The sequence below is a fragment of the Jaculus jaculus genome, chromosome 4, assembly GCF_020740685.1.
Source record: "Jaculus jaculus isolate mJacJac1 chromosome 4, mJacJac1.mat.Y.cur, whole genome shotgun sequence".
NCBI lineage: Eukaryota > Metazoa > Chordata > Mammalia > Rodentia > Dipodidae > Jaculus > Jaculus jaculus.
The window spans coordinates 103,385,534-103,529,712 of NC_059105.1; the positions used below are offsets into that span (position 1 = coordinate 103,385,534).

The 144,179-nt window shown below is 38.0% G+C and overlaps 1 protein-coding gene across 1 annotated transcript; it reads right to left on the reverse strand.

The window, feature by feature from the left end:
• Nucleotides 1-44,283: 44,283 nt before the first annotated feature.
• Spopl (speckle type BTB/POZ protein like) lies at nucleotides 44,284-103,937 on the reverse strand. The gene is made up of 11 exons (XM_004651812.2): nucleotides 103,866-103,937; nucleotides 74,754-74,890; nucleotides 74,463-74,584; nucleotides 74,034-74,185; nucleotides 72,433-72,560; nucleotides 60,286-60,463; nucleotides 60,150-60,205; nucleotides 58,186-58,308; nucleotides 55,171-55,313; nucleotides 55,026-55,079; nucleotides 44,284-48,379 (listed from the first exon to the last, which is right to left on the reverse strand). Exons 2-11 carry the CDS (start codon nucleotides 74,829-74,831, stop codon nucleotides 48,235-48,237), a joined length of 1,179 nt encoding a protein of 392 aa, XP_004651869.1. The 5' UTR covers nucleotides 74,832-74,890; nucleotides 103,866-103,937; the 3' UTR covers nucleotides 44,284-48,234.
• Nucleotides 103,938-144,179: the final 40,242 nt, after the last annotated feature.

Below are 144,179 nucleotides of genomic sequence, written 5' to 3' on the forward strand. Positions count from 1 at the left end.
ACTGAGTATTGAGTCTCCTTTTGAAATGATGAGAACAATATAGAAAGATAGAGAAATGGTTGCACAACATTGTGAACCTATTAACTGTAACTGAATTATATTTTATATTATTTGGATTTCCATTTTAATTATGGTGTGTGCATTTCATACTGACAGGGCAACAATAAATGATTATCATGGGCTAGACATATGGTTTAGCAGTTAAGGTATTTACCTGTAAAAAAAAGGACTCGGGTTTGATTTACCAGGACCCATGTAAGCCAGTTGCACAAGGTGGCATATGTGTCTGAAGTTTGCTGAGGCTGGAGGCCCTGGCACACCCATTTCTTCCTCTCCCACACCTTCTCTTCTCAAATGAAAAGAAATTTAAAAAGATTATCAAGGCCTCCAGCAGGATGGGGGGCAGGGACAAGGGAAAGGATGGTGCCAACACATATTTTATCCATACTAAGTATGTCTGAAATAAAAATAAATAAATAAATAAAATTGAGAATATTATCAAGCAATTCAATGGGGTAAAGTGTTCTTAATAAAGGGGCACTAGAATGTCATCACATACAATCACAATCACAATTTAGAAAGAAAAAACTCCTTGAATTTTTACCTGTGCCATTCACAAATAATCAATTCAAAATAAATTAATGCATATATATGAGATATGCATCACCTTATGGATCTGGCTTACCTGGGTACTGGGGAATTGAACCTAGGTCCTTTGGCTTTGCAAGCAAGTGTCTTGACACTAAGCCATCTCACCAGCACATTTAAAAGATATATATATTTTTATTTATTTGAGAGAGAGAGAAAGAATGAAAGAAAGAAAGAAAGAAAGAAAGAAAGAAAGAAAGAAAGAAAGAAAGAAAGAAAGAAAGAAAGAAAGGTAGGCAGAAATAAATAAATAAAGGAAGGAAGGAAGGAAGTCATCATTTTAAATAAAGAAAAGTATATCAATAACTAAAACTTTGGGGCTGGGATGGTGGTTCCGTGGTTGCAAGCACTAGTTGCTCAAACATGAGGGTTTTAGAAGGCCTGAAATTGCCGGGGTTTAATTCCTCTACATAATCACATCAACAGCTGGGCATGTCCACGCACATTTGTAACATCAGTCCTGCCTAGGACAGAGACAGGAGAATAACTGGGGCTTTCTGATCAAAAAAGAACAATGTTGCTTTGAGTTAGAGGAGAGTGTCTTCTCAAGGAAACAGGTGAATGAGAGAAAAGAAGGTTTCTCCTCTGGCTTCTCTACAGTGTGTACAGGACATGTGCATCTGCACACACCCATGCATACACTACACACACACACTGAATATATACACACACACACAAAATAATGTAAATTTTCTTATACAGGGAACTATATTTATCTAAAAATGGGATGCTGGGGTGATTAGGAATAATTCTGTAGCCCCAACCTTTGAGTTTGTGTCTGTTAATTAACCAAAGAATTGGCAATTGAGATTTAAAGAGATGATTTCTTAAAACATTTTTATTTATTTAGTTGTAAGGGGAGAGAAAAAGAGAGAGAGAGAGAGAGAGAGAGAGAGAGAGAGAGAGAGAGAGAATAGGCATGCCAGGGCCCTTGTCACTGCAAACGAACTCCAGACGCATGCACCACTGTACATCTGGCTTTTCCTGCCTACTGGGGAACAGAACCTGGTTGTTAGGATATGCAGGCAAGTGTTTTAACCATTAAGCCACCCCTTCAGTCCAAGAGAATGATTTTTAAGCCACCACATTTTAAAGATATTTTATTTATTTATTTGAGAGAGAGAAAGAGGCAGATGAGAGAGAGAAAGAATGGGCACAGTCTACATTTGGCTTAAGTGGGCCCTGGGGAATAGAATGTGGGTCCTTAGGCTTTGCAGGCAAGCACCTTAGCCTCTAAGCCATATCTACAGCTCCATAAACCACCACAGTTTATTCAAACATAACAAGGTTGCAAGGGAGAAGAAAAGGGAAGGGTTCTAGGATTGAGACAAGGGCAAAGGAAGGGAAGGTGGCCAGGGAGAAAATACACCACGTGGTCCAGGAAACCATTTGTAAGAATAACCATGTACCCTGGACACACAAAAAAAGAATATGAGAAAGGGTTTATGTCTCTTCCTACCCTGGGGGCCAGGCTGTCTGGTGGGAGAGGGATAATCTTACTAGCGAAAACAGAAGCAGGTCTTCAGCTCAAGAGCCAGAGGACAAAACCAATAAATGAACAAAAAAAAAAAAAAAATCAGTTTCTCCATGAGTTAAACTTGGAGTTCAGGACAGAAGACATCAGCACACCTCCATCACGTTAATCAGATAGGATGTGACATTGTAAGTAGGACGGTGCCTGTCTGGCTACCTCTAAAAAATCTAACCTAGACCTCACACTTCTGTTTGTCAAAAAAATCACTCTTAAGGTAATGAACAGTTCTTGATGATAAAATGGCAGATTCGGTTTCCCTCATGCAAATTTGAAAGTGAAGAGAGTCATGGTTAACAAGAGGAGTTATCCAAAGTGAAAAAGAGAAACATCTCTGGGAAGCACAAAAGCAAATCAAAATGGAGAAACGGGGGCTGGAGAGATGGCTCAGCAGTGAAAAGAGCTTACTTGCAAAACCTGACAGCTAGATTCCATTTCTCAGTACCCATGTAAAACCAGGTGCACAAAATGGTGCATGTGTCTGGAGTTCCTTTGTAGTGGAAAAAGGTCTCTCTTCTCTCTCTCTCTCTCTTTCTGCCTCTTTCTTTCTGAAGTGAAAACATTAATTAAATACTTTAAACAATGGGGAAACAGAAGGATGACATAGAAAAGTTGGAAAAGGTCTGTAATGCCAACCATGACTCCCCAGATGTATGGAACCCAAATCTGCAGCCACAAAGCATGGATAGTAGAGGAGATCTGGTGATAACAGGAGGTATCCCTAGCCTCAGGAGAAACTCAAGGTTCTATGATTGTCAAACGTCCCCCACAGGCACATGTTTGATCACTAGTCTTATAAGGCTGTGTGACCTTTGGGTGGGAGACATGGCTGGTAGAAATGGATCACTGGGAGCAGGTGTATGAGAGGTTATAGCCTAGTTTCTCTTCTGGCCTTAGCTGGATATGCCCTGTCTGCCAAGATGTAATCAAGCTACCTCACAAGTTCACATTTCCTGTTGGCTGCCCTTCCTTCCCTACAGTGAGGGGCCATCCACTCTGAATTGTGTGCCATAATAAAGGTCTCCTTCCTTCAGTGGTGCTGTCAGGTATTTTGTCACAGCAAAAAGAATATCAGAGAATGAATGCACCAGACTTAAGTCCAATGTTACAGTCACTCTTCCTGCCTGGCTGTTTTGGCCTTCCCAGCAAGTTATTGCATAAGTCCTCATTTTTGGAGTACTATAGCCAGACATCATCTTGTTTGAGAATGAGCTACTTTGGAGAACTGAAAACTAGGACCAAGAACCAGACAAGGAGACTTGTGACACCCTGCCAGTGTCTGTGTGGGGAATGTCATGAGAATCAACCATGTGAGTGGTGAGGTAAGGAAAGGTTGTCTGACGGGGACTGGCTAAGGAGTTGATGGTCTATGAAGGGCATAGTAGGTGGTGGCCCTGCTCTTTGTGGAGAATGGTGAGACCACTGTCTATGGATTACTTTGGAGGCTGAGAGCTCCTATTCTGAGGCTGGTGGATTATTCGGGATCCAAAGCTGCACATGATTTACTCATGGCCAGAAAATGTGCTCAACCCAGGTCTGATGGATTGCTGGGATTGTAGCATCCACTCTCCAGATTAGTACGAAAATGCCGAGTGCTCCAATCCCTTGGTCCTTCTCCTCCAGTGCAGAACTCAGGGTTCTGTTTCTTCTACTCTCCACACACTTGCGTATATGTTCAGTTTGGTTGTTTGCTGCCTCTTAATGTGCGACATGAGAAGGAACCTCTGGAATGGGAACATGCTGGTTCCACAGGCCACCAAGCTCAAGGAAGCCATCAGCAGCTCCCAGAAACACAGAAGAGAAAGTTGTAAACAAAAGCAGTCCTGGTGCTGAGATCACACTCTTGACCTGCCTCGCCTGTCATCATCTCTAACATGTGTGAAGAACTCAGCTGCAACTCATTACTATGCCCAGGATCTGGAGGATTCCAAAATTAGGGGACCCAGAAAGTTTTTCCTGTTTGTCTTTCCTCTATTTTCTTTATTTTTTAAAAAATATCATCTACTTCTATTTACTTATTTTTCTTTATGGATTTTTAAAAATCTTTTTTTCTGTAGCAATTTTTCACATTCTTTTTTGATTTTTAAATGTGGGTTGTATTTTATATTCGTTTTATTAAAAACTAAGAACAAAATTAAGTACACACGTTTACTAATTTAAATTTTAAAGGCCATTGCACAGTAAGTAATGTATTTTTGGACAAGCAAATTCTATTTTTCAAAACAAAGAAAAGCTCATAAGAAGAGGTGTGCTATTTTGTATGTACTGTAGCATTGGTTTAATTCACTGCACCAGAAGACAGGTGAATTAGGAATGCATTATCTGGTTGACGCTTATGAAGGAGATGGGACCTTACATAGTACAAAAGACATGTAATTGAAAAAGGGAGGATGATTTTAACAGATTTCCAGGTCCTTGTGGATATAGTTCTCTGACGCTATCCTAAAACTCATGACTGGAAGTCCTTCAAAAACTTCAATGTGACATTTGAACCATAGCTTCAAATTTGTAATACTCTGTTACATATTAATTCAATTCCTTTATTCCTTTCTCTCTTTTATTCTTTCTTTTTTCTGAGGTAGGGTCTCACTCATACCCAGGCTGACCTGGAACTTTCTCTGTAGCCACAGGCTCTTCTAGAACATAGTGACCCTCCTACATCTACCTCCATGTGAGTATGCCATCATGTCCTGCCTCATTTTTGTTGTTGTTGTTGTGGTGGTGATGGTTCATTTGTTTTATTTTTGCTTTCTTTTTTGAGACAACCTTGTTGAGTATCCACAGTAGCCTTGACCTTGGATCTTCTCATCTCAGCTTCTGAAGTACTTGGACTCTAGGCATGCAATAGTATCCCAACCCTGTTTTACACTTTGAATATTTAACTCATGTATGATATTTTTGTATTAGGATGGATTGGTCAATTGGAAATACTGTTTAATTGGCTCATGCCAACTTTCTAGTGATAACATATTTTTGTTAATTCTTTTGGTATTTTGTTTACACTTCAAAATATTTATTACTGGGGTGGAGAGAAGGCTTAGTGGCTAAGGCACTTACCTGCAAAGCCAAAAGACCCATGTTCAATTCCCCAGGCCCCACATAAGCCAAATGCACAAGGTGGCACATGTGCCTGTAGTTCGTTTGCAGCAGCTGAAGGCCCTTATGCACCCATTCTCTCTGTATCTGCCTCTCTTTCTCTCTCAAACAAATAAAATTTTTAAAATGTTAAAAATATATTTATGACACTTTTACCAGCAATTAGCAAAAGTATGAGCATGTACATTTAAGAAAGCTAACTAGCACATTAATATATTCTTTTCCTTTTTTATTTTCAGTAACTTTGCTTCTTTTTTTCCTTTAGCCATACTTTTTTTTAAATTTCATTATTATTTTCAACCTAATAGTTTATTCTCACTTTATCTTATCAAAAAGGGCAAGAAATGTTTATAGTTTACTTGCTACTATTTTTGTCCCTTTAAAAAATCTGGCTATTGGTAGTACAGAAGTTGTCTTTAACTTTTTTATTACATTTTTGTACCAGTTGGTTTTGGTGATGTTGTTTTGGTAGTGTCAGACTTTCCAGTACTGTGATAAAGTGCTTGAGATAATAGCTTTAAGGCAAAAAGTATGTTTTGCTTGTAGCTTCAATTCACTATTGGCTATGACCTTGTGGTGAGGCAGGACATCATGACAGCTGAAGGATGTACTGAGCACAGTGGTTCACCTTATGGAGAACAGGAAGGAAAGGAGGAGGGGATCTTCCTTCTTGCCCTATTGATCCATACAGACCTCAGCCTATTGGCAGGTACCATCTGTAATCAGGAGAGATCTTTCTCCCTTAGTCTTTTCTAGAAACACCTGCACAGAACAAATGTGCTTTATTAATTTACATGAATTTCAATACAATTTCAATGAAGTTGACAATTAAAGCCATAATATACCAAATGAAATACCCAGGCTTAGAAAAGCAGGTGGCACATACTCTCTCTGTTGCAGTCAGGTTCACATTGCTGACAGAAATAACCAGACCAAGAGCAGTTTGTGGGGAAAAAAAAAAAGTTTATTTTGGTTTAAAGACTCGAGGGGAAGCTCCATGATGGCAGGGGAAAATGACAACATGGGCAGAGGGTGGACATCACCACCTAGCCAACATCAGGTGGACAACAGCAACAGGACAGTGTACCAAACACTGGTATGGGGAAACTGGCTAAAACACCTATAAGCCTGTCCCCAACAATACACTGCCTCCAGGAGGTGTTAATTCCCAAATCTCCATCAGATGGTGTGGTGGTTTGATACAGGTGCCCCCATGAACTTTAAAGTGTTCTGAATGCTAGGTTCCCAACTGATAGAGATTTGGGAATTAACTCCTCTTGCCCCTCTTGCCGGCAGTGTATTATTGGGGGCGAGCTTATGGGTATAATAGCCAGCTCCCCCTTGTTAATGTTTGGCACACTCTTCTGTTACTGTTTTCCACCTTATTTTGGCCAGGGGTGATGTCCACCCTCTGCTCATGCCAGCGTTTTTGTTTTTTGCTTTTTTTTTTTTTTTTTTTTCTTTTCTGAGGTAGGGTTTTGCTCTAGCCCAGGATGACATAGAATTCACTATGTAGTTTCAGGGTGGCCTTGAACTCATGGTGATCCACCTACCTCTGCAGCCCAAGTGCTGGGATTATAGACATGAGCCACCATGCCCTGCATTTCATGCCATTGTTTTTGCCTGCCATCGTCGAGCACCTCCTCAAGCCTGTAAGCCAAAATAAACGTCATCTCCCACTTTTTTTTTTTTTTTTTTTTTTTTTTTTGATCTTGGTTGGGTGATTTCTGTGAGAAATGCAAACCTGACGGCAACAGTAAAGTAGTACCAAGGAGTGGGATTGCTGTTAGACACCTGACTGTGCGGCTTTGGCCTTTTGGAACTGACTTTGGAATGTGGAAGGATTTGAAACCGTGGTTTAGGAGATACCTTTTAGTGCTGTAAGTGCAGCTTGATGGACTATTCTGGTCAGAGTTGAAAGGCCTGAATGCAGTAATAACTATGAACTGTGAGGTTTGGCTTACAAGGGTATGAAAGAGCTTTGGTTGGACTGGGCTAGCAGTTTGTGTGAGAAGCTTGCTCTTATGTCCATGTCCTGAGAAGTTGTGCAGGGTTGCTTTGCACAGAAATGAACTTGTATGAGCAGAGAGATATGGCACAGGAAAAAAAAAAAAATTTGAGTGAACTGTTGTCCATTCATCTACAATTGAGAGATAACAACCTTTGAGAATGGGTCAGCTGATCTGCACTGGGGCAACAGGAAAATGTAGACTCTTTTGGAGTGGCCTGAGTGCTCAAGGAGTGTCCTGTTCTTCAAAGTCTGCTTTATTCCCCCTGGATTAACAAATTGGCACCTGACCTGGTATTGTGGAGTTTAAGAAATGCAGGAAAGAGAGGGTCATTGAGTTGGCAACATGGTCTTGTGTTTTGGAAATGGCCATGGGCAGTGTGAAGCAGGTTTGCTGGATGCCTGCATGGAGACCCCATGGGGCCATGAGGATGAACTGTGGATTGCAGTGGAGACCCAAAGGAGATGTCAGGACAATGAAATGGCTGCTATGAAGAGTTGCCAGCCCCAGATGAAGTTTTCCAGGACTGTAAGTGGCCTAGCTGGAGGGGTAGAGGCAGAATTGAAACTCCAGAGACTTGTTGCTGGTTAGAATTACTGGACTTGGAGACTTGTCACTGGCTCAAGTTGTTGGACTTGGAGCTACAGAGTTTGATGTTTGTCCTGTTTAAATCATGTATTGCTTGAGTATTTCTGTGCTATGCCCAATGCCATCTTTTGCAGCGTGAATGTTTATTCTGTGCCAGTATGTTTTTTTGAGGTTATATTTTGGTATTATGGCTCAGTTAAAAGATCTTAGACTAGGGGGATATATGAACATCATTGGAATTGATGTAAATTATGGGGAATTTTAAAGTTGGATGAATGCATTGCACTTTATATTATGTATGTTTCTCAGTTTATAGGGACCAGGGGTAGTGGTTTGATTCAGTTGTGCCCCATTTAGGTGTTCTTAATGCTAGGTTCCCAGCTGATGGAGATTTGGGAATTAATTCCTCCTAGAGGCAGTGTATTGTTGGGGGTGGGCTTATGGGTATTATAGCCAGCTCCCCCTTGCTAGTGTTCGTCACACTGTCCTGTTCCTGTTGTTTACTTTACATGGGCCAGGGCATGATGTCCACCCTGTACTTATGCTATAATTTTCCCTGCCATCATGGAGCTTCCCCTCAAGCCTGTAAGCCAAAATAAACCTCTAGCACAACTTACTCTTGGTTGTTGATCTTTACCAGCAATGCAAACCTGAGTGCAACCTAGCATTCAGAACACCTACGTTTATGGGGGACACCCTCTCATAAAGATTCAAGATTTGACATTTTAGATTTGTTTGTTTATGTTAGTGTTTGTACAGGCCAGAAAGTTAGTAAAGGGCCATGGAGGGTGGGGAATTAAGGTTGAAGCTAACAGAGCACATGCAATATGAGCGTAGAGAGGGGTATATTTATGTGAAAGGGTTAATCAAGGATGAGGGTGGTGGAAGGGTTTAGCCAAATTTAAGAAAAGCCATATGGAAACCAATTTCTTTGTAAGCTATTTATATATATATATATATATATATATATATATATATATATATATATATGGAGAGAGAGGGGAGAGGGGGAGGGGAGCATGCCAGAGCTTCTAGCTTCAGGTGCAAACAAACTCCAGATGTATGTGCCAAGTTGTGCATCTGGCTTTATGTGGGTACTGGGGAATCAAAGCCAGGTCATTAGGCTTTGCAGGGAAGTACTTTAACCACTGACCCTTCTGCTCAGCCCTGTAAACTATTTTTTTAAAAAAGAGTTTGGACAAAGGTACCCTGGCTGTGTGGATAATGCTGCTCTTAGAAGCCATGGGATATTAAACAAAAATCTCAGTATTAATTATTGGTCAGGGAAGTCTTTTTAGCTCCCAAACAATGAAGGGTATTTCCACAGCTCTTGGTTGCCCACCAAAACTGGTTAGTAAGATCCTGTTGTTGAAGACATAACATACCCTGGTTGCAGGACACTAAGAAATCAAGCTGAAACAGAACTGAAAGCTTTCTCTCTGCTGACTAGCTTTAATAGTGGTAGAAGGTGCTACTCAGGCTGCTGGCAGAGAAAAGTCATCAACACTCTTACCAAAGTGTGGCCCTAGCATACTATACAACCAGCTTGAGTGGGGTTGGAGGGACCTTGAGTGCTGATAGGTATAGAGGAAGTGAGTGTGGAGACAGGGATGGGTATCTAAGGCTGAGAGCAAGCTCAGGTACATCCCTGAGATGAGTGAGAAAAGAGCCATTGGTAGGTTGTAGTCTGTGAAGGATGACACCTCCAGCATTATCCTGTTAATGACTCTTCAGCCAGGCAGAAAAGGTTGCCTACATGCCTCGGTCTCTTACTGTTGTAGGCATTGTGGCTGTTTGACCTCCAGCTATGAGCCCATGACAAAGTTCCAAAGAAATTGAGTCATACCTAGCTCCATTTTAGTCCATTTAGTTAGTCCATTTAGTCCAAGACTGTTATGGAGAATAATAAACCATTTTTGATTGGATTTGAGGTCCTCTATATGGGAGGGAATTTATACCCAGCACTATAAACCTTGTCAAAAGCCTATGACTGGGGAGATCATAAGTCCTAGGAGAAAGCTACTATTATTATTTGGGTAAATGGACATTTTGTGTCCATCAAATTGCCTTATAAATATTTATGTTTATGCCTGTAGATTAGTGCTGTTCTCAGTGTTGATCAGAGAAGATTCTTTTTTGCAGTGGGCAGTGACTACTGCAGAGATGCATAATTGGTCAAAGTGCTGAGAACATGACCATTCAATCCTTAGTCCCAAACAGGACATTTGTATGACCCTTTAATAAGGTCAGGAAATAGCACAGAAGAGAGGCACAAAGACTATAAGAGCTTGAGGATGGGGACAGTGCTGTGGAATTCTGGCCGCTGGGCATGATATAAGGCTTGCACCCATGAACTCACAGCAATTGCACAAAACCTCAGTTACAGCGGGGTAGAAGGTTATTGCTTACAAACATTTGATGTTTGAATACAAAGTTGATGAGAGGTACACTCATGATGGTAATTCTCTGATTGTCAACTTGAAAGGATTTAGAATCATCCTGGAAACAAATTTCTGGGAATGTCTCTGAGGGATTTTCTAGATTAGCTTGAGGTGGGAGGTGCCACACTTATTGTGACTGGCACCATTCCATGTGCTGGTGCTCAGGACTGAATAAAAAGGAGAAAGCAAGCTGAGAAGCATCATTTACTGTGATCTGCTTCCAAACTATGGACACAATTTGACTAGCTGCTTCAGGTTCCTGATGCTGTGATTTCATTGCTATAATTGACTGGGTTTTTGGATTGAAAACCAAAATAAAGAAACCCTTCCTTCCTTAAGTTGCTTCTATTCACAATGATGAAAAATTAACTGATGTACTATCTTACAGAAAAATACAAGCCAAATTACTCTGAGATTCCTTCTTACTCCAGTCAGAATAGTGACAGTCATTAAGAAAATAAATAAAGGATTTGGGAGATGTTGCAATAGTTAAGTGCTTGTTGTATAATCTTAAAGACCCAAGATTGGATTCCAAACAACCTATAAGAGCTGAACACAGTGTGTCTGCAATCTCAGGGCAGCTATGGCAAGGCAGGCTGGCAGACATAGGAGAATCTCAAAGCTCATGAGCCATCAAGTGTGGCATAAACAGTGGCAAACGAGGGAAACTGCATCAAACAAGAGAGCAGGTGACTTTCAGTGTCCTCTATACTCCACACATGTGCTGTGGTGTGTGTCACATTCACATTCATCCATGAGAACATACACACACTTAAAAAAGTGTTGATTATGTTGTAGGGAAAGGGGAACCCTTAAACAATGATGGGGGAATGTAAACTAGTCCACTACGGAAATCATTAGGGAGGTTTCTTTAAAACCTGACTGGAGTCTCTAGGAGTGGGGAAGATGGCTCAGCAGGTAAGAGTACTTGCTGTACAAGGTCAAGGACCTGATTTCAATCCCTAGTACCAATGGGAAAAAAAAACCCAAATATCTCCATGAATGCCTGTAAATTTAGTCCTGGGATGGGGAGGAAAAGGGAATAACTGGGGCCACTCTTCAGCTGGTGTGACCAAAAAAACAGCAGCTCTATTGTGGTGGTTTGATTCAGGTATCTCCCATAAATTTAGATGTTCCAAACACTAGGTCCCCAGCTTATGGCAATTTGTGAATTAAAGCCTTCTAGAGGTCATGTATTGTTGGTGGCAGGCTTACGGGTGTTATAACCAGCTTCCTCTTGCCAGTATTTGGCACACTCTCCTGTTGCTGTTGTCCATCTGATGTTGGACTGGAGATGAAGTCCATTCTCTGCTCATGCCATCATTTTCCCTGTTAGCATGAAGCTGCTGCTTTAGTGTGTAAGACAAAAGAAACACTTTTTTCCCACAAGCTGCTCTTGGTCAGGTGTTTTCTGCCAGTAATGTGAACCTAACAGCAACTGTAAAGTTGATACCAGAAGAGTGGGATTGTTGCAATGAGAAACATAACTTTGTGGCTTTGGCCTTTTGGAACTACTTTGCAGGAGGGTTTTGGATGAATTTGAAACCCTGGCATAAGAGATGTTTGCAGTGCTGTAAGTACAGCTTGATGGACCACTCTGGTAAGAGTTTAAAGACCTAAACACGATAATAATTTTAGATTGTGAGGTTTGGTTTATAAAGATAAGAAAGAGCTTTGCTTTGACTGGGCTAGAAGCAGTTTGTATGACCGGCTTATTTTTATGCCTGTGTCATGAGAACTTGTGCATAGAAATGGACTGTTGTGAGCAGAGGGATATGAAACAGAAAAAAAAAAAAAGCATTTGGGCCAAAACTGCTGCACTTTCAGCTACAATTGAAGAGAGATTATAACCATTGAGATTGGGCCAGCTGACCTGCATTGGGACAACAGGAAGAATGCTGACCCTTGAAGAGACAAGAATGCTGAAGGAGTGAACTGTTCTTCAAAGTTGGCCTTATTCCTCCATGGATTAATTGGTACTATGGAATCTAACAAATGCAGGAAAGAGAGGGTCAATGAATTTGCAACATTGGCTTGTACTTTGGAAACAGCCATGGGCAATGTGAAGCAGGCTTGTTAGGTTACCTGCACAGAGACCTGATGGAGCTACGAGGATGAACCTAAGGTTGCAGTGGAGACCCAGTGGAGACCCAGTGGAGATGGCAGGACTATGAGGTGGCTGCCAAGGAAAGCTGCCAACACCAGAGGAAGTTTTCCCTGCCCTGTGATAAACCTAGCTGGAGCGGTGTAATTGGAACTCCAGAGACATGTTATTGGTTAGAATTATCAGACTTGAAGATTTGTCACTTACTAGAGTTGTTTGACTTAGATCTACAGAGTTTGATATTTGCCCCATTTAAATCTTGTATTGGTTGTATATTTCTTTGCTATACTCAATGCCATCTTTTGCAGTATGAATGTTTGTTCTGTGCCATTACTTTTATTGTTGTTGTTTATTAGGTATTATGGCTTAGTTAAAAAAATTTGGACTATGGGAATAATGGGAATGCTTGAATATCACTGGGACTATTTAAAAACTATGAGCACTTTTAAAGTTGGACTAAGTGGATTACATTTTACATCACAGATGGTTATCAGTTTTGGGGGGCCAGGTGGTTGATTCAGGTATCCCACATAAACTAAGGTGTTCTGAATGCTAGGTCCCCAGCTGGTAGCAATTTAGAAATTAAAGCCTCCTGGAAGCAGTGTATTACTGAGGTGGACTTAAGAGTATTATATCCACCTTCCTCTTGCCACTAATTGGCACACTTTCCTACAAACTGCTTTTGGAAAGGTGTTCTCCACCAGCAATGCAAACATAACTGCAACATCTATGTTAAATGAGAAATTCTTTGTAAAGGAAAGAACATGGAACATGACAGAAAACACCAATATTCTACTCTGGCCTCCACACGTGTGTACACAAGGCATGCTTATGTGTGTATGTATGTGCATACACTACACAAATGTGTGCACACATACACACATCTTCCATATTATCCAGCTTCATCACTTCTGGGTACAACATATCACAGAAATGCAGCACTCAATCACAGTGAATTATGAAATCAGTCTAATTAACACCAGAATGAGTGAAAAAAATGTGGTATATATGCATAATAGAATGGTTGTAGTCCTAAAGAAGAATAAAGTCATGTCATTTACAGGAAAATAGATTTTAGTGGAGATAATCACATTGTGAATTAAGCCAATCTCAGAAAGACTATTATGTTTTTCTCAAATATGTGGTTCCTAGATTTTAGCAGATACATAAAATCATGTATGCACACATGACATGAAAGTAGAAGCAAATCTATCTGGTGGTAAAAGGGCAGTAATGTGAGGGGGTGGGTTGAGAAACGTAAGGGTAAGGAGGTATGAATAATATTGAAAATATGCTTAATATATATGTATGAAAACTCACAATTATATATATATATATATATATATATATATATATATATATATATATATATATAAAATACACGTGTATAATAAAATAAACCCAAGTAACTATCCCTCTTGTATTTAAGGCAATAAGTTACTATACTGATACTAGATTAATGTGTTTCTTGAGAACTCAAATAATCCATTAGCCTAGGTTTGGTATATTTTGATTTCCCTCTCACAGGGAAGTCTCAATTTTTATTTATTTACTAATTGTGGTAGTTTGATTCAGGTGTCTCCCTTAAACTTAGGTGTATTGTTGGGGGTGGTTTTATAGGTATTATAGCCAGTACCCCCTTGCCAGTGTTTGGCACACTCTCCTGTTCCTGTTGTCCACTTGATGTTGGCCAGGAAGTGATGTCTATCCTCTGCTCATGTCATTGTTTCCCCTGCCATCATGGAGCTTCCCCTTGAATCTGTAAGGCAAGATAAACATTTTCTCCCACAAAGCTTCTCTTGCTTGGGTGATTTCTGCCACCAGTGCAAACCTGACTGCAAAAGTAAAGTTGGTAACAGAGGTGGGGTTGCTATTAGACACCTGGTGGCTTTGCCCTTTTGGAGCTAATTTTCAAGAGGAATGTGGAAGGATTTGAAATTTGGCTAAGAGATAACTTGTAGTGCTGTCAGTACAGCTTCATGTACTATTCTGGTCAGAGTTGAAAGACCTAAATGCAGTAAGAATTATGGACTGTGAGGTTTGGCTTGCGAAGGTGAGAAAGAACTTTGCCTGGACTGGGATAGAAGCAGTTTGTGTGAGAGGTTTGTTCTTATCCCTATGTACAGAGAACCTGTGCAGGGTTGCTTTGCATAGAAATTGACTGATGTGAGTTGAGGGATATGTCACAGAAATGAAATCTTTGGCCTGAAACTTCTGTCCATTCAGCTGCAATTATATGAGAGATTACAACCTTTGAGATTTGGTCAGCTGACCTACATTAGGGTAACAAGGAGAATGTAGTCTGTTCTGAAGGGGCCTGAATGCTAAAGGAGTGTCCTGTTCTTTAAAGTCTGCTTTATTTCCTCTTGGATTTACAAATTGGCACCTTACCTGGTATTGTGGAGTGTAAGAAATGCAGGAAAGAGAGATGGTCATTGAACTTGCAATATGGTCTTGTGTTTTAGAAGTGGCCATGGACAGTGTGAAACAGATATGCTGGATGCCTGCACGGAGACCTGACAGAGCCGTGAGGATGAACTGTAGGTTGCAGTGGTGATGCCAGGACCATGAGATGGCTGCTTAAGGAGAGCTGCCAGCCCCAGATGAAGTTTTCCAGGACTACTAGTAACCTAGCTAGAGGAGCAGAATTGGAACTCCAGAGACTTGTTGCTGGTTGGAATTGTCAGACTTGGAGATTTGTTACTGGCCAGAGTTGTTGGACTTGTAGCTACAGAGTTTGATGTTTGCCCTATTTAAATCTTGTATTGATTGAATATTTCTTTGCTATACCCAATGCCATTATTTTGAAGTGTTTATTCTGTGCCATTATGAGTTACGGGGGGCGGGGGTTGCTATTATGGCTCAGCTAAAAGACCTTAGATTATGGGGATGTTTGAACATCATTAGAATTGATTAAAACTACAGGATTTTAAAGTTGGACTGAATGCATTGCATTTTATATCATGGTTATCAGTTTATGTGAGCCAGGGGTGGAATGTAGTAGTTTGATTCAGGTGTCCCTCATAAACTTAGGTGCATTGTGGGGTGGGCATTTTGGGTTTTATAGCCAGTCTCCCATTGCCATCAATGTCTAGTACACTCTCCTGTTCCAGTTGTCCACCTGATGTTGGCCATGAAGTGATGTTCACTCTCTGCTCATGCCATCGTTTATCCTTGCCATCGCAGAGCTTCCCCTGGAGTCTGTAGGTCAAAATAACCTTTTTTTTTTTTTTTCTCATAAGTTTCTCTCTTTTGGCTGATTTCTGTCAGCAATTTGAACCTGACTGTAACACTTATTGAAGTGGTATAAGTACATAAAATCAAATGGTGAACAGTAGAACTAAATTTATTTTGGTAGAGTGGCCCTGATATTACCATGTCCAGATTCCTGGATGTAAATCCTGTCAATGCTCAAGGATTTTCAAACTCCAAATTTCAGGTATGGCTATTTCATGGATTTTGTTTACTTCTTTTTAAAAAATATTTTATTTATTTATAAGCCGAGAGAGATAGACTGAGATAATGGGCATGTCAGGGCCTCCAGCCACTGCAAAGGAACACAAGATGCATGTGCCACTTTCTGCATCTAGCTTTATGTAGGTGCTGGGGAACCAAACCCAGGTCACTACACTTTGCAGACCAGTACCTTAACCACTGATCCATCTCCCCAGCCCCCTTTCTTTCTTTTTAGTTGTTTAGTGTCTGGTAGCTACTCATTTCCCACACAGATAGGTTAAAAATGTGAAACCAATCTCTGATTATAGCAATATTCAGTGTTTATATTACTATGCTAATGTAGAAACACTGTTCCCAGCTGAGCTACAACTAGCACCTTAACCACTGAGCCATCTCCCCAGCCCCCTTTCTTTCTTTTTAGTTGTTTAGTGCCTGGTATCTACTCATTTCCCACCAAGAAAGGTTAAAAACGTGGAACCAGTTTTTGATTATGGCAATATTCAGTGTTTACATTACTATGCTAATGTAGAAACACTGTTCCTAGCTGAGCTACATAATATGTTCTGATTGCATTTTCGCTCTGTTCAACTTTTTGGTTCCCTGGTGTTAGCAAATGATTTTATTTGTTGTTGTTTACATATTTGCTAAGATTTGCAGTTATCAATCATTAATACATTCAAAAGCTCTCTGCCAGAGCTCTTTAAATATCTGCATAACATTGAATGGAAACTTATGATTTACGTGAGTAAGTAAAAACCAACAAGATGGTAAATAAAACTATTTTATTTCACTTTTCTTCTCTAAATTGAAATGATATTTAAAATATTAACTATACCATATCATTGTGAGGCTTATAATATACATAGAAATAGAACATATGAAATCAGTGGCATAGAGATAGGAGGGTCCCTGTGGAGGGGGTAGGATAGGGAGGCTGCTAACAATGGTGCTAACCTGACTGTATTCACTGACTACAAAAGTTTCATATATATATATATTCTTAAACCAACTACTAATAGTTATTAAATGAACTCTATTATGCCAAAGTTGCTGTAATCACTTAGCTAACTTTGTAAATGTTATGATCTGCATACTCAAAATTCTATCACATATGTACTTACATATATGCATTTGTGAAGACTGAGATAATAAGGGGCTGATCTAAGACTCAAAACATATGAATAAGTATGAAAACTGAGTGTGTGTTTTGTGTGTATGTGTCTAGGAGTAGCAAGGATTTTGCAAAATGTAAAAGAGGGATTTAAAGAATCAAAATATTTAATAAAAATTTTTATAAACTAATCCAAAGTATCTCAAAATAACTTGTATAAAATAGAATGTATTAATTGCTATAATTGGAAGGTTTTTCTTCAAAAACATTTTCATTTAAAAATTACTAAGAGCTATGAGTATATCTGAGTAGAAGGAAAAATATTTAGTATCCATAAAGCCCTATGTTTAATCCCCAGAATAAAAAAAAATCTACAGAACAGAAAGAAAGACAAGATAGTAGATGTCTATCTTGATTTTAGTGGTATCTAGATTAACTGAATCTACAAATGAGACAAATGTCATAAAAATGTATACATGCTTGTACCAAGTGTAAGTATTTTTCTCTTGACATTATTCTATAATTATGTAAAATGGAACCTGTAAAAAAATTGACAAAAAGATAGGAGAGATCATGAATTAAGCCATGGTATATTTTCAGTAGCTTATACACAGTTGTGCGGTACTATGCATGAGTGGGCTTTTTAAAATATATTTTTTAGTTTATTTGAGAGAGACAATAGGTGCAAAGGGCTTCTTGCCACTGCAAATGAAATCTAGATGCATGGGCCACTTTCTGCATCTGAGTTGATGTGGGTACTGTGGAGTAGAAGCCAGGCTGGCAGGCTTTACAAAGCAAGTGACATTAACTGATGAGTCATCTCCTCAGTCCCAAGAGGGAATTTTTTATTTTTAAATTTTATTTATTTTTTATATTTTAATTTATTTTTGTTCATTTTAATTTATTTGAGAGTAATACAGAGAGAAAGAGGCAGATAGAGAGAGAGAGAATGGGCGCACCAGGGCTTCCAGCCACTGCAAATGAACTCCAGATGCGTGCGCCCCCTTGTTCATTTGGCTAACGTGGGTCCTGGAGAATTGAGCCTGGAACTGGGTTCTTAGGCTTCACAGGCAAGTGCTTAAACGCTAAGCCATCTCTCAAGCCCTAAATTTTATTTATTATTGGCAACTTCTGTACTTATAGACAATAAACCATGATATTTCCCTCCCCTCCCCCACTTTCCCCTTCACAACTCTGCTGTCCATTCTATTCCCTCCCTCTCTCCATTACTCTCACTTTTAATTTGATGTCATCATCTTTTTCTCCTATTATAAGGGTCTTGTGTAAGTATTGCTAGGCACTGCAAGATCATGGATATCAAGGCAAATTTCTGTCTAGAAAGTTGCATTGTAAGAAGTAGTACCCTTCCTTTAGCTCTTACATTCTTTCCACACCCCTTTCACAAAGGACCCTGAACCTTAGAGGGTGTGATAGAGGTGTTTCAGTGTTGGACCCTCCTCTGGCCCTTCTTATCAGCACTATGTTGTCTTTTGGGTCATCTCAGTGGCCATCACCATCTGAAAAGAGAAGCTTCTCTAACCATAAGGGAGAGTAGCATTAATATATGAATATGAACATTATGTGTAGTACTTTGAGAGCAGTTTGGTGAGAATAATATATACATTCATCCTGACAAGGGAAGCTTCATATTCTAAGGCTCATGACCTCCCCTGCCATAGGATTTTGATTAGGATTTCAATACCAGGCATGTATTCCCACCCATAGAGTGGGCCCTCAGTCCAATTAAGAGAGAGGTTGGTTTCCACCAAAGCAGACATGCCACTATTGCACCCATTTGCTTATTTGGCCTATCTGGCCGAACTTGAGGCTTCCAGTGCCCACTGTTTTCACCACTGATGATTTCTGTCTCCCACAGGGCTGCAAACAGTATAGCTTTTTCCATCTTTCAGTTGGCTGGCCTACATGGAGAGGGTTTTCTTCTCAGCACCAGCTTGATTTCTCAGTGACTTTGCCACTCAGGCATGTGAAATCTTTAGCAATAGGGGTCTTACCATCTGTTTCTCATGTGAAAACAAGGGCTTTGGCAATAGCCTGTGAATTTTTGGAGGCAACAGGGACCTCCCTGGCCAACAAAGAACTGGAAAGTATCCCATTCCTGGCACTGAACATTTTATAGTAACTCTCTATGGCTTCTGGATGTGACATTATCTGAAAATGTAGGATTTCATGTCTTACTCAGAATATCTTGGGTTTTGATTGAGCCTCCCCTGCTTCTTTTATACAGTCATTTCCCCTGGCCTTGCATAGGCCTTTCCCCTCCCTGTAATCTGTTCTTCTGCTTACATATATACAATACTAACCCCTTAAGTCTCTCCCTCTCCTCCCTGCCTTATAGCCTTTTTCTAGCTTATTGGCCTCTGCTAATGATTTTTGGTTCCAGATCACACACAAGTCTATACATTTGTAGCTAGGATCCACAAATAGAGGGAACATATGACTTATGGTTTTTCTGGGCCTGGGTTATCTCACTTAGTATAATCCTTTCCAAATCCATTCATTTCCTTGCAAGTTTTATAATCTCATTTTTCTTTATCGCTAAATAGAAGTCCATTGTGTAAATGTACCACATCTTTATTACCCATTCATCTGTGGTGGGTCATCTAGACTGGTTTTGTTTCCTAGCTATTGTAAATATAGCAGCAATAAACAAGGTTATGCAAGTACCTCTAAGGTAATGAGAAGAGTCATTAGGATATGCCTAGGGCTGCTATTGCTGGATCATATGATAAATCTATTTTTAGCTGTTGCAAAACCCTCCACACTGGCTGTATGAGATTACTTTCCCACCAGCAATGTAGAAGGGTTCCCCTTTATTCCTCATCCTTGTCAACATTTATTGTCATTTTTTTTTCTTTGTGGTAGTCATTCTGACAGGAATGAGATGGAATCTCATAGTAGTTTTAATTTGCATTTTCTTGATGTCTAAGGATGTAGAACAATTTTATATATGTTTATATGCCATCTGTATTTCTTCTGATGTGAACTCTACTTAGTTCTATAGCCCATTTTTTAACTGGGTTGTTTGATTTCTTATTGTTGTTTTTTGAGTTCTTTGTATATTCTGGATATTAATCTTTTGTCAAAGATTTTGTATATTCATATATATATATATATATATATATATTTCTTTGTATATTTTGGATATTAATCTTTTGTCAAAGATTTTGGCAAAGATTTTCGCCAATTCTGTAGGTTGTCTCTTTGCTCTATTCACAATGTCCTTTACTACACAAAAGCTTTGTAATTTCATGAGATCCCAGTGGTTGATTAGTGAGTTTATTTGCTGAGCAATTGAGGTTACATTCAGAAAGTCATTGCCTATGCCAATATGTTGAAGGGTTTCCCCTACCTTTTCCTCTAGCAATTTCAGAGTTTCAGGTCAAACATTAAGGTCCGTGATCCACTTAAAATTGATTCTTATGCATGGAGAAATACAAGGCTCAATTTTTCACCTTCTACGTATACACAGTTTTCCCAGCACTTCTTATTGTAGAGGCTATCTTTTACTTCAGTGAATATTTTTTTTTGCATTTTTGTCAAAAATAGAATGGCTTTAGTTGCCTGGATTAACATCTGGGTCCCCTATTCTGTTCTATTGGTCTTTATGTCTATCTTTCTGCTAATACCATACTGTTTTTTGTTACTATGGCTTTGTAATATACCTTAAAATTGGGTATGGTGATACCACAAGCCTTATTTGTTTTTGTTCAAACTTGTTTTGGCTATTTGAGTATTTTTTGTGCTTCCAAATGAATTTTGGGATTTTTTTTTTTGTATTTCTGTGAAGAATGCTATTGGAATTTTAATGGGAATTGCATTAAATGTGTAGATTGCTTTTGGTAAGATTGAAATTTTCATATTGATTCTTCCAATCCAAGAACATGGAGCATCTTTCCATTTCCTTGTGTCTTCTGCAATTTCTCGCTTGAGCATTTTAAAATTGTCATTGTCACATCCTTGGTTAACTTTATTACAAGGTACTTTATTCTTTTCTGAGGCAATTGTGAATGGAAGATAATCCTTGATTTCATCCTTTGCATGTTTGTTGTTAGTATATAGGAAAGCTACTGATTTCTGTGTGTTTATTTTGTATCCTGCTATGTTGCTAAAAGTGTTAGTACTAATAGGTTGCTGGTAGAGTCTTTAGGGTCCTTTATGTATAGAATCATATTATCTGCAAATAATTATAATTTGATTTCTTTTGTTCCAATTTGTACAATTTTATGAGTGTCTCTTGCCTTTTTGTTATAGCTAATACTTCCAGTTCTATATTAAATAAAAGTAGGGACAGTGGGCATCCTTGTCTTGTTCCTAAATTTAGTGAACAAGCTTTGAGTTTTTCCCCACTTACTGTTATGTTGGCTGTAAGTTGTCATAAATAGCTTTTATTATGTTGAGATATGTTTCTTCTATTCCCACATTCTGTAATACTTTTACCATGAAGGGATGTTGTATTTTGTCAAATGATTTTCTGCATCTATTGAGATGATCATGTGATTTTAGTCCTTCAGATCACTTATATGATGTATTACATTTGTTAATTTCCATGTGTCAATCCATCCCTCCATCCCTAGGATAAAGCCAACTTGGTTGGGGTGAATAATCTTTCTGGTATATTCTTGTTTTGTTTTCCAATATTTTGTCCAAATTTTTGCATCTATATTCATGAGGGAGATTGGTCTATAATTTTCTTTTCTGGCTCTGTCTTTGTCTGGTTTTGGTATCACAGTGATACTGGCTTCATATAAGGACTTGGGTAGTATTCCTTCCTTTTCAATTTTATGGAAAAGTTTGAGAAGCAGTAGTGTTAGTTCTTCCATGAAGGTCCGGTAAAATTCACCAGTGAATCCATCTGGACCTGGACTGTTTTAGTTGGGAGACTTTTGTAACTGCTTGGCTCCTCAACTTATTATAGATCTATTTAAATGATTTATCTCACCTTGATTTAATTTAGGTAGGTCATCTGAATCAAGGAAATCACCCATTTCTTTCAGATTTGCAAACTTAGAGGCATATATAAAATATGCCCTTATGATTTTCTGAATTTCTTTGGTATCTGTTGTAATGGTGTATTCTTCACCTCTAACTTTATTAGTTAGTTTGTCTTTTCTCTTTATTCTAGTCAGATTTGCTAAAGGTTTATCAATTTTATTTATCCTTTCAAAGAACCAACTGCTTGTTTGTTGGTTCATTTTTTTGGAGGGGTGTTCTATTTCATCAATTTCAGCCCTAATCTTTATCATTTCTTCCCATCTACTGACTTTTGAATTGCCTTGTTCTTCTTTTTCCAAGACCTTAAGGTTAAGCATTAATTTGTTTATATGTGAACTCTCCAATTTCTTAATATAGGCACTTAGAGGTAACAAATTCCCTCTTAGGGCTGTATTCATTGTGTTCCAAAGGTTTTGGTATGTTGTATTCTCATCATGATTTGATCCTATGAATTTATTGATTTCTTTTTGATTTCTTCAATGACCTATTCATCGTTCAATAGTGTACTATTTAGTTTCCATAAATTTCTATATGCTCTCTAGTTTTTCTTATTGCTGATTTGCAGTTTAATCCCATTGTGGTCAGATAGAATACAAGGGATTATTTCAATTTTTGTGTATTTTTGAGATTTGCTTTGTGTCCTAATATATGGTCTATTTTAGAGACTGTTCCATGTGATGCTGAGAAAAATCTATGTTCTGCAGCATTTGGATAAAATGTTTTATAGATGCCACTCTGTTTATTTTTTCCCGGGATGACCTGTCAATTGATGAGAGTGGGATGTTAAAGTCACCCACCACCACTGTGTTTTGTGTTATCTGTGACCTTAGTTCTAATAGTGTTTGTTTGATGAAGTTGGGAGCCCCAATGTTAGGTACATATATGGTTAGGATTGTAATGTCCTCCTGTTGGAGTGTGCCCTTAATCAATATAAAGTGACCTTCCTTATCTTTCTTGACTAACGCTGGACTAAAGTCTACCCTGTCTGATATTAGGATAGCAACCCCTGCTTGTTTTCTAGGCCCATTTGCTTGAAACACCATCTTCCAAACTTTCACCCTAAGATAATATCTATCCTTTGTAGAAAGGTGAGTTTCTTGGAGACAACAAATTGTAGGATCCTACTTTTTAACCCAGTCTGCAAATCTATGTCTTTTCGTTGGGGCATTGAGGCCGTTGATATTAAGAGATATTATTGAAAGGTGTTTATATATGTTTGCCTTTTTTTTTTTTTTTTTTGTGGTTCTGGCTCTACTTGTGCTCTCTTCTGTTAACTAGTATTTGAGTATTGCTTGTTTTTTCTAGGTTCCTTATATGTGTGCTTTTCCTTTTCTTCAGCATGGAGGATTCTATCAAGTATTTTCTGTAGAGCTGGTTTTGTCTTCAAATACTCCTTTAACCTGCTTTTGTCATGGAATGTCCTTATATCTCCATCTATTTGAATGGATAACTTTGCTGGATAAAGTAACTTTGGTTGACAGTTGTTATCTTTCAGAACTTGGAATATATCACTCCAAAGCCCTTCTGGCTTTAAAAGTTTGTGTTGAATAATCAATCTGCTGTAATCCTGATGGGCTTACTTTTGTAGGTAACTTGATTTTTCTCTCTAACTGCTTTCAATATTTTTTCTTTGGTGTGTGTGTTTGGAAGTTTGATTATAATGTGGCAAGGAGAGGTTCTTTCCAGATTTTGTCTGGCTGGGGTTCTAAAGGCTTCCTGTATCTGTATTGGCACCTCTTTCCCAATTTGGGGGAAATTTTCTTCTATGGTTTTGTTGAAGACACCTACTATGCCTTTGGATTGGAATTCTTCTCCTTCTACTATGCCCTGAATTCTAATATTTGGTCTTTTCATAGTGTCCCGAATATCTTGAAATTCCCACTCATACTTTTCTATAAGTTTGTCTTTCTCTTTGTTGGCCTGTTTTAGATCTGCCACCTGGTCTTCTAGTTTAGATATTCTGTCCTCTCCTTCATCCATTCTACTGGTGAGATTTTCTACAGAGTATTTTAGTTCATTAACTGTGTTCTTCATTGCTAGTAATTCTGACTGGTTTTTCTTTATTATTTCTATTTCCTTATTTATGTCTTGTATTGCCTTCTTTATTTCATGAAATTTGTGTCCTGCATCTTCTTTGATTCCTTTGATTTCATCTTTAAGTTCCTCTTTGACTCCTTTGATTTGTTCTCTGACTTCTTTGAACATATTTACAATCATTCTTTTGAAATCTTTTTCAGGCATTTCCTCTAACTCATTTTCACTGGAGGTCATTTCTGATGCATTAATACTTTTAGATGGATTTATATCGTCTTGCTTTTTAGTGTTTCTTGTGTTATAATGTATATATTTTTGCATCTTGGATTAAGTTAATGCTTGGATTTTCTAGCTAGCTGGGTATTCTTAGCTGTATCAATTGATTTGATGTTATGTATTTTCAGGGTAGGACCTTAAGGTGTTAGATGTGGCTCTTAAGACTCTGAGAGTATCTACAAAGGTGCTCCTAGGGGTTGAGTTTCCCTGCTATGGGAGTATTCAAGTAGGCTGAGTGGAATAAAACACAGGTAGATTCTAAAAGTTAACTAAACACTGTACCCATTCAGTCAAAAACAGCCCCAAGTATGTATGCCAGAGTAGTTATTATAACAACCAGATCCTCTATCCACATAGAGGTTAAGATTTCTGGTCTGTTGAGGGATCCCAGTCAGCTTGTGACCAAGTGAGACCCTTCCCTGGTGCAAACCCAGTTACCTTGGATGAGTTTGGTCTCAGTCAAGTTGCTGCCTGGGTTGTTGGGCTGCTGTTCTGACTTCTGGAGCTGGGCACTGGCTTTTCCTGTGGGGCAAACCGAGCCTGGCAACTGTGGCCCTGCAGATCAGCACCCCCACTGCTGGAACTGCTGCTGCGAAAGCTGCCTGTACTGGGTCTGTCAGCATCTAAAGCTGCTGCTGCTGGACCCACTGCTGCTGTTGCCTCTGCTGCTGCTGCTGCTGCTGCTGTAGCTGCCACTTCTGGAGCAACTGCTGTTGCTGAAGCTGCTGCTGCTGGGTCTGCTGTTGTTGCCACTCCTGGGTCTGCTGCTGCTGGGTCTGCTGCTGCTGGGGCCGCTAGTACCGGTTCCGGAGCTGCTGATGTTGCTGCCGAACTCTGCTCCTGCTTGGGTCCCGCTGTCGGCTCAAGTTGGTGTGGCCGGGTCCTGGGCCGCTGCTCTGTTCACTGGAGCTGGGCTCAGGCAGTGGGGAAGGGGAGGGAGCCGTAGCTGCTCTCATTCTCTCCCTGCTCCACGTGTTCTTCTACCTCACGGTCTGCTCCTCCACTGCTCACTGCCGCTCTCCTTCACGTTTCCTGAGTTGCGGAGAGCACGGTGTGAGGGGAAGTTCCCGCACCTGGCTTTTCCTGTGGCTGGAGCCGAGCCTGGCGGCTTTCTGGTGCACTGCCACCGCAGTTGGCGGAGCTTCCAGGGCTGCTTTTGCCGGCCTGTGCAGGCTCTGGATGCTCTGGATCTCTTCTACTTCTCTGCTGCTGCTTCAATTTCCTATACACTTCACTTTTTAGTAAAAGTGTGTATTTTGCTGAGTTTTTTTGGTCTTTTTTCCCCCCAGGCTGCTTTGGCATGGTACCTACACCGCCATCTTAATCGGAAGTCCTAAAATGTTTTATAGATATGTTAGATCCATTTGTTCCTTGACATCATTTAATCCACATGTGTCTCTGTTTATCTTTTGCTGGGATGACCTGTCAATTGATGAGAGTGGGGTATTGAAGTCGTTCACTACAATTGTGTTTGGTGTTATCTGTGACCTTAAGTCTAATAGTGTTTGTTTGATGAAATTTGGAGTCCCATTTTTAAATCCATTTATGTTTAGGATTGTAATGTCGTCTTTTTGGAGTGTTCCTTTAATCAGTATAAAATGACCTTTTTTTAGTCTTTTCTCACTAAGGTTGGTCTGAAGTTTACCCTGTCAGATATTAGGATAACAACCCTGCTTGTTTTATAAGCCCGTTTGCTTGAAATACCATTTTCCATCCTTACACCCCAAGTCAGTGTCTATCTTTTATTGAGAGATGAGTCTCCTGAAGGCAACAAATGGCAGGATCCTGCCTTTTAATCCAGTCTTCAAGCCTGTGTCTTTTGGTTGGGGCATTAAGGTCATTGACATTAAGAGTTATTATTGAAAGGTATGTATTTATTCTCACCATACTTCTTATTTTGTAGTGCTTCCTGTTTTCCCTTTACTCATTTCTTTTAACTATCATTTGAGTATTTTTTTCCCTATTTCCTCCTATGTGTATTTTGCTTTCTCTCCAGCATGAAGGACTCCATCAAATATTTTCTGTAGAGCCAATTTTTTTTTTTTTTTTTTTTTTTTTTGTGGAATGTCCTAATTTCTCCATCAATTTGGATAGATTGCTTTGCAGGATAAAGTAATCTTGGTTTACAGTTGTTATCTTTCAGAACCTGGAATACATCATTCCAAGCCCTTATGGCTTTTAAAGTTTGTGTTGAGTAGTCTGCTGTTATTCTGATTGGCTTGCTTTTGTAGGTGACTTGCTTTTACTCTCTAACTGCTTTCAACATATTAGCTTTGGTTTGCAGTTTAGTAGTTTAATTTTAACATGGTGAGGAGAGGTTCTTTCCAGGTTTTGTCTGTTTGGTGCTCTAGAAATCTTCTTTTATCTGCATTGGAGCTTCTTTTATCTGCATTGGCATATCTTTCCCAATATGGGGGAAATTTTCTTCTATGATTTGTTGACAACACCTAGTAAGCCTCTCAGTTGAAATTTTTCTCCTCATACTATAACCCTAAAATCTGATGTTTGATCTTTTCATAATGTCCCAGACATCTTGAAATTCCCATTCATACCTTCCTATTACCTTGTCTTTCTCTTTGTTGGACTGTATTAGATCTGCTACCTGGTCTTCTAGTTTAGATATTCTGTTCTCTCCTTTATCCATTCTACTGGTGAGACTTTCCATAGAGTTTTTTATTTGACTGCCTGTGTTCTTCAGAGCTAGAATTTCATCCTAATTTTTCGTCAGTATTTCTATTTCCTTACCCATATCTTGTAACGAGCTCCTTATTTCATTAAGCTGGCTTCCTGTGTTCTCTTTCAGGAGTTTTTTTTTTTTTTTTCTTTAATTCCTTTCTTTTCTTCTTTGATTTGAGTGCAGATACATTTTTTTTTTTTTTATTCTTTGTCAGGCATTTCATCTAAAACAGTCTCATTGGTGATCATTTCGTATGGATTTATAATTTTTGGTGGGATTGTATTGTCTTGATTCTTTGTGTTTCTTATATTATAATTTAATGACTTTTGCATACTAAATTGATTTGATGCTTGGGTTTTCTACTTATCTGCATTGTTCTAAGATGTGGCCATCCAATTTTGTATACTTTCCAGATGTGAGTTTAAGATGCCAGGTGTAGCTCTTGTACCCCAATCCAGCCAGAAAAGTAATTCTAGATGTTGAGTTTGCTTGCTAAGCAAGTATTCTAGAGGACTGGGTGGAACAATTTACTGGAAAATTCTAAACTTCAACTGAGCAATATTCAATAAAATTATTCAATAAAAACTAGCACAGAGTATGCAATTGTGGGAACTAAAACAAACAGTCTTATAAAGCCAAAATCCCTAAGAGTATGTGTTGTTCTATGCCCTTAATCCTGTCAGCTGGAAGGTAGAGAATTCGGTTCTGAATTGGGTTCTAGGTCAGGCTGGATCTGAATCAGACCCTTCCCCTAATAATAACAGAAGCAAAAGACAAAGGCTTATAAATCTGAAAGTATCAAAGAATATCAAGGGCAACAATATTCAACCCCCAAATATAGCTTATTTGAAAATGGTCAATCCAACCAAGAATATGTAACCCATAACCTGTCCTGACATGAAAAGAGAGATTAGTACTTCCAATGTAGGCCTATGTACCTGTTTTTTTAATTGATTATTATTATTATTATTTTTGTCAGTTGGGTTCATTACCTTTTGGGGCAGCTTCTAACGTCACTAATGCTGAGTGCCCATCTCAAACCCTCCATGTTATGTTGTGGAACTAGAGCACTGATCAGCTGTGCTGGATGTGCTGCCACCAGGGGCTGAATGTGGAAAGTTTGCAGTTCTGATGGTTGGGGATTGGGAGAGTGCAGAAAGCCGGGAGTTGCTCATGCAGTCCCTTTCAGTAGCTTATTAGTTGATCTTAGCTGTCTTTCCTTCAGATTTCTTGACTTTGCAAGGTGGCTGATGAGGTTATAAAATCCCCGTGTTTTGTCTCTACTGTTGCCACTTGGCATGCCTGGTGGCCAGGCGGTGCTTAGCAGCTGTGCAGATCACAGGGATTGGCAGGCCACAAGTGCCTCAGTGGGATTCTGGATGTTTTCCTCCTTTCTGGTGGAACTTGGTGTCTCCTGCTTTTCTGCTATGTCTAAGAATAATCGATACTCCTTCACTTTTCAGAAGAAGAGTGTATCTTGCTTTGGTTTTGCTTAAATCCCTCCCTAAGCTGTTTCATCATGGCTCCTAGGCCACCATTTTAACAGGACGCCTGGCACTTTTTTTTTTTTTGGAAGAGCACCCGAGCCCTTACTCTCCATGTGGGTTCTTTTTTTTTTTTTTAATTTTATTTATTTATTTATTTATTTGAGAGCGACAGACACAGAGAGAAAGACAGATAGAGGGAGAGAGAGAGAATGGGCGCGCCAGGGCTTCCAGCCTCTGCAAACGAACTCCAGACGCGTGCGCCCCCTTGTGCATCTGGCTAACGTGGGACCTGGGGAACCGAGCCTCGAACCGGGGTCCTTAGGCTTCACAGGCAAGCGCTTAACCGCTAAGCCATCTCTCCAGCCCGCCTGGCATTTTTTTAAGGACATATATTTAGGTGTTAAGAGCAATGACCAAAAATGTAAAAAAGTATAGTAAAAGGGAAACAAAAGTATGGCTTAGCACTTAAGGCACTTGCCTGTGAAGTCTAAGGAGACATGTTCTATAATCCAGGTCCCACATGAGCCAGACACACAGTGACACAAGCACATAACGTTGCATGCATCCAGAGTTCAGTGGCAGTGGCTACAGGCCCTGGTGTACCCATTCTCTCTGACACACACACAAAAACAAAGCCAGTCTATTGGACTTGCCTCAAAAAAAGTATAGCAAATATTCACAACATTTAAAAAACATAAAAGGAGTGAAAATAAAAAACAAGGGAAATTAATATAAATGAACAAACATGATAGTAGTTACAAATTAAAACACATTAAGAGCCGGGCATGATGGCACATGCCTTTAATCCCAGCACTTGGGAGGCAGAAATAGGAAGATCGCTGAGAGTTCAAGGCCACCCTGAGACTATATAGTGAATTCCAGGTTAGCCTGAGCTAGAGTGAAGCCCTACCTCAGAAAACCAAAAACAAACAAAAAAACCTTTAATAATTACATAATGTATTATAGTTAATATGTTTTCCATGTATTTATCCCAACTTTATTGCCTTAAAAATAGAAGGGAAGAAATTCATACATGGCACAAATTCAAACATTACAAGGAAACTTAAGAAAATATGAAGCATGCCCAGGAAAGGAAACAAATAATAGAAGCAAACCCAGCAATGATTTAAGTTGAGATTATTTGACAGACCTGAAATTGTAGCAAAAATGTTTCAGAATATGATGGAGAAATGAATAATATGCATATAAAGAATAAGAACATTCAGTGGAGGCAGAAACACTGAGAAAATGAAAGAATCCAGTAGAAAATCTAGAGGTAAAATCTCTAGTTGGAACTAGTAGTTATAGCATTCTACTTAAGAATTTTTGAACTTTGAAAGAGGTTAACAGATAAATGCTTAAACTAAAAACAAATGGACAAAATAAAAAAAAAGTCAAAGAGAAAAAGCAAAAATGAAAATGAGCATCTGAGATATGTGAGGAACATCAAATAATCTATCAAATATGTAGCTGGACTGACAGAATGAGAAAGGGTGAGAATACAAAGAAATATTTAAATAAATGAGAATTTTTCAAAATTGGCAAAAGACAACAATGTACACATCCCAAAACCTAGAGAAATCTGAAGGATTATACACTCAAAAATAAATTAAACTGCTGTAAACCAAAGATAAAGGAAATAGTTTTAAAGCATCCAAAGGAAAGGAAAAAACATATTATATACAGGAGAAACCATATAAAACATAAAGAGGTCAGTGTAAAATATATATGCATATATCAAGTGTTTAAAAATGTAACCAATAAGGGCTGGAGAGATGGCTTAGTGGATAAGCACTTGCCTGTGAAGCCTGAGGATGTTGGTTCGAGGCTCAATTCTCCAGGACCCACGTAAACTAGATGCACAAAAGGGCACCTGCTTCTAGAGTTCGTTTGCAGTGTCTGGAGGCCCTGGTGTGTCCATTCTCTCCTCTCTCTTTCCCTCTCTCTCCTTCCTTTTCTCTTTGTCTGTCGCTCTCAAATAATAAACAAAAGAAATTTTTTTAAAAATGTAACCAATCAAGGTACTACAATTCTATACCCAGTGAAATAGTCATTTGCAAATGAAATAAAACCATTTTCAGACAGAAAAAGGATGAATTTTGTTTCAGCCATAATTGTACTCAGAGGAATGCTAAAACAAGCTCTTCATGCTAAATGGAAATTATATCTGATGTAAATGTAGACCTAAAGGAAGAACAAAAAAGATGAGCAAAGATCAATTCCTAAGTGAACATTAATTACTTTGTAGAAAAAGAAAAGTCTTTAGGGTCATAGAGATGGCTTAGGGGTTAAGGTTCTTGCCTGTGAAGCCCAAGGATGCAAGTTTAATTCCCCAGAACCTATGTAAGCCAAATGCACATGATGGCATGTGTCTGGAATTTGGTTGTAGTGACTGGAGGTCCTGGTGTGCCCATTCTCTCTCTCTACTAAGTAAGTCAAATATCAAAAAGTTTCTATCCACATAAAGATATGTAAGATTTTAAATGTGTATGTGTATGTGTATTTTAAACTTTAAATTTTAATTTGAATTTTAAATGCCATTGAAAATTTTTTTTTAAATAGCAAATATTGGGCTGGAGAGATGGCTTAGCTGTTAAGGTATTTTTCCGCCAAGGCAAGGGATCCAGGTTCAATTCTTCAGGATCCACATAAGCTAGATGCACAAGGGAGGCACATGCATCTTGAGTTCATTTGCAGTATCTGGTGGCCCTGGAGTGCTCATTCTCACTCTCTCTTAAATAAATAAGTAAAATACACTAAAACAAATGACAAATATTATGGGGCTTATAGCATGAGTGGAAGTAAAGTGCAAGCACAAAATATACAATGGAGGACTGAAGAGATACCTAAGTGGTTAAGGTATTTGCCTGCAAAACCTAAGGACCTGGGTTCAGTTCCCCAGTGCCCATATAAAGTCAGATGCACAAGGTGTTCCTGAAGCTAGAGTTCATTTTCAGTGGCTAAAGGCCCTGGCACACCCAAAGAATATTTAAAAAAAATACAATGGAATTTCACTGATGCACATAAAATATATCATCTGAAGATAGTGTAATAAATTCATACTACAGTGTTTGAATCAATCACTTAAAAACATACTACAGGAGTTATAACAAAACTTTCAAAGGGATGGAGAGGTGGCTTAGCTTTTAAGGTACTTGCTTGTAAAGCATAAGGACCCAGGTTCAATTCTCCAGTATTCAAGTAAACAAGATGCACAAGGTGGTACATGTATCTGCAGTTTGTTTGCAGTGGCAAGACGTTCTGGCATGCCTATTCTATCTGCATCTCTCTCTGTCTCCCTCTCAAATAATTTTTAAAAATCAATATCTAAGTTGAATTACAAAACATCTATGAAAAAGAAAAATGTGATTCACAGACTATTAAGACAGAAAAGGAGGAATAGAGGAATGAAAAAGAATGGGTTAGATGCTTCATAACAAGAGAGAAAAACTGGTGCTTCTTTGCCTCTAATGCTGCTGGACACCAAGCACATTATTGTTACATCAGGTACCATGTATAAATACCCAAACCCCATGACCCTGGTGTGGCTGGCATTGATGACATATACACTGCCCTGGGAAGCTGCAGAAGCAAGATTTCTCAGCACAGTCAGTACTGTTTACCCCTGTGAAGTCTTTTACAGGTTTCAGTGGATGAGAGATTTACACACACACCACATCCTCAGGATCTGGAAAATCCTGTTCTGACTGAGGCAGTGAAGCCACAGTCACAGTGAAGGGAATCAGCCTCAGCAGCACCTTATCTTCAAATGCTAATGCTATCCAGGAAGCAATGGAATGGGTTATGCAATAATACAGAAACCAAATGCTGACTGAAGAGCCAAAGCTTCTGCAAGAGGAAGCCACATGGATGCTCAATGTAGCTGAAGCACTGGCCAGAGAACTAAACTGAAAGCTGACATCCATCAGATCAATTGCACAGGCTCTCCAGGCTGCCAATGTACTTATTAAAAAAAAAAAAATAGCATCTTAGGTAGCTCCCCCCCCACACCCCGTCCCAATCACCACCATCACAGAAATATGGCTATGTGACTTTTGGTCAAAACAAAAGGCTTCTAAATTAAAGGGATCACCTAAGGTTAGTGTATCTTAAAGTGACTATCATTTGTGTCATGTTGTTCCCTATGTAAACAATTAAATTTTTATAAAGGTACTTAGAAGACAAGTAATAATGAGGCTCCAAGGAAGAATTGTTTTAGATTTTTTTGAGAATTTTAAATGAATGAACATACTGTATATTTATCACAGTCCTGTCTGTTACCCTTTTTTTGTCCCCACTCCTCCACCCATTCCACTGGCTACTCATCCCCTTCCTAGTAGTCCTGCTTCTGTTTAGATATCTTATTCTCTTTATTCTTCTCTGTGCTCTAGCTAAGAGTGCTGATGGGCTCAAAATTGTGCAGGAACTTGTGGTGTAATGACAACAGGGAACATTGAGGTAAGGTAGACTTAAAAAAAAAAAAAATGGGACTGAATAAATGGTTAAGCAGTTAAGGTGTCAGAGTCCCCAGTACCGATGTTAAAGCTAGATGCATGAATCTGTACTTTGTTTGCAGCTGTTGGAGGCCTTGGCACACCCATTATTTCTGTCTGTCTCTCTTCTCCCTCTCTCTGCTTGCAAATAAATAAATAAGAATATTTTTTTAAATGATTTACTTGTAAGCGGGGGAGAGGAAAGGAATTGCCATGCCAGGACCTCCTGCCACTCCCAACAAAATCCAGATGCATGTGTCATTTTGTGCATCTGACTTTATGAGACTCCTGGGGATTTGAAAGTGGGCCACCAGGCTTTTCAACTTTAACTACTGATTCATCTCTTCCTTAAGGTAGACCCTTAAAAGCTCTTCACTCATGAGAACTCCATGGGCTATTGCCCAACACCAAAATGTTCCAGACTGCAAAGTCTTGGTACAGTGAACTGTGTGCATGAGAGAATTCACAACTCATTTTCAACGGACAAACTTTATAGTTTTAAATATAATTAATTTGTGTAAAGTACCTTGATATACTGAGAACCAGTGTTGTTTCACATTTAAATATTTTTTGAAGTGAAAATTATCACAACTATGATTCTAATAAAATTTGATTTTATTGTATTAATGAGGAATGTATGGATTTGCCAATGTTTTGTAACTTAGTTATTACCCTTCTTGGATTTGTACTTTATGATTTAGTATGCTGTACTAGTGGCTGGTTATATTAACTGAAAACAAAGTCATACCTAATTTTTGTAGAACTCTTAGAACACTTGACACAAAGAACACTGTTCACATATTTTAGCATTTCAATTACTTAATAGGTAATTGCTTACCTGTTCAATTGTCAATTGTTAGAATTATTTTGTGATTGCTAAGGCATGATATCAGGTTATTTGAATATAATTACTTTTGGAGGAACTGTGAGCATGAAACTTTTATTTAAAACCAGGAGATATGCATCACTTGAAATTACTCAAATTATGCCTTGAGCAAATTCCAGGTATTTAATTTTTTTGTTTTGTTTTCTTAATTATTGGGTGATTTATTTTGCTCTCTGTCATATCCCCTCACTCCCTCCATTAGTCTCTCTTTTAATTTGATGTCATCATCATTTTCTATTATGAGGATCTTGTGTGGGAATTGCTAGGCACTGTGAGGTCTTGGATATCAAGGCCAATTTCTACCCAGACAGTTGTATGTAAGGTTGGTACCCTTCCTATGGCTTTTACATTCTTTCCACCACCTCTTCTTCAATGGACCCTGAGCCTTGGAGGGTGTAAGTTGTTTCAGTGAGGGACACTCCTCAGTCCCTTCTTTTCAGCACTATGTTGCCTTTTGGGTCATCCCAATGGTTACTGCCATCTGAAAAGAGAAGTTTCTCTAACCAGAAGTGAGATTAGCATTAACATATGAATATGAACACTAAGTGTAGTGCTTTCAGGGCAATTTGGAGAGAGTAATATATGCATTTATCCAGACAAAAGCAGGCTTTATACTCCTAAGGCTCGTTACATCCCCTGCCATAGGCTTTTGATTAGATTTTCAGTACCAGGCATGTATTCCCTCCCATAGAGCAGGCCTCCAGTCCAATTAGAGAGCAGTTGGTTTCCCCCAGAGCAGACATGCCACTATTGCACTCATGCAGTCATTTGGCCTGTCTGGCCAAACTTGAGGCTTCCAGTGACCACTGTTTTCACCACTGATGACTTCTGTCTCCCATAAGGCTGCATACAGTGCAGCTTTCTCCAGCTTTTAGTTGGCTGGGTGTTGCAGTCAGGTTAGAATCACTGGTAGAAATCACCTGACCAAGAACAGCTTATGGGGAAAAAAGAGGTTTATTTTGGCTAACAGCCACGAGGAGGAACTCTATGATTGCAGGGAAAATGATGGCATGAGCAGAGGGTGGACATCATCACCTTGACAACATAAGGTGGACCATAGCAACAAGAGAGTATGCCAAACACTGGCATGGGGAAACTGGCTATACCATCCATAAGCCGACCCCCAACAATACACTGCCTCCAGAAGGCTTTAATTTTCAATTGCCATCAGCTGGGCAACCTAGCACCCAGAACACCTAAGTTTATGGGGGACACCTGAAACAAACCACCACATTATGACCCTGGCCCTCATAAACTAATATCCATACATGATGTAAAATGTAGTACATTCATCCAGCTTTAAAAGTCTCCATAGTTTTTATCAATTCCAATGATGTTCATACATCCCCATAATCCAAGGTCTTTTAACTGAGCCATAATAGCAAAAATATAACCTCAAAAAAACCATAATGGAAGAAAATAAACACTCACACTGCAAAAGATGGCACTGGGCATAGAAAGGTTGGTACCCTTCCTATGGCTTTTACATTCTTTCCACCACCTCTTCTTCAATGGACCCTGAGCCTTGGAGGGTGTAAGTTGTTTCAGTGAGGGACACTCCTCAGTCCCTTCTTTTTATTATTCCACCAACATAAGATTTAAACAGGGGAAACGTCAGACTCAAAGTCCAACAACTCTAGTCAATGATAAATCTCCAAGCATGATAATTCTAACCAGCAACAAATCTCTGGAATTCCTATTCCACCCCTTCAGCTAGGCTCCTCACAGTACTGGAAAACTTCATCGGGCCACAGCTTTCCTTAGCAGCCAAGCAGCCATCTCGTGGTCCTGGCATCTATGCTGGGTCTCCATTGCAATCCACAGTACATTCTCATGGCCCCATGGGATCTTCATGCAGGCATCTATCAAACCTGCTTCACACTGCCCATGGCCATTTCCAAAACACAAGACCATGTTGCCAATTCAATGACCCTCTCTTTCCTGCATTTCTTAAACTCCACAATACCAAGTAGGGTGCCAATTTGCTAATCCAGGGAGGAATGAAGCAGACTTTGAAGAACAGGCCACTCCTTGAGCAGTCAGGCCCTTCAAAAGAGTCTACATTCTTCCTGTTAACCCAGTACAGGTCAATTGGCCCAATCTCAAAATCTGTTATCTCTCAATTGCAGCTGAATGGGCAACTGTCCACTCAAAAGATTTTTTTTTTCTGTGCTATATCCCTCTGTTCATACCAATTCATTTCTATGCAAAGCAACCCTGCACAACTTCTCAGGACCCGGGCATAACTGCAAGCTTTTCACAAAAACTGCTAGCCCTGTCCAAGCAAAGCTCTTTCACACCCTCATAAGCCAGACCTCACAGTCCATAGTTCTTAATGCATTCAGGTCTTGCAGCTCTGACCAGAATAGTCATCAAGCTGTACTTACAGCACCGCAAGACATCTCTTAGGGCAAGGTTTCAAATCCTCCCACATTCCTCTTAAAAATCAGCTCCAAAAGACGAAAGCCACAATCAGGTATCTAACAGCAATCCCACTCCTTGGTACCACTTCTCTGTTGCAGACAGGTTTAAATTACTTATAGAAATCACCTAAGAGCAGCTTGTGGGGAAAAAGAGGTTTATTTTGGCTAACACCCTAGAGGGGTAAGCTCTATGATGGCAGGGAAAACGATGGCATGAGCAGAGGGTGGACATCACCCCCTGGCCAACATAAGGTGGGCCAGAGCAACAGGGGAGTGTGCCAAACACTGGCATAGGGAAACTGGCTCTAATACCCATAAGCCTGCCCCCAACAATGCACTGCCTGCAGGAGGCTTTAATTTCCAATTACCATCAGCTGGGGAACCTAGTATCTAGAACACCTAAGTTTATGGAGGACACCTGAATCAAACCACCACACTGGGCCACAGGGAGGTTTTCCGCTCAGCACCAAGTTGATTTCTCAGTGACTTTGCTGCTCAGACATGTGAAGTCTTCAGCAATAGGGCCTTGCCATCTCTTTTTCATGGGAAACCGAGGGCCTTGGCAATAGCCTATATGTTTTGGAGGCAATGGGTATCTCCCTGGCCATCAACTTACTGGAAGGTATCCCACCCCTGGCACTGAAAATTTTCTACTAACAATCTATGGCTTCTGGATGTGCCATTATTCAAGAAAGTAGATTTTCATATGTCTTATTTTTTTTTTTAATAATATGGTACGATAATGGAAACACTCTGGGAGAAAAACGAATAATGAGGTGGTGGTGGTGGATGGGACTCAGTGGCCTCAATTAACCACATGTGAATTGAACTCTAGGTTTTAAGTCTGAGAAATTCTCTCCTGTTTTGGGTGCCAAACGGGACTGAATAACAATTTAAAAGTTCAGTATTTTGTATCAAGCAATTATCCTCTCTACTTAATGACCTTAGTACTTGGTAGTTGTTGTATACAGTGTCCTCTTGTCAAAAGGTACTTAGCTTTGGCCTTTATTTAAAGTGGTTAATGTGACCAACTTCCAGTTTGTTTTCCTAAGAGGAGATGAGTGAGTATATATAAAGATAAAAGACAAAACTGTTTGAAAATATATGCTTTTCTTACAATATTGCTTGGCTTAAGAATTTTTTATGTATTTATTAAAGCAGGTTAAATTTAATGAATTGTCTGTTTTTGTAACTGGAGATGGTTTTTACAAATGAAATATTTCACTTAAACAGAAAGAACATTGCTAAAAATTACTGGACACAGAATGACTTGCAGAATTTCTGTTGAAATGTTACTTGTTCTGAAAAAAAGTGTGATGCCCTAATGAATATTTCTGAAAAAGTCCTTTAGGTGTTTTTACTCTGACCTAGCAATAAAATGGTATAGATTTTCATTTTGCAATGCAGTTTTATCTTTTAAAATACTTGATACTAAATGCATGGTTTTTACTTGCTAATACAGAAATATATAATAAGTGAATTCATGAGATTTCAAAGTTAGACTGATAGTGGACACAACTGCTGAGCTAGTGAGCATCTTATCTCAGTAAATATCTAAAGAGAATGTAATTAAAAACCTTTCTGGTGAACAAAAAAAAGAGGGAAAGCATTAAATCCAAACAGCATTAATCCCATTTATAGAAATGTATTAAACATTCCAAGTAAAATGAGGGATTTTTACATTGGGTAAGAAGTGAAATCTGACATTATGCTATTTAAGAGAAGTATTTTGAATACAAAAGAGATAGGCAGAGTGAAAATAAATAGAGGTGAGGAGATATATCTCAAAAATAATATAAGTAAATTGATGTTAGGGCTGGAGAGGTCACTTAACAGTTAAGAAAACTGATGTAACTATATGTAATCACTCTAAGTGACCTAAAATGAAGAGTGCCACTATTGATAAGGATATGTGATGAATAAGAAGAATCAGCTTACCTGGGAACTATAACCCTCACATATGTGCAGAATTAAAAAAAAAAACACACCTAAAAATTCAACAGCACTAATGGTATCAACAGACAAAATATAAAGTTGGAGGTTTTCACATTGTTTATTGGTGGAAAGTAGACAGGGAGGCAGAGGTAAGAGGATCACCGTGAGTTCAAGGCTACCCTGAGAATACAGATTCCAGGTCATCCTGGACTAGAATGAAACCCTATCTCTCAAAACCAAAAAGAAAAAAAGAATCAATGAATGTCAAGTGATTCAAATAATATGAGAATGTTCTCTGACCACCATGGATTTAAATTAAAAGAAAAATCAAGCTGGGCGTGGTGCATGCACTCAGGAGGCAGAGGTAGGAGGATCACCATGAGTTTGAGGCCACCCTGAGAATACAGATTCCAGGTCAGCCTAGGGTAGAGTGAGACCCTACCACGAAGCACCCCCCCCCCAAAAAAAAAAGATCAATGATGGGCTGCAGAGATAGCTTAGTGGTTATGGTGCTTTTCTATGAAACCTAAGGACCCAAGTTTGATTCCCTAGTACCCACATAAGCCAGATGCACAAGGTTGAACATGCATCTGGAGTTCATTTGCAGTGGCAGGAGCCCCTGGTGCATCCATTCTCTCTATTAAATAAATATTTTTAAAATAAGTGAAAATGTGATATCTACAACAACCCTCCCAAACATGGAAAGTAAATCCATAGAGATTAAACTACAAGGATATCAGAAAATATTCTGAACTGGTAACAATGAACACACAACAAACAAGGTATTGTTGGAGTCAATTAAATTGGTGATTAAGAGAAAAATCATGGCTTTACATGCTTGTTAAAATGTATGTATAAACACACACACACACACACACATATATATACATTCATATATATATGTGTGTATATATATATATACATACATATATACATACACACACACACACACATATATATATATATACACACACATACATACACACACACACACACACACACACATATATGTATACTCTATTTAACCTAAGACTTTAGATCTTAAAGTGAATGGATCAGATTAAGACCGATGTGCTGGTCTTTTAAGCTTGAAGTGTTACTGAGAGAGGGGGTACAGGTAGGGTGACTGGACCCCTGAAGGTAAAAAGGCAGGTAAGTCTGTACTTGCTAGAAATCAAAGATGATCTGACTTCATTTCTATTGCCTAGATCCTTAGACCTAATTTTCCACAAACTAGGACCTCTCTTGGGATGGAGGACTTTCATAGGATTTAAACATTGTGGTTGGTCAAGTTCAGCCCGCAGAACTTGGTGTTAGGGATAACTTCTTCCTGAGACAGCCCTTGCCCTAACCAACCAGTTTTCCCTCTGGTTCGCCCGAGCCAGAAAACAGCCCACCATTATAAGTTACTATAAATGCCTTTGCAAAGAGAGGGTAGGCTCTCTGACCACTTGGCAACTTCCAGCCGTGGTGAGTTTTTTCCCTCGGCTGGGCCTGAGCTTGCTCAGCTCAGGCTTAGACCCAAGCCCAGCTAGAAGGGCCCTCTATCCCTTACTGTCCACATGGGCTTCTTTACCCCTCCAACTCTTCACATGGCAAGAGCTCCTTAAACTTTTTTCTTTCTGTGCTTTTCTTTCCCCAGGCCCTCCATGTGGTATCTCTAGTCACATGGGTGCCTTTCCTTGGCTCTGTACTTCCTCAATAAATATAATTATCCTTCTCAGTTTGTCTTTTATTCAGTTATTTGATTAAAATTAAAATCCTATAGTTTGGTGTTCAAGGACTTTCATGGACCCATAGCACCCCATTATATTACTAGTTCTCAAAACAAAACACCTGCACTTATCTATTATTCCATTTATAGAAAATGTCATTTAAAGTAAGACATACCCATAGCAATCTCCATAGTCACAATTAGCATGACAGTAAAGTATAAATTGGCAAATACAGTGTTTGAAATAATTCCCACATAAAACCATCCTTCTCCTAAGCCTATTGTGAGGTAATAACTGATAATTATTGAGATTTCTTCTTTTACAGAATTTGGGCAATTGAGAGATTGAAAGAGCTTTACTAACCTAGTGTTACCTATTTAGCACCCACTTAAGTATCTAAAGTTCTCTCATTTGGAGGCCTACTTCCATTAAATGATCGCTCAAGCACCTGAGGCAGCACAGCCTGGGGTAAATAGAAAACCAAGTCTAAAATAAAGTGATGGGGCTGGGGAGATGGCTCAGTAGTTAAAGAGACTTGAATGCAAAGTCTCCCAGCATGGGTTCGATTACACATTTCCCATGTAAAGCCAGATGCACAAAGTGTCCCATGCATCTGGGGTCTGTGTGCAGTGGCAAGAGACCCTGGCATGCCCAAACACACTCTGCCCTCTCTCAAATAAGTGAATAAATGGATGGATGAATAAAAATTAACAAAAATTATTCAGCCAAATGTGATGGCTTTTGCTTTGTAGTCACTTGGGATGCTGAGGCAGAAGGAATCCTTCTGAGCAAGAGTTTGAAGTCAATCTAAGCAGCACTGCAACCCCAATATCTCAAAAGAGAAAAATTACTCATCCATGTGGGCACAGACACACACAGGTATGCATACACAAGCATGTGTTTATTGGAATCACCTTTTTGTCTTAATCTAGAGTTTCCTTAGAATCACTCTCTCCTAAACCTAGCTAACAAGGTTTAGACTGTTATTGAGATGTATTCCATACCTTCTTCACCATTCACCTAGCTTATTGCATTTGTATTTATGAACCTTTATCCTTATAGATCCCTGTTATATATCCAGTTAGCACACATAAAATAGATCACTGCAGGTTTTTCTTATTCAGTAGCTGCATTTAACCTCTTCAGTTTGTTAGACTAATTCTATTAATACGTATCTTTGCCTTCTTTTTTTTTTTATAGCATTCAATTCTTTTTCTCATGCTGCTACACATACATACCACCACTTTGTACTTTTGAGACTACATGGTATATTTTAGATGATATTAGTGGAGTTTAAAACTTCTTAAATATATATACACATATATATTTACTATATATATATTTACTATTTATATATATATATATAGTAAATGCCTTCAGCAATTATAATTCAATTTAAAAACTATTAAGGAGGTGTTTTTCATACCACCAATGGAGGAAGAACTTTGTACTTTTATTGTTCTACACTGCGACTTTCCCTTCCTCTTAGCTTCCTCTTGTTTCTTAATGTGTATTTGTAAACTAGAGGAAGTTAGATTTCCCCTCCAGGCTAGAACCTGACTCCATTCTTTTCTTAGATCAGGACCTCAATACTTCCATCTCTACTCTGGTCTCTGACTCTCATCATTGTTATATATGGGCATTATTTCCCTACTCCTCTCCCCTCCCTCCAAAATAAAATAAAATAAACTCAATTTAGACCACCTCTTCTGCTTTGGTATTCTCCTTGCAAGACTTCATCAAATATTCTATATTCTACACCTGCAGCATCCTTCTCCATACGTCATTTCTATTTGCTGCATCATTCCAGAATCCTTTCAGTTCCTTGAAGAAGAAGAGGAAGGAGAAAGAAGGTAGGAAAGAAGAAGGAGAAAGAGAAGAAGAAGAAACTATATTTTGGCTTCCTATTTGACTACAAAACAGCATGTGACGTAAAATTGCTTATCATGAAACTTTTTCCAGCCTAGAGAAACATTTTCTGATTATTCATCAGTTTAGGCTTTATTCCTTTCCTCTCTGAGCTGCTAGTGCTTCAGTTCACATACATGAATAATCAGTGGTATATTAATGTTTCCTTTCTTTCTGTGTTGTTTCCACATATATCCAATTACAATATGCCACAATAGAGTATAACTTTTATAATTAATGAACATTATCTTGCTTTACTGATTTAGGGAATCCCCATTTGTACTGGCTTTGATCAACCCCTGGACTACATGTAATGGGTTAGATGCCATTTCCATTATATTACTCAATTCCAAATTCAGACATCACATTCTCAGAAGGCTATGTTTTCCATCCTCCCCAATAAGGTCCTTGCTGTATTACTATCATAAATTATCAAGAAAATAGACTTCATGAAGATTCATGTAATTTCTACTTATTTATTACCATAGAGTTCAGTACAGTAGTAAGCATTCCATTTATTGCTGACTAAAAACTAAATCATCTGTTTTGTTTTTGTTCTTGTAATCTGAGAGCCAATTTCAACCTTGTCTTCTGCTAATTTCTATGTCTGTCTTATCATTTCTGCTATTTCTTATATTTAATAAATATAATTTCATTACCTTTTCAGTTGCATATCAATTTTATTATTCATCTTTGCATGTTCAGTTTCATGAACCTCACATGTTTTTAGCACTTTAAAAACCTTCCACTTAGGTCAGTCAGTCTTTCAAACCCTTAAAGTGATGATTTATATTTTTGTACTATTATTCCTGTTGATATATCACACAATGTTTCTCTTTTGTCATATCTATTAAGGCATGGTTTGAAATTGAGGGGAAAAAGCTAAGATTAGGAAATAAAAAGAAATGTTCAGTGTTAGGTCACAAACTAGCACAGGGGCTCATCTGAACCCTTGACAAAAAGAAGCTAAGTGGAAGGTGGACAGGACAGAGGTACAGATGTCGTGGAAACATTGTAGGACCCTCTCAGTTATTCGTGCCAACACCCACTGCAGATGTCTGCAATCCTTCCCTACAAAAAGAAAAAGAAATGGAACAACACTGTGAATGACTTCTATTAATATCTTTTATTTAAAACCAGTGATCACAGCATATGTTATCCTTAGTCTCCTAGGAATAAATGATTCTCAAGTTGTAGATGGAAGAAACACATCCCAGTATTAGGAAGCAAAGTACTGAGTAGACCTGCTACAGAGTAGCAATAAAAGGCTTATATACGGTTCATTTGTCAAGTCAGGAATACAACCTCTGTCTTATTTTACTATACTCGCATAGCAAATATTTTAAGTTTTACAACATTTATGAGAACTTAGTGCATGCATATATATATACATATGTGTTGGGTATGTGGCAGAATTTTAGTAAGTGACCCCATAGCAACAATTGTTAAGTGTGGTGTTAAAAGTTGCTAAATTTGTTTAGAAATATCCTGCCCCATGTGTGCTCAGTTGTCTGAGATAATCAAAATTAAGAAAAGACAGATGTGCCATAGATAAGGTGATCTTTAGGTGTTACATAATGTACAAGGCACTTTATTTTATACACACACACACACACACACACACACATTTTTTTGTATTATTTGTCATTCTTTTTTTTTTAAATTTAATTTATTAGTTTTCTTTTCAGTAAATACAGGCAGTTTGGTACCATTATTTAGGCTCATCTGTGATCTGCACCCTCCCATTAGACCCTCCTTGTTAATGAAAATGGGTCGTGCATTGTGGAGTTAGCTCCCAGTTATTGGTATGATAAATGTCTCTGCATATCATGACCCAACATGTGACTCTGACATCCTTTCCGCCCCCTCTTCCGCAAAATTTCCCTGAGCCATATTTTTATACATACATAGATACATATAGGTTTTTCAAGGTAGGGTCTTGCTTTAGCCCAGGCTGACCTGGAATTCACTATGTAATCTCAGGGTGGCCTTGAACTCGTGGGGATCCTCCTACCTCTGCCTCCTGAGTGCTGGGATTAAAGACATGTGCCACCACACCCAGCCTTATACAAGGCATTTTAATAAGAATATGCCACCGGGCATGGTGGTGCACAACTTTTAATCCCAGTCCTTGGGAGGCAGAGGTAGGAGGATCATTATGAACTGTGAAACTACATAGTGAATTCTAGGTCAGCCTGGGCTAGAGTAAGACCCCACCATGAAAAAAATATACCAAAACTAAATAAAAAAATAAAAAGAACATGCCTTTCAACATTGATGGTATGTGTTGTTAAAATAATTGTTTTTGTATGTACCAACTAGTCTTTAGTAGGTTCCAAAAACTATAAGCTTTCCTATGTAGAAGATACCACGATGACTTGTTCTCATATGAAACACCAATCTAGATGACAGAAGACTTTTAAAAGACTCAAATAAACACAAAATACATCAATTAATATTGAATAATTAACAATTTTATTTTAACTTAACGTGCTAAAATGCAAAATATATTTCCAGCAACAAGATACAAAAAGTATGTATCTCATCATGAACATCAACTGATTAAAAATGAGGCTAAAAAGTTCAGTAAGTGTTTATACATTTGAATCTGGAACATCAACTTCCCCTAGAACTAATTTTTAAATCAATTTAGTAGAATGTTATTTCCAAAGTGGGAGTTAATTATTTATTAATTTTTAAAAACAATGTGAAATTAACTGGATTAGAGTACATAATGATAAATTCCAGTAACAGAAAAAATTTAAATATAAGTATTCCTTTTCAAAAAAAAGTTCACATACTACAAACAGAAGACACGGTGTGATTTCATTCCTAGTGAAGAAGTCTTGCATATGGTAGGCACTCAATTTATGTTCAACTGGACTAAAATTTATATCATTCTATGAACACTTAAACAAAGTAGAGCTCATAATCTATATAAAAAGTTTGTAAAATACTCATGTGCTGAAAGTGCTGTCATTAGACGCTGAGAACACTAAAACAAACCCATACACCAAGTCATCCACCTCTTTCAAGAATACAACAAATGTTTTTATTTTATCCATCCAAGAGCATGCATGTCTAAATCATATTGGTTCACACCTTTGAGTAAATGTGGATATGAGCAAAACTTTCTTAGTTGGATTTACACAAAACTAAACAAAGTCTTTTTTAGTTACAATGGACAGTATCTATGATACATAATTTTTTGTTTCTTTTGGTGGTCCAGAGATCCAAACCAGGGCTTCACAAATACTGGTAAGCACTGAGCTACCACGGAGGTACATTCCTAGCTCTTACCCACAATTTCATAAAGTTGCTTCCTTATACTATTATTATTATTATTATTATGGTTTTTCAAGGTAAGGTCTCACTCTAGCCCAGGCTGACCTGAAATTCATTCTGTAGTGTCAGGGTGGCCTTGAACTAATGGTGATCCACCTACCTCTGCCTCTCAAACACTGGGATTAAAGGCATGAGCCACCACACCTGACTAATTATTTATTTTGACAATTTAAGCTCTTAATTAGCTATAGCATTAAAATAAATCAATAAGATTCCTGACAACTTTTGAGATATTTTTCATATTTAAAATAATTATAATTGCTGCTCTAAAAGGCACTGTTTTCATATTTCATCATGCACTGTCAATCAACTGTTACTGCCCCACCCAATTAAGCACATTTAGATGAGATATTTTAATTACTCAATAGCTGAGTCTTACTTTCAGAAATTCATTCTTTTGAACATATCACACACAAACCCAAGTAAATACAGATACACACACATACTTACACACATCACACAAATGACCATGTAATTCATGCAAAGGTCTCCAAGAGCTACTTGAAGACAGGGACACATGAGTAATCAAGGAGGTAAGTTGGCAAGCCAGATTATGGCACCTTCATATTTGTGCTCCAAATACCAAAACATACTACGAGTAAAAAAATGAAAAAGGCACAAATATAGTGTTTCTAAATATTAGTCTAAAGAATAGTTTCCAATGGTTACTTTTCTCTCACAACTTTCTACAGAAAACCCTTGCTTACGTGACTGAAGTGAACCAGGGGCAAGCTGATAGGTTTAAAGACAAAATTGATCAAAACAGAAACTGTGCGTATTTTGAACAAAGCATGTGTAGCTTAAAAATAAGAGACTGGAGAAAAACTTTATATTAAAGTATTCTCATAACAACCTTTTCTCATTGCCTCAAGAACCCATCCTTCCAAAAATATACATAATAAATAAAAAAATAAATCAATTACCATGATTCTGTTAGTATAATGGTAGGTATTATATTATCTGAAAAGTGGACATTTTTACAAACACAGATATTCATACAGCACAGTGTTTGACATTTTTGGTACAAAATGTGCTACCTAACTAAAAAAGATAATCTTTATAATAAAGTCCTTAAGCTTTTCAATAAACACTTGAGTTAAGGGAAAGCTGAAATGCTTACTATATGATATTATTACTGAATTTACTGTGGTAAGAAATGTAGACTAAAGCAGTGAATTAGCTCACAATGTGTGGCATATACAGACACTGTTATCTTTACGATATGTGACAACATAATTCCATTTCTGTTTTCTAATAAGACTAAAGAAAACCTTAAATTAAAAAAAAATATGTGTATGTATTTTGAAATTGTACAATGCAAATTTATAACAAGCCACATGATGGACTTAAGGAAGTGAATTTTCTACCTGTCAAGATTCTCTTACATACAGTGGAAGTTCAGGTAAGAATCTTTCAATTCTAAGTAATTCTCATAATTTTAAATTTAAGTCCCTACAACAAAAATCAAACTAAGATATCTGAACCTATGTTCTTTCTGAATTTAAAAACAAATTATACAAATTTTAATCCAGATAATAAAGGTATATAGGTATAGGCATTTTTTTTTTTTCCAGTGAAACACCTTTTCCCCTTGTGGTTAAATACAATCTTGCCTAAGATGTATACTACCAATGCACAGTACCAGGTGTAATGATCTGCCTCCAACCACTCCTGCTTCTCCAGGACAATGACCAGAACAGAACTCAAAATATCAGACACCTCTAAATGTTTAAAGCTAAAGTTAATTCAAAAGAATTGGCTCATGAAAAAAGTATAAATAGTTTGTCCTGTTCACATTATGCAGAATTTCCATCATCCGCAATGTAAGTGCAGTAACTAAAAATCAAAGGAGAAAAGGGGAGTAAAGTTTTAGTGTCACCTGATATATTTTAAATGTTCTCTCCTTTACTATGTATCTACCACAGGCAAATAATATACACTCACTGTGTGAAGGAGAGTAGACTGTCCTGATTCATTTACTGTTCAGATGTCTTTTCCAAAGGTTGATAAAATGGGAATAAATTCACTACTATCTGAAACTTAAATCAATTTATCTATAATCAATATTTTTCTTATGTATTACCACAAACATCTGGTTGCCTTCATCTGCCTTAAAAATTCTTTCAAAATTTAAAACATAATTATTTTACCTTATTAATCTCCTCAAAGGGAGAAAAAAATATATGTACCATTCAGCATACAAAAGTTACACATTAAAAGTGCATATATACCTTTCTTAATTGGCCCACTGGCTAAATTTATGTTTGGTCATTCTTACTTTTTAACTTGTACTGAATTCTTCATAAAAATGTAGGTCAGTATAAATTAAAAAATTCCTTTAGCAAAAAACATGTTTTCTTACTATTATTGAAACACTAACTGCATTCATTTCTCAATCATTGTAAATGTGAACACACCCAGTTTCTTGAACAGTTAGTAACAGGCAAACATCACAATTTTTAACTAAAAGTTTGGGCCAACTCATTGCATATCTGCCCCCTAAATGAAAAATAAATTAAGCTGGAGCAGTGTATTGCCATAGGTTACCTTTGAAGGTAAGCAGGTCCTTCTGTATGTATACAACTTAGACTGGAGACATTCCCAGTAATCTCCAAAACAAGTGCCTTAAAGGAGAACTAGTTTTAAACTTTGATATAGCAGAGGACAAACTCTATAAAATTTATTTTTTCTTTTTCTCAAAATAATGGAAGAACCTTTTGAAACTTAGTATCTTCAGTTATCAATATTACTGCATTACGGAGCTAGTGCAATCCTGCATAGCCTTGGTCAAAATGACAAGGCACAATAAAAAAATTAAACTATTATATGAACCATAGAAGTCACTGAAGATAATTTAAGGCCTTGAAGTGAATGGATCAGTCCATTTAAAGCTGAAGTACAAATCATAACTCATCCACCTGAAAGGCATGCAGTCTGCCTTCCCGCTTCTGTTCTGTAGACAAGAAAGCAGAAACAAGTGCTGCATATATGGTCTGCATATCTGAATCCATTTGGACCTGGAGCAGGAGAGAAAATCCATTTTTCTACCATCCAAGAGTCAGGACTGCTTTAGCCGCTTGCGTGGAATGCCAAACTGTGGACACTGTGCAGATGCCAGTGCTCGGAAGGCTTCCGCTACTAAGTGAGGGTGAGACTGAACCATGGATTTCCATCCCGATGTTTCCATTATGTCAGCTGCTTGGCTGAAAAAGAGAATGAAGTGATGTTTACTACAGGATACTTTTCTTTTTTAAAATAAAAGTGTTTTTATTTATTCGAGAGAAAGGGAGAGGAGAAAGAGAGAAGAGAAAATATTTATGGGTGCACCACAGTCTCCTGCCACTGCAAATGAACAACAGATGTATGTGCCACTTTACACATCCGGCTTTTTGTGAGTATTGGGGAATCAAATCCAGTCTTTGCAAACAAGAGCATTAACCATGGAGCCATCTTTGCAGCCCTACAGGATACCTGGCATCATTAATTAGTTAGTTTCTTTTTGTTTGTTTGCAAACTGTGTTCATTTTGAAATGCTTGTATAACATGAACTCTCTCCATGAATTAATCTGAATTTGTTCAATATTATCTTTACCTTACTAGTATTTTCTTTTAGAAGTGAAAGGTAAATTTTTCTGAAAGAATAATTGCTGATGAATATGTACATTTCTCCAGAGTTCTATTTGCATTGTTAACCATTTCTATACCAACTATTTGAAGAGTCCTATCTCAATGTACGCTTGCATCACACAGGCAGGCTTTCTGCGCATCCCCTTCAATATGCATGATTTATTCTATCCTATCCATTTGTCAAAATTTTAATAATTGGGCTGGAGAGATGGCTTAGCGGCTAAGCGCTTGCCTGTGAAGCCTAAGGACCCCGGCTCAAGGCTCGGTTCCCCAGGTCCCACGTTAGCCAGATGCACAAGGGGGCGCACACGTCTGGAGTTCGTTTGCAGTGGCTGGAAGCCCTGGCGCGCCCATTCTCTCTCTCTCCCTCTGTCTTTCTGTCTCTGTCGCTCTCAAATAAAAAAATAAATAATTAAAAAAAAACATTAAAAAAAAAATTTAATAATCAAAGTCAATGCATAACTAATGATTTACTAAAGCTCTGGTACTTTCCACAAGATTCATTATCACTGACTTTCTCTTTTGATCTGAATGTGCTTCAAGTCTCCCAAATTCAGGATTGCCACATAAGAATTTATTATCTTTCTCCTCAAACACCAACTACTTTACCCTTCATTTCAGTTAAACTTTCACTAGCATGCAACGAATCAAGTTCAAAACAGGGGTGCCATCCTAAAGCCTACCCTCAAATGATTACCAAAGTACTGTTTTAGTTCCCAAAGATACCAAGACTCCCTAGCTAAGGATCCTTTTTATCATCTCACATTTTTTTTTATTATAATGATTTACTAGTCTTTTAGTTTTCTGCCTTTTTCTATCAATTCAGCTTTGAAAATGCTGTCTCATAGTGTCTAGTCCATGAGATGCTTGCTGGGTGTGTAAGGTATCTTGGGTAGATTCAGGTTAGGTGCTGTAGATGAGTGAGACTATGTGGTGGTTTTTTTTTTTCTGTTATTGGGTAAGTTCACTGAGAATGCTAGGATGGATGGGGAGGGAGGGGAAGGCATCGAAGGGGTGGGAAACACTAATCTAGACCCTAATGGCAATAGTACAATAAAATTCTACTTCCTAAAAGGCAGACCAAATGGCTGAACCTTCACCAGGCCCTTACAGGAAACACCTGAACCACAAGACACTGGAGAGGGTAGGATCAATCCTCTATATCTTCCCTCCCTTCCTCTCCCTCTCCCCCGCCCCTCTAACTCCTATATATTAGTTACCTTTTTTCCTCATTTTCTTAGGGGACACTGACCTGTAACTCCCAGTACCAGCATGGGGCTATCACCCACAATGAGGTTTTGATCAGAGAAACCTACAAGGTTTTCTGAAAGAATGACAGAGTTCTGTCAGAGTACTTGATGACCCACCCAAGGTTACTGGTAAGACCCTATTGCTGAAGACACCATATGCATCTGAAACATAAAATGGAACAGCATGGCTGGAAGCCAGGAGAGTCATTCCCCAGACAGTCAGCGTGTCTAGTGCCAGAAGGTGCTACATGGGCGACTGGGGGAAATGACCAATATCTGTCCAAGCAAGTCATGGCCCAACCTACTTAGCAGCAAATAACCTGGTGTGATGCCCACAAAGTGCAATAGTGGCACACAGCCATGGTGGGGAACCAACTGCTCTTGATTTGGCTAACTGATCCCCTCAGTGGTACCAGACGTATAGCTGGAGCTGGGAAACAAGTCAGAACCATATCCAAACATATATTCTCCAATATCATTCTCCAATATCAAGCTACCATCAATCATGGGCTACAAGAGGGCCTACACCTATTAAACTCTCTATAAAAATAAGGGCTATCTCATTTTTCCTGGTGCTAACTTATTCTCTGTTGGAGAATATGCTTCTCTTTTTCAGATAGATGCAGATCCTAAGGAGAGAGCCACCCCATCATACCTCAAAAGGGCCCTGGCTGTAACTAAGGAAAATTGGCGAAACAAGCAAGGGTGATGTTTTCCTGATGAACCAGATACCAGCACAAAGGGGAAGGAGACCAACACAGAGAAAAATCAACGCCTACCAAATCAGAGCGCCAGAGTCTCAGCGGCCCCAACACCTCATCACTGAAGCAGACCAAAAATGAAACCAACATGGCTCAGGGAAATTTTGCAGAAGAGGGGGCGGAAAGAATGTCAGGGTAACATGTTGGGTCATGATATACAGAGACATATATCGTACCAATAACAGTGGGCTAACTCCACAATGCACGACCCATATACCTCAACAAGGAGGGGGCAATGGGGAGGGGGGTAGGTCATAGATGAGCCTAATAATGGTACCAAACTGCCTGTATTTGCTGAATTGAAAACTAATAAAAAAAAATGCTGTCTCAGCTACAAATGACAATGTCATGCTCTATCCCACTATCCCCTTTTACTATACCTCAGTTTTACAAAAAGAGAAACATGGCTTCTTAATTGCACTTTCATGACTTCTACTCTATGGCATTCCATTCTTACTCCTATGTCCTGAATTTCTTTTATTTTTATTTTACTTATTATGTCCTGCATGTATAGAGTGCTCTCAGTTAGCAAGCAAGAGTGACTGCTAAAGCAATCAATGTAGTTACCACTCCCTTCCTTTCTCTCACTTCCCTTCTACCTTCCTTCATCTAGACAGTATCAAAATATTAAAAGATTCCTCATTGAAATCTTTCTTAAAGACTTTCATTTCTCTTATTTTATTATCATCAATGAAATCTAATTTTGCCCTTAATCTCTTTCCTACACTACTACAGTGACTTTTCAACCTGAATTTAACCTTGAACCTTAACTGCCATCACCACTACAACTTCTTCTCCATAATGTTTTCTTCAACCTGAATTCAGAAAGGCTGCTAAAAATGCTAACCTTTATATGCCTCATGTTTGGCAACATTTGTTGGAGACTCCCTCTCTGTTTTCAAATAATGTCTAAAAATTTCTAATGATACAGGATTTTGCTGACAATGGTCTCTGCTTGTTTTTACTTTTCTCCTTCTACACTCACCACACAAACATACATATACACAAACTATACAATCCCTTAAAAATAAAACCCTGTATATCTTTATTCTCTATTTGGGGATAAGCCCTCCCCAATTCTTCTCTAAAGTAGCTACTGCCAATATATCAGATTCTTATAATTTCCTGTAGAATCACTCTCTGCCTAATGAGACCAGGATGTTTTGCTATGTGCTATAAGTATGGCATGCATTTTTTATCCTTCTATTTTATTGCAATTACTTGTTTAAATAATCTGCTACTGCACCATAAACTACTTGAAGGCAGGGAAAACATCTGTTACATTGAAAACTATTATAGTCTTTGTACTAAGCAATAGTGCCTTGTAAACTTACTGAGTAGTAAAAGAGCCTATCAAATTAAAATCAAATGCCTCTTCAAACTTTGTTCCATATAATCTTTTCCATCTGTAATGTCTGCTACTTGCTGCTTAGTTAACTTATTCAGGTTTTAAGATATAGCATGGTCACATTTGAAAGGTCATTTCTTAATTCCTAGGCTAATCTGAATGCCTGCGAATATCCTCTTCTATCATATTATTGACTGTATTTTAAAAAAGGAAATAATAATGCATCTATTTCCTTTAGATAAGTTTCACAAATCCAAATATTTGCTCAAATGTTGATTTAATATGCAGTACATAGGACTAAGTGCTAGGTCTGTTGAAGTAAATAATAAATGATATCCACCAAAAAATTTTAATTAAACATGAAAATCATAAGGTTGCCATTATTATGTTTAAATTTTCAGCTAGCTGTTTAGAATCATACAGATAATATATCAGACCTTTTCATTTATTGATTTAATAGATATCTATTGAAGGTTTAAACATATAACACTTCTTCAAGGCTAAATAAGTTAATATTTTGAAGAGTAAAACATCACACAATGAGCCAAGTGTGGTGGCACATGACTTTAATTCTAGCACATGGGAGGCAGAGGTAGGAGGATCAGTGTGAGTTTGAGGCCAGCCTGGACCTACAGAATGAGTTCAAGGTCAGCCTATGCTACAGTGAGACCCTACCTCGAAAACAAGAATAACAAGAACAAAATTGCACAATGTATTTTCTTAGCAGAGTAAAGGTAAAGCATGAAAATGGCTAAGTAAAATGATCATATAATTGCCATTTGCTGCTAATACAGTTTACAGGACAACCAAGGATTGAAAAGTAGTCAGTATATTTTATCTTCATGAGCTAACAGGAAACCAACCTCAAATGTGCAAAAACAGATAACTGCAACAGGAAATTATTAAGTGGTAAATTGTTTTCATGGCTGTATTTCATTTTATTTTGTCACCAATTTTATTGATTTAGAGATAATGTTTTGCTAGATATCCCACTAACTATAATTTGAAAAAATAAGAATTGGAAGAGATTATAGGTAAACTTAAAAGCAAATACAAAATCTTTCACTTATCAACAATTCCCGTTTTTAGTTTCAAAAACTTATACAGGATACTCTAAAATCAGAGAAGGAAAAAAAGAAAATAATAATCTCTATAGTTTATATCTGTGATGGTTAATTTCAACTGACAATGTGACAGGATATAGAATCACCTAGGCAGATAAATAATCTCTGGGCATGTCTGCAAGGAAGTTTCTATATATACTAGTTAAGGTAGGAAGTCCCATTCTACCTTTGAGCAGCACCATGCATGGGCTGGGGTCCTGGATCAAATGAAAAGTAGAAAGTTGGGGGGGGTGGGGGAGGCTCTGGAGAGATGTCTCAGTGGTAAAAGACACTTACAAAGCCTTACAGCCTGAGTTCTGTTCCCCAGCACTCATGTAAAGCCAGATGCACAAAATGATGCATGCATCTGGAGTTAATGTACAGCAGCTGCAGGTCCTGGTGCTCACATATTCTTTTTCTTTCTCTGTCTTGCTCTCTCTCTCTCAATAAATAAATGAAAATATTAAAGTGTGTATGTGTATATGTGTATGTGTGTATGTATGTATACATTTTTAAAGTAGAAAGGAAGCTGAGTTCTAGTATCCAGTTTTCTACTTTTTTTTTTTTTCAAGGTAGGGTCTCGCTCTAGCCCAGGCTGACCTTGAATTCACTATGGAGTCTCAGGGTGGCTTTGAACTCATGGCAATCCTCCTACCTCTGCCTCCTGAGTGCTGGGATTAAAGGTGTTTGCCACCACACCCGGCTTATTGTTTTCTATTTTTTTATTACAGACTGAATGTGACTAGTTACTTCATGCTCTGACCTCCATGCCTTCCCTCTCTGATGGACTGTATCCCCAAGAACTGTAAGTCAGCATAAACCCTTTCTCCCTTAAGTTGCTTCTTGTCAGCTATTTGATCACAAGTAGGCTCAGAAGGATATAGCAACCATTCAACTGTATAAATTTACTAGGGAAAAGGAAAACCAAAACTGCTACCATTTTTGCAGTATTAGGCAACTTAACCCAATATGTGATACAAGGTACTTGGCTAACCTAATGTAGGAAGTAGTGAGTTGGCATTCAAAACTGAAGGCTTTTAAGGCCAGGCATAATGATGATGGCACACAACTGTAATCCCATCAGGAAGAAGAGCCAGGAGGATTCTGAGTTTGATGATAAACTAAGACTTTGTTTCACCTGCCACCCTCACCCAAAAAAAATCGCATGTCTATAGTGCAGTTCAGCCACATGAGAGACCAAGGCAGTTTCAACTTCTCAAGTTCAAGGCTTCCATGGAAAATTAAACAAGACCTTGTCTTACAATAAAGTCTTTAAAAGGAATGGGGACGTAGGTACCTCAAATGTAGAGTCCTTGAGGAGTATATGAAAGGCCCTGGGTTCATTTCCCAGTATCACCAAGAACAAACAATAACAACAACAACAAACAAACTTTTAAAGCAAATCTGGAGTGCACAGCCCACGGTGGAGGAGATGAATATTTCTACAGTTGTAGGGATGTTTTCTAAAGAGGCAGAGGCTGGATCTTCAGCAGCACTTATACACAGACTCACTATATACCATGTACATATGTATTTAAGAAATTACATTATCCGCTTCAATTTGTATGAGAAGCTGATCTACAAACAAGTCAGCACAGCCCCCACAAACCCAGAAAAAGCAGTAAAATTATTATTTTTAAAAATATCTACCTGTTTGCTTCATATAGCAAACATCTGAATTCAATCTTACTATAGATGAACAAAGAAGTAGATTAACTCTTAATTTTACATATGGATATCAGAAAGTTATGTCATCTTACTTGCTGTTCCAGTTTTTCCCATCTTTGCACCCAAGCTGCCGAAGTACACTGCACCTGCATTGAAGATTTAAGTACAGTTTTTTTAAAAAGTCTGGTAAAAATATGCTGAAGATCCCATGTCCAATGAGCTACAAGCATAGCTTACCTATTAATAAAGTCTATGGCTTGTGCTTTCAACTGTTCTGCACTGTGCAAATCTGCAAGGACAAGGGTATCAGCAACATTTTCTACTGAGAGGTTATTACACAAAGCTTCTTCGCACATGACCTTCAGCCGTTCCAGTGCATACTACTCAAAACAAAAACAGAACTGTTAAACATTTACTCCAATTATATAAGTACATAATATTTATAACTCAGAAGATAAAGTTAAAACAAATTAATTTGAAACTAAGGTTATTTTAAGTAATTAAAGTACTGTTCTAACTTAGACATATGGGTAAATGCATTTGCGAGAAAGACTAACTTGCTTTAGGGAATTTTAATTTACTTTAAGTATAAAATATAGTATATTTTAAAATAAGATTTATACTAAAAAACAATCCATTGCTCAAGAGTCCTAGTAAGAGCTTTTCGTCTTCTCAAGGTAAAGAATCCAGTGGTTAGATAGAAAATTTATGCAGAGGTTTATTTACTAAAACATTCCAAGGAGAGACTGTAGGAGTCTGTCCCTACAGGAGAGGGATAGGGAGACTAATTGCAGTCTCTGAGGTTCTGCACTGTGGATGTTTAGGAGTTTTACAGTCCCTTACCTGTTAAGTTTCTTCCCTTGGGTTGTACCTTCATTACATTCCACTCTGCTTGCTCTAGGGCCAAGAGGGCCTAGTAACTTTTACTTTTCTGCTTGTATGATATTCATTGGTGGGCATATAAATACAACTGATTGCATAAATTAAGCATCCTGAGGTGGGCATACACACAGTCTTAGGAAAGGTGTTCAAGCGCTTAAATTTCTGTTTTGGTGGGAAGAACCCAATGACAGCTTCAAGGATGCTAAACCACACATTTTAACTATAAGCATATGAGGAGACACAGCTGCCAAGCTATAGCTGCAATTTTCTTGGTTAGTTCACATTTAACTCCCTAACAAAATAGTCCAGAGGTAGTTAACTATAAAAGGCGTGGGTATGCATGATCCCTATGTCTTTCTTATTCAAAGTTGCTGGCTACCTCCATTTTTTTTCTTTTCTACTATTTCACACTTAGCATGTACCACTCACTACTATACCTTACTTTGACAATATTTAATATTAAAAAATTAATAAAGCCGGGTATTGTGGCACACGCCTTTGATCCTAGCACTCAGGAGGTAGAGGTAGAAGGATCACTGTGAGTTCAAGGCCACCCTGAGACTGCATGGTGAATTCCAGGTCAGCCTGAGCTACAGTGAGACCCTACCTCGAAAAATCATAAACCAAAAATAAAAAAAAGAATTAATGGAAAACTAAACACATCATAGACATAATCACTAAAATCATATTATTTCAGTCAATATATATTTCATATAATAAAAATTCTATGGCAGCTTCACTGAGGTAAAGCTGACATATAAACAACACATGCATTGATAATTTTACAGACCTAAGCCATCACCCAATCAAGACAGTGAATATATCCATCGTCCCTAAAAGTTTCTTCCTACCTATTTATAGACCTTCCCTGCCAACCTACTCCAGGCAATACTTCTATTCTAATGTGCTATCGGGATAGCCTAACTTGCATTCTGTGAAGTTTTCTATAAAGGCAAGCGTAAAACATGTACTCATCTTTGCCTGACATTCCCACTATGTATGATTTTTTTTTCAGATTCATGCAAGTTATTGCCTATGTATCAATAGCTTACTCCTTACTGATGAGTAGTATACCAATACACTTGAGAATACATTTAGTCACCTGTTGAACATTTGGGTTGTTTTCAGTTCTTATCTACTACAAAGTTGCTATAAATATTCACATCAAAGTCTTATATGAAAATATGTTTACTTGGGACTGGGGGGATCATAATAAAATCATGAAAATATACTCAATAGCCCATGGTAAGTTTATATTTAACTTATTAAGAAACTGCTGGGTGTGGTGGCGCACGCCTTTAATCCCGGCACTCGGGAGGCAGAGGTAGGAGGATTGCTGTGAGTTCAAGGTCAGTCACCCTGAGACTCCTTAGTGAATTCCAGGTCAGCCTGGGCTAGAATGAGACCCTACCTCAAAAAAAAAAAAAAAAAAAAAAGAAAAAAAGAAAAAAGAAAGAAACTGCTAATTTTGCAACATGGCTGTAACATTTCATACTCCAATCAATAGAGTCTGAGTTCTAATTCTTTTACATCTTTGATAACACATATCATAGTCCTTGTAATGTTAGTCACTCTGGTAGGTATGTACATCACAATGGTTTTAATTTACATTTCCAAATGCAATGTAATGTAATATTATGTAATCTTGGGCATCTTTAATGTGTTACATTCTACATAAAGAATGCATATTTAAATATTTTGTTTGAATTTTGAGAATACTTCATATAGTTTATATACAAAAGTCATTCACATATATGTATGTATAAGTATATATGTGTGTGTAAGTACAAAGGCTATGCAGTATGTCTTAAGACTGTTTGCAAACTAATGCATTTTATGTGCAATTGTGTTCTTATAAAAGCAGTAAATATATCCTTAACATTATTGAGATTGTAGTTTAATCCTATAGTTTTTTTTTTTTTTTTTTTTTTTTGGTTTTTCGAGGTAGGGTCTCACTCTGGCTCAGGCTGACCTGGAATTCACTATGTAGTCTCAGGGTGGCCTCGAACTCTTGGAGATCCTCCTACCTCTGCCTCCCAAGTGCTGGGATTAAAGGCGTGCGCCACCATGCCCAGCAAATCCTATAGTTTAATCTTCTACACACACGCGCGCGTGCGCACGCACACACACACACACACACACACACGCACACATTCTTCTTCTTTGCTAAAGATACTTCTATATTTTTTAAACAATGTCCTTTCTACTTTTCTTCTACTGTATGCTATGTCATAAAATCCTCAAGCGCCATCTACAAATAGTATAAGCTAAGTGAATAGTTCAAAAGTTGTTTATAGTTTTCACTATGTGATGGCTTTCTACATACAAGGAGCGAGATGTTTTTCAGCTACCTAAAACCCAATTACTTACTTTGTCTGCAGCTGCCAACAAGTTGTCAGCCATTTTATCTAGATTTGGTGCTTTTCCTGTATAAATGAATCTCATCATTTCTTTAAAAACCTCAGGGTCTAAATCATCTATTTCCACTAGATTCTGGTAATAAAAACAAAACACAAAAATATTAAAGAATGTGTATAATATGCAAATCTTTGACATTAATTTAAATCATTACAAATCTGAAGTATTTTACCAAACACACACACACACAACACACACACACAAACACACACACACACACGGACATTTTTATTCTCTACCTCAAAACTGACATAACCAAATCCTCAGAAAGTTACTAAGACAATCTAAAGTTAGCAAATCTAACAGCAAAGGCTTATGCTATTTAACAGTAAGAAACATGACCAGCTAGAAAGCAATTACCCTTAAGCTCAGACCAAAGTAAGTACTACCATATAGTGACCTGACAAATTTCTCAGTAAAAAGAAATCTGTAGGCCAAATAGAATATATCTGGGTTTAATTTCTTTCCTCCAGTTTAGACGACGGTGGCCATGGTGGTTTGAGTTAAGTGTTCTTCATAAACTCATGTGTTCTGAATGCTAGATCCCCAGCTATGCCAATTTGGGGATTACAGCTTAGCAAGAGGATGTGTTGTTGGGGGCATGCTTATGGATGTTATAGTGAATTTCCCTTTGCTAGTATTACTTGGCACAGTCTCTTGCTGCTGCTGTTTGCCTGATGTTTGCCAGGAGGAGATGTACACCCTTTGCTCATGCCATCATTTTCCCCTACTATCATGAAGCTTCCCTTCAAGTCTGTAATCCAAAATAAACCCATTCGCCTCACAAGCTGCATTTAGTTGGGTGCTTTGCACCAGCAATGAGATGGTTACTGCAACAAGGGCTATTAACTTTTTCATGGTTGAATTTCTCCATTATAATATAATACAAAAAACCTAATAACCAAAAGTTCTATTGCTGGTATTAATTAGAACCTGTAGGTATTTGTGATACAGAGCTAGCAAGCTGAGAATTCTTGTTTTTTTTTTTTTTTTTTAAAAAAAGGCATATAATATATCTACTGGTATATCCTTACTACCTGAGATGCATTCAAGTTGTTTTTATACTTCTATACCTCTGAATTCCATTTTCCTCCTAAGATCAAGGAAGCTAATAACAAACTTTTGGACTTTTCACTATCAATGTCATCTGACATCTTCAATAATTCCCAACCTAGAAATGATCACATGGTTGATCATAGCACCTCTTGAGTCCCACCATTAGAGGAATGAAAGCAGATATTTTCTCAGAGCCTATAGCTCTGCAGGGATACCAAAGCTGTGCAACATAAACATACTATGGAGTTTTCTAGTGGTAATCTTAAGGCGCCTAAGTTATGCCACCATCAAAGAATCAATATTGGATCTCTAACATAACTATATTTCAATATGGCAAGAAAACCACTTGGGAAACCTAAATACACAAAATCCTGATAACAGTGTACAAAAAGGACATAACTAATCTATATACTTTTTGTTATATCCCATAAATATTATATTTGGTGATGAACAGTAAAATTTGCAGGCACAATTTTGTTGCTAGAAATCAACATATTTTAAATCTCTCAGGTAGCTACGAGTTAGGACAGAACAGTACTATATGGGGTGTGTGAACTGGGGAGCAAACCCAGAGAAAGTGCTCCATTACTGAGCAACACCATTCAGGACAATAATTATCCATTATTTACTTATAAGATGAGCAGCAAAACAGGTACTAGAATATTCACTGAACACCCACACTCAGCTGTATCTATTGTTCTATTAAAAATACATTTTCCCTTGTTTTCTACTATTTCTACAAACTTCCATATTGTCACAATTTAAGAACACAAACATGAACTCTTATTTTTACTGTTTCTATTCCATTATTTTACACAAGTATGTATAAATTAAATATTAAGCCTTTAAGCCACAGTTACCTTTTTGCTTTCTTCCATTTCATGTTCAAACATTGCATTAAATACTGGGGATCGGGCTGTAACAAAATTAAGCCTCATTATTTAATGCATGAATTTATTTTACAAGTGTATTGTATTACTCAAAAATAGAAAGTACCTGCAAGCACAGACTTATGAGCTTTGAATTCTTGTCCTCTCACAAAAAAGCTGCAGTCTGTAAATCTGGTGTTTTCCCAGAGATTACCTAAGTCTTCTGCTAGTCGACATTCAGGAACCTTCAAAGTATTAGTATTAGTATGTCCTGATATATTTATTGAATCTTGGACCACACTCACCTAATAAAGAAAAGATAGCAAGAAAAAAAAATATTTCACATAATACTATCATAGGTACCTACTATGTCTAAACTTAAATTTTCAGCTGTAAAACTCCTAGATAATTCAATGTATCTTGATCAAAAATACTAATGCTAATAAAATGAATTTAAGAATATAACTTAAAGGGAAGAAGTAAAGTGAATAATTAGAAGTAAACTAGTTTTTTTTTCGGTATGGACATTTTATGAAAATAAATAGCTTATCAATTGATGGGCAAGGTTATTATTTTAACTAGAAAACTACTTACTAATAGAAAATACACAATTAAATGTCAACTTCAAGGAGATATCATTTATATGAGGACAAGAAAAAAAGTTTTTGGTGTTTCACTTAGACTTCAGATTTATCAAAATTTTTTTTACAAATTTATTTATTTTTAATTTTTTGTTTATTTTTAGTTATTTATTTGAGAGCAACAGGCATAGAAAGAGCCAGACAGAGAGAATGGGGACACGTGCGCCACCTTGTGCATCTGGCTAATGTGGGTCCTGGGGGATCAAGCCTCGAACTGGTATCCTTAGGCTTCACGGGCTAAGCCATCTCTTCAGCCCTTATCAATATTTTTATTATACATGTAATGACTTTTACAATATTAAAAGGTATATTAAAAGGACTATAATCTATCATACATAAATTTGGAACTTTACAAATATTATTCTTAAAAGTTTCAATTCTAGTAGATTTAAATATTTAGTAAAATTGAATTAAATATTTAAGTTTCAAAATTTCCACAGAGCAACTATAGTTGTTAAGGTTCGCATTTATGGAACATTTTATAGAAGTTCAAAAAGCTTAATACAAATGTCATTCAGTTAAATTTAAAGGTATCTGTGAAGTAATCAGTAAATAGAAGCAGATATTACTATGACATTGCTTTTATGTATCTCCTCATGTAATATGGCACACACTGCCTTCCATTAAAGACAATTATATGATGAATAAAATCTTAAGTCTTGTACACCACTTTTATGAAAAGCTACTCTAATATATCATGTTGGAAAGTTCTATATTACAACTAACAAATTACAGAATACCTCCTCAGCAGCAAAAGCAAATAGTTAAGAACAAATTAACATTTTAAAATGAACACTTTAAATCATCTTTAAATCTATTGTTTTATAGTGCTAAATTTTGGTGTTGCTCATTATGAACTAATTGATAACTGCACTCATATTTTACAGCATAAAGAGGTACAAGAAGATGAAAACAAGTAAATAGACCAAAATTACTAATATGCTAACACATAATCTGTAATAAAGATGTACGGCAAAATGTTTTGAAGCCTGACTCACTAAGAAGTACAAACATATACCTCATGTTAAATAATGAACACTTTTACAGAAAAGTTAGAAACCTTTAGACATTCTTTATTAACTACGCCCATTCTCAAAGTAACATATTAGCCTTTTGGAACTATGTATGTCAAAGAAATTATTTGATCCCTTACCTTTATTTTGTAGACATTTCAAAATGGTATCAGGACAATGAAAATAAAGTATCTTAAATTGTAATGCTAATTTATATTACAAAAAACTATTCATAAAGCATGAGATTCCTAATCACTCTGTACTAAATAATATTTTAGTATTATTTAAAATTAGTAATATTACCTTATAATAAATAATGATCAAAAAGTATTTTTACAACAATTATATTTTTCAAACATGGGAGCCAAGAGCCTATGTACATATATAAATCTACCAAAAAGTGTTATTCCACTCTAGGGGGAATGGGAGAGGTGAGACAAAGGAAAGTAATACAGGGCGATTTTAATTAGGGTATACTGTGTAAATGTATGGAGGTTGTCAATAAAAATGAAACAGAAAAAAAAAAAACAAAATAGAAAAAAAATCTTATCTGTTTTTAATCATGCAAATTGTTTCTAATATCTTAGGTAACTTCAAAACATAAAACAAAGTTCAACTACTCTTCACATGGTTGCTACATTATACCACATATTGAAAGCCACTGGTACATAAACTGAAAGTTCTGATGTATTTTAATACTCAGAGCTTACCACATAGGCTTTTTAGAACAAGGTATTTCATTTTCCTGTTAGGTATTACTCCTGAAATTTTTAGGGAGAAGAAAATAGATCTATTCAATTATATGCATAAAACATGCATTGGAGTTATAAAAATATGATGACATTTAGTTTAGGAAAGACTTTCTTAAAATCTATGAATTGTTCCAACCTAGTTGAAGACAATACAGTTGCATTCTGAATAACCAATTATAATTCAGATGGATTGTATTACTGACATACCTATCTCGAACAGCAACCATACCTAAAAACTAAGATGTATAATTAACATAACACATTCATCAGTACTCAAATGATGATTCGTAAAGCAGAAAATAACAGCCTAATTAATAATTGATCTGGGGCCGGAGAGATAGATTAGGGTTAAGGTGCATGCCTGCAAAGTTTAAGGACCCAGGTTCGATTCTTCAGGTCCCACATAAGCCAGGTATACAAGGTGGCACATATGTCTGAAGGTCGTTTGCAATGGCTAGGCCCTGGCACACCCACTCTCTCTCCCCATCTCTCTCTGCCTCTAATAATAAAGAAATAAAAAACTTGATCTATATTGATTTCTGGAGATCATTTTATATCTAATTTTAAAATGATAAAAAATTTACTCATCTCAATTACTTATTTAAAACAGACAGTGATATGCTTATGAAACCTAGAGAGAAAAATTCAGGAAGAAGGCTGAGATTCTTTCCTGATTTAACTAATTTAACAGTCTTTAAAAAAAAAAAAAAAAACATGCTTTTGACTCAACCTTAAGAATATCATTTAGAGTGAAGATGAATATTTGAAGGACAATCAACTATGTGTGACTTACAAATCTGGGTTTCTTCTGTGAAACTAAGTTGATAACTGGTTCTGACTTCTTAAAAGTCTGAACTTTACAAAATCATAAAAGCTAGGCATTTCTGCACATTACTGTAGTCACTCTAGTTAACTACTTACCCCACACTTCAAGACAGGAACCTTTAAGAGGTCAATTTACAGTCTTCTAAAGGTAATAGGTAAGAGGTTTTCATCTTTCAAAGAGATGTCATTTTTTAAAATGCTGGTGATATAAACAAGGTAGTCAATGAGTTGGAAAAGGATATTTCCAACTTCCACTCAGTACCATAAGTATTTCAAAAGAGAAAAGCTATTTTCATGGGTTTAGCTTCATGAAAGGCTGCTTATAAAATCTTTCTGAGCATACATAGTTTCCTATACATCAGGGAGTGGTATGGATCTACAAACTGCCTACCACATTATTTGACATCTATTGAATGGCAAAAGATAAGTTACTCCATCAGGACTCTATTTCTCCTACTTATTCCTTAATTTCTGCTTCCTGTATCACTTTTGAGAAAGGAAGCTGAGCTGTTAGTTTCTTCATCTACCTCTCCCCACTTCAGCCACCTTATGGACTGCAAGACCAAGCTATGCCTTGCACAAGAAGGGAAGCACCCACCTGCCTTACCTGTCTACAGCACCACTTGCAGTGGAGGGGAGGAGGCAGTTCTTTAAGGGTGCAGAGCAAAGTTCCCTCCTCTTCTGCAAGCAGTGCTGAAGATGCTGTAGAAGGAAGGGCATCCATGAGAGGAGAGGAAGAAAGGATGAAGGGCATGAAAAATGTTTAAAGGCCGTTGTGCTCACCTATGCTAAATATGTTGCCCAGGATATAAATATCAAAGTTGGTAAAAAAAAAAAAAAAAGCATATTTCAGGATCTAAAAATAAATCTGACCAATACCAACTTAAAAATATTAATAATGAATTCTATGGGTTACTAGCCATGTGTAAGTTAGCATATAGATACCAAGCAAACTTCAAATATATATATTTTAATAATTCTAAAATTAATTTCAGCCTTAATTCTGAATTTCTTGATGGTCTAGGTTCCAGTACATGCCTTAAGAAAATATTTATTAATAAGAATTATTTTAGTTCTATAAAAAGGATTATTTTCTAAAGGTTTATGTATAATAAAGATGGACTGATATTGTTTTTTGTTTGTGTTTTCTAGTTGGACTAAAAAACTTTAAGACCCATTGAATTCTAAGATGATATTTAGAGAAAATAGCATGTTCAAATTTAAGAAAACTAGTAAAATTTTGTAAGATTCTACATTAAGGGTACTAAACATTTAAATAGTAAACCTCTATTTAGAATATTATTTAGCACACCTGTCTATTACACAAAAAGTTTTTTTTTCTCTCTAAATCATTTAATAGAAAGTGTTGCAAGAGACCTCTAATGGGATTGGGGTGTACCTAAGTTGATAGACTGCTTGCCCAGCATTCAGGAACCCTAGGCTTGATCCCAAGCACCACACAAAACCAAGCATGGAGCACATGCCTGCAATCCCAGCACACAGGAGGTAAAGGAAAGAGGAGCGAAAGTTCAAACAAGCTCATTCTCAGCTACATAGTGAGTTATAGGGACCACTGAAATACATGAGACTCTGTTTCAAAAACAACAACAAAAAAAAGTTTCCAAGAGACTTATATCATGTGCTCCAACAAGCAAATAATTTTATGTCTAACAATTTAATTATATAGTTCATTTATCCAAATGAAAATATGCCTCTGAGGCCATTATTTCATTACAACACATATTTCATCATTATAATGCAATGCCATTATACACAATTATTTGGCAATTCTGCTAATTTTTACACATTTACTAATTAAGCAGTTAAGAAAGTTGTCATGCATACTTCTCTGTCCACATTAACACATTAAAATATATTCAATGTTAACTTAAAATTGACATATACTAACTACTTTAAACATTTCAATAAAATTGTATTGGAATAAATGGTTAAATTTTCTTCAAAGATAAATTTCAAGAATTCATGATAATAAACTATTTAAAGATACAAATTATAGGAACAAGTCTAAACTCCCTCAAAGTAGACAAGTTTGAAGCATAAATTAACAGGCAGAGGCAGTATTAGTACTTTTCTAAATATAATTCTTAACAAATATAGTGCTAAAGGCAGCAAGAGAGAAATAACACATTACATAAAAGACAATCCCATTAGAATTACCTTATAATTTTCAATGAAAACTCTGAAAGCCAGAAGAGCTTGGAATGGAGTACTTCAAAGTCTAAAAAGCTATGGCTTCCAACCCAAACTACTGTACCCAGCCAAAGTATCTGTCATAATAGAAGGAGAAAGGAAAACTTTCAATGACAAAAGCCAGCTCAATAATTACATGAACACAAAGCTAAACCTACAGAGAATACATCAGGAAATATTCCACACAAAAGAGTTGGACAACCAACCTCAAGAGCCTACAAGAGGATGAACAAGATAACCACAAGTAGAACAAACACAAGAATGTGCAAAGCCCAAGAAAGCACTAAACCCCATAAAACCTACAGCACTGCAGGGACTGAATAAAATCCTAGTGTAATAATTTTAAATATTACTGGTCTTAAGTCACCCATAAATATACAAGTTAATAGGATAGATTAGAAAAGGGGATCTTTCTAATCTGCTGTCTCAAAGAAACCCACTATACCATGAAGGATAAACACCTCCTCAAGCTGAAACAATGGAAAATTATTTTCCAAGCAAATGGAAAAGTAATCAAAAAGGAGAAATGGCACATTTTACTCATCAAGGAAATAATCCAAAAAAGGACATTATAATCAAAAATCTATATACAACAAACACAGGCATACCATATTTTATAAAGAAAAATCTACTAGACAACAAATCAGAAAGAAATCCCAATAGCATCATAGTATGGGGACCTCAAAAGCCCACTATCAATAGACAGATCATCCAAGCAGCAAGTCAACAAGAAAACAAGAGAGCTTAACACCACCATAGATCAATTAGACCTAACAGGCATCTACAGAACATTCCACCCCAACTCCCCAGAATACATTCTCTCAGCATCCCACAGAACCTTCTTCAGAATAGATCATTAGGTCATAAAACAGGCCTCCATAAATTCATGAAATTAGGCATAACTTCCTTCATTATATCATGGGCTTATCATCCACAAAGAACACAATGCTTTAAAGTTAGAAATTAACAACAAAAGAAACAACAGGAGAGATATCAGATCCTAGAGACTGAACAACACAATATTAAACAATGGTTGTGGAAGAATTCAAAATGGAAATTGTAAAAATTCTAGAACTGAATGATAATGGAAAAACAGCACACCAAAACTAATGGGGCACAACGAAGGCAGTCCTCAGGGGAAAGTTTGTAACACTAAATACCTTTAAACAGACATCTCAAATTAATAACCATCCACATAAAGGTATAAGAAAATCCAACTCTAAGAGCTCCAGACAGAAAGAAACAATTAAAACCAAAACAGAAATTAATGAACTGGTAACTAAGAAAATAATTTTAAAACTTGACAAAACAAAGAGCTGGTTCTATGAAAAAAATAAGCAACACTGATAAACCCATAGCCAATTAATCAAACAAAAAAAAAGGAGAAGTCTCAAATTAACAAAATTAGAAATGAAAAGAAAGAGGTCATAATGGACATCAATGAAATTAGAAGAATCATCAGGATATACTTCTAAAACCTCTACTCCACAAAACTGGGTAACCTGGAAGAAATTGAGGAAACCAAAACTACATCCAGAGCAGATAAGTCTCCTAAACAAACCCATTATATCCAACGAGATTGAAAATGCAATTAAAACCTCCTTAAAAGAAAAAGTCTAGTACGTGATGGATTCTTAGCCAAATTCTACCAAACATTCATTGAAGAACTGAACCAACTTTTGTCAAGCTTTTTTACATAACTGGAGAACAGGAATGCTCCCCAATTCCTTCTATGAAGCTAGCATTTCCCTCATGTCAATCCCAGACAGAGATACAATGACAAAAGAAAACTATAGGCCTATATCCCCATGTATATGGATGCGAAAATCCTGAGTAAAATTTCAGCACACTGAATTCAACAACACATCTAAAGCATTGTTTACCTTGATCAAACAGGCTTCATTCCAGAGATGCAGGGATGGTTCAGTATATGGAAATTGATAAATGTAATGCAGCATATAAATAAACAGAAGAACCACATGATCATTTCAACAGCTGCACAGAAAGCCTTCAATGAAAGACAACATCACTTCATGATCAAAATACTGGAGAGTCTAAGCACAAAGGGTTTACATCTCAATATAATAAAAGACACAGACAGATGATAAAAGAAAGAGAAAGAAAGAAAGAAAGAAAGAAAGAAAGAAAGAAAGAAAGAAAGAAAGAAAGAAAGAAAGAAAGAAAGAAAGAAAGAAAACACATAAAGCCCAAATCACAATTAATGGGGAAAGATACAAGGAGTTTCCACTGAGACTGAGAACAAGACAGGGGTGACCATTATCACTACTGCTCTTCAACATAGTGCTGGAAGTTCTAGCTCAAGCTGTAAAGCAGGTGAAGGATATAAAAGGAATATGGATACAAACTGGAAAGGAAGAAGTCAAACTAGCCAATTGGCATGTGAAATGCTCCTATATAAAAGTGACTTGGAAGACACTTCCATAAGACTTCTAAAGTTGATAAATTCCTTCAGCAAAGGAGCAGGATGCCAAAATAATTTAAAAAAAATTAAGTAGCATTCCAAAACCAAATATACAGGAAAAGAAGTCATCAAGGCTATCCCCTTTTCAATACCAAAACACACACACAAATCAAATACACTAATCAAGGAAGTTAAAAGATCTATATAATAAAAACATAAAAACACTTAAGAAAGAAACTAAGGAAGGCACAAGAAGATGGAAAGACCTCCCATGCTCCTGGATAGGTAGAATATTGTGAAAATGGCAATTCTACCAAAAGAAATATACAGATTCAACCCAATACCAATAAAAATCCCAGCATCATTCTTCACAGAAATAAAAAAATTCTCAAAATTTATATGGAATAGCAAACATCCTCAGATATCCAAAAATATCTACAGCAAAAGAAACCCCTCTTGAGGTATCACCATACCACATTTAAACATATACTACAAAGCCATAGTAATAAAAACAGCATGATACTAGCAAAAAAAATAGAAATATAGATCAATGGAACAGAATTAAAGAATCAACCCTTAGTTCAATTAACTACAGCTACTTGATATTTGACAAAGGTGCCAATAATGTGCACTAGAGAAAAGACAGCATCTTCAACAAATGGTGCTGGTCGAATCAGAAAGACACATGCAGAAAAATGAAACCAGGCCTGGAGCAATGGCTTAGCAATTAAGGTGCTTGTCTGTAAAGCCTAAAAAGACCCAGGTTTGATTCCCCAGTACTTACGTGAATCAGATGCACAAAGTAGTACATGTGTCTGGAGTTCAGTAGTGGCTAGAGGTCCTGGCACACCCATTCTTTCTCTCTACCTGCCTCTCCCTTTCATAAATTAAATAAATATTGTTTTAAAAGAAAAGAAGGGCTGGAGCAGTGGCTTAGTGGTTAAGGCGCTTGCCTGTGAACCCCAAGGACCTATGCTTGACATTCCAGGTCTCACATAAGCCAAACGCGCAAGGCGATGCAAACACACAAGGTCGACATGCAACCAAAGTAGCACACACATCTAGAATTCAATTGCAGTGGCTGGAGGCCCTGGTATGCCAATTCTCTCTCTCTCTCTCTCTCTCTGTCTTGCAGCCTCTTTTTTCTTTTTTTAAAAAAAGAAAAATGAAACTAGACCCACTCCTCTAACTATGCACAAAAATCAACTCGAAATGGATTAAAGACCCTCAATATAAGACCTGAAATTCTTAAAAAATGAATGCAAGAAAAAATAGGGGGAACTCTACACAACATAGGAGTGGAAAAAAATTCCTGAAGAACACCCCAATAGCCCAGAAAATTAAACAATCACTCAACCAGTGGAAACTGATAAAACTAACAAAGATTTTGTTCAAACACTATAAACAGAGCCAACAGACTACCCTCAGAATGGGAGAAAATCTTCCCCAGCTATATCACTGACAGAAGCCTAATAATTATAATCTACAAAGAACTCAAAATCTAAGCAACAACAACAAAAAAAAACAATCCACTTTAAAAATAGTGCTGAGAACTGAATAAAAAAGTCTCAAGGGAAGAAATGCAAATGGCCAGTACTCACTTAAAAAAAAAATGTTTCAGCCAGGTGTGGGGGTGCATGCCTTTAATCCCAGCACTTGGGAGGCAGAAGTAGGAGGATCACTGTGAGTTCGAGACCACCCTCAGACTACATAGTGAGGTTAGCCAGGACTAGAGTGAGACCCTGCCTTGAAAAACCAATAAAGTTTCTTAACAATCAGGGAAATGCAAATTAAATAACTAAGATTCCACCTTAATCCAGTCAGGATAACAATCATTAAAAAAAAACAAATCAAACAACTTTGAATGTTGGTGAGAATATGGGGAAAGAAGAATGCTCATTCACTGCTGGTGGGATGTGAAATTGTAAAACCACTATAGAAATCAATATGGTGAGTCCTGAAAAAGATGAAAATAGAGCTACCAATTAACTCAGCTATTCTTCCACTGGTATCTATCCTAAAGGTTCGACTCTTAGATGCAGAGATACTTGCTCAACTTTATTTATAGCTCCTTTATTCAGAGTAGCTAAGAATTGGAATCAAGCCAAATACCTATTATCTGACCAATGGATAATAAGGAGGTGGTACATAAACACAATGGAATTCTCAGCAGTAAAGAAAAATGAAATTTGTGTTAAAAATGGACAGACTTGGGACAGATCATATTAAGTGAACTCACACACAAACAGAAAGACAAATGCAACATGTTCACTCTCATCTGTGGTTTCTAACTTCGAACAGCTTGACTTGAAGATATACCTGACAGGCAATTCAAGGGATGATAGGAGGGTTTGTGGGGAATGGAAGACCATGGGGAGATATACACAAAACTAAATCCAAAAGGAACTGGTACCAGAGAAACCTTCCTTCTAGATAACAAGGCTAAAAGATATCACTCTCAATAGGAGTATGGGGAAAACTGGTAAGAAGGGCCCTGGAGAAGGAGGGATGAAGACTTATCCTAAACCAACTAGCTCTGGCTTATAACTCCCAGTACCAGAAATGGGTTACAACCCACACTGAGCTGTTTGCTGAAAAGACATACAAGGTCTCCAAAATAAGAAAGGCTTCTGTCAAAATACTAGTTACCTGCCTGAGATAAAAGGTAAGTCACTATTGCTGAAGACACCACATGCTGCCGACAGAGAATGAGAGATCTGGAAGGAGGACACTTCCCATGTGGTTCTTGTATAGTGCTTGTATATGAACTGCTGGGGGAAAATGGCCAATAACACTGTGAGCAAGTAGGGGATATTGCTATATGAAAGCAACCAGCCTGACAAGATGTACATAACTGCACAATAGTGGCACTCAGCCTAGGTGGCTCTCTGATTGGCTAAGAGACCTAGTCAGTAAAAATGAACCTACAGGTGGAACTGGAAACCACATCAGAATCCTATGGAGATCAGGATCATGAACATCAAAATGAAGCTCCTAATTGTCTTTGGCCAAAAGAGAAGATACACCCAATCAAAATCTTTCTAACATTGTTCATCCCCTTTAACCTAGGCTTATGTCACTTTCAATTGGAATATCAGATGTTCTTTTTCAGAGGGCAGCAAAAACTGAGGACAACTAAAATTTATCAACAAGACAAGAAGAGAGAGGTTACTCCTCATCATAAGATGAGCCACCCCTTGCACATCAGCTAGGGCCCAGGTAAAACCACAGAATAGTTGGGGTGATGAGCAACAGTGCTGCTTCCATAGTGATCCTGATAACCTGCACAAGAATAATGGTGATACACACTGATGATACTCAAAACATACCAAAGCAGAAGTCCAGAAAATGCTAAAAGATCAACATTAAAGTACTTAAAACACACCCACCAAGGCTCAGGTAATTTTGTGGAAGAAGGGGCAAAAAGATTCTAAAAGCCACAGGGTGGAAGTAAATATACAGGTGCATTACCCCACCCCACCAAATGACTGGCCACTTCTCTTTATATCTCATAACCCACAACCCCATGGTGACTACCAGCAATCCCACTGAGGAGGGCTCTCAGTGGAATGATGGCAGGGAGGAGGAAAATAATGTTACCAACACATGATATGTTCATACAAAGTTTCTACACACACACACACACACATATATATATATACATACATACATACATACATACATATGTATATACATATATATATGCATATAAATTTATCTTATGTTTGCCAAAATATGTGAATATCATAAAATCTCATATCATGTTCTTAGAATATTAACACAGGTTTGATTAATCCAATTGCTTGAATGACTAGAAGACTTTCAAATCTTTGTTGTATGTTTTGATTCAAAATCATAAACTTTGAGCAACAACATAGAATATGATTAATCTTTTTTTTTTAAAAAATTGGCCATCCATGTCTGTGTAATTCAGAAATGTACACAACAAAGGTATGGACATTCAGTTTTATCAAAAGGAAGAAGTAGAAATATATGGTTGGACAGCTGTCTGTAGATTTTATACTCAGGCACAATGGTACACACTTTAATCCCAGCACTTGGGAGACACAAGTAGGAGGATCATTGTGAATTCAAGGCCACCCTGGGACTACGTAGTGAATTCCAGGTCAGCCTAGACTAAAGTGAGACTATCTCAAAAGAAAAAACAAAACATAGAATTTATAACCAGAGATATGCCAAACATATTTCAGACTGAACAACCCTACTGATTTGTAAGAGAATGTAGTCAGCTATTTTTCTAGTCAAACATTTATAAATAAAATCTTAAAATTATCTAAATTACCTGATTTTCAAAGCATATGCAATATTAATCTCATTTATACTTTAGCCATATCATTAAACATAACCATAGAGTTCCTTATAGTAAAAAATATATATATATATACTCACCTCACAAAATAATGTAAGCTTGTCATCTGGTAAAAGACCATTAGCTTCATCAAGCAAAAAGTCTCTTCTAATGAATTTTTTAAATCCCCAGTCTTTCCCTTGCACAAATCGATATGCTCTTTGGCTTTCTGGTAGAAAATAGAAGTTAAAATAAAGCAAGTTATCAAAGAGACATTTTTTATAATGATAAAGTATGGAAATGAAATATTAAAATATGTGATTTAGCTAATGCATGATATGTATGTGGGTTATGTATTATCTCCGTTATGTTTATTTATAAATGAGATAGCCTAACAAGTTAAGTCAAAACAGAAACAGATCACTTTATCTTGCTACCCAAATTTTGGTCATAGTCATCTAGCTTGATTTAAGAGTTTTGGATCTCATAAGAAGAAAATCCAGACCAAATTAATCCCCCCTGCTTTCTCTCCACACACACATCACTCACACACACACACATGAAATAGGGTAAAAATACACTGGCATGGGCATACTACTCGTCATCAAATATGAAAATTTTGTTAGAAACCAGTATCTTTCTGGGTTAGAAGCATATTTTTATTTCCTGTTTCTCCCATTAAAAATGGATGTTCTGTCTAAATCATTAGGACATCTAGTAAGCTCTCCTGTCAAACCTATGCTATTGATTTTAAGTTTTGCTGAATTATGGAAAAAACCCAAAGTTATAAAAAGCTAGAAAGCTTCTCTGCATTATTTAGTACAAACACATAATTTTCTCATCCCTAAGTAAACTCACAGACTTAAAGTGTAACAGATGTGGTTAGCATAATTCATTAAAGACTTTACTATCTAAAGCATTTCAAATGCTAGACTCTTGATAGTGATTAGTCCTCATGTATTCATATTAAAATCACAGTGAAAAAACTAGTAACTTTATTGAGATATTCCACTATTTTAACCACTACACACACAATGTAACAATACAAATTATTTCACTAGTAAAAGGTACTATTTAAAACTGTGGTTATTGTTTTGTTAAAAATTACTTAATTCTGTGACTCACTTCTAATAAATAGTTAAAACTCAATATGGCAACTCATGAGTTACTAGACACACTATAGAGTTTCTCCAATATTCTTCTATCATAAAGCTCCAGACTAAAACACTTCAGCTGGTGCTGGGTGTATGAATCCTGGACTGAATCTAATAGGTTCTGAGTCTAAGAAAAACTCATTTTTCTTTCAATTAGTATTGAATCTACTGCTCAAAAAACTCCTAGTGACAAAATACTAAGTCCCTCTATCTCCTTTGTAACATTGTCCAAATTATGTCACTTGTCTAAACAGCATTGGAGAAGAGAAACTCTGTTTACATATACAAAAGGTACCTTGCCCTAATAGCAACTATTTTTCCAAATGACAGGTGAAATGTCACATGACTTATAAAGGATAAGGACTGTTAACAAGTGTGGTTCTGCTTGGAAAGTTAAAATTAAATCAATGTTTTGGGCTAAGCAGATGTGTGTGTGCGTATGCATGCACATGCATGTTCGTGTGTGTGTTCCCAAGCTGTTCTAGGTAAGGTACCCAGGTCACAGTATGTAGTTAGAGACTGCCTCACTCAGTCTGCCAATCACTTACCCATTGCTTTTGTTTCTTCCCTTTTAGCATTCAGAAGGGAAAATTTGAATTTTGCTCGAACTTCACTTTTAGGACAGCTGACTAAAAGTAAATACAAGGACAAGTAGTCTTTACTTTCATCATCTAATCCCTTTGGGTTCACCCTCAGGCACCTGAAATACAACAATAGGTCACCCATAGGAATGGAATATTTGAAGCATAAAAACAAATACTGAAAAGATCTGCTGATTAGTATCACTTCTATAAACATACTCTTAGTTCTTTCTGATCCTCCATACTATTTAGAATCACCAATTTAATGCAAGATCAAACTAATGCCATCCATACAAAAGCATCAATTAAAACAACCCCATCAGAAGCTGACAATCACATCCAAACAAAAAACCCACGCAATCTACAGCAAAGCAGCAACAGCAACGAAATCCTTACCATTTCATTTTGTCACTTGGGCCCGAAGAAAACGTTGAACTTTTTAATACTTCACCCATTTCTTCTCGGCAAAAACTGAAGTTATTAATGGTCCACATGTAGGAAAATTTTACTACTTTAACCTAAGAGATTAAAAAAAAAAAAAACTTTTCATAACGGTGATTCATGCATTTAAACTGTTACATGTAAAATATCCTCTTCTAACCTGAATAAAAGTTTTTCACAATAACATTCTCAAATGACTATAAAATGTATGGGACATAAGATAAATGCATTTTCAATGGCCTGTACCTGTGTATAACACCAGCTTTCTGCTATAGGGCCAGTAGACATATCTCCCGGCAGAGGTGGAGTGGGTTCCCGAGACATTGCCACCTTACTGCAGTCTTAGGATTTATGTAGTAACTCCACAAATTTGAGTAAATTACCTACAAGGAAAGAAGTTTGATTTAATAATCAAAGTTTGACAAAATCAAGACAGAAGATATTTTTTAAATATGTACTATGTAAAATTAGGTTTTGAAGGGCCATATGAAGTTTTCAAACCATTTTTTAATGTGTGGGGTATACACCTGGAGGTGGAGGTTAGAAGATAGTAACAGTGTTATTCCTTAGGTATTCTGTCCACCTCTTTTTGAGACAGGATCTCTCAATGGTCTGGAGCTCACCCATTAGGCTACATTGGCTGACCAGGAAGCCCCAGGGATCACCTCTCCCCCAACACTAGATTACAGTAGCATGTCTCAAAGTCAGGCATTTTTATGTGGGTACAGGGATCAAACTCAGGTTCTAATGCTTGTGGAGAAGCACTTTCCCAAGTGAGCTATCTCCACAACCCCTAATGTTATTATTTTTTGTATTTTGTTTTGGTGCTTTATAAGCTGTGTGTGTGTGTGTGTGTGTGTGTGTGTGTGTGTGTGTGTGTGTGTGTGTGTATGTGTGTGTAGGCACTCGTGAATGTGAGAGGAAACCCTGGGAGTCAGTTCTTACCTTTTACTGTATGTTAGACAAGGTCTCTATGGCATACACCAGGCTAGCTGGCTAGCTAGCTTCTGGGGCCTTATCCTGTCTCTATTTTATTTTGCTCTCAACACAGTGGGAATACAGGCACTAGCACTATGTAAAATAGCTTTACTTAGGTTCTGAAGATCCAAACCTAAATCATCTAATTTTCCTAGCACCCTCTGAGGTATTTCTCCAGCTCTAATTTTGAAAGTTTAAAAAAATGAAATTAGGGGCTTGGGAGATGACTAAAAGGTTGAAGTCATTTGCTGGCAAAGCCTACCTACCATGGTTCAATTCCCCCAGCCACTCGCATGAAGGTGAACACAAAAAGTGGCACAAGCATATGACGTTCACATAAAGCAAATCCAGCATGGGCCCCCTACACCCACATGTGTGCACAAATAATTTTTTTACATAAATAAAACCATAAGCCTCATATAACACATATAAGTCACATATAACATTTAAGATCTGAAGAAGCTTAATAATTTAGATGAAACATTATTTTTCAAAGCATGCTTTTTAAAATCACAAATCAAATGTATCTATGTAGTTGAACATATTAGGTAATGACATCATTATCTAATTCACCATCTGTTGTAGGCAGCTTTGCTTTGCTGGCAGAAAAAAACCTGACCAACGCCAGCTTGTGGGAGGAGTTTATTTTAGCTTACAACTCAAGGGGAAGTTCCGTGATGACAGGGAAAAATGATGGCATGAGCAGAGGATAGACATCACCTCCTGGCCAATATCAGGTAGACAACAGCAACAAGAGAGTATGCCAAACACTGGCAAGAACAAACTTGCTATTAACACCTTTAAGCCTGTCCCCAACAATACACTGCTTTCTTCCCAATAAACTGCCTCCATGAAGCTCTAATTCCCAAATTGCCATCAGCCGGGGTCCTAGCATTCAGAGGACAAAAGTTTATGAGGGACACCTGAATGAAACCACCACACCTTCCTTCAACTTTTCATGAAAATAAAGTTATAAAATTATCACTACAAATCCTAGTCTCTCACCTGTTAAACCACAGAAGTTCCAACCAAGCAAAACAGATATTCATAAAAGCCTGCATAGATCTTAAATAAGCTGTCATAAAACTATATCTGTCACAGTACATCATGGAGTTTCATTCTTGTTATATGTTCTTGTTCTAAATCCATTTATATGCCTAATTAACACCCTATAACTTATCAGGTATGGCTAAATAGATGATGTTGTGTTGCGACTTAGAATGCTGGAAAGAAAGAGCCATGTAAAGTGTACTTGTTAGAGGCAAGAACTGTTAAGAATTGACAAGGTAAGAAAACTACATGATTCTCTGTGGGTTAAAAATGCAGGAAAAGGGCTGGAGAGATGGCTTAGCGGTTAAGCGCTTGCCTGTGAAGCCTAAGGACCCCGGTTCGAGGCTCGGTTCCCCAGGTCCCACGTTAGCCAGGTGCACAAGGGGATGCATGCGTCTGGAGTTCGTTTGCAGAGGCTGGAAGCCCTGGCGCGCCCATTCTCTCTCTCTTCCTCTATCTGTCTTTCTCTCTGTGTCTGTCGCTCTCAAATAAATAAATAAATAAATAAATAAATAAATAAATTTTTTAAAAATGCAGGAAAAAAGCTGGGCCTGGTGGCACACTCAGGAGGCAGAGGTAAGAGGATCACTGTGAGTTCGAGGCCACCCTGAGACTACTTAGTGAATTCCAGGTCAACCTGAGCTAGAGTGAAACCCTACATTGAAAACCAAAACAAAACAAACAAAAACAAAAAAGGTGGGGAGAATAAAAGGACTTCAACCAAAATGCAGAAGATATTATTTGCTCTGTATTTCATAGGATAATTGTATAAAATGAAGAAAAACAAAGAATAAAGAATGTTTTCTGAAAAACACAAAGAAATCAAGTGATAAAATATAAAAAGTCATACAAAACAGATAAAATCCAGATGTGGCAGTACACACCTGTAATCCCAGAAGCTGGTAGGCAGAAGTAAGAGGTTCACTAGAAGTTCAAAGCCAACCTGGTTTACATATTGATACTGTCAAAAAATAATAAAAGGAAATGAAAAAAATAAATACATTTAACACAGATGAGAAAATACCACCACAATATGAAGTTTTCTCATACTCACAGAAAAATGAAAAAGAAACATGGTCACACAGTGAAGAAAGAACAAAATTATAATTACAGATGGCAGTCCTAGACAGAACTGAAACCAATATTGAAAAGCAGTTATAAATCAAAGATAACAGGAGCAAACTTTCTTGAGTTCAAGAATATGGTCTGCGTGAAGGACCTCTATAGTAACCAAAATAAGAAATAATTATTGAAATGCATTTCTATAAAATTCAATGTGAGAAAAAATATATTACCAGAACATCTGTTTCTTTAACGCAATAAAATCAATATGGCTTCATTTTGCTTCTCACTATCTTTAACTATGGAAAATGAAACAATTACTAAAGAGTTCTAAAGGGTAAAGGCCATAGCATAATGATTCTGTGAAACATCATGTATTCCTTCACTTTAAAAGGCAAGAAATTATTTCCAGGTTTATATGAGACTTCACTATCATAACAAACTAAGGGATCACTGTGGAAGAAGTGGAGGGGAGAATGCAAGTGCCAAAGGATGGGGAGGTTTGCTTTGGAATGCGGTCTTCCAGAGAAAAAGGGGTGATTGCATTTATGACCACACAGTGACTACACTAGCTGCACACAAGATTGGTATAATATTAAAGGGTAGGGGAGACATCAAAATGGAAAAGAGAGTTGTTGGAAAGAAGCAAATGTTCAGGGAAAGGAGGACAGTAGAGGGAGAAGACAACAGAGGTGATTAGGACCAGGATACATTGTGTACATGCATGGAGGTAGTCAACAAAAGTTAAAATAAAAAGAAATTCATGTTTTAAAACTGAATAGAAGCTATATGTGGTGGTACACATTTATAATCACCGTAATTCCAACAACTGGAAGGCTGAGGCAGGAAGACTATGAGTGTGAGGCCATTCTGAGCATATATCAAGACCCTGTTCAAAAGCTCTTAAAAGACTAGGACAAAATAGTCAATAGGTTAAAAAATAGTAAGTAAAACTATGAATTATTTTTTGCTTGTGTTTTGAAGTAGGATCTCGCTCTAGCCCAGGCTGACTTGGAATTCACTGTGTAGTCTGAGGGTGCCCTCTAACTCATGGCAATCATACCTCTGCCTCCCAAGTGCTGGGATTAAAGGCGTGCCACCATGTCTGACGGAAATGGTTATTTTTAGGGCACAAAATCTGTCAATGCAGGCCTTAGTTTTTGAAATACATAAATATCCTAGCCATAAAAGAATTTGAGAATACATAATATGAGAGGCCAAGTCATACTTAATAAATAACAAGAACATACAGCTCTTATTCTTTAAAAAAAATGCTAATTCAAGACAGAAGCTAAAATGATGTTTGTAATTAAGGCTGATTGAAAGGGGGTGGGGAGACTGGCAAGACTGCTTAGTGTTTAAAGATGCTTCTCACACCAGCATAAGGGCTAGAGGGAAACACAGATGGCCCCCACATAAACAGCTGTGCATGGCTCTGTATGTCTGGAGAAAACAAGTCCAGAATCAAAGAGTCTTATCTCAACAACAACAACAACAGAAAGGTGATTGAGCATCTGGCAGTGAGGTAGGAACACGGGATGTTATCTTCTAGCCTCTGCAGGTGCACACAAAGGGCATGACATCAGCACCTACATTTGTATCTACCACACACACATACACCACACCATACTTACTACACACATGCAAAAGAAAACTAAAATAAAACAGTTCCAAATATATACTAACATGTGCAAATACTAAAATGGGAAAGAAATTTGTATGTAAAATTAAAAACATAAAAAATGATGAACAAATTGCTATGCAGTGATTGAAAATTCTTCACTTTGATAGGAAAAGGCTACTTTAGAAAGGACAGACAGAAAAGGCTTCTCTGAACTGAACACTAGAAGGTAAGAATAAAAACAAACAAGTCAAAGCAAGGTGCCCTAAGGGAGAAGTGCAAATATCCCAGGCATAAAACAATTTGAGAATACTTTATATAAGAAACTAAGTATACTAGATTTCATTGAAAGATTTGTACTGAGAGGACAACTGTAATTTAGGCAAGAATAAAATTGAAAGTAGAACTGTCAGGAAATAAATTAGTAATAAAGGATAGGGAAAAATAAAAGATCCTATTGCTGAAGACTCCACATACTCGGGCTGCAAGGTCACTGAGAAATCCTGCTGGAGATGAGCTGAAAACCTCCTGCATGTAGACCAGCTAACAGAAAGCTGGAAGTTCAACAGGAGAGAGAGAAATAAACAGTGAAGATACTCAACAGTGGACACCGCATGCCTACTCTCACTTTTGGTTACAGAAGCTTCTCTTTTCAGATGGCAGTGACCTTTGGATGACTCAGAAGGCACCATGGTGCTAAGAAGTGACAGTGCTCAGCACTGCAATATCTCTGCTACATGTTCCAAGGCTCAGGGTCCATTGCAGAAGAGGTGGCAGAGAGAAAGAAAGAGCCAAAATAAAGGTACAACTCCTTATAACATGCTCCTGCAGACACAAAGTGGACTGGATATCCATGACCTCACAGTGCCTGACACTACCTACACAAGACCATCATAATAGAAAAGATCGTAACATCAAAATAAAAGAGAGACTGATTGAGAGGAGGGAATATGATGGAGAGTGGAGTTTCCAAGGGGAAAATGGGGGAACAGGGAATTATCATGGGATATAGTTTACAACTGCAGAAGTTGCCAATAAAAATAAAAAATAAAGAAATTGAAAGAATCTACTCCACAAAATTGGATAATCTGAAAGAAATGTATGAATTCCTAGCTACATACCACCTACAAAAACTAAACCCAGAGCAGATGAATCTCCTAAACAAACCTACTACATCCATGGAGATTGAAAAGGTAATCACAAGTTTCCCCAAAAAGAAAAGTCTGAGACCAGATAACTTCTCAGATGAATTCTACCAACCTTTCATCAACTGAAACCAATTTTTCTCAGACTCTTTCACATAATCAGTGAAAGGGCATCCTTCCCAACTCCTTTTATGAAGCTAGCATCACCCTAATACCAAAACCAGATAGAAATACAACAAGAAAAAAAAAAAAAACTATAAGCCCATATCCCTGAGGAACTTAGATGCAAAGAACCTAAACAAAGTCCTAGCAAACCAAACTGAACAAGACATCAAAAGCATTATCCACCTGGATCAAGTAGGCTTCATCCCAGGGATACAGGGATGGTTCAATATACAGTAATTGCCCAATGTAATACACACTATAAGTAAACTTAATCAAACAATCACATTATCATTTCAGTAGATGCAAAGTATTAGACAAAATACAACATCACTTCATGATCAAAACAGTGGAGAAAATAGGCATGTGGGGTATATATCTCAACACGATAAAGGCTATATATAAAATAACTGAGCCCAAATAATACCTAATAAGGAAAGCCGCAAGGAGTGCCCACTGAGATCAGGAACAAGACAGTGGTGTCCACTCTCACCACTGCTCTTCAACATAGTACTAGAAGTTACTAGCCCAAGCAATAAGACAGGAGAAAGAAGTAAGAGATACAAATTGGAAAGGAAGAATTTAAGTTAGCCATATTTGCAGTTGACATGACCCTATACATAAGTGACCTGAAAGTTTCCATCTCAAAACTTCTAAAGGTGATTAAGTCCCTCAGCAAAGTGGCAGGATACAAAAGCAAAGCACAAAAGACAGTAGCCTCTCTGCATGCAAAAGGCAAATATACAGAGAAAGAAATCTGTGAGGCTGTCCCAGTTTCAATAGCAACAACAACAAAAAATTATATACCTTAGAATAATAATAACAAATATGTGAAAACCTTAAATAGTGAAAACAAACAAACAAAATAAAAATGCAAGGAAAAAAGTGAGGAGGACTTAAGATGGAAAGTCCTTCCATACTCCTAGATACATAAAATTAATATTGTGAAAATGGCAAGTCTACCAAAAGCAATATACAGAGTTAATGCAACACCAATAAAATTCTAGCATCATTCTTCTTAGAGATAGACCTAATTAACTCAGAATTCTTATGGAATGGCAGCAAGCCTGGTATATCCAAATATATCCTCAGCAAAAGAAACACCTCTGGAAGTATCACCACACCCAATCTACAGCTATACTACAAAGCCACAGTAACAAAAACAGCATGGTACTGGCATAAAAACAGACATACAGGCCAATGGAACAGAACTGAAAATGCAGCCCTTACTTGATCTTTGACAAAGGTGCCCATAATTTAGACTGGAGAAAAGACAGCATCTTCAACAAATGGTGCTGGACAAAGCGAAGATCCAGAGGCTCCTAAGAGCTCATCACTGAAGTAGAGTTGAAACACACCCAACATAGCTCAGGGGTTTTTGTGGAAGAAGGGATGAACAGACTGTAAGAGTCATAGGTTGGGACATCATATTCAGAGGCATTGCCCCACCCCCAATACCTGACTGCTGTTCTCACAATGCATAAGCCACAACCTCATGGGGAATACCAGCAACTCCACTGAGAAGGGTCCCTAGCAGAATAGGGACAGGGATGAGGGACAGCATGGTACCAACGCATGATATATCTGTACTAAGTATGTCCATGATAAGCTTATAAAGGTGAAACATCAGAGGAGTTTATACTTAAAGGAGCATGAGGGTTACCCTACTTAAGAGAGAAGCGTGACTCTGCATGCAGGAGTGGCAGAGAATTTTAAGCAGGAAAGCAGAGGAAATATAAAGACAGCATATGTAAGCTTAATGAAATGTATCTATTGCTGAGGGTTAGTTTCCTGCTCACAAGGCAGGTGCAGGGTAGGTTAAAACTTCGACTTTGAATCCCAACACACATCAAATAACTATGTACCTACCATTATATATTTTTTCCTTAACAGAAATAACCTGTAGCCTGAAATTGTGATTGTTACACTGATTTTTTTTCACAATCATTCACTATTATATGTGAATCCCTAAGCTTTATAGGCAGAAGTTCACAGATGGAACAAATATCCACACCAACATGGCCAAAAATGGTATAGTAGAAAACTCCAAAGCAATGAAGAAACTGGCAAAGACGCTCAGAACCACTTTGTGTAGAATATCATGCAATGTCTTAAAACCCTTACAAATCATCAGAAGAAAAGGTCTATTAATTTCAGTGAGAAAGGACTATGACATTTTAACAAACCTGTTTACCATGGTCCCCTTCCAAGTTCATTGCCAGTCATGTACTCATCATTCCACATTATTGACACAGGGAGAAATAGGAGCCTTATTCTAAATGACCTGTAGTTTTATCTTTTTTATTATTATTTTCTTATTGTTGTAGTCAATGAGTATGGTCAAGTTGGTACCATTGTTAGCCTCCTCCCCTTCCACAGGGACCCTCGTTGTTGGGGTATATGGGTCGTGCATTGTGGGGCTAGCCTTTAGTTTTGGGTAGAAGGAAATGTCTCTGCATATCATGACCCAACATGTGGCTCTGACATTCGTTCCACCCTCTCTTCCGCAAATTTCCCTGAGCCATGTTGGGTTCATATTAGGTCTGCTTCAGTGCAGATCCTGGGCATCTCTGTCTCACTGGGTATCTGGTTTGGTAGGGGTTGATTGTTCTCTGTGTCTACCTCCCTCAGTGTTGTGCTGTTGTTTCCCGGTTCACCAAGAAAACAGCATTCTTGCATGTTTCCCCAATTATTCTTAGTTTCAGCTGAGGCCCTTTTGAGGTATAATGGGGTGGTTCTCTCCTTAGGATCTGCATCTATCTGAAAAAGAGAAGCAGATTCTCCAGTGGAGAGTAAAGGCTACTTGTTTTTGTGCACTATTTTGTATCCTGCTACTTTGCTGAAGGAGTTTATCACCTTTAAGAGTTTTAGAATGAAGGTCTTCAGTTCTCTTACATGTCATCCATGAACAGTGCTAACTTAACTACTCTTTTGACTAACCCAGTACTCTCTGAAAGACTAGTTCAGGGCTTCTGTTTCAGCTATATCCCAGCTTCTGGAGAAGCAGCATTGTGGACTGACACCAAAATGCTTACAGTCAAATTTCTTAGCTGTAGCCACCTACAGCAAGGAAGAAGACTGAGCATAAAATAAAAGTCAGACAGGAAAGTACAGGAAGTAAAAAGTTAGGGACAATGATAATTAGTGGAATACAGCTTTGAAAAACTCCCATATAATGAGAACTTTGCAATTCTCATTCATACCAGAGATAACTGCTTAGAAATGTCACAAGAAAGCTAGCAAGCTTTCCATTATGACTGACATTAGATGCTGAGCAATGACCAAAAGAAGATAAGGCAGAGCTATAAATAAGGCTAAGCATTTAAAGGAATGTCCTAATTAACACCTAGACCACAAAAGTTAGCATTTTTAGGAGCTTTATGTGTTCACAGAAATCAAAAACAAGTTTCAAGTATACAAGGATATAAAATAGCATCCCATACAAATAATACCAGATCAAGAACTGGGTGGCTATACAACTGTAAGATAAGATAGAATTCAAGTCAAAAATTGTTACAAGTGGCCTAGGAGATGGCTTAGTGGTTAAGGCACTTGAATACAAAATCTAAGGACCCAGGTTTGATTCCCCAGTACCCATGTAAGCCAGATGCACAAGGTGGCACATGCAACTGTAGTTTGTTTGCAGTGGCTGGGTGCCCTGGTGCACCCATCCTCTCTCTATCTTTTTTCTATCTTTCTTTTTCTTTTCTGCCTTTCTCTCTCACAAATAAATAAATGAACAAAGTATTTAAAAATGGTTTCAAGTGATCATGGACATGAAATATTGAAAAGGGTGCCAGTCAGTTTACCAAGAAGTTCAAACAAACAAACAAACAAACAAAAAAGACAAGCAGTTCAAACAAGACAGATCCCCAAATTATACCAAGAAAAAATTAAAACTGAAGGAAGAACAGAAAAATCACTAATAGTAGATGAAGGGAGCAATACCTGACATTCAGAAAGCACACAAGAACCGAGAAGATTCACAGAGGGCTTTAACAACTACCTGTACAACCATTAGACTTAGCATTTTTTAACTATAGAACATAAACATTTTGAGTCACACACAATATTTTTTCAAATACATTCCCTACATACCAGCTCACCAAATAATTCTCAACTTTGAAATTTTAAGATTAAAATCAGAAGCTGGAGAGGTTGCTCTGTGGTTAGGGCACTTGCCTGCAAGTCTTAATGATTCAGGTTTGATTACCCAGTACCCACATAAAGCCAGATGCACAAAGTGGCACATGCACCTGGAGTTTGTTACCAGCAGCTAGAGGCCCTGACATGACCATTCTGTCTGTCTGTCTGTCTCTCTCTCTCTCTGCTTGCAAAAAAATAAATATTAAAAAAGCATTAAAATACAAATTATTTTTCAAATGGAATCAAACTGAAAATACCTGTAAGAGAAACTTACATTCAAGCACTGTAGGACATGGCCCCAGGAAAATCATTAAGTGACTTGTTCAAACCTCAGCCAGAGCATGAATAAGCCCAGAAGTGTTAGGGTCTCAACCTACATTTCTAATTTTCATATATGCTTCATTTATGTTTACCAAGCACACCTAGAAATAGCTACAGTCACGCCTTCTTGAGGACTCTGCACAAGGATCAGGATGTTTCACCCACTACAGAGCCCTTCTGTTTCTTGATTCTCCCTTTAGAAAATTTAGTTTCCTCAGACTTGTTACTATAGCACAACCTCAGGAATTGAAGGAAGTTTAGCCATGCAGAAACAAAAGCTAAGTGGGGCCTGAAGAAAATTTAAGTTACCTCAGCTGGTCCTCTCTGCTGTTTATGTTTTAAACAGAGATAATACTGAGATGTAAACTTTCCACTTTTACTAGGCATTTACACTGATTTAATGCAATTGTGCCATGTGTTCAAGATAATTGTTTTCATATAATTACTTATGTATTATTTTGCATTTAAGCATGGAATAAAACTCAATCTGCCCCTAGAATATCTAAAAATAACAAAATCTGTGATTACATTTTTAAGTTATTGCACAATGAAACTACTATTCTTGGCATGCTCTATTAAAAACATGTTTTATGTGTAAATCCTTTGATCTTTATACAACATTAATGCATAGAAACCACTGCTTCTGTTTTGATTTTCCTTCACTTCCTTGAAAAGGTAGCCAGTTAAAATGCAGGAGTTTAGTAGTTAGCTATAAATTTTGGGATTAAAAAAAATGGTTAAACACAGATTTAATCTCATGCCTTATTAAAAAGCGAATAAACTAAAATATTAATTTTCAACTTTCCTTCTGATGAAATCATCTGGATCCAACATTTTCAAATAGTAATATTAAAAGCTGAGGCAAGAAATCTTACAGGGCTTATAAAAGATTAAATTTAAAATAAAAACATGATATTAAGTCATCATAAATATAACTTAAGCCTTAACTATGTGTTGTAAGACATACTAAATGTATGCTGCCTTATAAACTTAAGTATTATTACCTTCCTAAAACCCATCTTAAAATTATATTGCTTTATAAAACCTTAAAAGGATTTTGTACATTAAGAAATATACGATCATTTAAAGCAGGTATTTTATAAAAACAACTAAAACATTTTACTAAAAATACAACTTATGGGCTGGAGAGCTGGCTTAGCAGTTAAGCGCTTGCCTGTGAAGCCTAAGGACCTCGGTTCGAGGCTCGGTTCCCCAGGTCCCACGTTAGCCAGATGCACAAGGGGGCGCACGCGTCTGGAGTTCATTTGCAGAGGCTGGAAGCCCTGGCGTGCCCATTCTCTCTCCCTCTATCTGTCTTTCTCTCTGTGTCTATCACTCTCGCTCTCAAATAAAAATAAAAAAAATTAAAAAATTAAAAATACAACTTATTATGTAAAACAGCACTCACTGAAATCATAAAAGCTTCATTAAACTAGGACCTGGAGAGGTGGCTGATCGATTAAGAGCCCTTCCCAACCTATCACGAAGGTCTGGAAAGGAAATGTAAACAACTGGACATGGCCCTGTACGTCTGTAACCTAGGTTCTGTGAGAGTACAGATGACAGAAAATCACTGGAGCTTGCAACAAATAAAAATAAATAGTCTGAAATCAGGGAAAGACTTCATCTCAAAGAAAAAAGCCAGATTAACTATGAAGGAGGACACCTGACATTCTTTTCTGGCCTCTGTAGGCAGATGTATGGGGTGCATTAGAACACACGTACATACAACACACACACACACACACACACACACACAAACACACACACCCCACACCACACATGCCACACAAATGCAAAAAGAAAGTTTTACTAAGCTACAAAATTTTCTACTGGCTACAAAAATTTTGATGAGAATAAAGACTTTCTTCCAACAGTCTAGAGAGAAATTAAATTTTATTTATTTTTAATAAAGTCAAGCATAACAATAATGAGGACACAAAATGCTCAAAATATCTCTTAAGGGCTGAAGAGATGGCTCAGTGGTTAAAGGCACTTACTTGCTTGCAAAGCCTGGCAGCCTGGGTTTAATTCCCAAGTACTCATGTGTAAAGCCAGATGCACACAGTGGCATAAGTATCATGAATTCCAGAAAGAGGCCCTGGCACACTCATTTTTTCTCTCTTTCTCTCAAATAAAATAGAAATATTTAAAAAAAAATCTCGTAAGTAATGTACATTAAAAACCCATTTATGGGCTGGAGAGGTTCCTCGGTGGTTAAAGGCATTTGCATGCACAGGTTTCTGGCCTGGGTTCAGATCCTCAGTACCTATGTAAAGCCAGGTTGTTTGTTGTGGCAAGTGGCCCTGATATGCCCATGCACACTCACTCTCTCTATGTAAATAAATAAATAAATAAAAACTTATCAGTTGCCATGAATATATATTCCAAAAATATTCATAATAATAATAACTAAACAAGTAACACATATGATACTTTTATTATGATATGATACACATAAGATTACTTACATATTTGTCAAATAGCCTTAATTTTCTTTTTAATAAATACAGCAAAGACAATATAGGCAAACTTATTCAGTATGTAATTATCTTTCCAAAAGGGAGTTAACAAATATTGTGCATTTAAAGGATGATTAAATTGTTAGCATTTGTTAACTGTTCAGAAAAATCAATCTGCTCCAGACATCAGGAAGAGGAGGCAAAAGGAGGCAGGGAGACCACATACACTCCGAGTTAACTTTTGCATTTTTCCTTTGGAATTCTCAAAACAGAATTAAAATAGAAACAGTCCAAAAGGCTCAGTAGAAATGGTTATAGACACAAGAACAAGTCAAACTGGTAACCTTAGCCTTCAGAGTAACACCAGAATGATGAGGATTCCTAAGGGGCAATGCTTGTCACATCTGTGGGAAACCAACGCACCAGAAACAATGTGCCCTCAGGAGGAGTCTAATAAAAAGGCTGGGTACCTTCTACAAAAATGGAGACTTCTGTAAGGCGCAATGTCCCATGCTTCCAGGGCAGGATATGCCTTCTGTGCCATTAGTGGTTGCCCTTTAATACTGACAACGCTACCTGATAAAAGTCCCAATTTACTATAGATTGTCATCAACCAGGTAAAAATGATAATTATCCTCCCAATATTGGGGTTTCATTCTCTGCCTTAGTCAATAACCCAGGACCCTTTACTAATGGACTTACATAGTAACAATTTTGATGGAAATGCCCCAAAGCCAAAGGAATTGCCTTAGGAATTGTCCTTTACTTTGGGAGTCCTAACCTAAATGCAAAGGGACATTGCTAGAACCATGGCTGATTCTGTACCTTGGGTGTCTAGGAAGCTTGTAACTACAATAGCTAGAGCAATACATGAACAAAAGTTGAGCCACTGCCTTCCTTAACCTAGTACAAAGGACGGGGGAACATTTTAAACAAAAAAATAAAATAAATAAAAAACTCATTGTCATTACTCACGCTTTATTCTCAAGTATAAAATTATATTTTGACATTTGCTGACACCTTTTCAGAACCGATAGAAGCCTATCCCATCAGACTATAGAACCAGAAGGAAACCTTTAATTTTGGAAATTTATTTATTTATTTATTTGTCTAATCTTGTGTTCCTCTTCCTTTTCCCCATAACACACCTCTCTAATCCTCTTTTCTTTATCATTTCTATTATTTAAACTTGCTTATTCTCTGGCTCCCATCCTTTAGGCCAGTCATTTACTAAAAACATACTTCTAAATAACTTTTACCTTGATAGCAAATATTACAGTACTTTTGCAATCTTCATTTTTATAGTCATTACTTATGTACAAGGGGATTTTAACCAATCCTTTATGGTGAGATACTGCTGCAATTCCAGTATTACATTTACCCTGGAGTAGTACTGGGGATTACCCCTTAAGTAGGCTACTTATTGAGAATACTATCAAGCAAAACTGAACTAGACTTCTAAACCAACACAGGCACAGATGGCAATGAAGAAATCAGGAACATGAAAACACATTATTATTCCTCCAAATGTAACTACTCAACTACTGACTTTAAAGATAAAGAAGTGGGCAACACATGGGGACTTCAAACGTTTACTATGAAAATGACTAGTGAGATGAAAAACGATACAAGCACATGAATTCAATCCAGAATCTGTAAAAGAAAGTCAGCAATGTCAAGGAAAAAGTCAGCAAAACTGATAAGAAAGTCAGAAATGTGCATGAAGAAGTCAGCAACACAGAAAAATTTCAGCAAGGAAATTGAAATTTGGGGAGTAAAAGTATGTTGTAAATGAATAAAATTAATTTTAAAATGTGGAAAGCAAAAACACTAAACCAAGAAGAAGAATATCTGGACTAAAAGACAAACTCAAAAATAAAAATAAAAAAAACTATAGTCAAACATTAAAGGAAAATTCAAACCCCAAACAACATACAAAAAAAGCAAGCATAACCACAACACTGAAGAACTCTGGGACAATATCAACATACAAATCCTAAAAATCCACAGAACAGAAGTAGCTGAGATAAATACTAAAAACAAAGAGAATATAGTCAACAAGATTATAGAAAAAATATAAACCCAGAGAAAAAGATACTCAAACATAAGAGGCATTTAGAACCTCAAACAGGTATTACCATAGAATAACTTCTCCATGACTTATTATAGTCAAGATACCAAAAATAAAAAGCAAAGAAACAATGTTGAAAGCCTAAGGTAAAAACCCCTACCCAACTACAAAGGCTCTGCTCTTGTTACCTTTTTGTTGCTGAGACTAAATACTCAACCACAAACAGCTGATGGAAGGAAAGTATTTAATTTGGCTTACAGTGTCTTGAGGGGAAGATCCATGTTGGCCAGAGCAAGACTAGAAACAGCAGAGGCTCAACATCACCATAGCCGGTAGAAAACAGCAAAAGGACAGTGAGCTGAGCCCCAGCAAGGGAAGTTGGCTATAGTACCCCTAGTGGCCCCCCAACAACATATATCCTCCAGCAAAGTTCCACCTGCCAAATTGCTATCAGCTGGGGACCAAGCATTCAAAACACATGAGATTATGGGGGACATCTGATTCAAGCTACCACAGGCTCACACATCAAAACAGCTTCTCATGAACAACCCTAAAAGCCAGCAAAGCATAAAATGATGTATTTCAAGCCCTGGATGTAAGCAAGTGCTAACCAATATATTATTATATATTATATATTATTATATAACTCAAGATCTTAGAGGAAAAAAAAATGACCTTAGAAGAACAATCCAAACCCAAAACAGTAAACAGCAAGAAGCAACAAATGAAAAGAAATGAATATATACCCTAAAATAATCTACAAATTCAACATAATCCCCATCAGAATCCCAACTACAATGTTTCTACAAAACTAGAAAGAATAATCCTAAAATTCAGATGGAAGCACATAAGACCTTATAACTAAAACAGGTCACATATATCACAGTGAGTATAGCCATGAATGTGGTCCACCATATTTGCAGATGACTTTGTCATGTTGTAGTATCAAAAAGGCTGGACACCTCTGAGCTAAAGTAATACTAAGCAGAAAGAACATCACTGGAGGTACAACAATGTCTCATATCTCACATTGTATTACAGAGCCACAGCAACAACAGCATAGTGTGTGCGTGCACATGCGCGCACGCACACACACACACACACAAGGCATGTAGTTCAATAGACCAGAGGATTCAGAATTACAGTCACCTAATTTTGGTCAAGGATGTCAAAAACACAAATTTCAAAACAAAAAAGAAAGAAAGAGAAGAAAAAAAGAGATAGCTTCAAAGAAATAATGCTAAGAAAACTGGATTTCCACAAGTATAAGAATGAAACTAGATTACTCTCAAACCTACACAAAACAAAAATAAAAAATAAAGAAAAGTCCTTAATGCAAGACCTGAAACTGATTCAGGAAAACATAGGCAAAACATATAAGATATGTTTCTAAAAGAACTCTGTTGCAGTCATGTTTGCATTGCTGGCAGAAAACACCCAACCAACAGCAGCTTGTGGGGGAAAAAAAGGGTTTATTTTGGCTTACAGATGTGAGTGGAAGCTCCATGATGGCAACAAAAAATGGTGGCATGAGCAGAGGATGGATATCACCTCCTGGCCAACATCAGATGGACAATAGCAACAGGAGTGTGTGCCAAACACTGGCATGGGGAAACTGGCTGTAAAACCCATAAGCCCGCTCCCAATAATACACTGCTTCTAACAGGCCTTAATTTCCAAATTGCCATCAGCTGGGGACCTACAATCCAGAACACCCACATTTATGGGGGACACCAGAATGAAACCACCGCATTCCACCCCTGGATCCTTTAAACTAATAACCATATATAATGTAAAAGTTAAAAGTATTCATAGTTTTTAATCAGTCCCAGTGATAGTCAAACATTCCTATAGTCCAAGATCTTTTAACTGAGTCATAATACCAAACCCCCCCCCCAAAACCCATAATGGCACAGAATAAACACTCACACTATAAAAGATGGCATTGGGCATCGCAAAGAAATATTCAACCAATACAAGACTTAAACAACCAGGGCAAACTTCAACATCTATAGCTCCAAGTCCAACAACTCTAGCCAGTGACAAATCTCCAAGTCCAATAATTCTAATCAGCAACAAGTCTCTGGAGTTCTAATTCCGTCCCTCTAGCTAGACTACTCCCAGTCCTGGAAAACATCTGGGGCCAGCAGCTTTCCTTAGCAGCCATCCCGTGGTTCCAACATCTCCACTGGGTCTCCACTGCAACCTATGGTTTATTCTCATGGCTCCATTGGGTATCCATGTAAACAGTCCAGCAAACCTGCTTCACACTGTCCATGGCCATTTCCAAAACACAAGACCATGCTACAAATTCAATGACCCTTTCTTTCCTTGCATGTCTCATACTCCACAATACCAGGTGGTGTGCCAATCTGTTAATCTGGCAGGGTGTGGGGGATAAAGCAGACTTTGAAGAGGACACCTGTTCAGCATTTAGGCCCCTTGTTTGTCATTCAAATATGAGTCAGCTGGCCTGATCTCAATGGTTATAATTTCACAGTGGCAGCTAAACAGGCAGCAGTTTCACCCAAAGATTTCATTTCTTTTCTGTGCCACATCCCTCTGTTCATACAAGTCCATTACTACACAAAGCTTCTCACACAAACTGATTCTAGCCCATTCAAGGCCAAGTTCTTTCTCACCCTCATAATCCAACCTTACAGTCCTTAGTTCTTACCTCATTCAGGTCTTTCAACTCTAACTAGAATAGTCCATCAAACTGTACTTGCAACACTGCAAGGCATCTCTTAAACCAAGATTTACAATCATTCTTCCTACAAAGCAGTTCCAAAAGGCCAAAGCCACACAGTCAGAATTCTAGCAGCAATGACCCCACTCTCAATCCAATTATGCTGTCAGGTTCATATGGCTTGCAAAAAACACCCAACCAAGAGCAGCTTGTGGAAACAAAGGTTTCTTTTGGCTTATAGATCTGAGGGAAGCTCTATGATTACAGGGGAAAATGATGGCATGAACAGAGGGTGGACATCACCTCCTCACCAACATAGGTGGACAATAGCAACAGGAAGGGCAAAAGGAAAATCGCTATACAACCCATAAGCCCAACCCCAACAATACACTGCCTCTAAGAGATTTTAATTTCCAAATTGCCATCAGTTGGGCACCTAGCATTTATAACACCTAAGTTTATGGAGGACATTTGAATGAAACCACCAGATATTCCTTCAATAACAGAAAATAATCCCAAGGAAAGCTGGCCATTACAGATTTCAGATTAAGGATTGCTTAGCACCATAGAGGAAGTAAACAGAGCAACAATTTCACTTAAGACTGACAGATGATAAATCTAAATGATTGCTACATAATCTTTGGGTCTTTACATGTAACTAAATGTATATGCATTGTCTATGTGTGGTTATATGTGTATACTGTTACATGGCTTATAAAAATAGTAATATTAGCCAGGCGTGGTGGCTCACTCCTTTCATCCCAGCACTTGGAAGGCAGAGGTAGGAGGATTTATGTGAGTTCAAGGCCACCTTGAGGATACAGAGTGAATTCCAGATCAGCCTGGACTAGAGTGAGACCCTACCTCAAAAGACCAAAAAAACCCAAACAAACGAACAACAACAACAAAAAAAACGTAATACTGACTTGTGAGTGTTCATATGAATTAAAACTTTTAATATTTATTTTTAAGAATAGAGAGAATGAGCACACCAGGGCCTCTTGCTAGTGCAAATGAACTCCAGATATATGCACCATTCTGTACAACTGGCTTTACTGTACTGAGGAATCAAATCCAGGCCAATAGGCTTTGCAAGTAAGCCTCTTAACCACTAAGCCAACTGTCTAGCTCCTAATACTTTCAAATTAGCTCAAATTCCTTTCAGTCCATAATATAAATTGAGTGGTAATGGAAAAATAACCCCAGCAAGGATAATATGACAGTATGAAACCTTTTTTTTAATAATTTTTATTTATTTATTTGAGAGCGACAGACACACAGAGAAAGACAGATAGAGGGAGAGAGAGACAATGGGTGCGCCAGGGCTTCCAGCCTCTGCAAACGAACTCCAGACGCATGTGCCCCCTTGTGCATCTGGCTAACGTGGGACCTGGGGAACCGAGCCTCGAACCGGGGTCCTTAGGCTTCACAGGCAAGCGCTTAACCGCTAAGCCATCTCTCCAGCCCATTATGAAACCTTTTTATAGGAATAAAAAGTTACGTAAAGAAACTGGTAGACTATCTTATGTAACTCAGGAAAGGGTAGGAAACCCTGCTCTATTATTTCTCCAGAGGTTACTTGAGGCTTTCCAGAAACTCACCAACCTGGATTGTTCATCCCCAGGACAAGCCATATATGGCCAAACTTATGTTAGCCAGTAGGCCCCTATCCAGGAAGGACTCTCATCCTGACCTGGTTGAGCCAGTCTATCTGGTTTTCCTAAAGACCTGCAAAGACAGTCATATAAGTAACCAGCTTTGGCCAATTAAAAACAACCTCTGGGCTGGAGAGATGGCTTACCAATTAAGGCATTTGCCTGTGAAACCTAAGGACCCAGACTTGATTCGCCAGTACCCATGTAAGCCAGATACATAAGTTGGTACATGTGTCTGTTTTGTAGTAACTGGTGGCCCTGGTGCACCCATATGCCTTCATTCATTCTTTTTCTCTCCAATAAATAAATAAATAAAATATTTACAAAATATATTTTAAGGGCTGGAGAGATGGCTTAGCGGTTAAGCACTTGCCTGTGAAGCCTAAGGACCCTGGTTCGAGGCTCAATTCCTCAGGACCTACGTTAGCCAGATGCACAAGGGGGCACATGCATCTGGAGTTTGTTTGCAGTAGCTGAAGGCCCTGGCAAGCCCATTCTCTCTCTCCCTCTGCCTCTTTCTCTGTCTGTTGCTCTGAAATAAACAAATAAAAATTAACAAAAAAAATTATATATATCTCCTATCTTGACTTCCTCTTGCTTCATGAGGAATTCCAAAACTTCAATTCTCTGCCTCCATGTCACAATATAAGCTCTTGCATTCTTGTTTCTTTCCAAAATGGATAAAACTTCCCCTAGGTTCACTGCTGTATTTCTTTTTACTATGGAAAGACTATTCCTAGAAGTCACTAAACCAAGTAACAATGTTAGAGTGAGAATTCTCAATATACAAGAACTTCAAATCATATAGATAGACTCAGCTTTTAAGATCTGAAGGAAATGGACAACCCCTGATATGAGTGCCCTACACTACAGGAGTGATGGTACTCAATACCAGACAAAATGAGGCAAACAACCTAGCTGATGCCCCCAAATTTAACCTGTTTCTTCCAAAGAGAGACAGATAAAAACTTTTGGGGCCTTGAGAGATTGCTCCGTGGTTAAGGAGCTTACCTTCAAAGCCTAACAACCCTGATTTGATTCCCCAGTACCCGTAAACCACAAAGTGGCATGTATGTCCACAATTCATTAGTAGCGGTTGGAGGCCCTGGTGCACCTATATTCATTCACTCATTATCATTATGTATCTCTCTCTTCTTGCAAATAAATAAATAAATAAATGAACAAACAAACAAACATATTAAAATAAGAGGGTGGATTCTAGTCCCAAATTCATTCTATAGGTAGGGAGATAAGTTGTAGGATCATGTTAGAATAAACCCAATGGAAATGGGAAAAAAACAGGGTTTTTAAGAAAAAGAAGTAGAAATGAAATTAAAAAAAAAAAAAAAACTTTTTACCTTGTTAAAGTAGTTGTGTTATATATGTTTGTTTTCATGTGATTGCCATTCTATGTTAGGACAGCACACAACCCAACAGACAAACACAACACAAAACTAAGCTTGCTTCCTAGAGTTTCCAAATAGCTACACAAGAAAATTTGTGTCCACATAAGTTTTTCCATTCATTTCTATTGCACACTAGCATTATTTACTTGAGTACTGAAATATGCTAAAAGGTCTAATAAGTATACACTTAACTTAGATACACTTAATTTCTTAAAAACTACTGGTATCTTTAGGTCTATTAAATGTATCATAAAACCCTTAAAATGCAATTTTTTTATTAATCAACATTCATAAGGGTCCTAAGACATAAGTTTCATTAAGATAACACACTGAATACATAGATTTAATAACAATTTCTTTCCAAAACAGGTTCTCAAACATTTAAGAAGGTCTATTTCATTTCTTAAATACTTATGAGTAACAAAAATAATAGGAAATAAGATGCTTTATATTCATCGAAATACTTATAAAATATTTACTAAAAGTCCTTTTATTAGATTGTTGAAATTTATCCAATTATGGTTTTTGAGGTTATATCTTTGCTCTTCCAATTTTTATCGTTTGAGCACCCCATCAGTTACTAACTCAAAAGCTCTCACAGTGTTCATCTCTAACAGTTTCCATCTATCTCCTAAAGCAAGTAATCTGAATATGTAGATGGAAAAGCATGAACATTCCAAGTCTCTTAGGAGTTGCAAAGCCTTTGCGGAAACTCCCTGAAGCAACAGCAATTATATATAATCTTGATGACACTACTGAGTACTTCTACCAAAACTCAAGTAAACACATATATATATGTATATATGTGTGTGTGCGTGTGCGTGTATATATATATATATATATATATATATATATATATATATATATATATATATATGGTCCGTTTATAGGACTGGAGAAATGGCTCAGTGGTTAAGCACTTGCCTGCAATGCCTAACAACTGGGTTCAATTGGCCAGTACCCATGTAAAGCCAGATTCACATGGTGATGCATGCACCTGGAGTTCGTTTGCAGTGGTTAGAGGCCCTGGCACACCACACCCATTCATATTCTCTCTCTCTCTCCCTCTCCTTGTAAATTAATAAAAATCTTTTAGAAAAAATAGTCTGTGTATAAAACTTTGTAAATTGAGCTGAGAAGATGGCTCAGTTTGTAAAGCACTAGCTATATAAACATAGGACCTGATTTGGATGTCCAGCACTTGACTTAAGAAAGCCTAGTGTGGTGATGCTCACCTGTAATCCCTGCATTAGGGAGGTGGACAGGCAAATCCCCAGGGTAAGATGGCTAGCTAGCCTAGCCCTATCAGTGAGCTCTGGGCTCAGTAAGAGACCCTGCCTCATTAAATAAGGTGCAGAGCAACTGAGGAAGAAACCCAACATTGACCTCTTGGCCTCCACATGCACACTTATACACACATGCTCTCATATGAACAAACATACACAAAGGTATGCACACCATGCACACACACCCCACTTTTTAAATCACAAATTAGGTTTTGTAATCCTCGTACAAATCACTTTTCTGGCCCATTGACTTCTCATCTTCAGAAAGGGAATAATTAACTCCTCACTCGGATTGTGGTGAGGAGGGTTATATGAAGTAAGGTCTTTAACAGTTGCCAACTCTCCATCTACTAATGATGCTAGACATTTTCCATATTATCCTGACTGTCAATACATTCATCTAAAATAAATGCCATATTCCTTCCCTTCCCCATCCTCCCTACCTTCTCTTGTTTCAGGAAAATTTCCCCCAATATATGATTACTACTTACCCACAAGTCTTATTTTGTTTTTACAGTATCACAGTAGAGCCTTCTGGATTCATAGTTCTCCTTCTGCTTTATTTAGCAATGGTCAGAAAATTTCACCTTGAACTGTTTACTTCTTTAATCATCTCCCCCTAAAATTAATCTTTTATACTACATTCAGAAGTCTAATGTTATAATGCAAGAAACACCAAAGTAACCAGTTGTCACTTTGTTGTATAAGGCTGTATTAATCTTGCTGTACCTTCCTGCCATATAAATAAAGAACAGTCCCTCAAATATTGCTACCACCTTTAATAAAACCCACACAAAAAACTACCACCTAATAGCTTTTGAGCTTGTTTCCAGTATTAACACTCTGAACATGTTTCATGATGGCCAATTAACTCATACCTAAAAATGTAATTATGGGGCTGGAGAGAGATGGCTCAGTGATTAAAGAAAGGTACTTGCTTGCAAAGCCTGATGGCCTGGGTTTGATTCCCCAGTACCCAGGTAGAGCCAGATGCACAAAGTGACACATGCATCCAGGGTTTGTTTGCAGTAGTAGGAGTCCCTGACACAACTATTCTTTCTTTCCCCTCAAATAAATAAATATTTTAAAAGAAAACAAAATGTAAGTATGTTCAAGTAACTATTTCACTAATTTTCAGATCACATTAAAGCAAATCTAAGCAATGTTCTGTTCTTGAAGTCAAGGACACCAAACGCTTTCACATATGTCAAGTATTTATTTAACAGACATTTATTAAGTGCCTACATATGTCAGGTGCTGGTAAAACTTCCTACTAAGGCTTCAAACCTACAATGCTTTACTTCAAATACTCTATAGCAGGCATATCTACCATTCACTCCTTTGTGCTTTTAACACAACTGTCCCGTAAACTCCTCACACTTTATCAACCTAACTAGCTTTTTTCGAGCTGAACAGTGAAATAGTAATAAAATGATTAAAAAAAAAAATCCGAACAGGGCTATAGAGATGCCTTAGCAGTTAAGTGCTTGCATGTGAAGCCTAAGGACCTCAGTTCAAGGCTCGATTCCCCAGGACCCACGTAAGCCAGATGCACAAGGTGGTGCATGCATCTGGAGTTCGTTTGCAGTGGCTGGAGGCCCTGGCATTCCCAATCTCTCTATATGTATCAGCCTCTTTCTCTTAATGTCTGTCACTCTCAAATAAATAACAAACAAACAAACAAACAAACAAACAAAAAAATCAGAACAGCAGCTGCACACATGTATGCTTTCATTAAATACTACTTCCACCAGGCGTGGTGGTGCACGCCTTTAATCCCAGCACTTGGGAGGCAGAGGTAGGAGGATTGCTGAGAGTTCGAGGCCACCCTTAGACTACACAGTGAATTCCCAGTCAGCCTGAACTAGAGTAAGACCTTACCTCGAAAAAATAAAAATAAAGAAAGAAAAAAAGAAAAAAAATTACTTTCATTTTTTAACTCATTACTGTCAAATGGATTTTCTCAGTTTAGACACAAATTAGTTGTAAAGTTATACCTAAGAAAAGCTGTAACAAGATCTTTCAGACTTTTCAACACGGTAGGAATTAGGCATGACCTAAAGTTAGTTCAAGAGCTGTACTAGATTCATATTAACTGTTCAAAATACATATTTATTACTGGATATTATCTTGGAAGTAAAGATCACAGAAGATTTTTAGCATGGCACAAAGTTTTATGGAACAGCTATTAAACATGCTCAACAGCAATATGTCTCAGGCACTACAACACATCATATAACCTGTCTCCTTATACTATTCCCACAAACTTCTATCCTGATGACTTTGAGAGTCTCACAAGCTGCAGCAAAGGATACGTTCTCTGTTCATATATCCAAAGTGGCTAATAAAGGCAGCAGCATCAAATATATTGCTTGTCATCACTCAGTACAGAAAAGAGTCAGATGTGAATACCATTGGTGTCCTAGCTCACTTCCAATCGGGGAGACCCAGTACAATGTTGTCGTTAAAAGAAAGTACTGGTTGTATTGGGGAAAAAAGAATGGCTCTGAGTACCAGTTTGTCTCCCCAACTCTTACAGCCGCATCTACTGCTCATGTATTACTATTATATTATTAACTAGACCACAGCTGAAGTTGAAAATAAAGTCTACCAAAACCTTTCAGACCTATTTTTAATGCAACTGCCAATAATAGTATTCCATTCAAACTTAAAGACCTAGTACAAATACTACATCAGGCAGGATGCAAAGCAAATAACATAAACTGGTATGGTCATAGGCTAAAGCAGGACCATCATCCTTGAAAAGCTTTTGGGGCCTCTAAGTTATAAATGTTGTAGGAGAAGTTGACAAAATAGCAAACCACATGATAAAGGATGGCAGAAATCCATACTCTTATTTCTTGATACCTTACAAGGCCATAAACATTGAAATAGCTTAGTTCTCTTTATAGAAAACCATTTTACCACAGAGTTGCTTAGCGTACAGGAAAGAAGAGGAGGAAGTGAAAGAAATGAAGCAAGAAAAATCCACATAGAACAATATTTTAGGAAAACTAAATTTTAACCCAGTTTCTTCTGAAATGATATAAAATATGACTAAACTACACTGAATACTGAATAAAAGTAGTCAGTGCCACTGACCTGTTCTCCCTCACAAAGAAATATTTTGCAAAATAAACATAAGAACACTTTGGACACAAATGCTATCTCAGCTCTTCTGATGAAGAGCAAATAATCACAAATCCCTGAGAGCCAGAATGTCAGTAAGTAATTATGACTATAAGGAGCATAAGCATTTGCACAAACAGCTGCTCTGCCTGGGAAAAAACACTTTGCAGGGCAAGAAATGAAGCTAGATATAAAATCATTACTGATAAAGTTAAGAATATGAACACATTAGAAAGGGACAGACAATAGGAGTTGAGAGTGAGAGATTGCATGCACCTGTTTGTCTGTGTTTTGCCTGTGTGGCGTGTGTGTGTGTGTGCATATGCATGTTGATACATGTGTGAGTGGATGTTTACATGTCTGAGCACATATATGTAGTGGCCAGAAGTCAATGTTGGATGTCTTCCAACAACAATCTCTCTCCATCTTATTTACTGAGACTGAGTCTCTTGTTGATCCTAGAGATCACAGAATTGGCTAGACCTTTCAGACTTTTCAACATGGTAGTCACAGATTCTCCTGGCTCTCCCTCCTCAGCAGTGGGATTACAGGAGTTCACCACCATGTCCAGCTTTGTTATATGGATACAGGGAATCTAAATTCAGGTCCTCATGCTTGTGGAGACAAGCACTTTACCAAATAGCCACTTGTGTGGGTTTTAACAGAAGAAATATAACATATATTATCAGTCAAAAAGGATATGGGGCTGGAGAGATGGCTTAGCGGTTAAACGCTTGCCTGTGAAGCCTAAGGACCCCGGTTTGAGGCTCGGTTCCCCAGGTCCCACGTTAGCCAGATGCACAAGGGGGCGCATGCATCTGGAGCTCGTTTGCAGAGGCTGGAAGCCCTCTCTTTCTCCCTCTATCTGTCTTTCTGTGTCTGTCGCTCTCAAATAAATAAATAAATTAAAAAAAAAAAAGAAATGTTTGAGAAGCTTGTGATGCCTTGAATGGAGAATTACCTGACTGCAAAACAGTGAAACAATGTTTAAAAAAAAAAAAAAAGGATATGAATTGCACTTTCCTACATGATTCTCACATTATATACTTTCATTATAAAGAATATAACAATTTACTATACTGAAAAGAGTAAAGCATAACTGTTTAAATTATTTGCTTTGATTCCATAATTCAATAATGAAAAATACAGTTAGCAATGTTTCCGTCAGTGAAATTTGTTTTAAGCAATGCAAATAAGAACTTAAATGCTGTGGACATATGATAAAGTATATTTTCTCAAAGGTAATTTCAAATTTTGAAAATTCAGTAGGCTCTATAATGCAATGTTTCCCTTCTTTAGAGAACAGCAAATCTCACAGAACAATGTTTAAACACAAGACATAAGAGCAAGTACATTCAATAATTTGTCATTAAACCTAAGGGGAAAGGTTACAGATTTGCTCAATTAAATAAGAACAAAATATTTTCATCAGCTTGCAAAATTGTAAAAGCTTCTCCTAGTTTAACAAATTACACAGAAGTGTACCATTTGTCAAGTTGACAAATTCCATTAAGAAGCTATGGTTAGCAGGGCATGGTGGTGCACTCCTTTAATCCCAGCACTTGGGAAGCAGAGGTAGGAGAATTACCATGAGTTCAAGGCCACCCTGAGACTACATAGTGAAATCCAGGTCAGCCTGAGCTAGAGTGAGACCCTACCTCAAAAAAAAAAAAAAAAAAAAAAAATAAGAAGAAGAAGAAGCAGCAGCTATAGTTCTCAAAATAGTCTGATGTTCCTTAACTAGTATGTCAAGTTGCTTTATATTCTGCACCAACTGGCAAGGCAACTGATATATTATAGGTGTGAAAATACACAGACTTTTGTTCCTCCCTCCTTTCTTTTGCCACCTTCCCTCCCCTCACTTTTTCCTCTCTCCCCTACCTTCCTTCCCCCTCCATCCTTCCTAGCTTCAATGAGAAAAACATTATTCTGTCACATGCTCTTGCTACCATAATGTTCTGCCTCAAAGCATCCCAACATGACTGAACTGAAGATTGAAACCTCTCAAATCATGAGTTAAAATAAATCTCTTCTTCATTAAGCTGATTTTTTTTTTTTTCAGGGGGCCAGGTATTTTGTCAGTGACTAAAATCTAACTAACAGAGACCTTATTTATTATGCCTCCAAACTGGAAACAACCTAGACTTCTATCAATACAATGAATAAATTCTGATATTTATAAATCTATGTTCTGGAAAACCATAGAACAAAAACAATAACTTAGCTACCGCTAAACACAACATAACTGGATCACATAAACACACACTTAGGGTAAGAGTTAAGTCTATATAAGCTATATGACATTATGTGCATGCTTCTGAATGGTGCATTCAAGTTCACTGAAGATGAAAAGCAAAGAAATATTTAATAAATGTCTGATGTCTTGAGATTTTAATAAAATCCTGCTCCTAATGTCATATACCTTCTACTCCAAAAACATGAACAATATTCTTTTGTGACTCTTTCCTTATAATGTAAACCATTTTGTATTAAGATAGAAGGCAATATTAAGGCAATGGAATACAAAAGTCAAATATATTTTAAGAGAAAACACTAACTTGAAATAAATTTTAAGACTAAAGCTCTCCCCTTCTATCATCTCCTTGACCACAGTCAGATTTCCATCTCCTTTCTATGTATAAAAGTTGACTTTTCTCTGCCATTTATTTAATTAAAAAAAAAAAAAAAAGCCGGGCGTGGTGGTGCACGCCTTTAATCCCAGCACTCGGGAGGCAGAGGTAGGAGGATCGCCATGAGTTCAAGGCCACCCTGAGACTCCATAATGAATTCCAGATCAGCCTGGGCTAGAGTGAGACCCTACCTCGAAAAACCAAAAAAAAAAAAAAAAAAAACCCACTGGAAAATCAGGAACTACCTGCCTGATTATTTAAGAGGATTAAATTGGATGAGGTGGGTGTGGCAGCCAGCCTAGATAGCAGAGGCAGTATTACTCCACATAATATTAAGTACTCAATGATTAGACACTATTAACAAATCCCTACGAGTCAGTTCTTAAAGATCAAAGTCTACTTCTAATTCCTCATTATACATGCAGAATCTGGCATTTATCAGTTGGTCAATAACTACCTGTTCAATAAATGGACAATGCCAGCCACAACAGAAAAAGTAATGAAAAAGGGAAGAAGGGGGAATGAGGAAAAAAATACAAGACATCTGAAGGAAATCCTTGATCTAGTTTTACTACCAGGGAACATGAGAAAACTATAGATCATGGGATGACTCTACAAAAATCAAGTGCATACTAAATCACTAAAATACAAATTGCTTAATATTTTGCCTTTCTTTACATAATATGCAATGAATTGTGGTGTGGTCTAACTAAAACATGTGAGCTAGGAAGATAACTTGATTGGTAAAAGCTTTTGCTGTGCAGTCATGATGACATGAGTTCAAATCCCCAAAACCCATATAAAAAACAGAGTCAGTGGCAAGTATTGTAATCATAACCCTCTTACAGCAAGATGAAAAGCAGAGACAGGAGTCTCACCAGCAGCTCAAGAACCAGCTAGCCTGACAACAGTGGTGAACAAGAAGAATTCCTGTGGAAGGCAAGGAGTGATACCCAAGGTTGTCCTTTGACACCACATATGCACTAAGGCACAGAGGTACCCACCATATATGAAGTTAATTTTAAAAATTGAAAAAAAGTAAGTTATACACTGAAACTCTATAAAAAATATTTCTGAATGACAGAAATTTAAGTACATCACAGATTTTCCAGCTGTCCATCAAAATCCATTACTATTCTCACTATACAAGTCATAACAAAGATTAAGAAAAAAAAACAGGTTCCAGCTGAATCCTTACAATGTATTTTATAACAAAACCCACAAGTTAGATCCTAGACTTGTCAAGACTATACCCATATATTAGTTTTAAAAGATAAATCAATTAAATTCTTTAGCATTTATTGTATGTACAAAATATAAAGGAATAATTTGGTATGGTTATTTCCCCTCCTGACAATCATTTGCTAGATCAGAAATATTACAGCCAGGGTTGTGGCACCTGCCTGTGTTCCTAGGACTCTGGAAACTGAAGCAAAAGGATTGTGAATTGTAAATATAATGTCTTTAGTTCTAATAAGTCTATAAGGTAGTACCATTGTCACTTCCATTTTTCAGAGGAGAAGACCAAGATATTATGTAACTTGCCTAAAGTAACAAGGCTATGAAATGGCAGGATGTCTGTGTGCTCTTAACCTCTGCTCTGCGACTTGTAGAGCCCTGAAGGAAAGGAGAACTAAATTAGTCCCAACGTCTCTCCATCTTGGTATGATATCTGCTTTAAAGATCTTGTGTGATAACTATAAAATGAGGTAGTATTAACTTACTTTTCACCAATTCTAAGATGCCCATTTTAACATTTTTGAAACAAGTTTTGAAGTCCTGCAATTCACAAATTTTGAAACATAATTCACAGTGTTCTCTGTATTTGTCTTGGCCACTAAAATAATGATGCATCTGACCATTGATAATGATACTTCAATAAATTATACCTCATAGGTTAGTAAAAACAACCAAATGAAATAAAATAAAGTACATGACACATAAGGTATGTGACAAAATATCTAGCATGAATGCTTGTAAAAAAAAAAAAAAAGTATATTTCCCTTTTCACCAAAATGATCAATGAGGAAATTTAGTATAACATATCTTTACAATGTAGTAAGTTATTGGCTTTTCAGGCCCATTACAAATAAACCTGCAAAAAATCAATGTTGACTTCATTGTACAAATTAAAGATTGTTTTAAGGATAAAAGATTTGGAGCACACACTTATAACTCCAGCACTGGGGAACTAGGGAAATTAAGACAGGCGGATTGTGAGTTTGAGACTTACCTGGACTGACACAGCAAGCCTGTCCCTGGAAAAAAAAGGATGTGGAAGCAGGTCAACAAAGCAAAAGCAGAAAGAAATGAAAAAAAAATTAATTTTGTAATTTTAATTACAATTTCTAAAGAATAGACACAAATATTTTCAATAAAATACCTAAAACCAAATTTAAGAATACATCAACGGCTGGAGAGATGGCTCAGCAGTTAAGGCACTTGCCTACAAAACTAATGACCCAGTTGCCATGTAAAGCTGGATGCACAAAGTAACACATGAATCTGGAGTACATTTTCCACAGCTACAGGCCCTGGTTTGCTTGCTCACTCTCTCTCTCGCTCTCTCTCGCTCTCTCTCACTCTCCCTCTTGCTCTCACTCTATCTCTCTCTCCTTACAAATAAGTAAAAATAACTACATAAAAAAGAATACAGCAAAAGGATCCTTTATCATGATCAAGCTAAATTCATTTCAGTCATGCTGGGATGGTGCCACATTGGTTAAAAAAAAATGGAATTCATCATGTAAGTGGACTCAAGTCTAGAATCACAGTATTATTTCAATAGATGCAGCAAACCCATTTCATAAAACCTAACATCCTTCATGATAAAAATCCAGAAAAGGGCTGGAGGGATGGTTTAGCAGTTAAAGTGTTTGCCTGCAAAGCCAAAGGACCTTGGTTCAATTCTCCAGGACCTACATTAGCCAGGTGCACAAGGGAGCCCACGTCTGGAGTTTGTTTGCAGTGTCTGGAGGCCCTAGCGAACCCATTCTCTCTCTCTCTCCCTCTTTCTCTGTCAAATGAAAAAATAAATAAAAATATTTTTTTTAAACCAGAAAAAACTAAGGATGGAAAGAACAAATCTCAACATCATAAAGGATATATAAGACAAACCTATAACCATCATCATGCTAAAATGGAGAAAAATACAAAGCATTTCCACTAACATAAGGAAAAAGGGTTCTCATTCTCTCCATTCACATTCAGTATAGAATAGCTTAAAGTACTAACTACAGCAATAAGACAATAAAAGGGATACAAATAGAAAAAGAACAAGTATTTTTATTTGCAGCTGAAAAGCTGTATATATAAAAGACCCTAAAGACTCCACCCAAAAGTTTCTAGAGCTGATGAACACTTTCAACTAATTTAAAACACAAAATTAGCATACAGAAATCAGTAACATTCCTACATACCAATATAAATATAACTGTAAAGTCATAGGAACAATCCCATTCACAAAGGCTTCAATAAACAAACATCAATGGAATAAAAAATATGACCTAGATATAAAAGCCCATGCAACTACAGTCACCTGAGTTTTAACAAAGATGTTAACAATACATACTGAAGAAAAAGCAGTTACAAATGGTCTTGGGAAAACTAAACATCTATATGCAGATGAATGAAACTAAGTATGTTCTCACCTGCACTAAAATAAACTTCAAATAGATAATGTCCTCAACCTAAGACCTAAAACCCTGAGACAGGGAAAAAATTAGTATAATCCACAATATAGGCTTAAAGAAGGACTTTCTGAATGTGACTCTAGCCACCTATGAAGTAAGATCAACAACTAACAAAATTGAACCTCATGATATTACAAAGTCTTACACAGCAAAGAACTGTCAATTGAAGCCTAGAGACTGGGAGAAAATTCTTGCTAGCTATGTATCTGATATAACATTAATATTTAGAATACACCAAGAACTCATAAAAAACAAAGATCAAGAAAACAGTCAAAAAAACGGTTATGAAACTCAAAAGAGGAAATACAAATAGTTAATAAATATTTTTAAAAGGGTTCAACACATTAACCATAAAAGAAATGCAAACAAATTTGAAATTCCATTTCACCCCGTATATAATGGCTGTAACCAAGAAAACACATGCTGAGCTGGAGAGATGACTTAGCAGTTAAGGTACTTGCTGTGAAGCCTAAGGACCTAGGTTTGACTCCTCTGAGCCCATATAAGCCGGATACACAAAGTGACACATACTCACAAAGTCACACATATGCACAAGGTGGTGCACACATCTGTAGCCCAAATGCAGGGGCTAGATGCCTTGATTCTCTCTCTCTCATTAAACAAACAAACAAATGCTGGCAAGGATACAGAGAAAAGGGATCCATTATTCACTTTTGGGAGTATAAATTGGTATATCAACTATGAAAATCAGTGTGGATCTTCCTTAAAAAGCTAAGAGCAGAATTACAATATCACTCAGCTATATACCACTATTGGGTAAGAGTTGTCATTGTCCAAATAAAATTTTTAAAAATAAATGAGATTTTCAGAAAGGTAAAGGGTCGTTTTAGTTTTGGCAATTTCACGCATGAATATACTATATTTTGACCATGTCCACATCTCTCATTACTCTCTCTAATCTTACCTAAAGCAGCACTCAAGGAAGTAACAAGCAAAGGGTAAAAGACTCTAATGTCTTACTGTTTGTGTGACTGCTTTGCTTATTATAATTTTGTGAAAGTAATTTGTTCTTCAAGTTCCTCTTTTGTAAAACAGGGAGGCTAATATAACTTTCTTAAGAGGATTACTTAATTCTAAACTGGTAATTACATACATATTTTGAAACAGTGCTTGGCACAGTGTTCTAGAAATATTGGTAATAATTATTATCTTTATTATCAGAACTCACATTTACCAGTTTGATTTTTTATGAACACCATAGTAGAATATAATTGAAAAAAAAAAAGGGACTTCCTCATCATCATTTCTTCACACAGGACTCTCCAGAAGATAAATAATTCCTACAAAAAATGATTTAGGTGACTACTCATTTCTCTCAAGAATCTTATATAGCTGCTACCATTAAAAGTGCCAAGGACATGAAGTAACACATTATTCACTCTGGATGAGCTTGATTTTCACTGGGCCTCTCTGGTTGAGAAAGGCCTCATGTATCCCTAAGACTTGACAGTAGGTACTCTTAACTATTAGAAGGACTGAATCTTCATGAAAACAAAGGAATAGTGCTAAATGTATATTCGACTTTTTCAAAGTTTCTCTAAGCTGTAAAGACAGATTCTAGAGAAATCACTTTTCTTCAAATTGTGTTGCCTACACTCTTCAAGGCCCAAAATAAATGCAAATACTAGAAAACCAAGAAACAGGAAAAGCAGTATTAAGGAGAAAAACTATGCTCAAATCAAAGGAAGGAAAAAGAATCTGGATAAACAGAACAGCAAAGAATTTTAAGCCAAGAGACGGCCACAGCAAAGGCAGTGCAACCCAAGTCGGAAGCATGTTCCACAGGCAGTACCAAAACAGTTTTAGGCAATAAATGAGAAATACATTTTTTAAAATTTCAATAGTTATATCACATGTAATTAGGACAGCAAATAGGGATTTGAAATTTTTACCATGTGGAATATTAAAGTAAACAATACCTATATACTTTTTAGATAAATTGGAAGTGAATCAAAAAACAGATGAGGGTGGTGCATAAGCAAGCAAGTAGAGCAAAAATCACGTGCATTAGTTGGTAAACACTAAGCAAAAGCACGTGAATATGGAAGAATACAATAGATGAAGAGGAACAGGCTACCAGCTCTCTAAAGCAGAACCAAGCTCTACCTCATACAATGATTTCCTGATAAAACACTCTACCGCCAATTAAGCATTTAACTTTGCAGTACCAAAACTGTTATTTTCCATCATAATGAATCTGCTATATACTTCCACTTCTTTCATTCACAAAATAATATAAGGTTTAAAAGCTCCAAACACGTTTGAAATAGGGAACTCACCTACCTACAGCTTGGTAATTTATTTGTGAACAGTAAATAAATAAATGAAGCTAAAAGAGGAAACACGTGTATTTTTTTTAATTTTTTGTTTATTTTTACTTATTTGAGAGTGACAGACAAGAGAGAGAAAGAGAGAGGAGAGTAGGCGCGCCAGGGCTTCTAGCCAAAGCAAACGAACTCCAGACGTGTGCGCCCCCTTGTGCATCTGGCTAACATGGGTCCTGGGGAATCGAGCCTTGATAGGGGTCCTTAGGCTTCAGAGGCAGGCGCTTAACCGCTAAGCCATCTCTCCAGCCCGGAAACACGTGTATTTTTAAAGAAAGTTTTACAAAAATGAAATACAAGTCGTACATATGACCGTGTGTGTGTTAAGTAAAAAAGGACAGGGAAGCAACCTTCCATTCCTGGACTTAGCTAACCAATAATCCAAATAAGATGTGATGATAAGAGTAACATTTAGCAAGTGTTTAGCACACCCCAGGCATTGTAAAACACTTTAACTGCATTAGCTTGCGTAATCTCTACTATCCTAGGAGGGCTATCACTATTCCCACCTTATAGCTCTAAGAATACTAAAGTAGAAAAAGAAAGTTACTTAGTAACTTGAGCAAAGCCAGAGCAGGGAAGGTGGCAGGACAGGGTTTTCGACCCGTGGCAATTCAATTATCTGAACTAACCAGCAGGCAACATTTCTCTGAATGAGGGATGGAAATTTGTAATACTGTGTCACTCAAATTGTGGCAAAAATGTTAGTTTTCAGTTCCCAGCCAAATAAAGTAGATTCAATTGTAACGAAATAACAAGAGTATCCTTGTGGCGCCACGGCTAGGCCCAAGATGATTTAAACACAGACAAAGCTTAAGAGGCTATAAAGGACAGCAGAGAACTAAACCACAGTATTCAGTCCTAGAATATTCAGTGAAAAGTTAGGAAATGTAGAAGGCGAATTTTATTTCTACGGGGTTCTGCACTCTGAGTCAGCACACAAATCTACAGATCGAAGAGGATAAAGAACTAGGGGAGAAACTTAAATTTGTGATGGGCAAGACTCAGATGCAGAATGGCAGGGGTAGCTAGTCGCAGCTGATCAACGTGACAATTTGTAGGCAGGCAAGTGCGTGCGCGGAGACACGGAGCACGACGAGCTCACGGGAGGACGGAGTGCAGAGTGGCCTGCCGGAGGAAGGGCGGGTGCGGACCTGGAGCGGGGGCGCAGGAGGCCGCCCGAAAGGCCCACACCGAGGGCAGCGGGGCCAGGGCGGACAGGGCCAGACTTGGGGAGCGGGGCGGGGCCCGGAGGAAGGCTCGTCGTGGTCCTAGGCGGAGGCGGGGGTCCGGGAGGGACCGGGACCTGCCCGGGAAGAAGAAAGGCCGCGGAGGATGGGGGGGGGGGGGAGGTCGGGGCGGAGGAGCGGGCCGGGCCGGGCCGGGGCCACCCCTGGAGAGGGCTAGGGACGCCGCAGGACGGGACCCGACACCTACCCGGACGAGCGCGGCGGCGGCGGCGCCGGGACCCGAGGCGATGGCGGCGAGCTCCTGCGGCGGGCGCCTCTGCCGAGCCGCATCCCTCCGCCGGCGCCGGCCTCCCAGCGCCCTCGAGCGCCCCAACTTCTTCCCCGCCGGGGCCACTTCACGCCCTCCGCCGAAGCGGGCGCCCCCGCTCCGCCCCGCCCCGCGCGCCCTCCACGCCGCCACGGCCAGTCCCGGGCTCGGGCTTCCGAGCTACGGCCCCGGCCCCGGCCCCGGCCCCGCCGGCCTGGGCGCGTGCGCGGCGGCGGCCCGAGGCTCCGCCCGCTCCCCGCGCGGGCACTTCCGGGCACCGGCGCACGGCCTCGGCCCAGCGCTTGGCCCCGAGCTCGAGCCGGACCGGGCCTCGGTCACGGTGCAAACCGTCCTCGCCTGGAAAGCCCACGGGCAGTCCTCGTGACTGCGCTGGTCCCCGCGATGCCCGCGTGGGCCCGACTGCACCGACCAGGTGCAACTTCTGCTGAGCTTCCCTTGCGAGCCCAGAACTGCTGAGACCAGCAGGCACGATGACCGTAAATAAAAGCGAGGTTGTATGAATAGAAGGGGGCATTGCTGTATCTCCTCAGCGATTTGGGGTTTGGGGCAAAGGACAACGACATGATACCCCAGGCTGACCTGGAATTCACTTTGTAGTATCAGGGTGGCCTCAAACTCACAGTGTTCCTCCTACTTCTGCCTCCTAAATGCTGGGATTGCCCAGCAATATTTTGTTTATTTGACAACATTTCTTCAAAGAAAACAAATGCAGTCCTTATTTATATAACCAGCACTTGTGATGTTTTAAACTATATTTGACGGCAAATTTCACCTGCATTGAAAGATGTATGCAATTATGACCATCTTATCAAAAGCATCTGATTCAACTCACAAGAGAAGGTGTGAGGAGGGTCATGACCCCCACCCCCACCCCGCGATTGCAGTTGTCCCATAGTATGCCAGCTGTATACAATAGTACATGCGGTCTTGTGACTTCAAGAGGAGAAAGAGTATATAAACTGCAAAAGGTCAAGGAACAATGAGCTCTGTTGAGGTGGTTTCTTTGGTGTTCGTGCTCTGTAAGTAAGCCTTGTTCTCAAGGCTGAGGGAGGAGCATCTGCAGGGTAACCCCCATATGGTGAACCCACTGAAGGGCTGCTCTGTGGTCCAACACTCCTGGACCAGGACAAGCGGCTTCTACAAGGAGCCACGGGAAAAGCATCACTCAAAGTACGATGAGACTTCTCAGCGGTGTGGCTGCTCTGGGGTCCCCAATGTTCTGGAAATAAGCACTCACCCTGAGGCTGAGGGAGAGCACCCACGGCGTAATTTTTACACAGGAAACCCCATCAAAGTGCCTGCTGTGGGGGTGTGACATTTCTATACACAACCTCTCTCCATGCTCTGGAAGTAACCCCTCAATAAACTCATTGGCTGTCCAAACTGCTGTTGGTGTAATCATACTTTGGTCTGCCATCTTTGCCCTATTTGAAGTAAAGACATGAATTGTGTCTCCTCAGGGGAAAAATTTCCTGTGACAAAGTGGAAAGAAAGGACAGTGTTTTTGCTAGTTATTTTTGTAGTACAAAAATTAGGTCTTTATGAGGTAGGAAAGTCCATGAAATGTGAGTGGCACCATTCCATGGGCTGGGGTCCTAATAAACTCATGTTTCATACATTAATTTCTTTTCCAAGATCTCCATTTCTTTCCCCATCTGGCTTTTCACATGGCTGTGAATGATTAGTTTTGTATTATATTAACTTTTTGAAAATATCTTTATTATTCAAGAGAAAAAAAAGGTAAAGAGAGAATGGATGAGCCAGGGCCTCCAGCTGCTGCAAACGAACTCTAGAGGCATGTGCAACCTTGTGCATCTGGCTTATGTGAGTCCTGGGGAATGTAACCTGGGTTCTTTAGCTTTGCAGACAAGCACCCCAACCACTAAGAAATCTCTGCAGCCCTATATTTTTAAAAACAAAAGAATTTCAAACTCAAGGTTTAAAACTTCACTCTATAGTGATGCCATAGTGGAAAGGGGCATGTAACTTTAATAGGCATATCATTCAAAGTCATTCACAGAAGATTTTCAGATTTTAAGTGTTTTGAATTACTCATTGACACCCTTAATTTTATGTCCTGTGATACATTATAGGAAATATTTTAGACTAGTCCCTTGTTTAAATTAAAGATACTTAACCATTAGCCCTGTACTAAAGTTCTCCAGAGAGACAGACCAATAGGATGAATTGGTCCTTGTGGTAATTTGAATTTATGTCCCCCAGTAGATTCATATGTTTTAAAAAAGCTGTAACTTGGATTTCCAGCTGCCTGGCTGGGTGTCACTGTGGGCAGCTCCTGGGGTCTAGCCCTAAGGTATTACTGGAGGGAGATCTGAATTCCAGCCTAACAGTATACAGTGCTTGACCTCTGCCTAGGTTCTAGGTGTGTGCGTTTGCTTTTGGTGGTGCTGGTGATGGTTTCTTCTTTCTGTGTGTGAATCTACGAAAGGAGTCCAGCTTCTTCCACAAATAGGGAACTTCCCCTGGATCTGTAAGCCTGAAATAAATCCCTTCCTCCATAAACTATGTCTGGTCTGGAGGTACATCCCATCAATGTGAAACTGACTACAATGTAAATTGCCACCAGCAGTGGAGTGTTTTAGAGCCAAGACATTTTATTTTCCAATTCTCAACCAACTTGATAAAACATGGAAGCATTTATGGGCCCTGGGCATTATGCCTACAAATGAGAAACTGAGCCTTAAAAGATTAAAGACAAAGCAATTGCCGTGGGTGGGAGGAATGGAAGGAAGCATTCTGCAAGTCTCTGACTCACTTTCAAGTCCCTACTATCATCTAGGTAAGCAGTCTTGCACCTTTGTTTTGTGTTAAGACAGGTTCTCACTAAGTAACCCAGGCTGCTCTGGAATCTACAATCCTGTTGCCTTGGTCTCCTAAAAGCCGAGATTATAGACATGCACTACCATGCCCAAATTTCCCAATTTTTAATATTCTAATGTGTTCCTTGGGTTTGTCTTTGCCTCAAACACTTACATTATGCACATGCTTCTCGTACAGCCCTCCCTGTATCCCCAGAGCCAATATGCTGCCTGCATTGCAGAACATCACTTCTGAAGTCCACTTCACAGTGCTCCTTTCATGTCCAAGGGCCCCTCCCCCAGGGGACCACGGTTTTGGGCTATGACATTTGTTTATCTGACCATTTAGAAATGAGAATGTTCTCCTAAGAATGGACAATCTGAAAGTCAGCAACTTCATTAGGCTGTCGTCCTTTCCTCCCTAACTCTTCTCTCTTTCTCTTCTCTTTCTCTTTCTCTTTCTCTTTCTCTTTCTCTTTCTCTTTCTCTTTCTCTTTCTCTTCCTCCCTCCCTCCCTCCCTCCCTTCGTCCCTCCCTCCCTCTCTCTCTCTCTTTCTCTCTTTCTCTGTTACTGAGATTAAGACTATGACCTCACATGTTAGTCTGGTGATCTATCATGAACATTCTTGAGCATAGTTTAAATGGGATAGGCATTATTAATTTAGGAAGAATTTGATGTATGTAGCCCCTCTTTTAGCCAAAGGCTAGTGTGAGAGCTTGACACTGGAGAGCATAATCTTTGTCTCCATAGAATTCTGATCTGTTTCCAAATTCTAGATATGGGTTCCATTATACTGATCAGGTCACATAGGCAATCAGGAAGCTATTAGTTACACATCAAGGCTGTGTGCCACTATTACACTGGTGTGTACATCCTATCAGAGTGTTTGCTTCTGAGAGCTTAGACCTCTGCTTGCTAAGACTGTTGTTGGCCACTTTGCCCCAGTAGCTCATGGAGCACTTTCCAGCACTAGACAGGCCAACTACCTTGGGAGTGACTCTCTTCCAGACTACAGCCAGTTCTTTCCATGCTCTGTGTCAACAGCATATGGTTTCTTCAGCAATAGAGTATTATCTTTTGCCTCAGGAAGGTAATCAAGTGTTTTGACAGAAAGCTGTCTTCTTGATTTGGGGATATCGAAGGTCTCTGGTCAACAACTCAGTGTGAATAGCAACCAGTTTCTGGTATTGGTCATTACAGGCCAGAGACAATTTTTCTTTTCTTTTAAGCTTAGGCCTTATCCCACCCTCTCCAGGGCCCATCTTTTCAGGTACCCCCCCTTACACATTTTGAGTTTTATGTCTTTTAGTCTATCTCCAAGGATAAAGGTTTCTATGGTACCATTTCAGTTTGGATTTAGCTTTGTGTTTGTTTTTCCCCACCCTCTCCTTCTCTTCCCCCCAATCCTTCCATCTCTATTGTCTGGGCCTTGAGTTGCCTACCAGGTATGTCAGCAACTTGAGCAGGTCCAGGTTATGAAACACACATAAGTGCAACCATGTGGCATTTGTCTTTCTGTGATTCTGTGAATTTGATGAGTATGATCTTCTGTTCCAAGTTTGTCCATTTTTCTACAAATTTCATTGTATTTTTTTAACTGCTGAGTAGAATTCCATTGTGTAAATGTGACAAAACTTCATTTTCCATTCATCCACTCATGAGCACCTGGGTTGACTCCAGTTCTTAGCTATAAAAAATTGAGCAGCTATAAAAATGGGTGAGCAAATCTCTCTGTAGTGATGGTCAGTTAGGACAAATACTCAGTACGGGAATTCCAGGGTCTGTTGGTAGTTCTATGTTCATCCTTTTCAGGAATCTCTATATTGATTTTCATACTAGTTGGACATGTGTACATTCCCACCATCAGTGGACTAGGGTACCTCTTTACCCACATCCTCACCAACGTTTGTTGTTAGATTTTTGTAATATTTATTTATTTATTATTGTCCATAATTATAGACAATAACCTATGGTAATTCCCTCCCTCCTCCATCTTCCCCTTTATAACTCCACTCTCCATCATATCCCATGCCCCTCTCAGTCTCTTTTTGATTTTGATGTCATCATCTTTTCCTCCCATTATGATGGACTTGTGTAGGTAGTATCAGGCACTTTGAGGTCATGGATATCCAGGCCATTTTGTTTCTGGAAAAACACATTGTAAGGAGTCCTATCCTTCCTTTGGCTCTTACATTCTTTTTGCAACCTCTTCAAAAATGCACTCTGAGCCTTGGAAGGTATAATAGAGATGTTTCAGTGCTCAACACTCCACTGTCACTTCTCAGCACCATGGTGCCTTCTGAGTCATCCTAAGGTCACTGCCATCTGAAAAGTGATGCTTCCCTAACCAAAAGAGAGAGTAGCATTAATATATGAGTATGAACATTAAGAGAAGTGCTTACCAGGAAGTTTGGTGAGCATAGTACATACATTTAGCCAGACATCAGTGGATGTTACACCTCTAGGTTTCATGACTACCCCTGTCATAGCTTTTAAGTATCAGGCATGTATTCCCTCCCATGAAGCAGGCCTCCAGTCCAATTAGAGAGCAGGTGATTTCCCCCATAACAAACATACCATTATTGTACCCACTGGCTCATTTGGCGTGGCTAGCCAAATTTACGGCTTGTAGTGTCCACTGTTGAGTATCTTCACTGGTGATTTCTCTCTCTCCCATTGAACCACATACAGTGTAGCTCTTTCCAGATTTCTAGAAGCTGGTCTTCATAGAGGAGGTTGTCATCTCAGCTCCAGCAAGATTTCTCAGTGACCTTGCAGCCTAAGTATGTGGAGTCTTAAGAAATAGGGCCTTACTATCCATCCCTAGTGGGGAACCAAGAGCTTTGGCAATGGCCTATGATGTTTGGGGGGGCATTAGGGACCTCCCTAGCCAACATTTCACTGAAAGGTATCCCATCTCTGCCACTGAAAATTTTCTGGTAAGAGTCTATGGCTTCTGGATGTTCCATTCTCTGAAAAGTAAGTTTTTAATTGGCTTATTCATACTCTCTTAGTTTTTGATTAGCCCTACTGCCACCTTTCCCTTACTCAATCTCTTAATGTTTGTCATCCTTACTGGAGTAAGGTGGGATCTAATGGTTGTTTCAATTTGCATTTCCCTAATAGTCAGGGATATTGAATATTTTCTTAAGTGTGTGTTAGCCATTTGTATTTCATCATCTGAGAACTCCCATTTTTTTTTTTTTTTTTTGATCCACACTGTTAACTTGTATCCTTTGATGGGTGAGTTAAGACTATTAATATTTAAGTTTATAACTGTGAGATTCAATTTAATCATTGCTGTGATGGGGTACTTTATGGGGTTTGGTGCTTTCTTGTGTTTTGTAAATTTTGGAGCCTGCTCTAGTTTTGGTTCTTGTGATATTTTTCTTCTAGGCTCTTGAGATTGGTTGTTTGACTCTTTGGTGTGGAGTGTTCCCTCAAGTATTCACTGTAGTTTTGGCTTTGTGTTCATGTAACCATAGAGTTGAATTTTCATGGAAAGATCTCCTTTCACCATCTATTATGAGGGACACTTCCACTAGGTACAGTAGCTTGGGTTAGGAGCCATAGTTTGTCAGGCTTTGGAGTGTTCCATTCCAGATCCTTCTGGTTTTCAGGATTTCCACTGAGAAATCTGAGATAATTCTTATGGAATTGCCATTGTATGTAATGAATTGTTTCTCTCTTGTTGCTTTTAGCACTCTCTCTTTGTTTTCAGTGTTAAGATTTAAATTATGATGTATTTTGGAGAGTTTCTTGTTTGGTCCTTTCTGTTTGGGGTTCTATGGGCCTATTTTATCTGGATGGTCCTCTATTTTGAGAGGTATGGAAAATTTTCCTCAATAATTTTATTGAATGTGTTGTCTATGCCTCTGGCCTGGATTTCCTCTCCTTCTGGTATACCCTTGTGTGGTGGGTTGATTCAAGGGTCCCCCATAAACTTAGGTATTCTGAAAGCTAGTCTCCCCAGCTGATGGAAATTGGAAATTAAAGCCTCCTGGAGGCAGTGTATTTTTGGGAGGTGGGCATATGGGTGTTATAGTCAGCTTCCCCATGCCAGTGTTTGTCACACACTCCTGCTACTACTATCCACGTTATGTTGGCAAGGGAGAGATGTCCACCCTCTGCTCATGCCATCATTTTCCACTGCCATCGTGGAGTGTCCCCTCAAGCCTATTATCCAAAATAAATCTCTTGTATCTTACAAGCTGTTCTTGGTTGGGTGATTTCTACCAGCAATGTGAACATGACTGCAACACCATGATCCAGATGTTTGGTTATTTTAGGATATACCACAGTTCCCTCATTCTTTTTACATGATTTTTTGAACTTATCAATGTTTTCACCTCCCAATTAATTTCTTCTGTTTTGTCTTCCAGCTCAGAGGTTCTGTCTTCTATATGAGTAACTGTTGGTTAGGGGTTCTAGAGAGGTTCTTATTAGCTCTATTTGGTATTTGTTTTCTGTTGTGTTATTTTGCATCATGTCCGTCTCTTTTTTGAGATATGATTTCAGTTCAAGTTCTGATTTTCTTGACACTTCCTGAAATTCATCCTTGCTTTTGATCAAATCTTCATTAATCTTATTGTATTTTATCTTTATTTAAGACACACAGAAAAAGTTAGAGAGAGAAAACAAAAGAGAAGAAGAAGGAGGAAGAGGAGGAGAAAGAGAGAGAGAGAGAAATAGAGAGAGAGAGAGAGAGGGAGAGAATGGGCATGCTATGGCCTCTAGCCACTGCAAATGAACTCCAGATGCATGTGCCACCTTGTGCATCTGGCCCATGTGGGTACTGGGGAGTTGAACCTGGGCTCTTGGTTATGCAGACAAACTCCTTAACTGCTAAGTCATCTCTCTAGCCCAAGTCTTCATTAATTTTAATCAACTGGTTATTGAGATCTTCCTTTAGTTGACTTGCCTTCAATTCATTTATATCTCTTTTGAGGCTTCTAAAATTTTCTTTAATTAAATTAAGTGTACTGTCAAAAGCTGAATACTCTCAGAGAAATTTCTGCTCAATTTCACTGATGTGATTGTTGGTATTTTGATGGTTTGCTTTCAGTTCAGCAATTCTTTTTGTTGTTGTTGTTTTGGAGGTAGGGTCTTGCTGTAGCCCAGGTTGACCTGGAATTCACTATGTAGTCTCAAGGTGGTGTAGAATTCACTGCAATCCTCCTACCTCTGTCTTTCAAGTGCTGGGATTAAAGGCATGAGCCACCACACCTGGCTCAGTTCATCAATTCCTTTGATTGGAGTCACATTGGTTTTGTTGTTGTTTAATTTTTTAATGTTATTTTTAATTTGTTTTTTATTAACAATGTTCATAATTATATATAATATCCCATTATAATTCCCTCCCTCCCCCACTTTCCTCTTTGTAACTCTACTCTCCATCATATATTTCCCCCTCTCAATCAGTCTCTCTTTTATCTTGATGTCATCATCTTTTCCTCCTATTATGATGGTCTTGTGTAGGTAGTGTCAGACACTGTAAGGTCAAGGATATCCAGGCCATTTTGTCTCTGGAAGAACATATTGTAAGGAGTCCTACCCTTCCTTTGGCTTTTACAGTCTTTCCACTACCTCTTCTGTAATGTGCCCTCAGACTTGGAAAGTGTGACAGAGATGTTTCAGTGCTGAGCACTCCTTTGTCACTTCTCAGCTCTACAGTGCCTTCTTAGTCATCTCAATGTCACCACCATCTGAAAAGAAAAGCTTCCCTAAGCAAAAGTTAGATTAGCATTAAAATATTGGTTATGAACATTAAGAAAAGTGCTTACAGGGCAGTTTGGTGAGCATAGTATATACATTTAGCCAGACAACAGCAGATGTTACCCCCTATGGTTCATGACTATCCCTGTCATAGCTATTCAGTATCAGGCATATATTCCCTCTCATGGAGTAGGCCTCCAGTCAAATTAGAGAATGGTTGGTTTTCCCCATAATGGATATGCCACTATTGCACCCATTGGCCTATTTGTCCTAGCTGGCCAAATTAAAGCTTTCAGTGTCCACTGTTAAGTATCTCCACTGGTTATTTCTCTCCCATTGAACTGCATGCACCATGACTTTTTCCTGCTTTATGTCAGACAGAAGAGCTTTTCAGCTCAGCTCCAGCAGGTTTTTTCAGTGACCTTGCAACCCAGGTATGTGGAGTCTTCAGCAATATGGTCTTACTATCTATTCCTGGTTGTAAACCAAGAGACTTGGCAATACCCTGTAATATTTTGGGGCATTAGGAACCTCCCTGGCTAACAACTTACTGGAAGGTATCCCATCCCTTGCACTTAAAATTTTCTAATAACAATCTATGGCTTCTAGGTGTTCCATTGTCCATAAAAGTAGGTTTCCATATGACTTATTCATACCCTCTTAGATTTTGATTAACCCTCACCAACTTTTCCTTTAGTTAATCTCTTCCTCTGACCTCACATAGGTCTTTTCACCCCCTATTACTCTGCTCTTTTACTAACATATTGTGTTTTCATTTTCAATTAAATTTTTGTTGATTTCTCTATGATTTCATTGAAAGCTTCCATTGTAGGTCTAGGCATCTTTGTTGGAGATCTCTCAGGTTTTCTGACTTCTGGCTTCTGGCTTTTATTTTTATTTTTATTTTTATTTTTTGGCATTGTGATCTACCCATCTTGGGGAAAGGTTTTATTCTATTGAGGGGGTAGCAAGAATTTGTCCTTGTAGGATTTTCAGTGCGTGTTCTGTTTTAAATGTGAGCCAGGTTGGTGTTAAGATGGGGTTATAGCCACAGCTGTACAAATTGTGGAGATTACAAGTACCTCAAATGTACCTGTGGAGCTGGGAAGTGGTGAATTGGGAGCTCTGGCCTACTCACTCCACTTGCAGGTAGTCTTCAGCACAGGGGGATCAGGGGTTGGGGAACTAGGGGCTGGGAAACTGGAGAGCCAGGGGCAAGAGGCCAGCTCCAATAGTAGCTCATGCACCCTCTGGCTCAGAGGAATAGAGATTTGGGTACCCAGGGGCCAATCAGGAATCCAGAGCAAAAGGCCTGTTTCTGCAACCCACAAGCAGGGACCAGGCCATGTCATGGCAGTAGCAGGGTCACCTAGACCAGGGAACTGGGAGATTGGGAACCAACTAGGAGCTCTGGCCTACTCACTGGCAACATGTACCCTCTAGAGTAGGAGATCTGGGAGTTGAGGACCCAGGGTCCATTCAATCAATCAGAGAAATGGAGTAGTAGGCCTGCTTCTGCAGCAAGCTTTCAGGGTCCATGCCACCACAAGCCAGCATCAGAGGAACCCAGCATGACCAGGGGTGTGGGAACAGGGCGATCTGGCCGACTTTTTTTCTTTGTGCACCCTCTGGAGCAGGGAATCTGGAAACTGGGTATTCAGGAGCCATTCATTCAGGGTTAGGGGCCTGATTCCACAGCAAGCTAGCAGGGCCTACTCACTGTGTGTGCACACCTTCTGGAGCAAGGGAACCATTAATTGGGCTTTATCCCTTTTTATTATTAACTGCTACTTAAGGGAAATAGCCATTAACATTTGGCTTTTACCTTTCAAGATTTCTGTAGATTTAAATTAGTGACACTTCAATTATAACATGCTACTTCATATTGAAGTATGCCTGTTTTTGTATGCTGTGAGCCAATCCACTGACAAAGCCTACAATAATGAATTATATTTTTCACTCTCCTTTTTCAGTTACCACCACCAAAAAATAGGCTAGCCTGTTCAAAATTGTGCTGTGTAACAATGTGCAATTCTGAAAGAAAATGAATGCTTTTGTTTTCATGTTGTCATACATTCAACAAAATCTTGCACTTCGTACAGCCTATTATATGCAAATAGGTGTGGAAGTGTGACAAAAACCCTGTTTTCTGAATACCTATTTTATCTTTTTTTTTTTTTTTTTTTTTTTGAGCTAGGATCACACTCTGTAGCCCAGTGTATAGTAATTCTCTTGCCTCATTTACTGAGTACTGAGATTACAAGTGTGAGTCACCACACCCAACTCTTTTTATAAATATATATATATATTTTGGCAGGGAGGGTTTTGAGGTAGGGTCTCGCTCTAGACCAGGCTGACCTGGAATTCACTATGTAGTCTCAAGTTAGCTGGAACTCATGTCAACCCATCTACCTCTGCCTCCCAAGTGCTGGGACTAAAGACATTAATCACCTTGCGTGGCGATATACACACATATATATATTTACTTGCTCATGTGTATGTGTATCTATAATGTGTGTGGTATGTATGTGTGGTACATGCACATCTATGTGCCCCTTTGGCACCCCATGTGTTCACCTGCAGTGAGGAGCACTCACCTCTGATGGCCAAGTGTGTGTCTGGTTCCATCACTCTTCTATCTTATTTGAGCAGGAATCTCTTTACAGAAACTGTAACATTGTTTTTCATAAACACAGTGATAGGGGATGGGTGAAAGTGGGTTTCCATGGTCTCTTGCTCCCCTTTGCAGGACTGGAGTTACAAGAACGCATGCCATGCCCATGTTTATGCCTTGTTTATGTGGGATATGGAAATTTGAATGCTTGCAGTTTCAGGTCTCCATGCTTAACTGCAAGTACACTTACATTCTGAACTATCTCTCTAACCCTATAATGTTTGTTTCTTTAAATATTTGTTTTAATTAACACTACTTTACCTGAACATTTATGTAAAATGTCACTGTGTTTAATTTGTTTAATTCTCTCCTTTAAATTTTTTAAAAATATTTCATTTATTGGGCTGGAGAGATGGTTTAGTAGTTAAGTGCTTGCCTGTGAAGCCCAAGGACCCCAGTTCGAGGCTCGATTCCCCAGGACCCACGTTAGCCAGATGCACAAGGGGGTGCATGCATCTGGAGTTCATTTGCAGTGGCTGGCGGCCCTGGCATGCCCATTCTCTCCTTCTCTCTCTCTCTCTCTCTCTCTCTCTCTCTCTCTCTCTCTCTCTCTGCCTCTTCCTCCCTCTGTCTGACACTCTCAAATAAATAAATAAAAATCTAAAAAATTAAAATATATTTCACTTATTTATTTATTATTTGAGAAAGAGTGAGAGAGAGAGAGAGAGAGAGAGAAGGAGAGAGGCACATAGAGAGAATGGGTGTTCCAGGGCCTCCAGCCCCTGCAAAAACAACTCTAGACACATGTGCCACCATGGGCATCTGGCTTATGTGTGTACTGGGGAATCAAACCTGGGTCCTTAGACTTCACAGGCAAGTCTTAACTGCTAAGCCATTTCTCCAGCCCATCTCTGTCTGTGTGTTTTTCAGTTTGATTTTTTATTCATTTATTTGTTTGGTTCAGAATAGACTAACATCTCTTTATCTTGAAGGAAAATATGATTAAGCTCCTGAGTATTTACTTGATGACTTAAGCCAACATGTACTGTTCTTTCCACTGGCACTTATCTATAGAACATGTGACAACTAGGGACCTGTTTGCCTTCAGTCCCTCCTTGTCTTCTCTGTTCCTTATCTCAGCTGGATTGTAGGCTGTGTCAGCTTGCTTCTTGCTGGGTTAGGCTAACAGGAAATTCCAGGTGACTGGATGATGGGAGAAACCAGTGTATTCTCCTCTCTTCCTTCCTTTGGTACTGCTCCCTGCAGCAGCTGAGTCTCTTGCTGGACATGCCTATCACTGAATCACCCTTGAAATACTGCCTCCTCCTCCTCCTACCTATTTAAAACTGTAATAGCTTCCAGTGGTTGCTAATTTCTAGAGCCTTCCCAGTTTTTCCATCACTTATGCAATGGATTCCATCAAATTCTTTGAAGTGGTGAGTGTACTTTGTGTTTATCCAGTTGGGGTTAGCACATTTATCCTCTTTTTATGTTATTCCTTTAAAAAGGAGCAGTTTTTCACAGAACAATAATCACATTAAAGTTAGGAATCTGCTCTTCCAGTTGGTTTGACTAGTATCTTTTTTTTTTTTCACTTTGTCCTCTCTATATTCACTTTCCACCTTCCATACTCACCCTGTAAGGTGGTTTGATTCAGGTGTCCCCCATAAACTTAGGTATTCTGAATGCATGGTTCACAGCTGATGGAGATTTGGGAATTAACATCTTCTGGAGGCGGTGTATTGTTAGGGGCTGGCTTATGGCTATTGTAGTCAGTGTCCCCTTGCCAGTGTTTGACACATTCTCCTGTTGATATTGTCCACCTGATATTGGCCAGAGGGTGCTTTCCACCCTCCTATGCCATCGTTTTCCCCTGCCATCATGGAGCTTTTCCTCCAGCCTATAAGCCAAAACAAACCCCTTTTTTCCCATAAGCTGCTCTTGGTTGGGTGATTTCTGCCAGCAATTCAAACCTGTCTGCAACATGCTGTGTCCTATTCCCTTTTCCCACTTCCCCTAGTCTTAGAACCTTTGATGTTTGTCTTATGGGATTACACCCTCAAAGGTATGCAATGACTTGTTTTATATTTATATATATTTTTTGATTTTTTGAGATAGGGTCTTTGCCACATACCCCAGGGTGACCTTGAATTTATGACCCTTAGTCCTCCTACCTCAGTCTCTGGAGTGCTGGGATTACATGATTCTTTCTACATAGCTCAGGCAGGTCTTGAACTCATGATGATCTTATTGCCTCAGCTGTCTACCTATGGGACTACAAAATATGCTACCACACCCTACCATTTATTATGATATTAAAAAGAGTATTGCAGGGGCTGGAGAGATGGCTTCACAGTTATGGCATTTGCTTGCAAAGCCAAAGGATCCCTGTTTGATTCTCCAGGACCCACATAATCCAGATGCACAGGGGTTACATGTGTCTGGAACTTGTTTTCAGTGGCTGAAGGACTTGGCACACCCATTCTCTCCCTCTCGCTTGCTCTCTGCTTCTTTCTCTCTCTCAAATAAAATAAATAAATATAATAAATAAATATAATGTTTTAAAAAGAGTATTATAGATAAGGAATAACCAAGAGAACTGGACTTTTCATTCGTAGTTTGAATTGGCTTGACTGTGTTTGAATCCCTTACCCTTTTCTAGCACAACAGAGACCTCAGTAGTAAAACAGAGAAAAAGGCACAGTCCTGCCAGGTGTGCTGGGCAGCAGCAGCAGTAGCAGCAGCAGCAGCAGAGACCAAGCAACAGATCTTTCAACTCCATCAGCCTTCTTGAAAAGTTAAGAAATCTGAAGGAAAGACAGCTGATATCAACTAAAGAGATACTGGAAGTTCAAGCAACTCCAGAAGTGTGAACTCTCCCATCCCCCGCCATGAGAACCCTGAACCTCCAGCTTTCAGCCCCAAGTGGCAGCACAGCCAGCAGAGCTGATCAGAGGTACAGCTGCACAGCACAACATGGAGGGATCAAGGTGGGCATTCAGTATTGGTGAGATTGGAAGCCACCCCAAAATGTAATGAGGCAAACTGAAAAAAAAAAAAAAAACAGGTACACAGTCCTGCAAAAGCTAATCTCTCTTACCTTGTCAGGGCAGGTTATGGGATATATATTCTTGGTTGGCTTTACCATTTACAAATAACCTTCATTTGAGGGTTGAATATTGTTGCTTTGGTGCTTTAATATATATAGGGCCTTTGTTTTATGCTTCTGTCTTTATTGGTGGCAGAGTATGATCCAGGTCCAGGTTGACCTAGAACCCAATTCAGAACAAAAATTTCTACCTCCCAGCTGACAAGATTAAGGGTGTAGAAGAGCACACCCTTAGGGATTTTGGCTTTAACATGACTATCTCTATGTTTTAATCCCCACAATTGCATACTTTGTGCTGGTTTTTATTTATAGTGTATTTTACTTGGTTGAAGTTTAGAATTTGCCATAAAAGGCATCATTACAACAGATAGCAAAGAAATTCAGACAATTATAAGGACATACTTTAAGAATACATATGCATCTAAGTTTGAAATCCTGAAAGAAATGGATGATTTCCTTGATTCCTATGATCTACCAAAATTAAATTAAGATGAGATAAACCATTTAAATAGACCTATAGCAAGTACAGAGATACAAACAGCTATGAAAAGCCTCCCAAATGAGAAAAAAAAAAAAAAAAAGCCCAGGCCCAGATGGATTCACTGGTGAATTTTAGCAGACCTTCATGGAAGAACTAATACCAAATGCTTCTCAAACTTTTCCATAAAATAAAAAGGAAGGAATTCTACAAAACTCCTTCTGTGAAGCAAGCATTACCCTTACACCAAAACCAGACAAAGACAGAAAAAAAAAGAAAATTACAGACCTATCATCCTCATGAACATAGATGCAAAATTTCTGAACAAAATATTGGCAAACAGAGTACATGAATATATCAAAAAGATTATTCACCCTTGACAAAGTTGGCTTTATCCCAGTGATACAGGGATGGTTCAACATATGCATATCAATAAATGTAATACATCATATAAATGGTCTGAAGGACAAAAATCACATGATCATCTCAATAGATACATAAAAGGTATTCAACAAAATCCAACATCTTTTCATGGTAAAAGTATTACAGAGACTGGGAATAGAAGGAACACATCTCAACATAATAAAAGCTATTTATGACAAACCTACAGCCAACATAATACTAAATGGTTAAGAAACTTGAAGCTTTTCCACTAAATTCAGGACCAAGAGGGTGTTCACTGTCCCCACTTTTATTTAATATAGTACTGGAAGTCTTAGCTATAGCAATAAGGCAAGAGACACTCATAAAAGGGATATAAATTGGAAAGGAAGAGATCAAATTATCACTATTTGCAGATGATATGATTCTATACATCGAAGACCCTAAAACCTCTACCAGCAAACTGTTAGAGCTGATAAATACTTTTAGCAATGTAGGAGGATACAAAATAAATACAAAGAAATCAGTAGCTTTCCTATATATTAACAACAAACATGGGGAGAATGAAATCAGGGAATCTCTCCCATTCACAATTGCCTAAAAAAAAAAAAAAAAAAAAGTACCTGGAATAAACTTAACTAAGGAAGTGAAGGAAGCTCTACAATGAGAACTTTAAAACACTCAATTGAGAAATTGCAAAATATGCAATAAAATTCAAAGTATCCCATGTTCTTGAATTGGAAAAATCATTATTGTGAAAATGTCAATCTTACCAAAAGCAATCTACACATTTAATACAATTTAATACAATCCCCATTAAAATTCCAATGGCATTCTTCACAGGAATAGAAAAAAAAATCCTAAATTTCATTTGGAAGCATAAAAAAACCTCAAATAGCCAAAACAATTTTGAGCAACAAGAATAAGGCTGGTGGTATCACCATAACCAATTTTAAGCTATATTACAAAGCCATAGTACTCAAAACAGCATGGTATTGGCACAAAGACAGACATGTAGATTAATGGAACAGAATAGAGGACCCAGATGTTAATCCAAGCAGCTACACCCATCTGATTTTTGACAAAAATGCCAAAAATATTCATTGGAGAAAAGACAGCCTCTTCAACAAGTTGTGCTGGGAAAACTGGATATCTATATGTGGAAAGATGAAAAAAGATCCTTATCTTTCTTCATGCACAAGAATCAAATCCAAGTGTATCAAGGACCTTAATATCATACCTGAAACTCTGAAGTTGTTAGAGGAAAAGTTAGGGGGAACCCTTCAACATATTGGCAAAGGTAATGACTTTCTGAATATAACTCCAATTGCTCAGAAAATAAAACCACTAATCTACTGCTGGGATCTTATGAAATTACAAAGCTTTTGTACAGTAAAGGACACTGGATAGAGCAAACAGACAACCTACAGAATGGGAGGAAATCTTTTCTAGTTATGCATCTCACAGAGGATTAATATCCAGAATATAGAAAGAACTCAAAAAAAAAAAAACAAAACAATAAAAAATGAAACAACCAATCAAAAATTGGACTATGAAACTAAGTAGAGAGTTCTCATCAGAAGAAATATTGATGGCATATAAATATCTAAAAAAGCGTACATCCTTATCCATCAGGGAAATACAAATTAAAACTACTTTGAGATTCCATCTCTCTTATGTCAGAATGGCTACTATCAAGAAAACAAATGAAAATTAATGTTGGTGAGGATGTAGTAAAAGGTAAACATTCAGCACTGTTGTGGGGGATGTAATTTGGTGCAGCCATTGTTGAAATCAGTGTGGCGGTTCTTGAGAGAGCTAAAAATAGATTTGCCATATGATCCAGCTATAAAACTCTTAGGCATATATCCTAATGACTCTTATTACCTTAGAGATACTTGCACAACCATGTTTATTGCTGCTCTATTCACAATAGCTAGGAAATGGGATCAGCCTAAATTTCCATCCACAGATGAATGGATAATAAAGATGTGGTACATGTACACAATGGAATTCCACTCAGTGGCAAGGCAAAATGAAATTATGAATTTTTCAAGGAAATGGATGGATCTGGAAATGATTATGCTAAGTGAGCTAACCCAGGCCCAGAAATCCAAACGTCGCATGTCTTATATGTGAATCCTAACTACAAATGTATAGACTTGTGTGTGATCCGGAACCAAAAATCAGTAGCAGAGGCCCATAAGCTACAAAAAGGCTATAAGGAAGGGAGGACAGGAAAGGTCTTAATAGGATGGTATTGTATATATGTAAGTAGAACAGATTATAGCGCTGGGAAAGGCCCAAGCAAGGTCGGGGGAAGACTGTATAAAAGAAGGGCAGGGTAAGGGTCAATCAAAATTCAAGATATTATGAATAAGACATATGAAAATCTACTTTCTTAAATAATGGCACATCCAGAAGCCATAAATTGTTACTAGAAAATTTTTCAGTGCTTGAGATGGTATACCTTCCAATGAGTCAATGACCATGGAAGTCCCTGTTGCCCCCAAAACATTGCAGGCTATTCCCGAGGCCCTTGGTTCACCATGAGAAAGAGAGGGTAAGACCCTATTGCTGAAGACTTCACATGCTTGAGAGGCAAAGTCACTGAGAAACCAAGTTTATGCTGAGCAGAAAACCTTCTCCCTATAGCCTAGCCAACTGAAAGCTGGAAAAAGCTGTACTGCATGAAGTCTTATGGGTGACAAAAGTCATCAGCCATGAAATCAGTGGATACTGGCAACTTGAATTTTGGCCAGACAGGCCAAATGACTGAATGAGTGCAATAGTGGCATGTCTGCTCTGGGGGAAACTAACTGCTCTCTAATTGGACCGAAGGTCCAATCTATTGGAGGTAATACATGCCTGGTACTGAAAACCTAATCAAAAGCCTATGGCAGGGGAAGTCATGAGCCTTAGGGATATAAAGCCTGCTCTTGTCTGGATAAATACATTTATTACTCTCACAAAATTTCCATGAAAGCACTACACTTAATGTTCATATTTACATATTAATGCTACTCTTACTTCTTGGTCTCCAGCCAGTGGCAGTTTGGAAATATAGTAGAGCCTTTGGAAGATAGAACCTTTCTGAAGGAGGTGTATTACTAGGTTTGGGTTTTGAGGTTTATTAGCCAGCCCTCTTACCAGTGCTCACTCACTTAGACAATATGTCCTTTGCTGCTGTGTGAGAAGATGTGATGCTTCAGCTGCTGGCTATGCATGCTTTTCCTGCCATGATGAAAGGTCTCCTTGAAAATATAAGCCAAAATAAACCATTTCCTTCAATAAGTTGCTTATGTTTAGATGTTTTGTCCCAGCAACAGGAGATAATAACTACTATAAGTAGGAACAGGTGAGGTAGATAGGTGTGTGTATGTGTAATATTCAAAATATAAAACCTTTCCAAGTTTAATGTAAACTTCAGAGCCAGATCAAAGAAGGTTGATGAAATCCAAAGAAAAGATACAGGAACAAAAGTACTTCATGAACTTTCATCAAACTGTTAAAATCCAATGACAAGGAGAAAAATCTAACAGTACACAGAGACAAAATACATGTCACAGAGATCTATAGCAACAAAGATGAATGACATCAGATATTTAAAGTAAGAGTGCAAGTGAGAACACAATGGAACACTATCTTTTAAAACTTGAATAAGAAAAAAATCACATCATCTTGGAATTATTTGCCTTGCTAAATTTTCTTTCTAAAACAAAGGTCAAGCAGATATGGAAATGCTGAAACAATCCATCACAGGGCAGATACCTACTATGAAAAAAGAGAAAGAATGTTCAAGTAGTAGACAATTTAAAAAGTGTTCAACAGCATTAGTCATCTGGGAAATGAAAATGAAAACTACTGTGTGATTCCATATCACTCCAGTTAGAATGACTCTCCCCAAGAAAACAGCACACCCTTCATCTCTGGTGAGCTCAGCATAAGGAGAGGCTCCATCTAGCCCTTTATCTCAGGTGAATATAATGCAACAAGAGATTTTTTGTACCTAGGGAGCTTGATGTTCCTGAGAAGCATTGCCTAACTCTTTACCCTGTGAACTCAGCAAAACATCAGGCTTTAGACTGACCTGTGATATTAGCGAGAATAATGTGGTCAAAACCAGTGATCAACATGCTATAGTAGATTTAAGAAGTTCAAAGATCAAAAAAAGAGTGGTCTTTAAAAAGTAAACACGTATAGTATAGGGATTCAAGCCTAGTTCCTCAAACACTAATTTAGCAGAAGGAAATGTTACTATAACCCTACAACAAATCAATCCCTTTTAAGTATTGCAAATTCTGGCTGGAGAGATGGCTTAGCAGTTAAATCACTTGCCTGTGAAGCCAGAGAACACAGGTCTGACTGCCGAGGACCCATATAAGCCAGATGCACAAGGTGGCACAAGCATATGGTGCTCATTAAAAGTGGATAGATGACCTGGTGCACCCAATATTTCCCCCCTCCCTTTTTCTCTCTCCCCAAAGAATAATTAAATAAAATAAAAAAAAATTAAAATGAATTAAAAACTTACTCTGAAAAGATAAACATGACCTAAAAGATATAAATAATAAAATTTAGAGAAATAATCTCAACCATTAGTTCTACATGTCACAATAAAATAACACAAGCAACATGACAAAACACAGAAATATAGATCCTCTGTGAATTAATCCATTAATTTCCTCCATTGAGAGTAAATTCAATGACTTCCCAGAAACAGTCTCAAAAAAATGATTTGGGGGGCTGGAGAGATGGCTTAGCGGTTAAACGCTTGCCTATGAAGCCTAAGGACCCCGGTTCGAGGCTCAGTTCCCCAGGTCCCACGTTAGCCAGATGCACAAGGGGGCACATGCGTCTGGAGTTCATTTGCAGAGGCTGGAAGCCCTGGCGCGCCCATTCTCTCTCTCCCCCTCTGTCTGTCCTTCTCTCTGTGTTTGTCACTCTCAAATAAATAAATTAAAAAAAATTTAAAAAAATGATTTTGGCATATTCAAAATAATCAAAGAAAAGTAAAGCCTTTAACAAATCCCCTGAGAACACAGTTGATTGAGATAAGGAAGTAGATAAAAGATATAAAAGGTAATTCAGTAAAGGGAAGTAATAAAGAAAAGTCAAGCTGAAATACTAGAAATGAAAAACTAATAGGGCAAATTAAAAGCTCCTTGAAAAATATCAATAGAAGGGATCAATAAGAGGATATAAGGAATATGAACAGTATGTAATATGTCCTTACAGTAAAGTTTACAATCAATAATTTAAAAAAGGTACTTTGGAGATATATAAAGGATACATATCTGAATTGGAAGACCAGGTGGGTAAACAGGAACATTCCAACAAGGACAAAGATAAATTAATAAGAGGTACAAGTAGAACACTATGAAAAGACCAAATCATGCTGGGCGTGGTCATGCATGCTTTTAATCCCAGCATTTGGGAGGTAGAAGTAGGAGGATCACTGTGAATTTGAGGCCACACTGAGACTACATAGTGAATTCCAGGTCAGCTGGAGCTAGAGTGAGACCCTACCTCAAAAAAAAAAAAAAAAAAAAAAAAAAAAGCCAAATCTAAGAATCACCTTTTATAAGAAGGTAAAGAGTTACCTTCTAAAGACATCGAAATTGTTTTCAATAAAATAATAACAGCAAATTCCCAGACAATTATACTCAGCAAATCCAGAAAACAATCTGACAGAGAAAGTAAGATTTTCTATGTGAAAAACAGGCTGATGGAATTCATAACCACTAAGTCAGTGCAAGAGAAGTGATATGAAAGATGTAAAGTTTGCCACAGGAAGAAATGTAAGCAAGTTTAAAGTTATTAGAAGGAAACTGGTTTAAATTACTTAAGCTGCAGTTGTTAAGGAAATTACTATATTTAAAGGTGGGTCAACTGTTTTGTATTGGGACAATGGAAAAGATGTCCTGAGAGTGAAACCCACCCATGGAAAGCTCAAGCTAGTATGAATACAAATTCTTTTGAAAGGACAGGACTTTGAAAGATGACTGGTAAAGATGTATCCTGCTCTTCAAACTCAAGCTTTATTCCTCCCTGGATTTACAAGTTTAACTGTGCTACCCACCTAGTACTGGTTTTGGAAGTGTGAGCATGCAGGAGAGAGTCATGAAGTGTGCATGGTTCCAGCAGACACTGAAATGTGGCAATGTGAAGCAGGGTAGAAATACCTATAGGAAGACCCAGCAAGACCATCATACAGAGCTCTAAAGATGAATTATGGGGTCCAGTGGAGACACTAGCGTTTGGATGAGAGGATGGCAGGACAGCTGGTAAGGAGAGCTGTTAGCTCGGAATGGAATCTCCTCCAGTGTGAACAGCCTAGCTGGAGAGTAGAATTGGAAACCCAGAGACTTCAGATTGTCACTGCAGATGTTTGATGTGTATCTGCTTCTTATTGATCTTGCATTGAACAAATATCTCCTTTTTTGTGTCTTTTTGTTTTGCAATTGCAATGTTCACTCTGTGCCATTATGTATTCAAAGTTATTTATGTTTTGATTTTACAGGGCTCAAAATTTGGAGATAGTCTTGACTCTCACATGAGACTTTATACATCTTTTAAATATTTTATTTATTTATTTATTTAAGAGAGAAATGAATAGGGAGAGAAAGTGAGAAAGAGAGAGAGAGAAAAAAAAAATGGGCATGCCAGGGCCCTCTGGCCACTGCAAATGAACTTGATATATATTCTACCTTGTGCATCTGGCTTTACCTAGGTACTGGGTAACCAAACCTGGGTCTTTTGGCTTTGCCAGAAAGTTCCTTAACTGCTAATCAATAACAATGCTTAATGTTAGTAAAGACTACCAGACTTTTGATGTTGGACTGAGTGTATATTATATTGTGAGATGATTGTGAGTCTATGAGGGCCAGAAACAAAATTTGGTGGTTTGAATGTAAATGGTCTCATATCCTCAGGTATTTTTTATTAAGATTAAGCTTCCTACTTCAGTTTTCAGCATATAGAGCCCTGCTGGAGGTATCACTGAGGGCAGATATTGAGTCTAGCCCTAAGTTGTGTAGAGAGACAGCTTGTGCTGTGGATGTGATCTCTTTCTGCTATGGATGCATGATGAAATGAGCCAGCTTTCTTCACCATGATGAAACTTCTCCTGGAAGCTATAAGCCTGAAATAAACCCTTTGTTCCCATAATCTTCTTCTGGTTAGGTGTTTGCTCCAGTAAGGAGAATGATAACTACAATAGTAATTTATTCTAAAAAGCCATAATTGCCCTGATATTAAAATCAGACAAGGACATTACATGAACAACTCTGTAAAAGCAATATTATGACGGAGAGCTATTAGTAAATAATTTCCATAATTCTTATAAAGATATAGCAATGAAAATGCCATAAGTATATTTAGTAAGATTTAGGATGCAAAATCAGAACAGAAAAATAATCAGTTGTATTTTTTTATATACTCGCAATGAATAAACTGAAAATGAAAGTAAAAGAATTGTATTGGCAGTAGTACGGAAGTAATACCACTATATAACTCATAGAAGTCTACTAACAGTATATCAAATAACCTACCTATAAGAGCAACAATAATAAAGCTTTTGAAAAAATATACATGTAGATGTTTATGACCTTGAATTAGGCAACAGTTGCTTAGACATTGCACAAAAAGCCCAAGAAACCAAGTGACCAACAAACATTCAGATGCACAACATCCCTAGTAATGTGGGAGAAGCCACTAGGCTGCTTCTGCCTTAAGAAATAGAAAATGACAATCATTGGTGAAGATATGTTGTATTGGAAGATTCATTCATTTTTGGCAAAAATATAAAATGGCATGGTTACCTTGGAAAATAATATATCATCGTTTGCCAAATTGCTGGATAGTTGCTATAATCCTGTTCCTAATTATATCCAATAAAAACAATCATGTCCACATAAAAAGTCATGCATGTGCGCTCATGGCACCATTCATAATAATCAAAAGTTGGAAATACCCTACATGTCCATCAGCTGTAAGTAAAAAACTACATTTGAAATGAGCCCTTGTTTCCAAAAACAAAAAAAGTAACAACAAAATGTGATATATCCATACAGTTTAATCATATACAGATTCATGAAGAAATGAAGCAGCAAAGCATGCCTCAGCATAGATAAAAATTAAATTCATAACACAGACAAATCTGGACAAACAGAAAGTCCTCCTCTCCTTTCTTCCTTGGGCTGGGAAGAAAGGAGAATTTGGGAAGTTGTACAGAGTACAAAGTTTCTTTTGAGATTTATGAAACTGTTCTAAGGTTGACTATGTTGATAGTTATATACCTCCAACCATACTTAACAATTACTGAATTGTACACTAATGTGGGACAATTTATGTTATGTGAGTTATATTTCATTAAAGATGTTAAAAATAATAAAATATAAGATGTGTGCACTGCAAACTGGAAAACATTGAAATAATAATACAACGCTGTCTTGCAACAGTACACCCTTACTGATCTGAGGTTTCAATACAATATCCATCAAAATTTCAGAGGAAATTAAGGATATGGAGAAATGGTGGATATAAGCATACATGTATGAGTTATTAATGTGAAAATAGTTCTTTTTCTTGAGTCTATAAGGAGTAAAATTAGAATGACTTCTTAGCAATTTGGCATACATTGATACTATTTTCCAAGGTGGCCATTCCATTTTATATTTATGCCAGAAATGGAAGAATCCTCCAATAACAACACATGCTCTGGAGGAAAATTGATCCTAAAATTCATATGAAAACTCAAGGGACCCAGAATAGCCACAACAACCTTGATTGAAAAAACATAAGAAAAAAAATGGACGATGTATTTTAAGTAAGTGCATTACTTATTTTGCATGTATAGTAAACAAACATGTGATGAAAGCATAGAGATAGGCATGTAGATCAAGAAACATTTGGTTTGAGAAGTAAACCATTATATTACATTTAATTTTTATTAAGGAAAAGCTGCAAAAAATAAAACATACTCTTTTCTGTAGTTATGTTACTACTGGATAGCCACTTGTAAAAGAATAAATATCAAGGTTGTAGCCTATTGCAGTCAGGTTGGCATTGCTGGGGTTCAGGGGCAGAATGTGGGGGTTTGATTCAGTTGTTCCCCATAAACTTGGGTGTTCTGAGTGGTAGGTCCCCAGCTGATGGCAATTTGGAAATTAAAACCTCCTGGAGGCAGTGTATTCTTGGGGGCGGGCTCATGAGTAGTATAGCCAGTTTCCCCATGTCACTGTTTGTTACACTCTCCTATTGCTGTTGTCCATCTTAGGATGATAAGGAAGTGATGGTCACCCTCTGCTCATGCCATAGTTTTTCCCTGCCATAATGGAGCTTTCCCTCAAGTCTGTAAGCCAAAATTAACCTATTTCCCACAAGCTGCTCTTCATTGGCCATGGGAATATTACACTTACTAAGAATGATGGTTGTAGTGGTTAGTGTTGCATCAAATGATACTCAGTTAGAAACAAAAATTTCAAGGAATAGCCGGACGTGGTGGCACATGCCTTTAATCCCAGCACTTGGGAGGCAGAGGTGGGAGGATCATCGAGAGTTGGAGACCACCCTGAGACTACATAGTTAATTCCAGGTAAGACAGTAAGACCCTACCTTGAAAAACAAAAAACAAACAAACAAAAATTCAAGGAATAAAGAGGAATGGTCCATGAGACATAGAGAAGATAATGATATTTAAAGTTGGAGTTTGGAGACAGGTAAGAGTAAGGGAAAATGACTTAGAAGAATAGACAAGGAATGAAGAGCCCACTACCTGACCTAGTTGAGACAAGAGAAGCTGTCCTCCCTGGGGAGAAACAAAGATATAGGGAAGTGAAGATATGCATGGATTATTTTATTGAAAAATATTTTTTGTACTTTTTTTTATTAATTAGTTTTGTACTCACTGAATACACTCAAATTGGAATCATTGTTAACCCTGCCATGCCCATTCTCTCTCCCCCGCTCTCTATGCCTCTTTCTCTCTCTAATAAATAAATAATTTTTAAAAAGTATATCATATGTCAAGTGTACTTATCACACAAGCATAAATTATAATGAAGATGCTTGAGGGAAACTTTTTGTGACAGATAGGCCTATGGCAAAGATCTTAGCAATGTTTGAGGGTATAAGGTTTACCCACAATCTCATTAAGCTGTGTACATGAAATATGTACTGATTTTTGTGTCAGTCATACATCCAATAAAGTGATTTAAGAAAAAGCACACACAAAGTTCAGTAAGAGTCTGTGATAACTCATTAATATGTAAATGTTGATGTGGCAACAAGAATGTCAATGTGTTTGATGTCTATTTAATGTTAATGTTAATGTGGCAATAATATTTCATTGTGCAGATATATGGACATCATCTTCCCTATAAAAACAGAAACAAATGCAAAAACGTATTCAAACATCATGCAAATAGAGATGTGGTTTAGAATCAAAATGACAGGGATGGAGAGATAACTTAGCAGTTAAGGCGTTTGCCTGCAAAAGTCAAAGGACCTCAGTTTGGTTCCCCAAGATCCACATAAGCCAGATGCACAAGGTGGTACATGCATCTGGAGTTCATTTGCAGTGGCTATAGACCCTTACATGCCCATTCTCCCTTTCTCTGTCTGTTTGTTTCTCTCTCTCTCTCTCAATGCCTCTCTCTCTGTCTTTCAAATAAAATATTTTTAAAATTTACAGAACTGGGTTTCTATAATTTCAGTTCAGCGAAGTACTTGCCTTGTAAGCATGATGACCTGATTTTCATCCCCAGAACCTCTGTTAAAAAAAAAAAAAAAAGCTTGGCATGGCAGCTTGCAATTTCAGTGCTGAAGTGTTCGAAACAGGTAGATCCCTGGGTTTCATGGCCAGACAGCCTAGCCAATTGGCAAGTTTCAGGCCACTGAAAGTTGTCTCACAAATAAAGATCGATGGTGCCTGAGAAATGGCACCTGCGTGTGTCATCTGGCTTATACATGCATGTACAACACATACACATGTACCTGCACGCACAAATTACAATCAATGACATCATATACTCATTTTAAAAATGCTCTAACTCTGTATGCTTTGGCAAAAATAACAATGCTATATGTTCTGAAAACTGTTAGAAAATTATAAAGGTAGTTCCAGTTTATTGAGTCTCAAAATGAAAGACATTTGCCTGAAGAGAGCAACTTGGAGTCTGGTATGGTGGCACACACCTTTAATCTTAGCACCAGGGAAGCAGAGGTAGGAGTATCATTGTGACTTCCAGGTTAGCCTGAAACTGTAAAGTGAGTTACAGGTCAGTTTGGGTTAGAGTGAGTGAAACCTTACCTTGAAAAGAAACCAAAGAAAATAAAAAGGATAAAGAATAAATGGGCATGATTGGGGAGGTCCAGATGGATGAATTACCAGATGGTTATTTGAATATGCTAAAACAGCATAGGGCTAAGTTGAGCTGAAGCTCCTGGTACAATTGGGAGTTTTCTGTTGGTCTCTTGACATACACACACATGCACACACACACATACACACACACACACACACACACACACACATACACACACACACACACACACACACACACACACACACACACGTGGTCAGATGACAAGCTAGTGGGGGCTGACTTCATTGCAATATTGGATATCTTACTCCATGTGGATTTCATGTGGGGGTATTGCACCATTTTCTCATTCTGGCATGTCTGATAAGTTATTGGACATGATTTACCTAATATGATTTTAATATGCCTATGTGCTCATAAGGTCCCAATTTACTTTGATACGATTATAAGGTGGCACTCTTTTTATTTTTAGAAATAAGCTATTTACCAGTCTGTACCTGTGGGTGATGCTGGACAGATGACAGATGCTGATGTTTACCTGTTTGCCATGGTGCAAAGCTATCCTATTGGTGCTTTCACTCAAAATACAGTTAAAAGCTGCTTGCAAAATGAAGTCTCTAAAGCCAAGGCACAGTGAGAAAGGACATGGAGTAATGTAGAGCAGGACACAGCAGGTTGACAACACCTATAGACCAACTGAAGCTTGTTTAATTTCTCTCACTGAATAGTCTGAGAATCTTTCAGTTACATTAGGATTGATAAAACCTAATATCACTGTTATCTTAATGGAAAAAAAATGAAATGTTAACCTTAGAAAGAAGATAAAGGATCAAAGCATCAGTGAGACAGCAGAATGATATATGGAAGACTTTGTACAAAGGCTGTGAAATTAGCATATGAAAAAAAAACAGTTGGCAAAGAGGAAAGTAGGAAACCCCTCAGCTGAGGCCAACTAAACTGGGCCACTGGCACAGGCTCAGAGGCACTCCAGGGTCTGGAGGTGATCTATGGCTCCCTGTAATACTGAAACATACACTCCTGGGTGGGCAGTGAAGATGTTAATGAGACATGACGGAAGAGGGAGGAAGCAAAAAAAGCTTAATAGCTCAAATGACTCCACTGCACAAATGATTGGGGCACAAGGTGATCAGAAAGGACAAGAGCCTTTCTTGTTAGCTGCATCCCACTCAGGCTTCTGACCAAACCACCTTGTCAGATGCTGGGAACAGTCACAGGTTGAGGTTGCACACATTCAAGGGGTTTTGCATATCGGATCAGCCCTAGGTGTTTCTTACCTCAATTAAGTTGAAAATGAAAATTAACCTTCACAGATGTTCACATAAAGAAATCTATATATGATCTCTAACAATAGTTTGACTAAAAAGTGTTCACAAAAGCTGTTTCTGGGCTGGAGAGATGGCTTAGCGGTTAAGCGCTTGCCTGTGAAGCCTAAGGACCCCGGTTCGAGGCTCGGTTCCCCAGGTCCCACGTTAGCCAGATGCACAAGGGGGCGCACACATCTGGAGTTCGTTTGCAGAGGCTGGAAGCCCTGGCGCGCCCATTCTCTCTCTCCCGCTATCTTTCTTTCTCTCTGTCTCTCTTCTCTCTCTACTTGCAAATAAAAGTTTAAAAAGCTAAAAAAAACAAACAAACAAACAGCTGTTTCTCTTAAACAATATAAATAAGTTCCTTGTGTTCCTTTCGTTGTTGTCATGCTGGGGATCAAATCCAGGTTGTACAGTATGATAAGCAAACATTGTTTTGCTGTGAGCTACATCTTCAGCCAAAGTTAATTCTCATTAGTCATCTAGATTATTCTCACTTGTTTTAAAAATAGTATTATAGTCCCTGAAATTTGGATTTCTAGCCTGGTGTGGTGGCACACGCCTTTAAGCCCAGCACTTAGGAGGCAGAGGTAGGAGGATCCCAGTGGTTTTGAGGCTGTGTGCCACCATTGTGCTGGTATGTACTTCTTGTCAGGCTGATTGTTTCTGAGTAGCTTGGGTACCTGCTTGCTCATACCATTGTGGCCACTTTCTGCCAGTATCCCATGCAGTGCCTTCTAGAACTAATTCTCTGGAGACTGGCTCCCTTCTGGATTCCATCCAGGTTTCTCCCTGTTCTGTGCCAGAAGCATGTGGTGTCTTTAGCAATAGGGTTCCTATCTTTTACCTCAGATGGGTAATCAAGTGCTTTAACAGAAGCCTATCTTGTTTTGGAATGTCTCTCCCATTAACAACTCAATGTTTGTAGCACCTATTTCTGGTACTGTGCATTATAGATCAGAGCCAAAGTTGTTTGAAGGTTAGATTTTATTCCACCCTCTCCAAAGCCCTTCTTTTCAGACACTCCCTCTATACTCCTATTGAGTGTTATATCTTTTAGTCAACCTCAAGGATAAAGATTTCTGGGTTCTAGTTCATTTGGGGTTTACATTTGTGTTTTTATTTTTCCCCACCCTCCCATTCCTCTCCCCAATAAACCCTTCTATGCATATTGTCTGGGTCTCAAGTGGACTCTCTGGTATGCCAGAAAGTCAAGCTGAACCAAGTTAGGAACTGCAGCTGAGTGATAACATGTGGCATTTGTCTTTTTGTACTTGTGTGTTTGCTGAATATGATCTGTTCTAAGTCTATGCCTTTCCTACAAATTTCATTGTATCACTTTTTCTTAGTGCTGAGTATAATTCCATTGTGTATATATACCACAACTTTGTTATCCATTCGTTCAGTGATGGGCACCTAGGTTGATTCCAGTCCTTAGCTATTATTAATTGAGCAGTTATAATCATGGCTGACTAAATATCTCTGTAGTGAAGCATGGGACATTTAGGGTAAATGCTCAGTGAGGGAATAACAGGGTTTGTTTGTAGTTCTGTAGTCATCATTTTCAGGAATCTCCCATTGACATCTATAGTGGTTGTACAAGTTTTCATTCCCTCCAACAGTGAAAGAGGGTTCCTATTTCCCCACATCCTCACCAACATTTATTATAATTTGAGTTTTTGATGATTTCTATCCTTACTGGAGTAAGGTAAAATCACATAGTTGTTTTAATTTTAATTTTAATTTTCCTGATGGTTAGGAATGTTGAAAATTTTCTTAATTATATGTTAGCCATTTGTATTTCATTCTCTAAGAACTCCTTATTCAGTTATCCACCCCATTTTTAGTGGGTTGTTTAATTTTTTATTGCTTCATATTTATATAAATATTTTTATTTATTTTTAAGCAGTGAGAGAGATAAAGACAAAAGAGACAGACAAAGAGAATGGGTATGGTGCCAGGGCCTCCAACCATTGCAAATAAACTCCAGATGCATGTACCTCTTTGTACATTTGGCTTTGTAGGCAAGTGCCATAGCCACTGAGCAATATCTCCAGCCTTACTTAGTTTTTGAGTTCCTTGTACATTTTAGATATTAGGCCTCTGTCAGTCATATAGCTGGTGAAAATTTTCTCCCATTCTGTGGGTAATCTATTTGCTCTGCTTATGGTATGTTTGTCTGTGCAAACACTTTTTAGCTTCATAAGATCCCATTGGTAAAGAGATTGTTTAATTTAATGGGCTACTAGGGTATTGTTCAGGAAGTCCTTCCCCACTCTTATATTGTGGACAATTCCTCCTATTCTTTCTTCCAGTAGTTGAAGAGTTTTAGGTTTTACATTGAGGCCTTTAATGACTTTTGAGTTGATTATGTGTATAGTGAGATGAGTGTGTCTAGTTTGATTTTTATTTTACTTTTGGTAGAATTGCCATTTTTACAATATTAACTAGACTTATCAAGGAGCAAAGGAAGTCCTTCTATCTTCTCAAGTCCTCCTCAGTTTCTTTCTTGAGTGTTTTTATGTTATAGGTCTTTCACAAACTTTGTTACTGTTCTTCCTAGGTATTTGATTTGTGTGTTTGTGTGTGTGTGTGTGTGTGGCTATAGAAAATGGAAAAGTCTCACTTTCTTTCTTGGTACATTTATCCTTTGTATATAGAAAAGATACTGATACTTATGTGCTGATTTTGCATCCTGCCACTTTACTGAAGGAATTAATCACCTTTAGAAGTTTTGAGATTGAGACTTTTAGGTCACTTGTGTATAGGATCATGCCATCTGCAAATAGGGCTAATTTGACTTCTTTCTATCTAATTTGTATCTATTTTATATTTTTGTCCTGTCTTATTGCTTGGGCTAATATTTCTAGTACTATGTTGAAGAACAGTGGTGACAGTGGGTCCCCCTGTCTTGTTTTCAATCTTAATGGGCACTCCTGAGGCTTTCCTTATTAAGTATTATTTGGGCTTTAGGTGCTTTATATATAGTGTTTATTGTGTTGAGAAATAAACCCTCTTTGCCCATTGTGTCCAGGGTTTTTATCATGAAGTGATGTTGTGTTTTGTCATCTAGTTAAATGATCATGTAGTTCTTGTGATGACATTTATTTATGTAGTGTATTATATTGACTGATTTCCATATGTTTAACCATCTTTGCATCCCTGGGATGAATCCTGCTTTAAAGGTGGATAATGCTTTTGATGTGTTGTTGAATTCTTTTTGCTAGAATTTTGGTCAGGATCTTTTCACCTATGTTCATCAAGGATATAAGCCTGTAGTCTTCTTTTCTTGTTAGATATCTGTCTTGTTTTGGTGTTAGGGTGATGCTAGCTTCATAAAAGGAGTAGGAGAGAATAAGAAATGAGTTTTTATCCTGGGTATAGGCAGGTAATTGGTAAAACTGAACACAGCAAACATAGAAAGTAAGGCATTGTGATGAAAAAGCAGACAGGCCTATCTGTGTTTTGCCCCAAGCTTTGCTGTGCCCCTTTTGAAAGCAGGGAAAGAGATATAGAGAATAGAGACAGAGAGTATGGGTGTACCAGGGCCTCCAGTGATTGCAAAAGGACTCCAGATGCATGCATTGTATTGGGTTATACTTTTCTCTGAGTGTTTTCAGACTAAGCATGCAGCCAATATTTAATCAAGAATGTACTTTTGGAGGTCAATAATTTCTCTCCAAGAGACTCTAAGGACCTTGGAGGAGCACTACGGCTTTTTCAGTACTGGTGTGATATGTTTGGATGAGTCATGGCCATGCTGTTTCTCTACTGTGACTTTCCTGTTGTAGACTGTGTACCAACTTTTTGTCTGTTTCTGGGTCTCCATGTGCTCCCTGGTCCAGAAGACAAGAGACTTACCAGAAGCCCAGTGTAAAACAAGTTAGCAGTGTCGCATAATCCTTTTTGGCTTTATAACCTGGTAGCAGAAGCCAAAATACTGCCTTTCTAGCTCCAGTGATTTTAACTAACTTTTTGTTTTTTTGTTCATTTGTTTGTTTTTGTTTTTCAAGGTAGAGTCTCATCTAGCCTAGACTTATCTAGAATTAATTAAGTAGTCTCAGGGTGGCCTCAAACTCATGGTAATCCTCCTACCTTTGCCTTCTAAGTGCTGGTATTAAAGGTGTGTGCCACCACAGCCAACTTGCTCCAATTAGCTTTGCCTTCTACATAGGTTATTATACACACACACACACACACACACACACACACACACACACACACACAGACACACAGACACACACACACACACACACACTTTATATATATATATATATATTGTGAAACAGATCTAGTTAAAGAATGGCACAATGGCTTAAAGTCATTCTGTCTAATATCTAAGTTTAGTTGCCCTGTAAAAGTGTAGGTCATTGTGGAACACAGAAAGCAGACATGTCTTATACCTAACAGCTACAAGTGCAGCCAGAACATGTTATCAGTCCTGGAAACAATATTCCCATCAACAAATTCAAGCCAAATAATTTGACCTAGAAACTGTCAAGAAAAGAGAGTAAGACAGTGTAAAGTCTTGTCACCTGTGTTTGAAAACATACAAATTACCCAGGAAAGGAAGTAAACAGAATACTGGAGCCTGAGTTCATTTTTCTTACTTGAAGATCACTTGAGCATGAGGCCCTATCCTGGAGTAAGGAATATGCCTTGGGAGTTTAAGCAAATGAACTTTAAAGGTCAGATCACACATACAAATACAACAACCCTTGACACATCTGTTTTGAAAGATAAAGCACTTGGACAAACAATGTTTTTAGCTTAATCTTGGATAGTAATTCATGTGATGTCACCCAAATGATAAAATATTAGATAAAATTACCATAAACAAAATGGGAGCTATCTTTGAAGTCAGAATGTTCTTAAGTATGAGAACCTTATCTTAGGAAATTAAACATTAAGACTCAGTTTCCCAACTTGTAAACTCTTTGACACCTGGGGGAACTTAGTTAACTTTGCTGAGTACCACTTTTTAGAATCTATCTAAATGTTACACCTAATTTTACCCATTTTTTGTAGGAATTTTTTTTTTTTCATTTAAGCAACTGTTACTGTCAGATTTGCATTGCTGGTAGAAATCACCCAACCAAGAGCAGTTTGTGAGAAAAAAGTTTTTTTTTTTTTTGTTTTTTTTTTGTTTTTTTTTTTTTTTTTTTGCTTACAGGCTCAAGGGGGAAGCTCCATGATGGCAGGGAAAACAATGACATGGGCAGAGGGTGGCCATCACCGCCTGGCCAACATAAGGTGGACTATAGCAACAGGAGAGTGTGCCAAACACTGGCAAGGGGAGACTGGCTATATTGCCCATAAGCCCGCCCCCAACAATACACTCCTCCAGGAGGCATTAATTCCCAGATCTCCATCAGCTGGGAATCTAGCATTCATAACACCTAAGTTTATGGGAGACACCTGAATCAAACCACCACATTCTTCCCCTGGTCCTAAACTGATATCCTTACATGATGTAAAATACAATGGATTCAGTCCAACTTTAAATGTCCCTATAGTTTTAATCAATTCTAGTGATATTCAAATATCCCCATAGTCCATGATCTTTTAACTGACATATAATACTAATAAAAAAAAAACATAATGGCACAGAATAACATTCACACTGCAAAAGATAGCATTGGGCATAGCAAAGAAACATTCAGCCAATACAAGATTTAAAATAACCAGGGCAAACATCAAGCTCTGTAGCTTCAACTCCAACTCTACTCAATGACAAATCTAAAAGCCTGATAATTCTAACCAGTAACAAGTCTCTAGTATTCCAACTCTTCCCCTCCAGCTAGGCTACTCACAGTCCTAGTAAACTTCATCTGGGTCAGAAGCTCTCCTTGGCAGCCATCTCTTGATCCCAGCATCTCCACTATAACCCACTGCTCATCCTCATGGCACCATGGAGTCTCCATGCAGTCATCCAGCAAACCTGCTTCACACTGCCCATGGCCATTTCCAAAACATAAGACCATGTTACAAACTCAATGACCCTCTCTTTCTGGCATTTATTATATTCCACAATACCAGGGAGGGTGCCAATTTGTTAAGCCAGGGGAGACTAAAGCAGACTTTGAAGATCAGGACACTGGTTGAGCACTCAGAGCCCTTCATAAGAGTCTACATTCTTTCTGTTGCCCTAGTGCAAGGTCAGCTGGCCCAATCTCAAAATGTGTAATCTCCCAATTGCAGCTGAATAGGCAGAAGTTCACCCAAAGATTTTTCTTTCTGTGTCATAACCCTTTGCTCTCACCAGTCCATTTCTATGCAAAGCAACCCTGCACAACTTCTCAGGATACGGGAATAACAGCAATCTTCTCACACAAATGGCAAGGAAAGCTCTTTCTCACCCTCATAAGCCAAACCTCACAGTCCATAGTTCTTACTGCATTCAGGTATTTCAACTCTGGCCAGAATAGTCCATCAAGCTGAACTTACAGGACTGCATGGTGTCTCTTAGGCTAAGGTTTCAAAACCTTCCACATTTCTCTTGAAAATCAGCTCCCAAAAGCCAAATCCACACACT

What these genes read in the sequence shown, in the direction of transcription:
- Spopl (XM_004651812.2), bottom strand. Translation starts at nt 74,831, where the DNA reads ATGTCTCGGGAACCCACTCCACCTCTGCCGGGAGATATGTCTACTGGC. An exon ending in GGAAGAAACAAAAGCAATGG is followed by an intron (nt 72,561 to 74,033) that starts GTAAGTGATTGG and finishes ATTTTCTACCAG; the next exon opens with AAAGCCAAAGAGCATATCGA. An exon ending in AAATGGAAGAAAGCAAAAAG is followed by an intron (nt 58,309 to 60,149) that starts GTAACTGTGGCT and finishes TTTTATTACCAG; the next exon opens with AATCTAGTGGAAATAGATGA.